This window comes from Thamnophis elegans, chromosome 13, assembly GCF_009769535.1.
Source record: "Thamnophis elegans isolate rThaEle1 chromosome 13, rThaEle1.pri, whole genome shotgun sequence".
NCBI classification, from domain to species: domain Eukaryota; kingdom Metazoa; phylum Chordata; class Lepidosauria; order Squamata; family Colubridae; genus Thamnophis; species Thamnophis elegans.
In genome coordinates, this window is record NC_045553.1 from 8,961,078 (window position 1) to 9,104,261 (window position 143,184).

General features: G+C 43.2%; 4 protein-coding genes across 4 annotated transcripts in view; all 4 read left to right on the top strand.

Moving 5' to 3' along the window:
* The first annotated feature begins 44,447 nt into the window (after positions 1-44,447).
* On the top strand, positions 44,448-72,424 carry TOP3B (DNA topoisomerase III beta). The gene is made up of 18 exons (XM_032229841.1): positions 44,448-44,662; positions 49,417-49,535; positions 50,791-50,922; positions 52,229-52,335; positions 52,903-52,977; positions 53,584-53,780; positions 55,764-55,920; positions 57,351-57,464; positions 58,691-58,781; positions 60,755-60,909; positions 62,184-62,289; positions 62,964-63,110; positions 63,887-64,060; positions 66,302-66,430; positions 67,905-68,054; positions 69,256-69,356; positions 70,119-70,320; positions 71,880-72,424. Exons 2-18 carry the CDS (start codon positions 49,466-49,468, stop codon positions 72,362-72,364), a joined length of 2,592 nt encoding a protein of 863 aa, XP_032085732.1. The 5' UTR covers positions 44,448-44,662; positions 49,417-49,465; the 3' UTR covers positions 72,365-72,424.
* Positions 72,425-75,155: 2,731 nt separating this feature from the next.
* On the top strand, positions 75,156-96,773 carry PPM1F (protein phosphatase, Mg2+/Mn2+ dependent 1F). Its single transcript, XM_032229887.1, has 7 exons — positions 75,156-75,573; positions 83,847-83,971; positions 85,353-85,552; positions 86,580-86,768; positions 90,930-91,073; positions 92,746-92,839; positions 94,611-96,773. The coding sequence occupies exons 1-7, from the start codon at positions 75,410-75,412 to the stop codon at positions 94,976-94,978; spliced, it is 1,284 nt and encodes a 427-aa protein (XP_032085778.1). The 5' UTR covers positions 75,156-75,409; the 3' UTR covers positions 94,979-96,773.
* Positions 96,774-110,395: 13,622 nt separating this feature from the next.
* Positions 110,396-128,517, top strand: MAPK1 (mitogen-activated protein kinase 1). Its single transcript, XM_032229242.1, has 9 exons — positions 110,396-110,769; positions 119,570-119,752; positions 120,395-120,584; positions 121,018-121,134; positions 121,660-121,774; positions 122,354-122,485; positions 123,229-123,338; positions 124,142-124,269; positions 125,757-128,517. The coding sequence occupies exons 1-8, from the start codon at positions 110,627-110,629 to the stop codon at positions 124,256-124,258; spliced, it is 1,107 nt and encodes a 368-aa protein (XP_032085133.1). The 5' UTR covers positions 110,396-110,626; the 3' UTR covers positions 124,259-124,269; positions 125,757-128,517.
* Positions 128,518-133,622: 5,105 nt separating this feature from the next.
* YPEL1 (yippee like 1) overlaps positions 133,623-143,184 on the top strand; it is a 24,144-nt gene continuing 14,582 nt past the window's right edge. The window contains 1 exon segment of the mRNA XM_032229643.1: positions 133,623-133,859. The gene's annotated coding sequence lies outside the window, so the exon portion shown is untranslated.

Below are 143,184 nucleotides of genomic sequence, written 5' to 3' on the forward strand. Positions count from 1 at the left end.
CTCTCTTTCTCCTTTCCCTTTCCTTTTTCTCTGTTTTTCTTTTCTTTCTTCCCTTCCCTTCTTCCTTCCCTCCCCTCTCCTTCCCTTCCCTTTCTTTCTATTTTCTTCCTTCCCTTCCCTTCTTCCTTCCCTTCCTTTTCTTCCACTTCATTTCCCTATTCTTCCTTCCCTTCCTTCCCTTCCACTTCATTTCCCTTTTCTTCTTCCTTCTCTTCCCTTCCCTTCCTTTCTATTCTTCCCTCCCCTCTCCTTCCCTTCCCCTTCTCTCGCTTTCTTTTCTTCCTTCCCTTCCTTTCCTTCCACTTCATTTCCCTTTTCTTCTTCCTTCCCTTCCCTTTTCTTCTTCCTTCCCTTTCCTTCCCTTCTCTTCTTCCTTCTGTTTCTTTCTCTTCTTCCTTCCTTCCTTTCCCCTCCTCCCGTCTCCTTCCCTTCCCTTCCCTTTCTCTCTCTTTCTCTTTTCTTCCTTCCCTTCCACTTCATTTCCCTTTTGTTCTTCCTTCCCTTCTCTTCTTCCTTCCCTTCCTTTCTCTTCTTCCTTCCTTTCCTCCCCTCCCCTCTCCTTCCCTTCCCTTTCTCTCTCTTTCTCTTTTCTTCCTTCCCTTCCTTCCCTTCCACTTCATTTCCCTTTTCTTCTTCCTTCCCTTCCCTTTCCTTTTGTTACTTCCCTTTGTCCCCATGAAAGATGTGTTCACACTTGCTCCTTCCTATGGAGCCTCCCTCGGAGAGTCTAACTGCATTGCTGCCTTTTGAAGTCGGCCTGCCACTTAACAGGATTTAATGAGGCTCCCAAACGGCTTTGCTACAAGTCTAAGGGCCCCCGTCCAGTTCAGGGGGTGGGTGCATGGGTCTGTTATCTGTGTTTGTGTGTGTGTGTGTGTGTGTGTGTGTGTGAGAGAGAGAGAGAGAGAGAGAGAGAGAGAGAGACTTAAAGAGAGAGGGGGAAGAATGGGAGGAGCTGCTAGGAAAGACCAAGGGGCAAAAGAAAAGAAAAAAAGAGGTTTTTAGTGGTGAATGGCGAGAGTGAGTTGCTCTGTGCAACGGAAAGTGTGTGTGTGGGGGGGGGGGGTTGTGTTGTGTTGGCTTGCCGTTGTCTTTAAAGGCGAAACAAAAAAACAAATTAAAAAAAAACCAGCAGCCAGGGAAGGTGGGTGTGCTGGACAAGGAGATAGTTAATAGGTCAATGGCTCTATTGATTAGCCTGGATGGTTTTGGGGAGAATTTTAAGAGATCGGCTGTTTTATAGGAAGTGTAAAAGGAATTCCTGGAGCTGCTTTTTAAGCCCTCCTTTCTAATTGCACACTCGCATTCCTTCGGAGTGGGTGGCACAGACCTTTCTCTAAACATGGGAGGCCTGGTTTTTCCCCCCAAACGCTTTCATGTCACCAAAAATCGATAGGTAAATGTTATAAACACACTCAGAGAGAGGTGGGGGGGAGGAGAAAGAGGGAGGGAGAGAGAAAGGGAGAGGATAAAGAAGGATAAAGAGAGGGAGAGAGAAAGAGAACAAGGGAGGATAAAGAGGGAGAGGGAGAGAGGAAAAAGAGAGAAGGAGAAAGGATAAAAAGAAGGAGAGGAGGGAGAGAAAGGAGAAGAGAGAGAAGGAGAAAGAGGGAGGGAGAGTGAGAAAGAGAGAGGGAGAGAGGAGAAAGAGAGGGAGGGGGAGAGAGAAAGAGGGAGGGAGAGTGAGAAAGAGAGAGAGAGGAGAAAGAGAGGGAGGGAGAGAGGAGAAAGAGAGGGAGAGAGAAAGAGAGAGAATAAAGAGAAGGAGGGAGAAAAAAGGGGGAAGAGAGAGACAAGGAGAAAGAGGGAGGAAGGAAGAGAATGATAAAGAGAAGGAGAGGGAGGGAGAGAAAGAAGGAGAGAGAGAGAAGGAGAAAGAGAGAGAGAAAGAGAGAGGGGGGAGAGAGAAGGATAAAGAGAGGGAGGGAGAGCACCCTTTCTTTCTCCCCCCCCTTCTCTCTCGAATGACCTCCCTCTCCAATAAACTTCGCCCCCTCCCAAAGAAATTATAAAATAATGGCCATTTCAGTGGCACCAAAGGCTGCACCAGAACTCCGAGGAATTTTTCCTTTTCTGCTTTTTGAATGTCTGCATTTGTGCAGGGATACACAGACGCCAGCCGGGATAATATACCTTGGCTGGCTACTTTGCACTCTTCTGGGGGGGGGGTGTTGTGGAGGTGTGAGGGGGGCAAATGTATTTACTTCCCTCCTTTTTGGAAAAAAGAAAGAAAGAAGAAACAGCTACATATGGCATCTGGGATGCAACCTCCCCCACACCAAAAAAACAACAACAAACCAGTGGCTTTTGATAGGGACCAGCCTGGCATTTATGTAGTTAAATTCAGAGGGGGGGGGGAGAGTGAGAAATATAAGGGGGAGGAGCCAGCTGTATTCCTTTAAAAAAAAAACAAAGTAAATTAATCTTTCTACTAGTGTTAAAAAAGGTAAGCTGGGGAGATGCTTGAAGGAAAAGGCAGAGAAGGTTTTTCGGAAGGCGTGAGAAACATTTTGAAGCTGGAAAAAAAATTCAAATCTATTTGTGCCTCTGTCTGTCTGTCTGTCTGTCTCATGTCTCCACCTAACTGTTTTTTCTTCTTCTTCCTTTTTCAATCTTCTTTACATTGCCAAAAAAAAACCCCACTCCAATTTCATATGAAGTAGACCTTCCTGTAAACCCTTTTCTATTTTATCCTAATTTTTTTTTCTGTTTAAAGGAAGAGGGAAGGAGGATGAAAAGTTGGAGAAAAAGAGAAGAAATATTTCTTTGCCAGCATCTCTCTCTCTCTCTCTCTCTCTTTCCCTCCTCCCAATTAACTAACTTTGGAAGTCTTATTAAACTGGATTTACTCACCTGTAACGTTGCTTTCTAAGGAAAACCAAGGAAAACTTGAGAGGAAGAAAACAGCTGATTTCACAACAGCAAAGGAAAGATAAAAGTGAATGAACCGGTTTCTTCTGGGAAAACAACTTTTGTCAACTTCCCTTAATGGTCTTTAAGAAAAAAACGGGTCCCTGCCACCAAAGCTGGATATTCTAAACTATTTGTTTTGCTAGCTTTTGAAGTTCAGCTCAAATACTATTATCTGAACTTTTAGAAAAAGTTTCAGAAGAAAATAGATAGATAGATAGATAGATAGATAGATAGATAGATAGATAGATAGATAGATGCAGTATATCTTCATATACCAGCCCTTACTGGAATTTTGTCTTTCTTCGTGGGTTGGAAAACTGATTTGTTCTATATTTTTGTTTTCCCTTCAGCTTTTAAAAAGGAAAAAAAAAACACCTTGGGAAATAATTGGTTTCACCCCATGCTACAGCTTATTTAAACTTAACTTTTGCATGTGTATTTTGTTCGATTTAAGGACTTGTTTAAGGAGGGGGGCCCAGTGGTGTATAATGTTTAATAACAAGCTTAAAAGTGCAGGCACTGTGTATGAATACGGATAGAAGTTGGCCTTTTTCTGAGCAATTCCTTTATAAAAAAAAACAGGTACCTGGAGAAATCTGAGAACATGAACCATAATTGCATCCAAAAATGTAACTTCTAAAAATGCAAGCATTTTTTTTAAAGTTCTTCTTGAATGCTTTATGTTAAAAATGTGATTAGATGGGAAAGGGGGAAATAGCTATTATTTCTTTTAAATATTTTCCAACCAGTATGAAGAAGGGCTTAAATATTCTTTCTGAAAATGGAATAATTCCTTAGCAGCTTCATTCCAATCTGTCCTTCTGTCTTTTTTCCCTTCTTTAAGGTTTTGAGTGAAAGTTTCCAGAATTTTAAAGCGAAAACAAGGAAAAAAGAATTGTATTCTGAAGCATTAATGTGTTTTTTAAGGAAATCCTGTTCGCAAATCCTACGAAATAAACATTTCTGTTTTTTTTTTCATTTTTGTTTTGATGTTAATACAATAGATCTGTGTAGTTCAACACTGATTTGTGAAAGAGGTTATTAAATTTATTTTAGCCTTTAAGCAGATCCCTGATTTACAAATAATTTCAGTAGAGTTTGTGTAATATAATTCATTAGCCTTAATCAGCATGGGAGAAAATTTCTAGATGCAGCAACTTTTAGGAAATTCATGAACTTGGTAATCTTTACATGTTTTTCTCAAAATATTTTAATTTGTTTATTCTCTTTGGTAGAGTAATTTGCAGGACTAAAGAAAAGGAAAGTATAGCTAGATAAATTGTACAGCACAATTGTTAGGATTAGTATAATTCTGATAGCTTTAAAACAAAAATCGGAGTTTTACTCAGTTCTCAATCTTATTTTTCAACCAAGGACTTAATATCCCCAAACTTTCTTTTGAAATGACATTTTTTTTGCAAGTATCTCTTTATTAGCTCTTAAATAAAATTCAGAGAAGCAACTTAAAATATTTATATACTTCTATTTATTATATTAATAAAGTACAACTTTTAAAACTGATACCAACTCTGAAAAATGTATTTTTTCTTTGGAACCAAGGGAATAGTTTTTTCTACAGAGAAATAATACCTCTGGAGAGAACTAGCTAACAAGAAAACAATAATTTGGATTAATTAAAATTTTCAGTTAATTGAACAGCAATTCAATCAATTAAAAACAACAACAACAACTTGACTTTAAACCCCTTCATCAACTCTGCTGAAAGGCAACCTAAATTTTAAAATGACAATTTTAAAAAGAGTGAAATTATTCTGCTATCTTTTGTTATCCTCACCTTTTATTTTCTTGATATTATCATAAATAATGTTAAAGGCTGAAACACGCATTTGTAGGCTGTGAATTGGGAAAAAATGATTTTTTATTGAAACAGTACTAAAGTTTTAAATTTGCAACTGGTTCTGATCCATTCACTGCAGTGGGATTGATAAACTCCAACTGAATTCGTTTTATTGTTAGTCTGTCTTCAGTAAGGTTTTTTTTTTTAATGATTGAGATTTCAAAACTTTGCTAACTGTACAAGCTGGATTTCACTGTCATCTAATGTTGAGATTGAAATTCAGTTGCCTTTGAATTAATTCTTTAAAATTTTAAACAGCTGAAACTGTCTGAATGTTTTAGGGTTTTCTTTTCTTCCTGAATGGGTTAAAATCAATTAAAGATGATCAAAAATGTTTGTTCAAAAATTCCTTTGCCTCTTTGTATCTTCACAGAGGCTTAATCATTTGCAATGGGGGATCATAGAATTAGCTAAAGGGTCTCTTTTTTAGGCAATTGAAACATCAGATCAAAGCAAATGAACTCCTAAAAAAAAGGAAATAAATAAATGAATCACCCTATTGGTAAGTCCTGTTCTCTCAAACTGACTTATCTTTTTAATTAATACATTCTAGGCAAACCCAAAATACAATATTCGTTTTAAGTCTGAACCAATAGATTTTTTTCTGAAATTTCTCAGAAAATTTATTTTTTGGATTCCTACCACTGCGTATGACTCGGGAACATTTTGAAAAGCAAAGATATAATATATTGTTTTAAATCTCAGGATCAGTTAGTATCTGGAAATTGAAATCCAGTTTTCTATCTTTCAAGTTTGTGTTAATGCTTTAACACCAAGGCAGAACTGGTCTACTACCCCTGCAAATTCTCAAATCTTGAGTGTAAGGCTTAAAACACACATACACACACCACAGAGAGATAACTCCCCCCCCCCCATTACCACCGTGCCTTAGCCATCTCTACCTTAGTGAGAGAAAAAAGAGAAAATATAATGTAATTCTCGCTACAGAATGTTTTCAAATTATAACAGTGGTTTAATTTCTTTATTTGAATTCAAGCTCACAGGCATAATATGCACCACCACTCTTAGGGTCAGTGAAATTTACTCTTTAAGTAAAGCACAAATTGAATTAAAATCTTAAGGGTTACATCATCTGTCTGGCTTGGCTGCTCTTTGCCACCGAATCACTTCTGAAAGTGAAGCATTACTTGCTCCCAAGAAGCTAAAATAAAATTAAAACATCCCATTAATTAGGCACGCTTAAAATCATAACTGACTTCCCCTGGCTTTCATCAATCAGATTAATAAGTCAGTTATGAGTTTTGAGTGTGCTTGGATGAGCAGCGAAACACATCAAGCCAACATCAAGCTAACATCAAGCTAACAAGAATTTGTCCAGTTGCCATGCTTCAATCTTCAGACACCTTTGCCTGGATGACCAGAGAGTCTTCATCAATACTTAATGTCATATTTGTCCGTTGTGGTTTTAATCCACTGGAATGGAGGGCTAGAAAATGGAGGAATGTTAAAATTTTCTTTGGGAAGGCAGGTATGATTGCTGCCCTCCTAATTTTGAAGGAAAACTGCCCACCAAAGAAGCACAACAGATAACAAGAAATATCCATAGCGAATTAATAATAAACCAAGAGTCACTTCATCAAATTGGGTGGCTATAAAAATTGAATGAATGAATCGAAATAATAAACAGTCACAATAAGATCCATTTTCAGCAAAGATGGCTGAGAATTCATAATGATTTTGTGAATATAAGAACTCTCCAACTGAAAAGCAGAAAACAGGATAAAATTGTCCTCAAAGTGTGTTAAAAACGAAAACCACTCCCCAATCACAAGTCAAGAATACTTGACTTCACCAGAAGGCAAGATAAGAAACAATGGATGGAAACTAGTCAAGGAGAGAAGCAACCTAGAACTAAGGAGAAATTTCCTGACAGTGAGAACAATTCACCAGTGGAACGACTTGCCTCCAGAAGTTGTGAATTCTCCAACACTGGAGGTTTTTTTTTTTTAAGAAGATTGGACAACCATTTGTCTGAAATTATATAGGGTCTCCTGCTTGTACAGGAGGGTGGACTAGAAGACCTCCAAGGTCCCTTCCAACTCTGTTATTCTGAATAATAGTTGTTAACCAAGTGGCTAAAGGATTACATTTCTCCATGCTTCAAGAAGAGGTTTTTCTTGATTATTTCATTCTGAGCATGAGTGAGATATGAAGAGTACAAAAAGAGAACAAACAGCTAGACAAAAAATAAATAAATAATGGATGGAAGTTTAACCAAGAAGCAATTTAGAACTAAGGAGAAATTTCCTGCCAGTGAGATAAATTAATCAGTGGAACAGAAGTTGCCTCCAGAAACTGTAGGTGTCCCATCACTAGAGGGGCTTTTAAGAAGAAACTGGACAGCCATTTGTCTGGAATGGTATAGGTTCTCTTGCTTGAGCAGGGGGCTGGACTAGAAGACCTCCAAAGTCCCTTCCAATTGTTATTCCTGTGTCTCAAGTCAAGGAGACTTCAGATGGATGAACAGATACATCCCAGGAAAGCAAGACTCGCCAGTAAGAAAAAACGTCCCACAACTACTTGGTAACCCTTTGTCTGAAGTGGTGTAGGGTTTCCTGCCTAAGCAGGGGGTTGGACTAGAGGACCTCCAAGGTCCCTTCCAACTCTGTTAATCTATTCTGTTCTAATCAGTGGAACAGCTTGCCTTCTGATGTTGTGGGTGCTTCATCACTAGAGATTTTCAAGAGGAGATTGGACACTTATTTGCCCAGAATGATACAGGGTCTCCTTCTTCAGCAGCAGGTTGGACTAGAAGACCTCCAAGGTCCCTTCCAACTCTTATTCTATGTCAGTGTTTCTCAACCTTGGCAACTTGAAGATGTCCGGACTTCAATTCCCAGCATTCGCTGGCTGGGGAATTCTGGGAATTGAAGTCTGGACATCTTCAAGTTGCCAAGGTTGAGAAACACTGTTCTATGTTCTATGCTTCTGATGAAAGCAAACTCCAATGGTCCCCCGAGAGAAATTTTCAAACCTCCTAAGAAGCAGCAAACCAACAGAATTTTTTTCGGTTTAGGAGATGTTGAAATCTTGGGGGGGGGGGGGAAATCACCCAATTGGTTCCCGCATGTCACTTGTAAGCAAATGTCAATTAAAGAGGGAGAAATCTTTCATTCAAGGGATAAGATCTCCTTCTTTTGACCCTGCCGGGGTAACTGGTCTTAATGGCAAAGAAGCCACAATATAAGCCAAAGCTTGGAATCCGAAACGGGTTTCTTATTGGATAATATCCATGTAAAATCACATCGCCCTCCAGCAGCACTTCTTAACGCTCTGTGCGTTGGGGAAACAATGTGGCAAAGCGCCAGTCTGATATTCCCACAGGTTTTGTGCTCAGCTTTAGACCTCAAAAGGAGCGCCAGCCTATACTATCTTTCGATTCTCGCCCTTCTCCCTCAAATTAAGGGAAAGAATTGGGGAAAATGCAGGTAGTCCCCCATTTTTGGCAGGTGGCTCAGTGGCTAAGTCGCTGAGCTTGTCGATCAGAAAGCTTGGCCGTTGGGCGGTTCAAATCCCTAGTGCCGCGTAACGGAGTGAGCTCCCGTTGCTTGTCCCAGCTTCTGCCAAACTAGCAGTTCAAAAGCATGTAAAAAATGCAAGTAGAAAGATAGGAACCACCTTTGGTGGGAAGGGAACAGCGTTCCCTGCACCTTTGGCGTTGAGTCATACCGGCCACATGACCACAGAGACGTCTTCGGACAGTGCTGGCTCTTCGGCTTTGAAACAGAGATGAGCACTGCCCCCTAGAGTAGGGAACGACTAGCACATATGTGCAAGAGGAACCTTTACGTTTACCCTGATACTCCGTCCACAACGGAGCCCCAAATTTGGGCAGGTCCTTTCTTCAGTGAGTGTTTCCCCACTTTATCACCTTTGTCCCTTCAAACTTTGTTATTCTATTCTATTCCATTCCATTCCATTCCTTATTTTATTCCTTATTCTATTCCCTATTCTATTCTATTCTATTCTGTTATTCTATTCTGTTCTATTGTGTTGTTGTTTTGTTCTATTCTTTTCTATATCCTATCCTATCCTATATTCTATTCTATTCCATTCCATTCCATTCCTTATTTTATTCCTTATTCTATTCCCTATTCTATTCTATTCTATTCTGTTATTCTGTTCTGTTCTATTCTGTTGTTGTTTTGTTCTATTCTTTTCTATATCCTATCCTATCCTATATTCTATTCTATTCCATTCCATTCTTTATTTTATTCCTTATTCTATTCCCTATTCTATTCTATTCTGTTATTCTATTCTGTTCTATTCTGTTGTTGTTTTGTTCTATTCTTTTCTATCATATCCTATTCTATTCTATTCTATTCCATTCTACATCCTATCCCATCGTATTCTATTCTATATTCTATTCCATTCTATGTTCTATTCCATTCCATTCCTTATTCTATTCCTTATTCTACTCCTATTCCTATTCCTATTCCTATTCCTATTCCTATTCTATATTGTGCACAAGAACCCAACAGTAGATGCCAAAGCCAACCAGAAACCACAAACCACAACTCTCAATGAACTGCTGAATGAAACCAGCTCCGAATATTGACTTTCCACGGTTTGGGAAGCCCCATGACACAAGCTCTCTTGTGTTTCCGCAGGGTGAGAATGGAATTTCAGAGAAATATCTAAGCCACCTTCTTTCCCTTTCCATCTTCTCCGCTCCAACCATGTGCAGATGGGGGGTGGGTGGGATGTGTGTCTTTTCTTCCCCCACCTCCCTCCCTCGCCTCGGAACGGAAAGAGAGGGAAAAGGGGTTGAAGATTAAAATGTAAACAGCAAAATTTATTATAATTAGAAGAGTGTTTCAAATTATTTCCTTAAACGGGCACATAATTTACTTCCATCCAAGGTCTCTATTGGTGGTGAAAGAGGAAACTGCTCAACCCTCGGGTGACCTCTGACCCCGGGGGTCGGCACAGATGTCATGGTTCATAAGCAAGGACGAAAAACGCTCAGATTTCCCAGGCTTTTCGGCGCCTGCTCTGGGATGCTTCCAACATGTAGGTTTCCTTTGAACTAACCACTCATACCTGAGAGGGAACTTCAAAATCAATCCTGGCCCTGAATAGGGATGAGAACTGGGGGGGGGGGGGGGAGAATGCAGAACGATATGCAAGGAATGAGTCAGTGCAAGATGGGAGGTTGGGAAGGGAGGAGGTCTGTTGGAAAATCGAACGTGGAATAATGGTGTTGGAAGGAACCTTGGAGGTCTTCTAGTCCAACCCCTTGCTCAAGGAGTTTTAAACCATCCCAGTTGTTCCGTCTACTTTTTTTGAACTTTGCTCTGCAACCCAACAAGACAGACACAGACTTCGACAGATAATTAGAACTGTAGAAAGAAACAATGGCTACCAACCTGCCTTCCGTTGAGGACCTGCACGCTGCACGAGTCAAAAAGAGGGCTGTGAAAATATCTACAGGCCCCTCGCACCCTGGACACAAATTGTTTCAACTCCTACCCTTAAAATGACACTATGGAGCACTGCACACCACAACAACTAGACACAAGGACAGTTTTCCCCCCAAAATGCCATCACTCTGCTAAACAACTAATTCCCACAACACTGTCAAACTATTTACTAAGACCGTATTACTATTGCTCATCTCTTCCTTCCTAGTACCTATCTCCTCCCACTTATGATTATAATCATATTGCTTGTATCTTTACAATTTATATTGTTTTATTTGTTTCCTAGTACGATTTTATTGCTTAGTAGTAACCTATAATTATCACTAAGTGTTGAATCTTATGATTCTTGATGATTGTATTCTGTTTTATTTTTCCTTATTTAGACTGAGAGCATCTGCCCCAAAGACAAATTCCTTGTGTGTCCAATCACACTTGGCCAATCAAGAATTCTATTATATTCCATTGAAAACCTCCAGTGATGGAATATCTCCTTCTGATGGCAAGGTGTTCCCCGTGTTTTTCATTGTTCTCTCTGTTAAGAAATTTCTTCTTAATTCTAGTTTTCATCCATTGTTTCTTGTCCTGCCTTTTGGCCCTTTGGAAAATAGTTTGACCCGCTAGTTTTTGTACGAGTCCCTCAAATATTGGAAGACTGCAATTATGTCTCCCCTAATCCTTCTTTTCACTAGTCCTGTAACCATTCTTCATATGTTTTAACCTCCAGCTCCCTAATCATCAATGATCCAATCAGGCAAAACGGCCTTGCATAACTACTCTAGGTAGTAGGCTTACATCCAAGTAAGGGTGGAGTGTTAATACCACTTTACAATGCCTTGGTAAGACCACAGTTGTACTATTGCATCTATTTGCACACCACAATATAAAAAGATGTTGAGATTCTAGAAAGAGCGCAGAGAAGAGCAACAAAGATGATTAGGGGGCTGGAGGCTAAAACATAGGAAGAATTGGGTATGTCTAGTTTAAAGGAAATAAGGAGTAGGGGTGATATGATAGCAGTGTTCCAATATTTCAGGGGCTGCCACAAAGAAGAAGGGAGTGGGTGTGTGTCAAGCTATTCTCCAAAGCAGCTGAAGAAGCAATGGATGGAAAATAATCAAGGAGAGAAGCAACCTGGAATTAAGGAGAAATTTCTTAACAGAGAAGACAATTAATCAGTGAAACAACTTGCCTTTAGAAGTTATGGTTGGTCCAACACTGGGCATTTTAAGAAGAGATTTGACAGCCATTTGTCTGGAATGGTATAGGGTCTCCTGCCTGAGCAGGAGGCTGGACTAGAAGACCTCCAAGGTCCCTTCCAACACTGATGACTTCAAGGGCCCGCTTGCAAGGAAAGGAGGAGTTCCTCCTCTTCCTTCTTTCCTTCTCCTTTTTCTTTCCTCCTCTATTTCTTCTTCTTTCCTTCTCCTCCTCCATATTCTTTTCTTCTCCTTCTTTCCTTCTCTTCCTCCTCTACCTCCTATCCTCCTCCTTCTCCTTCTCCTTTCCTCCTCCTCCTCTTCCTCCTTTTCTTCTCCTTCTTCTTTCCTTCTCCTCCTTTCCTTCTCCCCCTCCTTCCTTCCTTCTCCTCTCCCTTTACGCTTCCTTCATTGTTTCATTCATTTGTACTTCTTATTAAATGTATCCCCCAAATATTTCCTCATAAAGCCATTCAACAGGATCATAGAGTAATAGTCCCAACATTTTCAAATGTGCAACAAAATGAATGGACACAATTACTTTCTTTGGAAAAACTGCAATTTATCCTTCTCCTCCTCCTCCTCCTCCTCCTCCTCCTCCTCCTCCTCCTCCTCACTAACATGATAATTTCAACATTCTTCCCGTTAAATGCATTTAATGCCAGGAAAATTCATTTTAGCCACAGCTCAGACTGGAGGATATTTTAATTCAAAGGGATAACGATCAAGCCTTCAGCAAGGTAGAGTCTAACCTTGAATGTGGAACAAGGAACAAGATTTCTGAGGCTCCAATTTTAAGATCAGAATACTTTACTTTACCTTTATATTCAAGGGAAGTTGGAATCTGAACTGTCCATTTTGACTGGCTGAAAAGTTGATCAAAGTACTTTGAAATTAGTTTGGTTTTAAATCACGGTATTTGTCAGCCCAGCTTGTAATTGAAGTAAGATTGTTCAAGAGCAGTAGCTAACATATCCAGTGAGTAATCTTTTAGGGAAGGGAGTAAAATAAAGGGGAGAAAAAACTGACCTCTCCCTGATTATGAAGAGAAGAGAGTCTATCAGAAATACACAGATACATACCAGGCCAAGATTTTGAATCTTCTCTTTAAAATTATTATTATTATTATTATTATTATTATTATTATTATTATTATTATTATTTACATACACACAGTGTGACCATTCTGGCATTTCATCCATCACAGAGACCAAAGTGAAAGAAAAAACAACATATATACTACTTACACAGTGCTAGTCTTGTACAATTATTTTTGACCAACGTATTCATTCTACTACATATAAAGTATCTCATTCCAGATCTACTTAGTCTATCTCTTTCGTGTTCTGACTCCAACCTCATTTTCCAGCCATTAATAAAATCTGTTCCATGTGTCATAATATTCTGTCTCTCCTTTATTTTTTAATTCTAACGTCAGTCTATCCATTTCTGCGCAAGTTAATATCTTCCTTATTATCTCCTTTTCTGAAGGGATATTTTCACTTTTCCATTGCTGTGCATACACCGTTCTCGCTGCTGTCGGGATGTGAAGTATTAGGTATATTGATCCTTTGCTATAGCCTTCTGATATAATACCTCATAGAAATAATTCTGGCTTGAATGCTATAAGTTGTCCAACCATTTTTCCTAGCCACCTCTGAATTTTTAACCAAAACGTCCTTGCTTGCTCTTTTTTTTTACAGGTCCACCACATGTGTTAATATGTGCCTGGTGATTGTTTACATTTCCAACATTTGGGGGATGTCCTGCTAAATCTTTTAGCCAATCTTGTGGGGGAGATGCCACCTGTAGAACATTTTATAAAGATTGTCTTTGTATGATGTGGCTAATGTCAATTTCCGATTTCTTTCCCAGAGTTTTCGGCAATTGTCCAAATCCTTTTGAATCTGCTCAAAAGCACCTCCCAGTCCACTTTCTGGCCTGAGCAGAGGGTTGGACTAGAAGACCTCCAAGGACCCTTCCAATTCTGTTATTCTGTTTTTGATGTTTTCAATAGTTGGGACTATTGGTTTTGTATTGCCATGTGGGACTAAGATCTGACCACTTCTTCTTTTTTTGGCATTTTGTATTTTATTTTTTAATTTTTTTATTAACGAACATGTAAAATACATTCACACAAAACTTAAGATGGACACCACATTTACACAATACAATACAAACAGGAGCTTCCTGTTCTTTCTAATAGCAATTATCAATCGATACCGCTAACCTTATATTATTTCCCCTTCTATTGTATTTCATTTGGATTTCACCATTCTTAACCCTCTTATTTTACTCATAACTATTATTTTTGAGTTTTGTTATATTCCTTCATTGAATCTTGTTTCTTTCCTCTAACCACTTCTGTTGCAACATATCTGGAGCCAGTAACAGTGTTCGAAGACTTCAGTTAGTCCAGAACGCAGCCGCGCGAGCGATTGTGGGTGCACCCAGGTACACCCACGTCACACCTATCCTCCGTGAGCTGCACCGGCTACCCATTAGTCTCTGAATCCGCTTCAAGGTGCTGGTCGCTACCTATAAAGCCCTACATGGCATCGGACCTGGGTACCTGAGAGACCGCCTCCTGACGATTACCTCCCATAGACCGATCAGATCTCACAGGTTAGGTCTCCTCCGGATTCCATCCGCCAGCCAATGTCGGCTGGCGACCCCCCGGGGGAGAGCCTTCTCTGTTGCAGCTCCAGCCCTCTGGAATGACCTCCCTGTCGAGATCCGGACCCTTACGACCCTCCCGGCTTTCTGCAAAGCCACCAAGTCCTGGCTGCTCCAGCAGGCCGGGGGGGGGGGGGGGCTGTGAAACATTCAGCCCCGTGGAAATTGTGAATGTTGTGGTTTTGTTTTTAAAGTGTTGTCTTTGTCTAGTCTTTCCCCTTCCCTTGTCTATTGTGAGCCGCCCGAAGTCCTTCGGGAGTGGGCGGCATACAAGACAAATAAATACAAATACAAATATACAAATATATCAGACAAAGTCATGCAAATTAACAGCATGATATGGCCTAATAACAGAATTGGAAAGAGGTCTTCTAATCCAACCCCCTGCTTAAGAAGCAGATCCTATGCCACAAATGACTGTCTAATCTCTTCTTGAAAACCTGCAGTGATGAAGCACCCACAACTTCTGGAGGCAAGTTGTTCCACTGATTAATTGTTCTGTTAGGAAATTCCTCCTTAGTTCTGAGTTGCTTCTCTCCTGGATTAGTTTCCATCCATTGCTTCTTCTCTTGCCTTCTGTTGCTCTGGAGAATAGATCTTCTTGATGGCAGCCCCTCAAATATTGGATCACTGCTATCGTGTCACCCTCTAGTCCTTCTTTTCACTAGACTTGCTATACCCAATTCCTGTAACTGGACTTTATTGTGGTGGCACAGTGGTTAGAATGCAGTACTTCAAGCTACTTCTGCTGACTGTGGACCAATAGAAGTTCGGCAGTTCGAGTCTCACCAGCTCAAGGTTGACTCAGCCTTCCATCCTTTACCCGAGGTGGGTAAAATGAGGACCCAGATTGTTGAGGGCAAGAGGCTGACTCTGTAAACCAGTCAGAGAGAGCTATAAAGCACTGTGAAGTGGTATATAAATCTAAGTGCTATTGCTATTCCTTCCTTCCTTCCTTCCATCCATCCATCCATCCTTCCTTCCATCCATCCATCCATCCATCCATCCTTCCATCGATCCATCCATCCATCGATCCATCCATCCATCCATCCATCCATCCATGGTGCATAGTGGTTAGAATGCAGTATTGCAGGCTAATTCTGCCCACAGCCAGGAGTTCAATCCTGACTGGCTCAAGGTTGACTCATCCTTCCATCCTTCCAAGGATAGTAAAACAAGGACCCAGAGTGTTGGGGGACAATAGGCTGACTCTGTAAACCACTTAGAGAGGGCTGGGAAGCAGTATATAGGTCTTGTGCTATTCCTTTTGCTATTTTCACCTCCAGTCCCCTAATCGTCTTTGTTGCTCTTCTCTGCTCTCTTTCCAGACTCTCAACATCATTTTATATTGTGACGACTGACCAAACCTGGATGCCATATTCCAAGGATGGCCTTAGCAAGGCATTTTAAAGGCCCCACCTGAAGTTTCTCTGAAGGGACATGGCTTTTCTGCCCCTCTAAAACTCTTGAAGAACTAGGAGGAACTTGAGGTTGGACTCTGCTCTCCCAAAGGGGATGAAGAACAGAAGATCTCAATCTCAGTTGGCTTCTTGGAGTTGTCCATGGTCCTGCAAGGGTAGACCCCAAACCCTCCTTTGAAGTAAGTTTTGATTCATTTCTCTAGGTCTTATTCTTAAAATGGGCGTTGTGGACCGCTGGCAGCCTGCAGAACTGGCAGCAGAGTCAGACAGTGAGGAGGTTGGGGAGGAACCTGGACCAGTCCTGGAGTCTGGGGAAGGCTCGGATGAGAGCTCTGTGTCGGAGGCAGAGAGGGGGCCAAGGCCATCTGACAGTTATCAGCTGCCTTCGGAGTCAGAGATCAGTGGGGCAAAAGAACAGCTGGAGCCTGTTCCCAGTGTATAAAGAGATAGATAGATAGATAGATAGATAGATAGATAGATAGATAGATAGATAGATAGATGGATGGATGGATGGATGGATGGATAGATAGATAGATAGATAGATAGATAGACAGACAGACAGACAGACAGACACCAAACTTTATTTCAGTTAGAAATACTGAGAAAGAATTTGGTGTGCTCTCTTTCTCGTTTACAGTCTCTGAAAATTAACCTTATTTCAATTTTTGTTTTGTTGAGAACAGTTGAGGGAAACTGATGGAGAGGGAGATACTAGAGACTGGGCAGTCTATGGCTTACTTTTTAATTATGTTTTAATTAGTCTGCTTTTAATTGCTTATATTTTTCTAAACATAAAATCTGTTCCCCCCTCCCCCATCTCCCTTGTATGTAACAAAAGCCTCTTTTTTTATCCGTTTGTGCTTCGGTGGCAGGATATAAACTTAATCAATGGCCAGTCCTCTTATCCTTTTTATAAATGGCATAAAGTTTGCGCTGCAAATGTTTTGGAAAGTCTTAAGAGCCGTCCTTTGAGATCTGTCCTCCTTTTTGATTGATTCTTCACCAATCTGACTAGGGGGAAAAATGTAACCAGCAGCTAGTCGGACAGTGAGGAGGTTGGGGAGAAACCTGGGCCAGTCCTGGAGTCTGGGGAAGGCTCGGACGAGGGCTCTGTGTCGGAGGCAGAGAGGGGGCCAGGGCCGTCTGACAGTTATCAGCTGCCTTCGGAGTCAGAGATCAGTGGGGCAGAAGAACAGCTGGAGCCTGTTCCCAGTATATAAAGAGATAGATAGATAGATAGATAGATAGATAGATAGATAGATAGATAGATAGATAGATAGATGATAGATGATAGATAGATAGATAGATAGATAGATAGATAGATAGATAGATAGATAGATAGATAGATAGATAGGCAGGCAGGCAGGCAGGCAGAGACACCAAACTTTATTTCAGTTAGAAATACTGAGAAAGAATTTGGTGTGCTCTCTTTTGTTTTGTTGAGAACAGTTGAGGGAAAGTGATGGAGAGGGAGATATTGGAGATTGGGCAGTCTATGGCTTACTTTTTAATTATGTTTTAATTAGTCTGCTTTTAGTTACTTATATTTTTTTAAACATAAAATCTGTTCCCCCCTCCCCCCCTCCCTTGTATGTAACAAAAGCCTCTTTTTTCATCCGTTTGAGCTTCGGTGGCAGGATATAAACTAAGTCCTCTTATCCTTTTTATAAATGGCATAAAGTTTGCGTTGCAAATGTTTTGGAAAGTCACATGAGCCATCCTTTGAGATCTGTCCTCCTTTTCGATTGATTCTTCACCAATCTGACTAGGGGGAAAATGTAACCAGCAGCTAAAGAAACAATTCTGTATCGAATTGGGTTATTCTAAATTTTATTTTATTTTATTTTTTAAAAAGACAACATTGGTTGCAAAGAACAGGGAATGCCTTGATCTTTTAACAGGCAAATGGGGAGGGGGGGGAGGAAAAAAACCTGGCTACCAAATTCCACATTTACAGAGCCTAAAGGCTTCAGATGGTTTTTAAATTGTTTAGTCCACGCCTGGATTGGCCGGTTTGAAGCCAGCAATTGAGGCAACCATGAAGAAGATTCTTTTCTATGCCATGTCCAGTCCTTTGGGAGAATTGAATGGAGCCAAAGGTCAAACTGGCCGGAGGCATTTGGATTGTCATGGTAACCAGGACTTAATCAAACAATCCTGAGATTCCAGGTTTGTGGGAACAGTCAGAGATCTGAAGGGACTGGAATTAATCAATCAAAGTGGAGGAGGGCAGGGGAGAGGGGGGAACCCCCCCTTAAGATATATGACTTTCTCCTTCCAAATCTATTCCCCTCCTTTTAAACACAACAAGAGTTTGATGGAGAACAAATGTCCTTTTTCGGGCCAGATATCTCTGGTTTTGGCCGCCTGGCCGGTCACATCAGAAGTCTTAACATAACTTTGTTCCACGCAAAGATGCCATGATAGTTTGTGATGGAGAAGGGAAGGGAGGAAGGGAGGAGGAAAAAAGAAGGGGAGAGCAATTTGGAGGCCAGCGAATTCTGTCTAACCGTAAAACTTTGGGCAGCTCAAATGCAGAACATGGGAAAGCTACAGGATCTCAAAATGTAGTTAGTTGCCTCTGTTTTGGGGAATAATATTGTTTGAACCCTGGCTGAGGTAAATTAATTTCCTTCCTTCCCTCCTTTCCTCCTTCCCTCTTTATCTCTTTTCCTTCCTTCCTTCCTTCCTTCCTTCCTTCCTTCCTTCCTTCCTTCCTTCCTTCCTTCCTTCCTTCCTTCCTACCTTCCTCTCTTCCTTTATCTCTTTCCCTTCTTTCCTTTTAAGTCTCCCTCCCTTCCTTTTATTCTCCCTTCTCTCTTTACTTCTTTCCCTTTGTTTTTATACCTCTTTCTTCTGTGTTTATCTCCTTTCTTTCTTCTTTCCTCCCTTTCCCTCCCTCCCTCCCTCTATCTCTTTCCCTTCTTTCCTTCTTATCTTCCCTCCTTTCCTTTTGTTCTCCCTTCTCTCTTTACTTTGTTCCCTTTGTTTTTATCCCTCCCTTTGTCCCTGATTATCTCCTCCCTCCCTTCCCTTCCTTCCTTTCTTTTTTCTTTCTTTCTTCCTTCTTTCCTTCCTTCCTTCTTCCTTCCTTTCTTTCTTTTTTCTTTTTTCTTCCTTCTTTCCTTCCTTCCTTCTTCCTTCCTTCCTTCCTTTCTTTTTTCTTACTTTCTTCCTTCTTTCCTTCCTTCCTTCTTCCTTCCTTTCTTTCTTTTTTCTTTTTTTCTTCCTTCTTTCCTTCCTTCCTTCTTCCTTCCTTCCTTTCTTTTTTCTTCCTTTCTTCCTTCTTTCCTTCCTTCCTTTCTTTTTTCTTTCTTTCTTCCTTCTTTCCTTTCTTCCTTCCTTCCTTCTTTTCTTTCTTTCTTTCTTTCTTTCTTTCTTTCTCTGTTTATCTCTGTTTCCTAAATCAGGAAGTCAGCCTAAGCAGTGGAGACCACAATATCAACCATGGATGGGTTACATTTTATTTTATTGCAGTCATAGCCCACCCACCCCTCCATCTTCATTTTTAACAGAATAACAGAGTTGGCAGGGACTTCAGAGGTCTTCAAGTCCAACCCTCTGCTCAAGGAGGAGACCCTCCTGGACAAATGGTGTCCAGTCTCTTTTTGAAAGCCTCCAGTGATGGAAATACCCACTGGTCAATTATTCTCACTGTCAGGAAATTTCTCCTTAGGTTGCTTGTCTCCTTGATTAGTTTCCATCCATTCCTTCTTGTCCTGTGCTTTGGAGAGCTGGTTGACCCCCTCGTCTACGTGACAACCTCTCCAGTGCTGGAAGACTGGTATCATGTCACCCCTAGTCCTTCTCTTCATTAGACTAGACATACCCAGTTCCCTTAGCCACTCATCCTATGATGTAGCCTCCAGTCCCCTAATCTGCTTTGTTGCTCTTCTCTGCATTCTTTCCAAAGTCTCAACAACTTTTTTGTATCGTGGTCACCAGAACTGGAGACAGTCTTCCAAGTGTATATATTAACACTTCCTGTGAAACTATCTCTCTGTTGATGTGGCTTCAGCTAGTCTAGAGAAAAGAAAGACTAGTGGGGACATAATAGCAATATTCCAGTATTTGAGGGGCTGCCCCAAAGAAGAGGGAGTCAAGCTATTTTCCAAAGCACCTGCGGGTAGAACAAGAAGCAACAGATGGAAACTAACCAAGGAGAGAAGCAACTTAGAACTAAGGAGAAATTTCCTGACAGTGTGAACAATTAATCAGTGGAACAGCTTGCCTCCAGAGGTTGTGAATGCTCCAACACTGGAAGGTTTTAAGAAGAGGTTGGATAACCCTTTGTCTGAAGTGGTGTAGGGTCTCCTAATAGAGCAGGGGGCTAGACTAGAAGACCTCCAAGGTCCCTTCCAGCTCTATTCTGACTCTTTTTTTTAATCATAAAAAGTTTTTATTTTCCATTTTCATAGCATATAATCACATGCATACTATTACATCGTCAATATCAAGTTGTATTATTAAGTACTTACATCAATTCATCTTACCATCAACTACCAAAGAAAAATTCTGACTCTTTCTTGATGCAATCTAGGACTGGATTGGCTTTTTTTTTTTTTAACCGCATCAACCTTAGATGATGAGGACTGAGCAAAGAAAATTAGAGCCTGGGGTGGATTAGAATTAGGGAGAAAAGCTACACCCAGCGAGTATTTAGGGAGCGTTGCGGAGGGAACAGAGTTCAAAAGCAACCTGTAATAGATTTCGTTTGTCTTCATTCAACTGACAGGGCTGTAAGGTTGTAGGAATGCGAAGAATTCCATTAAACACCCCTGATTAGAGAGGTTACTGATAAGTTCCCCTCTGCATCCCCCTTCCCGGTCAAGAGGTCAAGACAAGGAGATGGAAGGTACCCCAGATAGTGGGGCGATGTCTCCACGCTTTTGGATTCCAGCAGTAAAATTAACCCTTTCGACCCTGAAAGGAAAGAAGGAAGGAATAGACTGTGGCTAACTCCACGTTTCTTATGATAGAATGCCTCTGCTTCATTCTAAGGAATTAAGGTAAAGGTTCCCCTCGCACATCTGTGCTAGTCGTTCCTGACTCTAGGGGGCGGTGCTCATCTCCGTTTCAAAGCCGAAGAGCCAGCGCTGTCCGAAGACGTCTCCATGGTCATGTAGGCGGCATGAGTCAACGCCGAAGGCACATAGAATGTTGTTCCCTTCCCACCAAAGGTGGTTCCTATTTTTCTACTTGCCTTTTTTATGTGCTTTCAAACTGCTAGGTTGGCAGAAGCTGGGACAAGTAACGGGAGCTCACTCCGTTACGTGGCGCTAGGGATTTGAATCACTGGACTTCTGACCTTTCTGATCGACTTAGCCGCTGAACTACCGTGTCCCTTTGCATTCAGAAATTACTGATCCAAAGATAATGGAAAGGAAAGGAAAGGAAAGGAAGAAGGAAAGGAAGAAGGGAAGGGAAAGAGGAAGAGAAGGAAAGGAAAGGGAAGGAGAAAAGGAAAGGGAAGGGAAGGAAGAAGAGAAGGAAAGGGAAGGAGTAAAGGGAAGGAAAGGAAAGGAAGAAGGGAAGGGAAGGAAGAAGAGAAGGGAAGGGAAGGAGAAAAGGAAAGGAAAGGGAAGGGAAGGAAGAAGAGAAGGAAAGGGAAGGGAAGGAGAAAAGGGAAGGAAAGGAAAGGAAAGGAAAGGAAAGGAAGAAGGGAAAGGGAGGGAAGGGAAGGAAGAAGAGAAGGAAAGGGAAGGGAAGGAGGAAAGGAAGAAGGGAAGGGAAGGAAGAGGAGAAGGAAAGGGAAGGGAAGGAGAAAAGGGAAGGAAAGGAAAAGAAGAAAGGGAAGGAGAAAAGAGAGGGAAGGGCTAGGGTTTTTGTCCCATTTTACAACCTTTCTTGCCATAGTTGCTAAGTGGATCACTACAGTTGTTAAATTAGAAACACGGTTGTTAAGTGAAGCTAGCTCTCTCATGGATTTTGCTTGTCAGAAGGTCGTAGAAGGGGTATCCCAGGACCCTGGGACACTGCAACGGTCATAAACACGAGTCAAGCCTCTGTGTTTTGATCACGTTGCTGCAACGGTTGTTAAGTGTGAACAACGGTCTCGAGTCCCTTTTCTCCTGTAACTTTGAGCGGTCACTAAAAGCTACTGTTTAAGCCAAGGACTGTGTCTAAACATTTCAGCCAGCTCACAAATCTGAAGGCAGCTCCCGTAGCCATAAAGGCAACTTCTTCTGCCATGTCGGTGGCTGTACGAAGGCCGGATCATAATTTATTGTTTCTGCATAACAGGATGCTGACATAACTGTTGTATTTTGTCAAGCCAAGTTGAAGATCTAATATGAACCGGGGGGGAACGCGCGCGAGGGCGGGGGAGGGCGGGCGGGAGGGAGGGAGGGCGGGAGGGCGGGCGGGAGAGAGCGCGGGAGAGAGAGAGAGAGAGAGAGAGAGAGAGAGAGAGAGAGATCCACTCCTGGGCGTGTCCGACAGTAGAAAAGGGCGAGAAACGACAAATTTGCACCCATCTGTCACCCTGCGAATTCCTCCCCATCGGGATGCATGTTGCAACAACTCAAGCCAGCGCAAAACTGAGCAGAGCTTGCATTGCAATATCATGACACATCAGTAACGTTTTCGGCAAGATCCCGTCTTGCTGCAAGGATTCCCGAGTGCGAATTTCAGGACAATAGGAACATTCCCTTCCTGCCCAAACGTATGTAGTTTTACATGTATGTACGCTGTATACGTGTGTGGGTACATACTGTCGCCCTGCCTATTGAACTTACATGCAGAGCACATCATGAGAAAGGCGGGGCTAGGCGAATCAAAAGTTGGGATTAAGATTGCGGGGAGAAATATCAACAAGCTCAGGTATGCAGGTGACGCCATTCTTTGTCATAAAAGTTTTATTTTCCATTTTCATAGCATATAATCACATGTATACTATTACATAGTCAATATCAAGTTGTATTATTAAGTATTTACATCAATTCATCTTACCATCAACTGCCAAGGAAGGGGAAAAAAAGAAAAACCCAGTTATTGGCTCTTCTGCTCTCCATACACCATATTTATACCTTATCCGACACTTTCTTCCCCTTCTCTCCTCCCCCTTTCTACATTCTGTCTTCCTTCCATCATTTTCTACTCTACTTCCCCTTCCTTTCTCCTTCTACTCTCTCCCCTTACCACTCCTCCTTATACAGCTCATCTTCCCCCTTCACCCTCTCTCCTATCCCTCTCTTCCTATCTTCTTCTCTCCTCTACTTCCGACGGGATGATGCCATTCTAATGGCAGAAAGTGAGGAGGAACTAAAGAGCCTCTTGATGCGGGTAAAGAAGGAGAGTGCAAAAGTTGGCTTGAAAGTCAACATTAAGAAAACCAAGATCATGGCATCCAGCCCTCTCGATTCCTGGCAAATAGATGGGGAAGAAATGGAGGTCGGGACAGATTTTATTTTCCTGGGCTCCAAGATCACCGCAGATGGGGACGGCAGCCAAGAAATTAAAAGACGCTTGCTCCTGGGGAGGAAAGCGATGGCAAATTTAGACAGCTTCCTAAAAAGCAGAGACATCATCCTGCCAACAAAAGTGCATCTAGTCAAGGTTTATGGTTTTCCCAGTTGCAATGGATGGCTGTGAAGGTTGGACCATAAGGAAGGCTGAGCGCCAAAGAACGGAGGCCTTTGACCTCTGGTGCTGGAGAAGACTCCTGCATTGAGTCCCTTGGGTTGCAAGGCGATCCAACCAGTCAGTCCTAGAGGAGATCAACCCTGACTGCTCTTTAGAAGGCCAGATCCTGAAGAGGAAACTCAAAGACTTTGGCCACCTAATGAGAAGGAAGGACTCCCTGGAGAAGAGCCTCATGCTGGGAACGATGGAGGGCAAAAGAAGAAGGGGACAACAGAGAATGTGGTGGCTGGAGGGAGTCACCGAAGCAATCGGCGTGAGCTTCAATGGACTCCGGGAGATAGTAGAGGACAGGAAGGCCTGGGGAAACATTGTCCATGGGGTTGCGATGGGTGGGACATGATTTCACAAATTAAAAAAACAACCCCCCCCCCCCCACACACACACCGTGCTATGAATAGTTCAGTTCATAGGTAGAGTTTCCTCTTGTGGAGGGGGGCATTTTACAGAGAAACTATTCCCATGGCCTGGCCAATTATGCGCTACGTTTTGAATTTTCCTCACTCTTCCTCTGAACTTCCAGATGTGATTTTCTGGATTGACCCAGCTGTCAATAATAGTAAATTTCACCGCCTTGACAGCCAAAGGAGAGAGGGGGTGGGTGAGAGGGAATTGGAAAAGGGAGTGATTTAAATCTGGCCAAATGTTGACAAATTCCAACATTTGGTAACCTTTTGGCTCTAAACTATTTCAATCAGCACTGCATGGAGCATAGAATACCAGAGATGGAAGGGACCTTGGAGGTCTTCGAGTCCAACCCCTGCTCTAGCAGGAGACTCTATTCTTAAAATTCCTTGTGTTGGACCACCCATAACTTCTAAAGACAAGTTGTTCCACTGATTAGTTATCCTCACCTTTAGGAAGTTTCTCTTTAATTCCAGGTTGTTTCACTCCTTGATTATTTTCCATCCATTGTTTCTTGTTTTGCCTTCTGGCGCTTTGGAAAATAGGTTGATCCCCCTCTTCTTTCTGGCAGCCCTTCAAATATTGAATGATGACCAATTCCAGTGTTTGGTAATCTTCTGGCTCTAAACGGTTTCAAATAAACGTTGCAGATATAAGACATCTAGGCATAAATATCAGTAGGCAATCAATTCCTTTGAATTATTTAATTTATTAACAATTAATCAGTGGAACAGAAGTTGCCTTCAGAAGTTGTGGTGCTCCATCAGGCTTTTAAGAAGAGATTGGAGTTTCCTGGTTGAGTAGGGGTTGGACTAGAAGACCTCCAAAGTCCCTTCCAAATCTGTCATTCTCTATTTTGTAAAAGTTCCGAAGAGAAAGACTAGGGTGTGATATGAGGTTCACCGACAAAAGGGCAAACGACAAAACCACGCCCGACTAAACCACGGTGACAAAACCGCGTGTTCTAAAGCGCTCCGACGAATGAGCGCTGAATCGCGCCAACAACAGCGCGGCGACAGACACGCACTGTAAAACTAACCCTAACCCTAACCCTAAACCTAACCCTAAACCCTAACCCTAAACCCTAACCCTAACCCTAAACCTAACCCTAAACCTAACTCTAAACCTAACCCTAAACCTAACCCCTTACCTTAAGTTAAAGCGCGCTTCTGTCTCTGCACTGTTGTCTCCGTGCTGTTGTCGCCGCGCTGATGACATCGCAGTTTTAGCAACGCGGTTTAGTCAGGCGCGGTTTTGTCGTTCGCCCTTTTGTCGGGTCACACTGATATGATACTCATCCAGTATTTGAGGGGCTACCACGAAGAAGATTGGGGGTCAACCAGTGGTGGGTTTCAAATAATTTAACAACCAGTTCTTGGTCCTAATGACCAGGTGAGTAGGTGGGGCTTAGTGGTGATGTGACCGTGTGGGCGTGGCCAACTCAACATTACTCAGGTCGATGGGCACTTTGCCTTAGCTGTGACAATGTAATAAGGGTTAACTGGAGAGGCAGTTTCTGTAAGCAGAGCAATAAAAATTAAGCTAGAAACAACAGCAGAATGTTTCCTTCCTGCCTTCCTTACAGGATTAGCACTGCAAAGTGGAAAAAAAAACAAAAGAAGGTTTCTTCCAACAACTGATTCTCTGAACCTCTTAGAAAGTTAAGAACCGGTTCTCCCGAATAGGTACGAACTGGCTGAATCCCACCACTGGGGTCATTTTTTTCTCCAAAGCCCCTGAAGGCAGGACAAGAAACAAGGGATGGAAACTCATCAAGGAGAGAAGCAACCTAGAACTAAAGAGAAATTTCCCCACAGTGAAAAACAATTAAAACATGGAATGAGTTGCCTCTAGAAGTTGTGAGTGCTGTAACACTGGAAGGTTTTGGACCGCCGTTTGTCTGAAATTGTATGTCGTCTCCGGCTTGAGCAGGGGGTTGGACTAGAAGACCTCCAAGGTCCCTCCCAACTCTCTTGTTCTGTTTTGCCCCCTCGCTTTTAAAACAGATCCAGTGCATGAAATATATTTTCTTTTTTTAAAAAAATTGGAATACGGGTTTTGTCATTTGTGATCTTCCTTTTCAACTTTTGCCCGTTGTGGAGTTTGTGTTGAATGTGATTTTTTTTTGGGGGGGGGAGCAAACGTCCATTGCTTTTTCCAGGCTAAGGGTGTGCGACTTTTTCCATGATATTTCACAGGGCTTAGATTGGAAGTAAGCCCCCCCTGCAGCTGGGAAGGGTAAGCAAATAAATAACGGGTAATCTCCCCCCCACCCCCAATTTACTTGTGGGTGGGACTGCCCCCCAAAAATCCATCAAACCATGGGGGGGGAGCAGAGAGGCTGGCTTGTAAACAAACTGAACTAAACTGAGTCAGCCTTGGTCAAAGGTGAGCTTTTGAAGATGGAGTCCAGATGGATTCCAACAGATGTACCCAGGAAAGGAATCTCCCAGATAAGATCCCGACTGAGGTCGGGAACACCCAGCCTTTCGCCCCCAATTCAGGGGGTCGCAGAGGACAGGGGGCAAGCAATGCCTGTCAGTTCCAATTAGGGAATCGAAGCTACATTTCCTATTGACTAGAAAGGAGCAGGGATGAATGGGGGGGAGTCGCAGGAGGAGAGGAGGGGGAGAAAGAGAGAGAGTGTGTGAAAGAGAGAGAGAGAGAAAGAGACAGAGAGAGAGAGAAAGAGACAGAGAGAGAGAAAGAGACAGACAGAGAGAGAAAGAGACAGAGCAAAAGAGAGAGAAAGACAGAGAGAGAGAAAGAGTGAGTGAGCGTGAAGAGAGAGACAGAGAAAGAGACAGAGAGTGAAAGAGAGAGAAAGAGACAGAGCAAAATAGAGAGAGAGAGAAAGAGAGAGAGAGAGAGAAAGACAGTGAGAGAAAGAGTGAGCGAGCATGAAAGAGAGATAAAGAAAGAGAAAGAGAAAGAGAGGGAGAGAGAAAGAGACAGAGCAAAAGAGAGAGAGAGAAAGAGACAAAGAGAGAATGAAAGAGAGAGACAGAGAAAGAGACAGAGAGAGAGAAAGAGAGAAAGAGACAGAGAAAAAGAGAGAGAGAGAAAGAGAGAGAAAAAGACAGAGTGAGAGAAAGAGTGAGCGAGCATGAAGGGTGAGAGAGATAGGGAAAGACAGAGAGAGAGAAAGAGAGAGAAAAAGAAAGAGAAAAAGAGAGAGAAAGACAGAGTGAGAGAGTGAGAAAATGTGAAAGAGAGAGATAGAAAAAGAGACAGAAAGAGAAAGAGAAAGAGAGAGAATGAAAGAAAGAGAGAGAAAGAGACACACACAGAGAAAGAGACAGAGTGAGAGAGAGAGAGAGAAAGGGACAGAGCAAAAGAGAGAGAGAGAGAAAGAGAGAGAAAAAGACAAGAGTGAGAGAAAGAGTGAGCAAGCGTGAAAGAGAGAGATAGAGAAAGAGACAGAGGGAGAGAAAGAGAAAGAGACAGAGACAGCGAAAGAGAGAGAGAATTAAAGAGAGAAAGAGAAAGAGAGAGGGAGAGAAAAAGACAGAGAGAGAGAGAAAGAAAGAGAGAGAGACAGGGAGAGAGTGAGAGAGAGAGAGAGAGAGAGAGAGAGAGAGAAAGAGAAAGAGGGAGATTGGGGGAAGAGACCCACCACCCTCCTTCCCTTCTATGCACTTTTCAAGGTTGGTGCAAAAGTTAGCTTGAAATGGCCAGCAGACCACACTGGTGTTAATCAGGGAAAACTTTCTGGCTGGTTTTTTTTTAAAGCGGGGAGGGGGCTCCCGTGTGAGGTGAAGGGGTGGGTGGATGGGCGGTTACTTACAAGTAAGACCTCTGGTGTTCGAGGATCTGGAAGGCATTGCAGATTTCTTTCAGGGGTATCAAGAGAATGTTATGAACTTATGAGCGGAGGGCAATTTATAAAGATTCAGATTCAGATTAACAGAGACAGAAGGGACCTTGTAGGTCATCTAGTCCAACCCTCTGCCCAAGCAGGAGACCCTACACCATTTCTGACAGAGGGCAGTCCATTCTCTTCTTGAAAGCTTCCAGTGGTGAAGCTCCCACAACTTCCGAAGGCAACTTCTATTTCATCAGTTGATTGTTCTCACTATCAGAAAATTCCTCCTTATTTCCAGGTTGAATCTCTCCTTGTTCATTTTCCATCCGTTATTCCTTGTATGGCCTTTGGGTGCTTTTGAAAATAGCTTGACCCTCTCCTTTCTGTGGCAGCCCCTCAAATATTGGAAGACTGCTATCCTGCCTCCCCTGGTCCTTCTCTTCCCTAGACTAGCCAGGCCCAGTTCCTGCAACTGTTCATCGTATGTTTTAGTCTCCAGGCCTTTGATCATCTTGACAGATTCAGATTAACAGAGCTGGAAGGGACCTTGTAGGTCATTTAGTCCAACCCTGCTCAAACAGGAGACCCTATACCATTTCTGACAGATAGCAGTCCAGTCTCTTCTTGAAAGCTTCCAGGGATGAAGCTCCCACAACTTTCGAAGGCAACTTCCGTTCCATGGGTTGATTGTTCTCACTGTCAGAAAATTTATCCTTATTTCCAGGTTGAATCTCTCCTTGTTCAGTTTCCATCCATTGTTCCTTGTCTGGCCTTCGGGTGCTTTGGAGAATAGCTTGATCCCCTCCTCTCTGGGGCAACCCCTCAAATATTGGAAGGCTGCTATCCTGTCTCCCCTGGTCCTTCTCTTCACTAGACTAGCCAGGCCCAGTTCCTGCAACTGTTCATTGTACGTTTTAGCCTCCAGGCCTTTGACCATCTTAGAGACGTTCAGATTAACAGAGTTGGAAGGGACCTCGTAGGTCATCTAGTCCAACCCCCCCCCCCCAAACAGGAAACCCTACACCATTTCTGACAGATGGCAGTCCAGGCTCTTCTTGAGGAATAGAGTGGAGAGGGGACAGGGGTTTCAGGTTAAAGGATTGGGATTTCTCCTTTTATGTTTGATCAAAGTCCCATTCAGATGATTTTGGGGGGGGGGGGGTAGTTATAGGTAGTCTCGCCTTAAAACAGTTTGTTTTGAGACCTGAGTTGCAACAGCACTGAAAAAAAGGGGACTGGGTATCAATAATGGAAGGTGAAATAATTATGCTGCATTACAAATAAGAAAAATATTAGTTGGGAAAGATATCGGAAGGGGGGGGAATGGAGGGAAAATGTGGAAATACATCTAATAACGTATAGTTAAAATTACAAGATGAAAAAATAGGGGCGCTTAATGATGTAAAAATATATAACAGCATGATGAAGATAGTGGGAAGTTTGAATCCGTCTTGCAGTGCGTCCAAAGAAGAGGTTGTTATGGGGGCGGGGGGGGGGAGAGGAAAAAATTTGAATTCGTATAAAGGTATACCTTTAAAGAAAAACTAGCAATATGGAAACATTTTTTTCCTGCTTCTTGGGAATATAATTATCAATTCCATTGATATTAAGTGGGGTTTGCTAAAAGGTGGAAATACACCATGTAAAATAGAGAATGGAAGGGAGATAAAGAGAGGGAAAGAGGGAGAAAGGAGACAGGAGAGAGGGAAGTAGAAGGGAGGGAAAGAGCAGGAGAGAGGGAAGGTGTGGAAAGAGAGGAGAGGAGAGGAAGAGAGCAAGGGAAAGTAGAGAAGAGAGAGGGGGGGTAGAGGGAAGAAGAAGGTAAGGAGGAGAAGAGAAGGAGAGGAGGAGAGCTGAAGACGAAATAGACTATTGATGAAAGAAATGTCCTTCTGGGTTCAGCTCCAAGTGGGGAAAAAGACACTGGAGACATTGAGGCTGGTTTATTGTTGGACAGGACCACATGGCTTGAGTCCTGAACAGAAAAGGTGATCACATGCTTCAATGTTGGTGGAGAAGAAGAGAAGGGCTGAGGAAGGGGCTTGCTAGGCTTTTTATAACCTGTTCAGTCCCACCTCTCTGTTTCCTGTTCCTGTGTAAGAAATGTATTCTGATTGGTTGACAGACTCCCATGGGGCCATGCAGGGGCTACTCTCTAGGCTGTGTTTTGAATCCAGGTTTGGTTGAGTTCTCAGATGCCATGTGATCAGTTGGGGCCAATATTATCATGCTTTCCTGCAGCTGAAGTGGAGAAGTCTTTATTATGTAAAGTAGACTAGCTTGGCCTTCTTAATGGCCCATTAACAAGGTGGGGATGGGCAGGAAGCTACAGGCAGCTATTCTGTCTTTTAAAACATGTTTCTTTCTTTTCACATCCAGAGAAATATTCCGCCTTTTCAATATTTCCTAGGATATTTCATTTTTCTGGGAGAGGGCTGGGTGATAACTTCCCACACTATAATATGGTGTATATAGAAAGCAGAAGAGCAAATAAAAATTGAAGAGGCTTAATGGCAAAAAGAATTGATATACTATTGAATACTCAAAAAAATGTTTAAGATGTACAGGTATGCTTTGGATTATATTATATGTCTGTTAAAATAAAATAAAAACTTTTCTCAGAAAAAAAAGGGATTTGGGACTTTTTTCACACTTACAACTGTAGCAGCATCCCCGTGGTGATTTGATCAACATTCAGATCCTTGGCAATGGAGTCATATTTACGACGGTTGCCATGCCAATTGTGTGATCTCCTTTTGCCACCTTCCGACAAGCAAAGTCAATGGGGAAGCCAGATTCACTTAGTGGCCGTGTTGCTAACTTAATGATGGCAGGGATTCATGTAACAACAGTGGCAGGAAAGGTCGTAAAAAAAAAGGGGGGGGGGCAAAACTTACTTAGCAACTATCTCACTTAGCCGCAGGAATGTTGGGCTCAGCTGTGGGGTCGTAAGTCAAAGACTACCTGCATTATAGATCAGCCTTTTGCCCTTTGCGAGGTGAAGCTTGTGGGGAAACATTGAAGATCTATTTTATTTATTGGTTTAGTTAAATTTATACGCTGCCTTTCTATTGAATTACTCGACTCTACACTCTGCCTTGAGTTTCTGGAGAAAAGGTAAACTAAAAATTTTGAGAATGATCAAGATTCAAGGTAAGGGTTCCCCTTGCACATCTCTGCTAGCCGTTCCCCACTCTAGGGGGCGGTGCTCATCTCTGTTTCAAAGCCGAAGAGCCAGCGCTGTCCGAATAGCAATAGCAGTTAGACTTATATACCGCTTCAGAGGGCTTTCAGCCCTCTCTAAGCGGTTTACAGAGTCAGCATATCGCCCCCACAATCTGGGTCCTCATTTTACCCACCTTGGAAGGATGGAAGGCTGAGTCAACCCTGAGCCGGTGAGATTTGAACCACTGAACTGCAGATAGCAGTCAGCTGAAGTGGCCTACAGTACTGCACTCTACCCACTGCGCCTCCTTGGCTCCGTGGTCATGTGGCCGGCATGACTCAACGCCGAAGGCGCACAGAACTCTATTCCCTTCCCACCAAAGGTGGTTCCCATTTGTTTTTATTTATTTTATTATTTTAAACACATAAGCACATCAACAAAAACAAACACATAACTTAAAAACAACATAGGAACAATAAGTTCCATCGTATATCATACCGCAGTTCCGAATCGGTTTCTTTGCAGTTAGTGTTTTTCCTACTATACATTTCTATCTTTCATTCATAATCTCCTTATTCGTTATCCATTTTTATGTACATTTCTTTATTTATTTAAACTTAGCTACTTATGACCAAATATTATTTACTTATATTATGCTTTATATTTTTACTGTCATTTATTCTCTTACTTACAGATTATAGATATACATTCACATAATTATTCTTTTTCTTTGCCATTCTTATATTATTATTATTCCATTTGGAAGGTTATAAGGTATAGTTTAAAATGCTTTGTTTACCATCCTTCTCACCTGCTAAGACACCACCTCGTTTTCTCTTTCTTTTCTTTTCTCCCTCCCTTCCTTCTCTACTTCCTTCCTTCCTCGTCTCCGTCCCCTTCTTCCTTCCCTTACCTCTTCCCTACTCTTACCCTTTTTCTTCTCCACCCTACCTTCTCTCCTTCTCTTTCTTTCTCTTCCTCCCTCCTCTTCTTCTTTTTCTCTCCCTTCTACCCACCTTCCCTTACCTCTTTCTTCTTCCCTTACCTCTCCTCCACATTTCTTCTTCCACTCCTACTTTCTCTCCTTCTCTTCCTCTATCTTCTATCCTCCACTCCTTTCCTTTCCTTCGTCCCTCCATTCTCTACTTCCTTCCCCCCTCCTTTCTTTCCTTCTTCCCTTCCTTTCTTTTTCTATTGTTATAGGTGTCTCTTTCAGATCCTGGTTTTCCTTGTATGGGGTTGATAGTGTCATTCTTAAATTTATTCCCCAAAATTTTTCCCATTTGTCTAGTTCAATGTTATAGGTGGTTCCCATTTTTATCCTTGCCTTTTTTTACCTGCTTTCGAACTGCTAGGTTGGCAGAAGCTGGGACAAGTCACGGGAGCTCACTCCATTACGCGGCAGTAGGGATTCGAACCGCCGAACTGCCGGTCTTTCTGATCGACAAGCTCAGCGTCTTAGCCACTAAGCCACCGTGTCCCTATCCGAACTAATAATAACAATAATAATAAGTAATGTATATTTATATAATAACAATAATAATAATACTATAGATTCAAACGAATATCCCAAAGGTGCTTTTTTCAAAAGGCAACTGGACTTTCTTGGTTTTTCTTTGAAGACGTTTCCCTTCTCATCCAAGAAGCTTCTCCAGTTCTGACTGAATGGTGGAAGAGGGATTTATATTCCTTGCAGTCATCTGGTCGTTAGTATTCTTTCTGAGAGTCATTCAGTCAGAACTGGAGAAGCTTCTTGGATGAGAAGCACAACCTCTTCAAGCAAAAAAAGAAAGAAAACCAGGAAGTCCAGTTGCCTTTTGAAAAAGCATCTTTGGGACAATCATGGCCTGGATGACAGAGAACTTCCGTAGACATTCAAACTAATATTGCGCAGAAATCTGCCTTTGGAATCTTGCTTGACAAGATGTTCTTCAGTTTTTCCACCTCATTCTCAGGGTGATTTAAATTCCTTTAAAGTTTCTAGACATAAAATCTTGGAGGGGACCTCAAAGGTCATGTAGCTCACAAGGAGAGCTATGGATGAGAGCCATAGGACAGGTGGACATCAACTCTCGGCCACAATAGGGACCCACTCTCCCTTCCTTCCTTAGTTCTTTCCTATCTCCCTTTTCCCCTTCCTTCCTACCTCTATATCTCTCCCTCCCTCCCTCCCTCCCTCCCTCCCTTAGTTCTTTCCTATCTCCCTTTCCTTCCTTCCTTCCTTCCTTCCTTCCTTCCTTCCTTCCTACCTCTATATCTCTCCCTCCCTCCCTTCCTCCTTTCCTTCCTTCCTTTCTTACTTAGTTCTTTCCTATCTCCCTTTACCTCCTTCCTTCCTACCTACCTCTATATCTCTCCCTCCCTCTCTTCCTCCTTTCCTTCCTTCCTTCCTTAGTTCTTTCCTATCTCCCTTTCCCTCCTTCCTTCCTACCTCTATATCTCTCCCTCCCTCCCTTCCTCCTTTCCTTCCTTCCTTCCTTAGTTCTTTCCTATCTCCCTTTCCATCTTTCCTTCCTACCTCTATATCTCTCCCTTTCTTTTCCTTCCTTCCTTCCTTAGTTCTTTCCTATCTCCCTTTCCCTCCTTCCTTCCTACCTCTATATCTCTCCCTCCCTCCCTTCCTCCTTTCCTTCCTTCCTTCCTTCCTTAGTTCTTTCCTATCTCCCTTTCCCTCCTTCCTTCCTACCTCTATATCTCTCCCTTTCTTTTCCTTCCTTCCTTCCTTCCTTCCTTCCTTAGCTCTTTCCTATCCCCCTTTCCCTCCTTCCTTCCTACCTCTATATCTCTCCCTTTCTTTTCCTTCCTTCCTTCCTTCCTTAGTTCTTTCCTATCTCCCTTTCCCTCCTTCCTTCCTACCTCTATATCTCTCCCTCCCTCCCTTCCTCCTTTCCTTCCTTCCTTCCTTCCTTAGTTCTTTCCTATCTCCCTTTCCCTCCTTCCTTCCTACCTCTATATCTCTCCCTTTCTTTTCCTTCCTTCCTTCCTTCCTTCCTTAGCTCTTTCCTATCCCCCTTTCCCTCCTTCCTTCCTACCTCTATATCTCTCCCTCCCTCCCTTCCTCCTTTCCTTCCTTCCTTCCTTCCTTAGTTCTTTCCTATCTCCCTTTCCCTCCTTCCTTCCTACCTCTATATCTCTCCCTTTCTTTTCCTTCCTTCCTTCCTTCCTTAGTTCTTTCCTATCTCCCTTTCCCTCCTTCCTTCCTACCTCTATATCTCTCCCTTTCTTTTCCTTCCTTCCTTCCTTCCTTAGCTCTTTCCTATCTCCCTTTCCCCCCTTCTAAGTGGGTTGCACCCAATTTTGTGCCCTTAAGTAAATCACTGCCCCAACCTTCTTTTGAGTCCTTGGTTTGTTTGTTTTTAATACAGTTGCCAAACTCCTGAATTTTCATCCCATAACACTGGGATGCTGATGATGTGATAGTCGTAAGTGCGGGGACCAAACATGTCCCCCTTTTTTTCAATGCATCTTTGAATAGTCACTAAACAAATGGCCATAAGTTGAGAATTTCCTGTGGTCTAGAGTAGAAAAAATAATAATCAGAAGGAATCAAGAAGCAGGTTTTTTTTCATGTAACTTATTTGGTTAAAACCCATCAGTTTTGGCGAGGCGCAAAGCATACCTTTTTTCTCCTTTTCATTTTTTAATTGTCCTTTTTATTAGTAAAAAATATAAAATTATATTAGATATAGTATATATAATATAAAATGCAAAAATTCCAAAACAAATAACAGGAATAAACAAGGGAGGGAAAAGTGTAGAAAAGAAAGGAAAAAGAAATAAAAGGGGCTGACTTTTCATTCCCTTTGGTGCTGTAAAATAAGATAATAACATCAAACTTCCACTTTTTACAACCAGACATTTCTATAACAACTATTCTATCTAATCGGTAAGACCCAAAATCAAAGTTTCATTCCCCCCCCCAACCTCGAGCACAAAGTCCAGAAGTGGGTTTCCAAGTAGAAACAAAAGTAATTGTGTTTTTTTCTTTTATCGAAGCAGTAGGTATAACCATCTCTGCTAACTCCATTAACTTTTGCAGCCCTTCGTTCATTTTGGGGGTTCCCAGACCACATTTGATGGGTTCAGTTGCAACTCACTAAAACAGATTTTGGCAAAATATGTTTTTGCAAAAAGATCACCTGATTCCTTCCGATTTTTGATTGGCAATGCTTTCGAACTCGTTCTACTGTCAGATTTCCCCCCCCCCCATCATGCTCTCTCACAATGTCCAAGTTTTTCTAATGTAAAACACCATCATCATCATCATCATCATCATCATCATCATCATCATCATCTCATTTAATAGAAATTTGAGAAGCCAGTAAGGCTGAAGATATGTCAGACCTCCATGGAAATCATTGTACCAGGAAGTTGAACACTTATTTTTTGAATCCCTTGGCTAGGCTGGAGAACTAATGAGAATATTCTTCTTTGAAGAAAGAAAGAGAGAGAGAGAGAGAGAGAGAGAGAGAGAGAGAGAGAGAACCACACATAATTTCTCTCCTTCACCACCACCCAAATAATTTCTTTCTTTCCCCTGTTTTATTTGTTTTATTTATATAACATTCAATTTTCATCAAGCTGTGTGTGGTCTGGATACAATTATGTTTAGATAGTCATATTACACATCTTTGTTGTGATATTCATCACCATCATATTCATAATGTAGTAACGTAATAATATAATAACATTAATATTAACATCCTCAACTTTCCACTTGAATATTTCCTCTTTTTATATCTCCACCTTTCTAAATTCTGTTTCTGCTATCTAGCCATTGCTTGTATCTTTCATTTTGTATTGTTTTGATTTGTTTCCTAGTGTGATTTGATAGCTTATTGATAACCTTGACTATCACTAAGTGTTGTATCTTTTTATTCTTGATGAATGTATTTTATTCTCCTTATGTATGCTGAGAGCATCTGCACCAAAGACAAATTCCTTGTGTGTCCAATTACACTTGGCCGATAAAGAATTCTCTTCTATTCCATTCTGTTCTGTTCTATTCATCTTCTGCTCCATTCCATTCTCTATTCTATTCTATTCTATTCTATTCTATTCATCTTCTGTTCTATTCATCTTCCATTCCATTCCATTCTCTATTCTTCTATTCTGTTCTGTTCTGTTCTATTCTATTCTATTCTATTCACCTTCTGTTCTGTTCTATTCTATTCTATTCTATTCTATTCATCTTGTTCTATTCATCTTCCATTTCATTCCATTCCATTCCATTCTTCTATTCTATTCTATTCACCTTCTGTTCTATTCATCTTCCATTCCTTATTCCATTCCATTCTATTCTATTCTATTCTATTCTATTCATCTTCTGTTCTGTTCATCTTCTGTTCCATTCTATTCTATTTTATTCTATTCTATTTTATTCTATATCTTCTGTTCCATTCCATTCCATTCCCTATTCCATTCCATTCCATTCTATTCTATTCTATTAATCTTCTGTTCTGTTCATCTTCTGTTCCATTCTATTCTCTATTCTGTTCTATTCTGTTCTATTCTGTTCTATTCTGTTCTATTCTGTTCTATTCTATTCTATTCTATTCTATTCTATTCTATTCATCTTCTGTTCTGTTCATCTTCTGTTCCATTCCATTCTCTATTCTATTCTATTCCGTTCTATTCTATTCTATTCTATTCCTATTCCTATTCCATTCCATTCCATTGATAAAATATATCCCATATCAAAAAAATATCGGGTTTCTTCTTTATCCTTAATAGTAAGCGTTAATCTATCCATTTCTGCACATTCTAATATTTTCTTAATTACATCCCCCTTGGACGGAGTCATTTCTTTAGCACCAAATTGTAGAATGCAAAATAAATAAAAGGGAAGAAAAACCCCAACTTTCAGCACCACTGGAAAAGCGGAATCGATTTCTAAAGGAGACGTTGTCTACTCAGAAAGGACTTGGCTTAAAATAATTCCCTCCGGTTAACTTTACAACCTCCCCCTCCCCTCCTGCCCCGAATCAGCCCCCTCCCCACAGGTTTTTGAGGGAGGGGGAAATGTTGGCAAAGATAGAGGCAGCATCTGGGAACAGGCCTCCATCTGCAGCAAGAATTCCAACCGTTCCTCTGAACTCTGTCCCATCCAACAGGCCAACACAGCTCTGCTCGCACCCGTAAACTATATTGAGGCCATAAAGCAGTTAGGGGGGGGGGGACCTAATTGGCATGTGGAGAATGTCGTTTGCGTGAGTGCGCCGGCCAAGCTTGGTGCATTCTCCACATGCCACGATCAGGAACAGAGATTGCCTTCTTCCCCGCCTCCTCACCCCGCGGGCTTTGTCTCTTGAGATTTACGTAGTGGAGAATTAAATTTCAGCAAAAGGTGACCGGCTTCCTTGGGAGGAAGGCGATTCGAGAGCAAATGGTTTGGCATGTCAATCGCCAGACTGAAGGAGAACTGGGATTCCTGTCCCATGTCCTAGTTCAGAGGGGGAAATCTAGTCAATGGATAGAAGGATATAGGCCATTGACTAACTTGAGGGGTCCTTGGTGCTCTCTGAGCTTGGTTGTTTCCTTGCAGATATTTCATGACCCAACTAGGTAACATCATCAGTGCTAGAAGGGAGTGGGGCAGAGAGGAGGAGGAGGAAGAGGAGGAGGAGAAAGAGGAAGAGGTGGTAGCAGAAGAGTGTAGGGCCAATGCTCTTTGAGCTTGCTTGTTTTCTTGCAGATGTTTCATTACCCAACTAGGCAACATCATCAGTGCTAAAAGGGAGTGGGGCAGAGAGGGGAAGGTAGGGTCCTTGATGCTCTCTGACCCTGGTCGTTTTCTTGCAGACGTCTCATAACCTAACTAGGTAACATTATCAGTGCTAGAAGGGAGTGGGGAGAGGAGGAAGAAGAAGAAGGGGAGGAAGAGAAGAGGAGGACTGTGGGGGTGCTTGATGCTCTCTGAGCTTGGTCGTTTTCTTGCAGACGTTTCATTACCCAACTAGGTAACATCATCAGTGCTAGAAGGGAGTGGGATTTGTGTAATGAATGAGAAGGGGAGAAGGGGGGGAAGGAGGAGTATTGTGAGGTCTGTGGTGCTCTCTGAGCTTGATTGTTTTCTTGCAGATGTTTCTTTTTTTCTTTTTAAGTTTTATTCATAAGCATTTTGGAATTCAGTGTATTGTTGGGATGTACCATTTACAAAAAAGAAAGACCAGAGGAAAAATAATAATAAATATTAACATATAAACTAATAACATAATAATATAATAACACATGTTCTAATGACAATAATAATGCAATAACCAAGCAATTTTAACTATGTTTCTTTTCACATTGGCTTGTTTACATTTTTATTACTTGTAATGATTGTGGTTATAAACCATCACTATTTCTAATGCAAACATTCAGTCTTTCTTTCTTTGATTTCTACCTCTTGTCTCTAAATCTCTTGCAGATGTTTCATGACCCAACTAGGTGACATCATCAGTGCTAGAAGGGAGTGGGGTTTGGGAGGAGGAGCAGAAACAGGAGGAAGAGGACTCTAGGGTCCTTGATGCTCTCTGATCTTGCTTGTTTTCTTGCCGACGTTTTATTACCCAACTAGGTAACATCATCAGTGCTAGAAGGCAGTGGGGTTTCTGGAATGGAGGAGGAGGGGGACAGTGGAGTCTTTGATGCTCTCTGAACTTGGTTGTTTTCTTACAGCCCTTTCATTACCCAACTAGGTAATATCATCAGTGCTGGAAACCTGCACCAAACCCCACTCCTTAGAAGCACTGATGACGTTACCTAGTTGGGTCATGAAACATCTGCATAAATATAACCAATAATAATCACTTCTGGGCTGGCCTCCAGAAGTTGTGGGTGCTCCAACATGGGACCTTTTAAAAAAGAAATTGGACAACCACTTGTCTGAAATGGTGTAGGGTTTCCTGCTTGAGCAACGGGTTGGGCTAGAAGACCTTCCAAGGTCCCTTCCAACTGGGTTATTCTTCTTTTGTTAACAGAGATGTTCATTTTTTTTGTTAAAGCTTGTTTATTTGCGATAGTTTAAGGCTCAGTATTTGGGAACAAGGAGAGGTTCATTGTCCGGATTTGCTGTTTTTAAATAACTTTCCAATAAAAGGTTATAAGGAAATCTTCTGGGTTTAAACTAATTCTCTTCTACATTCCAAAGCAGTGGTACAATTATACAAGCATGGGTTACATGTGTGTTAGGTAAGGGAAATTCCAGTACCTAACTTAATAGTGCCTAAGACTTCCCATATGTACGATCTTACTGCCCTCTTGTGGGCTATAAAAACAATGTATAAATCTGTTTTTGTGTTTGACTACAAGTTATAAACGCCTGGCGTGAGTGGCTGAAAATAACTGAATTTAATCCTTTTTCTTTTTCTACTATTTTCCTTCATGGCCTAGTTACAAAGAAAGGGACTGTTTTTTTAGCTATTTGATGCTCTCTGTTAAATGATTCATAAATGTATTGTTGTTGTTAGTTGCAAAGTTGTGTCTGACCCATCGCAACCCCATGGACCATGTTCCTCCAGGCCTTCCTGTCCTCTACCATCCTCTGGAGTCCATTGAAGCTCACGCTGACTGCTTCAGTGACTCCATCCAGCCACCTCATTCTCTGTTGTCCCCTTCTTCTTTTGCCCTCCATCGTTCCCAGCATGAGGCTCTTCTCCAGGGAGTCCTTCCTTCTCATTAGGTGGCCAAAGTATTTGAGTTTCCTCTTCAGCATCTGGCCTTCTAAAGAGCAGTCAGGGTGGATCTCCTCTAGGACTGACCAGTTGGATCGCCTCGCAGTCCAAGGGACTCACAGGAGTCTTCTCCAGCACCAGAGTCCAACGCCCTGCATTCTTTGGCGCTGTTCCTTCCTTATGGTCCAACCTTCACAGCCATCCATTGCAACTGGGAAAACCATAAACCTTGACTAGACACACTTTTGTTGGCAGGGTGTTCTGACCCCCCCTTCCTCGCTCGTTCACAGACGACAGGCAGACAGACTTAAAAGGAAAGAACTTTATCAGTCCTGGCTTCCGCTGGCTGCGAGCCCAAAATAAACATAAATAAAGTCTCTGGCAAGAAGATAACAGAATGCAAAAAACAAAGATCTCTTATGGCCAAACCAGTTGTACAGAAAGAAAGCAGATCACTTCTCCAAGTGCCTCTCACAAACAAACCACCACCGATGAACAATGAACTATGAACGAATGACGAACGTTGACTTCTGCCACTAGGGCGTGGCACCATCAGTCCTTTTATCTCCAGAAGACCACACTAACGAACCCCAGCTGCATTGTTATTCCTGCATCCCGACTCAACTCACAGCAAACTTCTGCTAAGTCACAACAGCAGGGTGATGTCTCTGCTTTTGAGTATGCTGTCTAGATTTGCCATCATAAATGTATGGTTGGCATCAAAAGATTTAAACCCCAAATTTGTTCAACTTCTTTCATGTGGGAGGGTATATAGTTCTGAAATAGCTTTTGGAAACAATCATTTTTGGATTTTGAAAAAAAATACCTTAATCCACGTGCTATATTATTGTGCTTTCTCTAGCATCAATACTAGTGTAACAAAAGCAGGACTCCCTACCTTTATTCAACAAAATGTCAGAGGAGATTAAAAATAAGAGTTTGAACCTATGCAGTTAGTGTTTTTTTTAGTCATCTTTTTCCCCTCTCTCCTTTCTTAATGGTACATGAAGGTGATTTCACCTTGAAATGTTGGTATATATACAGTATATTTTGCATTTGTGAGCTGCATTTAAAGCTGCCTAGATTTGCTATGGAGTTGGGTGGCGCCAAAATGGAATGAAATAAATATATCGGACACGATATAAAATCTAGATCACATTGATGTGCCACCAAATTGTTTTTGATTCTTCATGGAATTTAAGATTGATTTTCTTCATGATGATCTGTCCCTAATCTGGGCGTCCTCCTGGATACGCGGCTTAGTTTATAAAAACACCTGACGGCCGTGACCAGGGGGACCTTTTACCAGGTTCGCCTGGTACGTCAGTTGCGCCCCTTCCTGGATCGGGATGCTCTGTGCACAGTCACTCATGCCCTCGTCCTTTCTCGCCTGGACTACTGTAACGCTCTCTACATGAGGCTGCCCTTGAAGAGCACCCGGAAGCTTCAACTGGTCCAGAATGCGGCTGCACGGGTTGTCATGGGGGCACCCAGGTACTCCCATGTTACACCCCTTTTAGGCGGCCTGCACTGGTTGCCGGTTGTCTTCCGGGTGCGATTCAAGGTACTAATTATGACCTTTAAAGCGCTCCATGGCTTAGGCCCAGGGTACCTGCGAGACCACCTACTGCCACCGGTAGCCTCCCATCGTCCAGTGCGATCTCACAGAGTTGGCCTCCTCAGGGTGCCGTCGGCCAGACAGTGTTGGCTAGCGACCCCCAGGGGGAGAGCCTTCTCTGTGGGAGCACCTTCCCTCTGGAATGAGCTGCCCCCGGAGCTTCGTATAATCCCCGACCTCCGGTCCTTCCGATGTGCCCAAAAAAGTTGGCTTTTCCAGCAAGCCAGCCTGGCCTGAACAAAACAAAACAAATTATTGATCACTGTTAATTTTAATTCGATTTTTTTAAAAAAAAAATGTCATTGTCAATTTTAATTGGGTTTGGGATATTCTATTTAATTTTTTTTTAACTTTTGTATTATGTGTTTCTTTTAATGTTGTACACCGCCCTGAGTCCTTGGGAGAAGGGCTGCATATAAATCTAATAAACCTAACCTAAACCTAATCTGGTCTTTTAACTATATGCAGTTCTGAGCTAATCACCAGGAGAGTTCTAATCCTGCCTTATGTCTGAAAGCTGGTGACTTTGGGCCCATCACCAGGAGACTGAAAATTCTAGTCCTGCCTTAGGCACAAAAGCCAGCTGGGTGACTTTGGGCCAATCCCTCTTTCTCAATCCTACCAACCTTGTTGTGGGAGAAAAAATAGGAGAAAATATCATTTAGGTTTTGCACCTTCAGTTCTTATAAAAGTAATAAGGGTGAGATAAAAATCAAATTAATTAATAAAACTGTATGAACCCATATATGAAATCAATACTCCCAGTCTCAGACTGGTTTCCAACTTTTTATTATGATCTCTTTTTATTCATGAAACGTGAAACTCATGAACATTTAAAGATGTGTCACAAATACCATTGACTGGTGCTAATGGTTGATACAGGTTGCTGCCAGCGTCCTAGATATCAACCATGAAACAGTTTCGACTTTGTTGTTGCAAAGTCGGCAGTTTGGATTGTCAGTGGATTTTTGTATCTTTATTTTCATGGCATTAGTTTGTAGTGCTTGTTCTTCAGCAGTCAGCATTAAACCCGTTTAATCCTATTAATTATTATTATACTTTATTCATTAAACATGAAACTCAGCCAATGGGACATTCAAAAATGCATCACAAATACCAGTGACTGGTACTAATGGTTGATACGGTTTGCTGCCAGCGTCCTAGGTATCCATTTGTATTCGAAAGTTCCACAAGGACTTCACCTTCTCATTTTCGATAACTTTTTCCACTTTATGTTCCCATGACTTTCTGGATACGGGTAAATCATATCTTTTACATAATGACCAGTGGATTAATTTAGCAACTCGGTCGTGTCTAGCTTTGTAATCAGTTTGTGCGATTTTGCTGCATTCACATATTAAATGTGAAACAGTTTCGACTTTGTTATTGCAAAGTCGGCAGTTTGGGTTGTCAGTGGATTGTTTTATCTTTGCTTTCATGGCATTAGTTTGTTGTGCTTGTTCTTGAGCAGCCAGTATTAAACCTTCCGTTTCTTTCTTGATAGTTTCTATCTTAAGCCATGTCTACGTCAAGTTGCCATCACATTTTCCTTCAATGTTTTTCAAGTGCTGTCCATGTGAAGCTTTGGTTTTCCATCTATTTATTCTGTCATCCAACTGTTTTTCCTTATATTCCACCTTTGTTTCTGTTGTTTTTATGCTGTTCACAGCCTGCAGCAGTTTTTCTGTACTTCGGTTCACATAATCATTCAAACTTCATTTTTCTTCTTCTACAGTTTGATGGATTTGCAATAGCCCCCTGCCCCCTATTTTTCTTGGCAGGTACAACCTGTCGATGTCACTTCGTGGATATTAAGCGTGGTATGTATTCAAAAGTAGCAGTAGTAGTAGTAGTAGTAGTAGTAGTAGTAGTAGTAGTAGTAGTAGTTATTATTGCAACAACAGAATTGTATCACTGCGGCCAGTTGTTTCGCTGGATTTGGCATTGGTTACTAGTCGGGCCTCACCCAGGAGCCTAGGACGTTGTAACGTATTTTCGTAATATGCGTGCAGATCCAAGCAGTGTGGCTTTTTGCATTTGACTGATGGCGATTTTGTCAATTTTTAACTGTTTTAAATGTAATTCCAGTGCTTTTGGAATAGCACCCAGTGTGCCGATTATCACTGGAATTACCACTGCTGGTTTGTGCCATAATCGTTGAACTTCGATTTTCAAGTTCTGGTATTTTGCGATTTTTTCATATTCCTTCTCGTTGATCCTGCTATCACCTGGCATTGCGATGTCTATGATTGTAACCTTATTTTTCGCAACCAGTGTGATGTCTGGTGTATTATGCGCCAGTATTTTGTCCGTTTGTATGCAAAAATCCCACAAGATCTTGACCATCTGATTTTCAGTGACTTTTTCAGGCTTATGTTCCCACCAGTTTGTTGCTGTTTTAATATTATAATTTTTGCACAAATTCCAATGGATCATTTGTGCTACTGAATTGTGCCGCAATTTATAATCAGTCTGTGCGATTTTTTTACAGCAGCTGAGTATGTGATCAACAGTTTCATCAGCTTCTTTGCAAAGTCTGCATTTGGCATCATCAGAGGATTTTTCAATTTTGGCCTTAATGGCATTTGTGCGGATAGCTTGTTCTTGCGCAGCCAGGATTAGTGACTCTGTTTCTTTCTTTAATGTACCTGCTGTTAACCATAACCAAGTTTTTTCACTGTCCACTTTATCTTTTATTTTTTCCAGAAATTGGCCATGCAATGCTTTTTTCTGTCAACTCTCCATCCTTGATTTTATCACATCTTTTCTGTATTCTTGTTTCGTCTGTTGGACCGTCAATAGATTTTATTATTATTATACAATTGTATCACAGCGGCCAGTTGTTTCGTCGGATTTGGCATTGATTACTAGTCGGACCCCACCCAGGGGCCTAGGACATTGTAATGTAATGTGCGTAATATGCGTGCAGATCCAAGCAGTGCAGCTTTTTGCATTTGACTGATGGTGATTTTGTCAATTTTTAACTGTTTTAAATGTAATTCCAGTGCTTTTGGAATAGCACCCAGTGTGCCAATGACCACTGGAATTACCACTGCTGGTTTGTGCCATAGTTGTTGAATTTCGATTTTTAAGTCCTGGTATTTTGCGATTTTTTCATGTTCCTTCTCGGCGACCCTGCTATCACCTGATATTGCGATGTCTATGATTGTGACCTTATTTTTCTCAACCAGTGTGATGTCTGGTGTATTATGCGCCAGTATTTTGTCCGTTTGTATACGGAAATCCCAAAAGATCTTGACCATCTGATTTTCGGTGATTTTATTATTGTTGTTATTATTATTGTTGTTATTGTTATTATTGTTATTATTATTATATTTGTTTGCTGCCCATCTCAACCCCCCTCCCTTTAATTGCATGCGCCTTTTCCAGGTGAGAAAATAAAGAAGCCGGAATCGGGGGACACCCCCTCCCCTCACTGGGCGAAAGGATGCTGCGTCTCCATGGCAACGCGCACGGAGGACCAGCCGCCAGGAGGGATACAGGAGCTGGAGAGCATCCCCGGCCGGCTCGGGAAAAGAAGGCGTCGGAGGCGGCGCTGGCTTCAGCTGACCCGGCAGTAGAAGCGGCGGGGAAGTCGGCGTCGGAGGCCACCTCCTCTTCCTCCTCCTCCTCCTCCGCCTCCGAAGCCCGCTCCTCGGCTCCGCCCCGCCGGCGTGCAGCGAAGCAGTGGAGCAAAGCAGGCGGGGGATCCCCCTGGCGGGCTGGGAAGGGGGCTCCCTTGCACGCCCTTGCACGCTGCAGGGAGGTGAGCGAGCGAGCAAGCCTTTGCATCTTTCCCACGACTGGTTGGTTGGCTTTCCCACGAGAGACACGCGTTCCCGCGAGTGGGGCAGGAGGACAGGTAAGGTCGTGGGGTGGAAACTCTTAAGGAGAATGAGATATGTGTGTGTGCGTGAGAGAGAGCTATTCTTGTAGAATTTAAATCTTTCTCTGGCTGTTGTTCAGATTTGATCTCTGGCTTATAAATAAATCAATAAAACCTATTTATTAGGATTTTATTTTATTTGTTTATAAAGTTTTTTATTTCATTTATACAGTCATATCGTCTTTGCATTGCTTGTGTTTCCTTTATCAATACATACATATATCTGATATAACTATATCCATATCTTTATGCATATTTTACACCTCTTCTTTCGTACAGGCGTATATACATTTGATCCTCTCATATTTCTTATTTTTCATCTACAACCTATCTTGTATTTCCCCCTCTTATTGATTCTCTGGTTTTGTATTTGTTTCGTAGTTTCTTGATCTTTCTTCTCTTTGTCACTATCCTGGTTTTTTTCCTCTTTCCTCTAGCCAGTTATACCATAAGTCCCATTCTAAGTAGTACTCTGATTCCTCTTTGTCTTTTAGCTTTTTTTGCCAGCCTGTCCATTTCAGTGCATTCCCAAAAATATTTCGTCACATGTGATATTTATTAGGATTTTAACAATCTGTAAAATTTAAAGATGAAGTGGGAGAAAAGGACATTAGAGAAGAAAAAAAAAGGGGGGGGAGAAAATGTACAAATGTATTTCTATGGAATGATTGGCATCTTATTTTTCTCTCTCTCCTTTTAACAGTTTTTAATTCTCACCTGGTTCTTGACTTCTAATGGAGAGGAAATTGGCAAAAAAACCTTCGTAATTGCCTTTTAAACCAGAGTTGTGGCAGGACCAATTTGCCAGCAATATTTTTTTTTTATTGCTAGGACAGTTTGATGTCTGTTGCCAACTCTCCAATGCTGGAAGATTTTTGACGCTGGTAAAATTGATCATAGGCTCTTCTTTTGCCTGTTGACATTTTTATCAAAATAATAATAATAATAATCAAAACAATTCCTAACAAATAACTTAATATTTGTAACTAACTAACATAAGAATTCAATTTAGATTATTTGGGTAGGTAAAGATCCTAAAACAACTTTTGCCATGGCTGTATTTCTAATTGCCGCCTGAGGAATTTGTGCTTTATTAATAGCAAAGCTATAAAAAAAAATTATCACCTGTGGTTATGCTTTCTTTATTTTTGTCTGAACTGGATCTACATAACCCAGTTAATGCTTATTGCAGTACACAAATGGCCCTGATACAAGGTGGTTTGTTGAAAACCTGGGTTAAATTGTGTGAGACTTATTGTGTTTGCGAGAGTGCAGATATCATGTGATTGCTTAGCAGTTTAATCCTAACATAAAACAGAAGTAGCCATCCATTAATCATGGAGTGTAATTGAGAATTGGGCTGCATACAGGTTTAATATATTATATATTAAATATATATTTAAGGTTGTATCCTTTTATTCTTGATGAATGTATTTTATTCCCTTTATCTACACTGAGAGCATATGCCCCAAAGACAAATTCCTTGTGTGTCCAATCACACTTGGCCAATAAAGAATTATATTCTATTCTATTCCATTCCATTCTATGTAGTTAATATGTAGTGCAAAATTGGAGGGGGTGACCCGTTTAAGAGCTGTATGCAACAAAATTTCATTTTTAATGTATGCCAATTAGTGTACATTCAATGACAATAAAGTTATTCTATTCCATTCCATTCTCCTATTCTATTATTATTATACAATTGTATCACAGCGGCCAGTTGTTTCACCGGATTTGGCATTGGTTACTAGTCGGGCCCCACCCAGGGGCCTAGGACGTTGTAACGTATTTTCGTAATATGCGTGCAGATCCAAGCAGTGCGGCTTTTTGCATTTGACTGATGGCGATTTTGTCAATTTTTAACTGTTTTAAATGTAATTCCAGTGCTTTTGGAATAGCACCCAGTGTGCCAATTACCACTGGAATTATCACTGCTGGTTTTTGCCATAGTCATTGAATTTCGATTTTTAAGTCCTGGTATCTTGCGATTTTTTCATGTTCCTTCTCGGCGACCCTGCTGTCACCTGGTATTGCGATGTCTATGATTGTGACCTTATTTTTCTCAACCAGTGTGATGTCTAGTGTATTATGCGCCAGTATTTTGTCGGTTTGTATACGGAAATCCCACAAGATCTTGACCATCTGATTTTCGGTGACTTTTTCAGGCTGATGTTCCCACCAGTTTGTTGCTGTTTTAATATTATAATTTTTGCACAAATTCCAATGGATCATTTGTGCTACTGAATTGTGCCGCAATTTATAATCAGTCTGCGCAATTTTTTTACAGCAGCTGAGTATGTGATCAACAGTTTCATCAGCTTCTTTGCAAAGTCTGCATTTGGCATCATCAGAGGATTTTTCGATTTTGGCCTTAATGGCATTTGTGCGGATAGCTTGTTCTTGCGCAGCCAGGATTAGTGACTCTGTTTTTTTCTTTAATGTACCTGTTGTTAACCATAACCAAGTTTGTTCACTGTCCACTTTATCTTTTATTTTTTCCAGAAATTGGCCATGCAGTGCTTTGTTCTGCCAACTCCCCATTCTTGATTTTATCACATCTTTTCTGTATTCTTGTTTCGTCTGTTGGGCCTTCAGTAGATTTTTGTTCTTTACTTCGATTAATAGTTGTTCTTGATTTTCTTTTAAATAATCAGCCAGTGCATGTTTTTCTTCTTCAACTGTTTGCTTCACTTGTAATAATCCTCTGCCACCACCCCTTCGGGGCAGATATAGTCTATCAGTATCACCACGTGGATGTAAACTGTAGTGCATTGTCATTAGTTTCCTGGTTTTTCGGTCCAAAATATCCAAATCAGCTTGTGTCCAGTTAACTATACCAGCTGTGTATCTCATAACTGGTATTGCCCAGGTATTTATGGCCTTGATTGTATTTCCACCATTCAATTTAGATTTCAAAATTTTCCTAACTCTGTTGGTGTACTCTCGCCTGACAATAGTTTTTACTTCTCCATGCTTGATGTTATCCAACTGCAGAATGCCTAAGTATTTGTAGGCTTCATTTTCTTTGCATTTAATTAATTGGCCATTGGGCATTTCAATTCCCTCACATGCAGTGATTTTGCCCCTTTTTATGGATACAGTGGCGCATTTTTCCATGCCAAACTGCATTGAAATATCAGTGCTGAATACTCGGACTGTGTTTGTCAATGATTGGATTTCTATTTCTGACTTTCCATAGAGTTTCAAATCATCCATATATAGTAAATGCGAAATTTTTTCAGCTTCTTTGGCTGTTTGGTAGCCTAATTTCATTTTTTTTAAGATTACTGATAGTGGGATCATTGCGATGATGAAGAGAAGAGGTGAAAGTGAATCACCCTGGAAAATTCCTCGCTTGATATTAACCATTCCGTAGATCTCATTCCCTACTGCCAACTCAGTTCTCCATTGTTTCATCGCCTTTTCAGTAAAGTGGAAAATATAAAATATTATTATTATTATTATTATTATTGTTGTTGTTGGTGGTGGTTGCGCAGTCATCCAGATGTTCAGACTGGATTGGCATTTTTATCCACCTATCAAGTTCTTTTCCAAGCACTGGATTGGACAGGTGTTGTTTCAGGGTTTCCAAGGTCTCGTCGCAGGATGTAAGCTGTTCTTTCGTAACTGACTGTGGGGATTTTATCAATTCTGCTGCTCCAGGGGTGTTCCACCTTTATTATTATTCTGTTTGGTTGCACAGTCAGCCAGAATGTTTAGACTTTTTTTTGGGGGGGGGAAATAGGTAGCATTTTTATCCACCTATCAAGTTCTTCCCAAAGACCTGAGGTTGGCAGATGTGAATGTTTGATGGTGTAGGAATCGCAGGATGTAAGCTGCTCCAAATGAAGCTGCCTTTTGAAATTGACAGATGGGGATTTTGTCAATGCCGATGGTTGTGCAAGGGGTGCTCCAGATGTTTTGGGATTGCACCCAAGGCAGTTATGACAATTAGTACTATCCTTGATCCTGCCATAAGTCATTTTGTTAGTGCTTTTATAACTGAATGGTGGTTAAATGGTCAAGGTCTCCCTGAAGTGTGTTTTGCAAAGGGTTTGTACCCCATAAACATTTTCACACTAAATCTGGCACAATTATATTGGAAGGGAGTTTTCAAAAAGGGCATGTTAGGCACCAGGTGGGCAGATGTTCTGGCAAGCATACAGAGAGCCAGTTTGATCTAGTGGTCAAGGCACTAGACTAGAAAATAGGGGACTGTGAATTCTAGTGCTGCCTTAGCCATGAAAGCCAGCCTGGTGACTTTGGACCAACCACCAGGAGACGGTGAGTTCTAGTGCTGCTTTAGCCATGAAAGCCAGATGGGTAACTTTAGGCCAATCACCAGGAGACAGTGAGTTCTAGTGCTGCCTTAGCCATGAAAGCCTGCTGGGTGACTTTGGGCCAATCACCAGGAGACAGTGAGTTCTAGTGCTGCCTTAGCCATGAAAGCCCACTGGGTGACTTTGGGCCAATCACCAGGAGACAGTGAGTTCTAGTCCTGCCTTAGCCATGAAAGCCAGCTGGGTGACTTTGAGCCCTCTCTCTCAGCCCAACAACAAGGTTGTTTTTGCGGAGAAAATAGGAGGAGGAAGATGTTTTGGATATGTTCGCTACCTTGAGTTTGTAAAAATAATAAAGATGGGATACAAATAAATAGAGATAAGAGAAACTGAATTGTTCAGACTTCCTTTCCAAAGGATTCAATAATGTTATTTTTTTTTCTTGTTTAGGCTGAAATATTTTCGTCCAGTTTGAAGGCTTCATCACCATTTTCTGAAGATGAAGGTGGTCCTTATGGTAGCTGAGAAGCCCTCTCTGGCTCAGTCCATCGCCAAAATTCTTTCAAGAGGTATGGAAAAGAAAGGATATTCTGTTAATATTAATTACAGTTTTGAATGTCAATATTTTAAGTATCATTCGTTTATTCGTTCATTCATTCATGCAAATTAAATATAGCTTCTAAGTACATTGATAACGTATAAATATAAGGTCAGACAGACAGATTAACAGAGTTGGAAGGGACCTTGTAGGTCATCTAGTCCAACCCCCCCTGCCCAAGCAGGAGATCCTATGCCATTTCTGACTATTTACCCATATAGTATGGCTGTATTACTGTTATCCTTCTCATCTTTTCTCCTAACGTCCCTTATTGACATCCTCATTATTATGATGGTGATGATTATTACGCTCTTGTTTTGCATGTACACTGAGAGTTTTTACACTGGAGACAAATTCTTTGTGTGTGTCTAATCACACCAAATAAAGTATTCTGTTTCTATTTCTATAACTGCCCGTCTTAAGTCAACGACTCTGGGCAGCTTACAATTAAAAAAAAAGATTATTGTTAAAATACTAAAAATGTTTTAAAACAATAAAAACCATAGAAACATCCAAATTAAATTATCTGCCTGCCTGCCTGCCTGCCTGCCTGCCTGCCTGTTTATCTGTTTATCCGTCTATCTGTCCGTCCATCCACCCACCCACCCACCCACCCACCCACCCACCCACCCACCCACCCATCCATCCATCCATCCATCCATCCATCCATCCATCCATCTATCTATCTATCTATCTATCTATCTATCTATCTATCTATCTAAAGGGATGTGGTGGCTCAGTGGCTAAGAGGCTAAGCTTGTCGATCGAAAGGTCAGCAGTTTGGCGGTTCGAATCCCTAGCGCCACATAATGGAGTGAGCTCCCGTTACTTGTCCCAGCTTCTGTGCGCCTTCGGCGTTTAGTCATGCCAGCTACATGACCACGGAGATGTCTTTGGACAGCGCTGGCTCTTCGGCTTTGAAACGGAGATAAGCACACGCCCCCTAGAGTCAGGAACGACTAGGATATATGTGTGAGGGGAACCTTTACCTTTACATAAATATAATTATTGGGCTTTTCTGATGAACCTACAATAAAATAAAATGTTAATAGTGTACCTTAAAATCAAAACTGTTATCATACAACTAATGATGTATACTCTTATTTCATCCCCCCTCCCCCCCAAATTTTGCTTCTTTCCTGCAAAGATCTCTTTGAAGTGTAAACTTTAGATGATGTTTGTAATATTTGGCCTTCTTTTGTGATTGATGGTTCCCTTCGTTGTAGGAAACATGTCGTCTCGCAAAGGGTTAAACGGGGCGTGTTCTGTCTATGAATTCACCGGCCTTTTCATTGGACAAAGCGTCCACTTCAAGATGACGTCAGTATGTGGTCATGTGATGACACTGGATTTTATAGGTAAAATAATCATTCTTGGCTATTTTTCTTCTACTTTGCTGTAAGTTGAAAGCAAGAAGGATGCAGTGCAGAGCAGTTTCAAGGGAATGTCCGTCCCAACACTTTAGAAGTACAGATAGTCCGCGACCTACGGCCAAATTGAGCCCAACATTTATGTTGCAAAGTGAAGCATTTCTTGAGTAACCTTTCCCCCATTTTACAACTTTTCTTGCCACAGTTGTTAAGCAAATCATTGCACTGGTTAAGTTAGTAACACGGTTGTTAAGCGAATCAGGCTTCCCCATTGACTTGGCTTGTCTGAAGTTTGCAAAAACTGACCGTCGTACTGCAACTGTCATAAGTACGAACCATTTGCCAAACATCTGAATTTTGATCACGTGGCCATGGGGACGCGGCAACGGTCGTAAGGGTGAGAAATGGTCCCGGCCCTTATTTCTGTGCCGTTGTAACTTTGAACCATCACTAAGTGAACCATTGTAAGTCAAGGACTACGTGTATTCAGGCTGCAGAGCTCAGTTTATCAAAAACCATCCATGATGACTTTGTGAAAAATTAGCCAGAGGTGAGTAGAGGAGAGTAAAGAGAAGAGAAGAGAAAGTAGAAGAGAAAATAGAATAGAAAATAAAAAAGAAGAGAAAATAGAAGAGAAAAAAGAAGAGAATAGAAAATAGAAGAGAAAATAGAAGAGAAGAGAAAAGAGAATAGAAAAGAGAAAATGGAAGAGAAAATAGAAGAAAATAGAAAATAGAAGGGAAAATAGAAGAGAAAATAGAAGAGAAGAGAAAATAGAAGAGAAAATAGAAAAGAAGAGAAAATAGAAGAGAAGAGAAAATAGAAGAGAAGAGAAAATAGAAGAGAAAATAGAAAAGAAGAAAATAGAAGAAAAAGAAGAGAAGAGAAAAGTGGAGAGAAAATAGAATAGAAAATAGAAGAGAAGAGAAAAGAGAAGAGAAAAGAGAAGAGAATAACAGAGTTGGAAGGGACCTTGGAGGTCTTCTAGTCCAACCCCCTGCTCGGGCAGGAGACCTATACCATTTCAGACAAATGACTGTCCAATCTCTTTTTAAAAACTTCCAGCGATGCAGCATTTACAACTTCTGGTGTTCCACTGATTAATTGTTCTATACTGTCAGGAAATTTCTCCTTAGTTCTAGGCTGCTTCTCTCCTTGTTTAGCTTCCATCTGTTGCTTCTTGTCCTGCCCTCAGGTGCTTTGGGGAATTGCTTAACTCCCTCCTCTTGGTGGCAGCCCCCAAATAAATATTCTAATACTTTACCAAGATGATGATAATATCCGTCCTTTTTAGGAAAATACAACAACTGGGATAAAGTTGACCCCGCAGAACTTTTTAGTAAAGCGCCAACCGAAAAGAAAGAAGCCAACCCAAAGCTAAACATGGTGAAATTTTTACAGGTAATGAACACTTTGGAATTTGCTTACAAATTTAAATATTTATTGATTTGATGGTGAGTGTTAGGTTAATCTTTTTAAACTGGTCTGCGCCAACAAGCAAAGCCCCATCTGTGGAATCAGAGGTGGTATTCCTTTACCTTCTGTACCAGTTCACAGATGTGGGCGCGTGCATGCGCTTTCTCGTTGGCTTGCATGCGCCAACTTTGCGTATGCACACAGCCTTCCGCGCATGTGTTTTTGGTGAAAAAAAAGGGCCTAAGAGGGATGCCGTAGAGCCTGGGAAAGTGGGTGGGGCCACCCGCAATTTCCGCTACCGGTTTGTATGAACTGGGCCGAACTGGTAGAAAGCCACCTCTGCGTGGGATGCTGGCAGCACCAGTCTGCGGAAAAACCTTTCTCCGTGGAAGCGCCCAAACAGCCGGAGGCCGCTGACTTAGGGTCCATGCCACTCAGCCGTCTAAATTGGTAGAGGTTCTCGAAAATGGGATCTCAAGAGCTTGGCACATACCGAGCCGGATGGGCCATTGAACAGTGAATTAAAAATGTATCTTTTCTTTGATCTTTCAGGTGGAAGGGAGAGGTTGCGATTACGTTGTTCTGTGGCTGGATTGCGACAAGGAAGGAGAAAACATATGCTTTGAGGTATATCTCATCATCATCTTCTTTTAACGACCCCATAATCCCAGCCGGGGCAACTGAATGGAGCTGGGTGTTTACTGCCCCGATGCCCTTCCTGTTGCCAGGGTGGAGTTTTGTTCAGCAGATATATTCTCATTGTGCCCAGAGAGAGAAATATCTGCCTCTAGCTAGGATCGAACTCACAGCCTCCCGATTGTGAGGCGAGAGCTCCGCCTCTAGGCCACCACACCACTTGACTTAATACTCACAATCCTCTTAATCTTTTTTTAATGACCCCGTAATCCCTTGCGGGGTGGAGTCTGGGCAACTGAATGGAGCTGAGTGTTTACTGGCCGGATGCCCATCCCTGTCGCCATTGCAGAGTTATATTTGGCAGATATATTCTCATGGTGCCCAGAAAGAGAAATATCTACCTCTACCTAGGATTGAACTCACAGCCTCCCGATTGTGAGGCCAGAGCTCCACCTTTGAGGTATATGCCTGTAACATTTCCCTTAGCTTAACCGGGTTGAGCCTCCGAAAAGCATGCCGTTTGCCAAATACCTAAATCTTTACCGCATCACCACAAATACCTAAATCTTTACCGCATCACCACTTTCTTGGTTTTAGGTCCTGGATGCAACTCTCCCCGTGATGAATAAACCTCGTGGAGGTGAGAAGACGATCTACCGAGCCAAATTCAGCTCCATCACCGACACGGATATCTGCAACGCCATGAACCAATTGGGTGAACCCAACCACAATGAAGCTCTGTCGGTTGACGCACGACAAGAGTTAGATTTGAGGATCGGCTGTGCCTTTACGAGGTTCCTAACCTGATTTCTTATCTTGGCTTTTTTTTTTTTTTACTGGGACATTCGTGGAGAACTGGTTTGGCCATTCCATGCCCCTCTTTAATTGCACTACACAGAATAGAAGGTAGGATAACAGAGTTGGAAGGGACCTTGGAGGTCTTCTAGTCCAACCCCCTGCTTGAGCAGGAGACCCTATACCATTTCAGACAGGTGTCCAGTCTCTTCTTAAAAACTTCCAGTGTTGGAACATTCACAACTTCTGGAGGCAAGTCGTTCCACTGGTTAATTGTTCTAACTGTCAGGAAGTTTCTCCTTAGTTCTAAGTTGCTTCTCTCCTTGATTAGTTTCCACCCATTGCTTCTTGTTCTGCCCTCAGGTGCTTTGGGAAATAAGTTGACTCCCTCCTCTTTGTGGCAGCCCCTCAAATACTGGAATACTGCTATTATGTCCCCACTAGTCTTTCTTTTCTCTAGAATAGCCAAATCCAAATCAACAGAGAGATAGTTTCAAGGGAAGTGTTAATATATACACTTGGAAGACTGTCTCCAGTTCTGGTCACCACGATACAAAAAAGTTGTTGAGACTTTGGAAAGAGTGCAGAGAAGAGCAACAAAGCAGATTAGGGGACTGGAGGCTACGCCATAGGATGAGTGGCTAAGGGAACTGGGTATGTCTAGTCCAGTGGTCTCCAACCTTGGCAACTTTAAGACCTTTGCTGGCTGAGGAACTCTGGGAGTTGAAGTCCACAGGTCTTAAAGTTGCCAAGGTTGGAGATCACTGGTCTAGTCTAATGAAGAGAAGGACTAGGGGTGACATAATACCAGTCTTCCAGCACTGGAGAGGTTGTCACGTAGACGAGGGGGTCAACCAGTTCTCCAAAGCACAGGACGAGAATCAATGGATGGAAACGAATCAAGGAGAGAAGCAACCTAAAACTAAGGAGAAATTTCCTGACAGTGAGAACAATTAACCAGTGGGATGAATTCACAACTTCTAGAGGCAAGTCGTTCCACTGGTTAATTGTTCTCACTGCCAGGAAATTTCCTCCTTCGTTCTGAGTTGCTTCTCTCCTTGATTAGTTTTCATCCGTTGCTTCTTGTCTAGCCTTCGGGTGCTTTAAGTAGAGATGAGACAAACTTTTGTCTGAAGTGGTGTAGGGTTGGACAACAGGAAGTTGAACAAGAAGACCTCCAAAGTCTCTTCTAGGTGGTCTGTTATTCTGTTTTCTGCTTTGGAGAATAGCTTGACTCCCTCTTCTTTGTGGCAGCCCCTCAAATATTGGAAGACTGCTATCATGTCACCCCTCAGTCCTTCTTTCAACTAAATTAGACATACCCAGTTCTAGCAACTGTTCTTCATATGTTTCAGCCTCCAGTCCCCTGATCATCTTTGTTGCTCTTCTCTGCACCCTTTCTAGAGTCTCGACATCTTTTTGAAGGTGTGGTGACCAGAACTGGATGCAGAACTCTAGATGTGGTCTTACTAAGGCTTTATAGAGTGGTATTAGTACCTCACTTGATCTTGATTGTATCCCTCTGTTAATGCAATTTAGAATTGTGTTGGCTTTTTTGGCTGCTGCCGCACACTGGTCCTCTTATTCCTTATTATGTTCTCTCTTTATTCCTACAAGAAGGGACGTGGTGGCTCAGTGGCAAAGATGCTGAGCTTGTCGATCAGAAAGGTCAGCAGTTCTAATCCCTAGCGCCGGGTAATGGAGTGAGCCCCCCGTTACTCGTCCCAGCTTCTGCCAACCTATCAGTTCAAAAGCACATTAAAAAATGCAAGTAGAAAAATAGGAACCACCTTTGGTGGGAAGGGAACAGCATTCCGTGCGCCTTCAGGGGCATTGAGTCATGCCGGCCACATGACCATGGAGACATCTTCGGACAGCGCTGGCTCTTCAGCTTTGAAACAGAGATAAGCACTGCCCCCTAGAGTCAGAAATGACCAGTACATATGTGCGAGAGGAACCTTTACCTTTATTTATTCCTACAGGTTTCAGACAAAATATTTCCAGGGCAAATATGGCAATCTAGACAGCTCGCTGATCTCCTTTGGGCCTTGCCAGACACCCACGCTGGGGTTTTGTGTGGAGCGCCATGATAAAATCCAGTCCTTCAAACCCGAAACCTACTGGGTGTTGCAAGCCAAGGTAATCGGCGCCTGGTTCTTCCAGCCTCCGGTTGTTTGGGAATCGTACATCCCACCCCAAAATCATACAGGTAGTCCTTGATTTACAATTGTTCGTTTAGCGGCCATTCAAAGTTACCATGGCAATGAAAAATTACGGCAGTTGCAGTGTCCCGGGGTCATGGGATCCTCTTTTGCGACCTTCAAGTCAATGGGGAAGTCAAAGTGACTTAATATCCATGTGAATAGAAGAAAAGAGAATAGAATAGAACAGAATAGAATAAAAATAGAATAGAATAAAAATAGAATAGAGCAAATGAATAGAATAGAATAGAATAGAATGGAGAAAATGAATAGAACATAATAGATTAGGATGAGAAGAGAATGAGAATAAAATAGAGTAGAATAGAATAAAATAGAATAGAGAAAAGGAATAGAAGAGAACAGAACAGAATGGATTAGGATGAGAAGATAATAGGAATAGAATAGATTAGGATTAGAAGAGAATGAGAATAGAGTAGAGTAGAGTAGAGTAGAATAGAATATAGACAATGAATAGAAGAGAACAGAATGGATTAGGATGAGAAGCTAATAGGAATAGAATAGATTAGGATTAGAAGAATGGGAATAAAATAGAGTAGAATAGAATAAAATAGAATAGAATAGAGAAAATGAATAGAAGAGAACAGAACAGAATGGATTAGGATGGGAAGATAATAGGAATATAATAGATTAGGATTAGAAGAGAATGAGAATAAAATAGAGTAGAATAGAATAGAGAAAATGAATAGAACAGAACAGGATAGATTAGGATGAGAAGAGAATGAGAATAAAATAGAGTAGAATGGAGAAAATGAATAGAACAGAATAGATTAGGATGAGAAGATAATAGGAATAGAATAGATTAGATTAGAAGATAATGAGAATAAAATAGAGTAGAATAGAATAGAATAGAGAAAATGAGTAGAACGGAATAGAACAGAATAGATTAGGATGAGAAGATAATAGGAATAGAATACATTAGGATTATAAGAGAATGAGAGTAGAGTAGAATACTATAGGATATAATAGAATACAATATAGAATGGAATGGAATAAAATAACTTTATTGTCACTGAATGTATACTAATTGGCATACATAAAAAATGGAATTCCACAGCTCTTAAAGGGTCACCACCTCCAATTTTACACTACATATTAACTTAACAAATGCAATGGTTCACTTAACAACCAGCAAGCAAGGTCGTCAAACAGGGCAAAATTCACTAATGTTTCACTTAAAAACAGAAACGTTGGGCCCAGTTGCGGTCATAAATTGAGAACCCTCTGTATTTAGCTGAAACTTTCAGAATGCAGTCTGAAATGATCGTTGTGGCAAATCCTGATGGCGGATAGTATCCAAAGAACCTGAGATGCAGTATTTTGTTTTTCTAAAAGTTGTCTTCTTATCAGGTTACTCCCGAAAAAGACAGTTGTTTGACTCTGGAGTGGGACAGAGTCAGGATCTTTGACCGAGAAATTGCTCAGATGTTTTTGAACCTAACGAAAATGGCGAAGGAAGCCAAGGTACGTAAGACTACCTTAGCATTGTCTGCAAAAGAATTAGTGTTCCTTTCAGTGATAAATTTAATCTACCTTGTGTTGTAGATAATGATGTTAACTATGTTGTGGTTTACATTGGGATGCTTTTAAAGAATTGAATCTAAATAAAGGAAGTCCTTGACTTACAATACAATGAGAATCTATTCTATTCTATTTTCTATTCTATTCTATTTTTTATTCCATTTCTATTCTATTCCCATTCCCATTCCATTCCATTCTATTTTTTATTCTATTCCTATTCCATTCCTATTCTATTCTATTTTCTATTCTATTCTATTTTCTATTCTATTCCATTCCTATTCCATTCCTATTCCATTTCATTCTATTCCCATTCCATTCCATTCTATTTTCTAATCTATTCCTATTCCTATTCAATTTCTATTCCTATTCCTATTCTATTCTATTTCCTATTCTATTTCCTATTCTATTTTCTATTCTATTTTCTTTTCTATTCCATTCCAATTCCATTCCTATTCTATTCTATTCCCATTTCCATTCCATTCCATTCTATTTTCTATTCTATTCCTATTCCATTTCTATTCCTATTCTATTTATTCTATTCTATTCCAACTTATTCTATGCTATGCTATGCTATTCTCTATTCTATTCTATTCCCATTCCTATTTCTATTCTATTCTATTTTCTATTCTATTCTATTTTCTATTCTATTTTCTAATGTAGTCTATATTTTACTCTCTATTCTTAGTCTTATTCTTACTCTCTTCTCATCTCTTCTACGGCACTGAAAAAAGTGGGTCATCTCCATGGCAGCTCCATGGTCACGTGATCAAAATTCAGAAGCTTGACAACTGTTTCATACTTACGACGGTCGCACTATCCTGGGGTTACATGATCCTCTTTTACAACCTTCTGACAAGCAATGTCAATGGGGAAGCCAAAGTAATTTAACAGCCGTGTTTCTAACTTAACACCTCCAGTGGCTCACTTAACAACGGTGACAGAAAAGGTCATAAAAGGGGGCAAAATTGACTTAACGACGGTCTAGCTTAGCCACAGAAATTTTGAGCTTCATTGTGATCGTAAGCCCAGGATTCTTCCAATAGCGATGCGTAGTTTGCTATGGTCCTCTTGCTCTTGTGAGTTAGAGAGAATGAAATTTAAATAGTTATTCCTAGAACTTTGATTTATCAGGATAAAATGGTTAAGGGACATCTCATTTTTTTTTGCAGGTAGAATCTGTGAGTAAAAAGGAGAAAGTGAAACAACGACCTCTCGCTCTTAATACGGTGGAAATGTTGCGGGTTGCCAGCGCTGCTTTGGGTAAATATGGCAGGATTTCTTTATTTTTAAAAAAACAATACCAATGACACTTAGATTTATATACCACCACAATGCTTTATAGCCCTTTCTAAGTGGTTTACAGAGTCAGCCTCTTGCTCCCTGGGTCCTCATTTTATCCACCTCGGAAGGACAGAAAGCTGAGTCAACCTTGAGCCGGTCAGGATCGAACTGCTGGCGGGGAACAGAGTCAGCCTGCAATACTGCATTCTAACCACTGCGCCACCATGGCTCTTGATAATCTGATAATCAGAATAGAACTGGAAGGGACCTTGGAGGTCTTCTAGTCCAACCCCCTGCTCAAGCAGGAGACCCTATACCATTCCAGTCTCTTCTTAAAAACCTCCAGGGATGGAGCACTCACAACTTCTGGAGGCAAGTTGTTCCACTGGTCAATTGTTCTGTTAGGAAATTTCTCCTTAGTTGCTGTCCATTGTTTCTTGCAGAGGTGGGTTCCTACCAGTTTGCACCTATTCGGTAGAACCGGTTCGTCAAATCTACCGAACCGGTTAGAAGAGGTTCCACCAGTGGACCTGGAAAGCAGAAGAGGTTCCAAAAAATTTTGAAACCCACCACTGGCAAGGATCTTGTAACTTGACAGCTTTAAGACTTGCATGCTTCAATGCCAGAGTTTCTGAATAGCTACTTGGACCAACCTAAGTACTAATTCATAATTTCATATCCGGTCACATGGGCAGCAAGCCACTCCCATCCTGTCACATGGGTGGCAAGCCACTCCCACAAATGAGGCCACACCCACAGAGTAGGTTCCAACAATTTTTGAAACCCACCACTGGTTTCTTGCCTTGCCTTCTGGAGTTTGGAGAATAGCTTGACTCCCTTGTTAACAGAGTAGAACGGAATAACAGAGTTGGAAGGGACCTTGGGGGGTCTTCTAGTCCAACCCCTTGCTCCAGTCTTTTCTTTAAAATCTCCAATAATGGAGCACCCACAACTTCCAGAAGCAAACTGATTCCACTGATTGATTGTCCTCACTGTTAGTAAGTTTCTCCTTAATTGCAGATTGCTTCTCTCCTTGCTATAGTTCCCACGCATTGTTTCTTGTCCTTCCTCTTCTGGTGCTCTGGAAAATAAGTTGACCCCCTCCTCTTTGTTGTGGCAGCCCCTGAAATATTGGAAAACTGCTATCATGTCCTCCCCTAGTCCTTCTTTTCTCCAGATGGCCATACCCAATTCCTCCAACTGGGTTAGTATGTTTTAGAATAGCATAGCATGGCATGGCATAGCATAGCATAGCATAGAACAGTGTTTCTCAACCTTGGCTACTTGAAGATGTCTGGACTTCAACTCCCAGAATTCCCCAGCCAGCTAATGCTGGCTGGGGAATTCTGGGAGTTGAAGTCCAGACATCTTCAAGTTGCCAAGGTTGAGAAACACTGGCATAGAATAACAGAGTTGGAAGGGACCTTGGAGGTCTTCTAGCCCAACCCCCTGCCTAGGCAGGAAACCCTACACCACTTCAGGCAAATGGTTGTGCAATCTCTTCTTAAAAATGTCCATTGTTGGAGCATTCACAACTTCCGGAGGCAAGTTGTTCCACTGATTAATTGTTCTCGCTGTCAGGAAATTTCTCCTCAGTTCTAAGTTGCTTCTCTCCTTGATGAGTTTCCACCCATTGCTTCTTGTCCTGCCCTCAGGTGCTTTGGAGAATAGCTTGACTCCCTCTTCTTTGAGGCAACCCCTGAGATATTGGAAGGCTGCTATCATGTCACCCCTGGTCCTTCTTTCTATTAAACTAGACATACCCAGTTCCTGCAACCATTCTCCTAATTGCTCTTCTCTGAACTCCTTCCAAAGTCTCAACATCTTTTGTGTGATGTGGTGCGACTATGGGTTTTCAATCTATTCCCCCCTTCCTCCCAAAAAACCCCTGTTTTATAAATATAATCTTTATTGTCATTGTACTTAAATACAACGAAATTGGTTATCTGTAGGAATGGGACCACAGCATACTATGCAAATAGCTGAAAGGCTTTATACCCAAGGCTACATTAGCTACCCACGAACTGAAACAACTCATTATCCTGAAAACTTCGATTTGAAAGGCCCTTTGCGACAACAAGCGAATAATCCTTACTGGGCTGAATCCGTAAGTAATTGTCATTCATTTTGTTGCCAAAAGACACTTAAAAATCAGGGCAGACCTACCGCATTTTTTTGGAGTATAAGACGCACCTTTTTCCTCTCAAAAAAGAGGCTGAAAATCTGGGTGCGTCGTATACACTGAATAAAGCATTTTTGGCCTCCCGAAACCCCGCCCCCTTTGCAAAAATGGCCGTGCATAGTCTTTAGGAGGCTTCCAGAGTACTCCTGGGGGCTGGGGAGGGCAGAAATGAGTGAAAAACATGCCAATCTTTGCTCAATTTTGCCCCTTCAGCCGCCAGGAGCACTCTATAAGCCTCCCGAAGGCTATATAGGTTTGGTGTTTCCAGGAGTAGTGGAAACACCAAACCTGAAGTAGTCAGCAGCAGCCTGAAGATGACGAATGTGACTTCGTCAAAACGTCGCCAAGACATCTCCAATTCTACGCGGGAGAAAACCCGAACAACTAGAGACATATATATATATATATATGTATATGTATATGTATATGTATATGTATATGTATATGTATATGTATATGTATATGTATTTAGAGTCACAACCCCTGGTATGCCCAAATATGGGAGGAAGTCTACTGCTTCCATTCTCTGTCTATCGGCACGTCACAAGACACCATCCAGACAGAAACCCAATATTTTTACTGTTGCCTTTGTTACATTTGTGTTGTATTTGTGCTGATAAATAAATAAAGGGAGACTAGTATAGATCTATTTCAAGCTATTTAGCTCTCATCAGCTAGCCATACCCTTACTGGGATTAGAACCTGTGCTGTATTACATTTTAGGCAGATGTGTTATACAGCACAGGTTCTAATCCCATTAAGGGTATGGCTAGCTGATGAGAGCTAAATAGCTTGAAATAGATCTATACTAGTCTCCCTTTATTTATTTATCAGCACAAATATAACATATATACATACATACACACACACACACACACACACACACACACACATACATACATACACATATACGTATGTACGTACGTACGTACATACATACATACATACATACATACATCATATATATATATATATATATATATATATATATATATATATATATATATATATATGGGCCCGTTTTTGCAAAAAACAGGCCATTTTGGGGAGCTTTGCAGAGTGCAAAACCTTTTTTTTTAAAAAATTGCCTCTTCAAACCTTGGTGCATCTTAGACTCCGAAAAATACGGTAAATTCACAGAGGACTAACAACTGTTTGCCCTTGGCTCATGCATGCTCTATCTGTGGTTTTCTCCTAAGGTCAAAACATTATTGGCGGAAGGCATCAACAGGCCACGGAAAGGCCATGATGCTGGAGATCACCCTCCCATCACCCCAATGAGAGCTGCCTCTGAAGCAGAGTTAGGTGAGCAATTATTTCCTGTTTGCAAAACTGTTCTGAGCCAGCTCCCCAAACACGACAGTCCCTCTGATGTGAACTCAAAAGATTCCTTGATTAGGAGCGCCGGCAGCCCCCCACCCCACCCCAGCAAAAAGTTTCTCTCGCAGTTTAACAAGTTTGTCCGGCAGGGAGATGAATCTGCCACATCTATTCATCTCCACCTATTGCCTTCTATCACCAGAGCTAGGGTGGGGCTTCACTAGCAGCAGTAGCTCTTCCTGCTCCCAAGGACCGGCCCATAGATTTCCACTGCTCTCCTCTCCTCTGCTTTCTGTGCATCTGCACGTCAGGCACTGGACCCAGCTGTTCCTCCTCTTCCTCATCAGCCACCTCCAGACCTGGGGGCTGTTGACTCTCCATCTGAGGGCTGATGGACAGCCCAGGCTCCCACCTCTGTCTCTCTCCTTCCAGCTCCATTCCCTCTTCCCCCTCGGAGCTCCCAGGCTGTCCTGATGCTGACCCTGACTCCCACGCCTCCTCCTCCTCCTCCTCCTCTGATTCGGCTGATGGAGGGGCCGGTAGCCACGACAGGCTACAACAAAAAGACTCCGGAAACATGGCAAGCTGTCTTTGACGGACAGGCCATCCATTTAGCAACTGGTGAAAATGATGACAGCAGCACCTCTGTGTTTTTCCAGGGAGTGATGGATGGAGGCTGTTCGAATACATTACAAGGCATTTTATCGCCACTATCAGTGCTGACTGTAAATACCTTCAAACTACTATTGCGTGCAGTGTCGCAACCGAACGTTTCACCTGCATAGGAAAGACAGTTCTTTCGCCAGGTAGGAAAGAGTTTAAGAAACAACATGCTGCTTCCCAGCAGCTCAATTGGGATTTTTCTTCTTTTTGTAATTTTTCTTTTCTTTCCTTCCTTCCTTCCTTCCTTCCTTCCTTCCTTCCTTCCTTCCTTCCTTTCTATCGCTTAGAGCAGTGTTTCTCAACCTTGGCAACTTGAAGACGTCTGGACTTCAACTCCCAGAATTCCCCAGCCAGCGAATGCTGGCTGGGGAATTCTGGGAGTTGCAGTCCAGAGGTCTTCAAGTTGCCAAGGTTGAGAAACACTGGCTTAGAGAAGGCTGTGAAGCGGTATATGTCTAAGTTCTATTTCTTTCTTTCTCTTTCCTTTCTTTCTCTCTCCCCTCCCTCCCTTCCTTCCTTTCTTTCCTTTTTCTTTTCTTTCTTTCCTTTCTGTCTCCCCTCCTTCCCTCCCTCCTTTCCTCCCTTCTCTTTGTTTCTCTTCTATCTTTTTTGTTTATTTCTTTCTCTCCCCTCCCTCGCTCCCCCTCCCTCTCTCTGTCTCTTCCTCCCTTCCTTTCTTTCTCTCCTTCCTTCTCTTTGTTTCTTTGCTTCTCTCCTACCTTTTTTTGTTTCTTTCTTTGTTTTCTTTTTCTTTCATTCCCTCCCTCCCTCCCTCCCACCCTCGTTCTTTATAAACCTTTGAATACAAAAATTACAAAAAAATACGACTTAGCTCTTTTTAAAAAATCATCTAAGATTGGTGCAGAATTACCACTTGCTTTTTTAAAAAGATATTTTTTTAAAAAAAATATTGTTACAGGGTTTACTGAAGTGATGCCTTGGCAAAGCATCCCGTTGGAAGAGAGCCTGCCCATCTGTGACAGAGGAGACCTCTTCCCTGTGAGCGAAGTGAAGCTCCTGGAGAAGCAGACGTGCCCGCCCGATTATCTGACGGAAGCGGAACTCATTACCTTGATGGAAAAACATGGGATAGGTAGGGAGATGGTCCTTTCTAGTGGCATGTTTAGCCTAAGGGGGTGGAAAGGATCTTTCTTCAGATGATGGTCATCTCACATTTCTTCCAAGGTTTAGGAAGAGGAGGTGGCGATGGTAAGGTTGACTATGAAGGGTGGGTGTTCTGACCCCCCTCGTTCCACACCAAAGCACACACCGAGCCAGAGATAAATTACAGCATTTAATTAACAGACAAACATGTCCTTGACAGCAACCCAGCACAGACAAGCTTGGGCAGCAATAAACACAGATAAGGGCTTGGCAGCAATCCAGCCTGCCAAGCTCCTACAAAGTTCTCCGGCATTCGATTCTGTGTTGACTTCTGCAAAGAGGAGCGTGTGCACAAGTAGCTTTTTATAGTCTAGAGAGGAGTCTAATGACCACCAGCTGAGCACAATCACTTCCTGTAATTGCGGAATTGTTCCTGGCGCCTAGTAGCTCTTCGATAGTGTGCATCCAGGAACAACTCACTCCTGGCCTCCGGCTCACTCTCCCTTGTCTCCTCCCCACTGGTCCAAGGCTCAGGTGCCTCCTGGTGGCCAACCAGCCTCTCTGCGCCCTGCTCGGAGTCGGAACCCTGTCCAGGGTCCTCCACATCCTCCAGAGCCAACTCATAGGGCCCCTCGCTGTCGGAGTCTGGTGGCAGCTCCAACGGCACCTGCTGGGCTACAACAGATGGGTGTGAATAAGTGTGAGAGGAAGAGCTTTGTTCCATTAATTCACTAATTGTGGTCATTCATTCGTGGTGTCAGGGTTCCAAATAGCATCCAAAAGTAAATCAGAGTCCAAGGCAAAGGATTGCTCAAAGTTCCAATTTATTAAGAGAGCCACATTGGCACATTTGGGAAAACCCGAATCTGAAAGCTTCCCGGTTTTCCCCATGCAGTTGAAAGTTCAAGATCTTGCCCCTACGCCTACAAGTCCATCCCATGATCCAATCTCCCACTGCCATGATGACAGATTCCGCCAATCCAATTCCGGTCAGGTGCGAAGACAAAAGATGACCTTGGCTTTCTAGAAAGAATGTTGTTATGGCTACATACCATCTAACTCCGTACAATCCTCCCCTCCCATTTTCCCACAATAGAAAAAAGCATAGCAGAATAATAGAAAGTGTGGTAGGCCGAAGACCCAAAAGAAAAGATGGTCGCAGTCCTGACACATGGTGTAGTGGCCAAGTTCTGGTTTACAGAAGATCTTAAGACCATCACCAGAAGTTCTGGAGGGTAAATAACAACACAGAGAATGAAGGAACTCAAGAATTTGCTTCTTTGAGGATCAAATCTGTATTTCCAGTTTTTGGAGACAACTTCCAGATGTCTCGTAGAGAGGAGAGGTCTGGTAGCCCTCCAGGTGCTGCTGAACACATGTTCTACCTTCAGAGCTGGCCACGTTGATGAAGGCAGGGGTGGACTTCAAAATTTTTAGCAAGGGGTTCTCTGCCCAGTTGCTGGGTGTGTGTGGCCATGGTAGCATGGCCTAGTCGGGCTCCTGCACCAGGGTGATGATGTTTTTGCCCTCCCCGGGCTCCAGAGGCTCAAGCCTCCAGTAGGGTGAAAATAGCTTTTGTAAAGCTATTAAAACCTGGCTTTTCCGGCAGGCCTGGGGCTGTTTTGATTGAGGTCCAGCCCCCCTTTGATTGGGTGCATGTTGTGTTTTCTTCTTAATCTTGTTGTATCTTATTGTTTTAATCCTTTTGTAACATTTTTCATTTCTGTAAACCGCCCGGAGTCCTTCGGGATTGGGCGGCCTATAAATTCAATAAATGAAATGAAATGAAAATGAAATAGCCTCCCCAGTCTCCGGAGACCCTCCGGAAATGGGCTCATTTCTGGGTTTCCTGAACTTTCAGTAGGCCCGTTTTTCACCCTCCCTGAGCCTCCACACGCACCCTGCACTTAGCTGCATCCAAAACAGGCCACGTGGGGGACTCCTGGGAGAGGCAGAGTGGGGTGGGCAGGGCCAGTTAAGGAGTGGGATTTGTGGGGGGGGGGGGTCTCCAAACGGCACAGAATCTTAGCTTGCAGTTCTCCCAAACCCCTGCGAACGCCCAGCAGTCCACCTCTGGATGAAGGCTTTTGGAAGTTGTAGTTTGCCCAGATCCTGAGGACCACACACCTTCAATGGCTTAAATTGCCATATCATGAGCTTATCAAACCAGCCAACCTTTGGAACAACAGTGAAGGGCTGGATCAAACAATTAATACTCTGTTGTTGTTAGGAACGGATGCCAGCATTCCTGTCCATATCAACAACATCTGCCAACGCAACTACGTGACTGTGGAAGCGGGCCGAAGATTGAAACCTACCAACCTGGGCATAGTTTTGGTACACGGCTACTACAAAATAGGTGACGTTGAATTTTGCGGTGGGGGAAGGACAACACTAGGGAAATTGAAGGAGTAAAGTTGTGTCTTAGGGCGAGGTTATTTGAAGGACCCCCTCGATCTCGCATGGAGAAGTTCACCTATTTTTCTTGGCCATTGAAGAGAAAGTGGTCAGTTCCCAGAATTCCCCAGTCTGCATGCTTTAAGATTGGTGGACTTCAAATCCCAGAATTCCCCAGTCTGCATGCTTTAAGATTGGTGGACTTCAAATCCCAGAATTCCCCAGTCTACATGCTTTAAGACAGGTGGACTTCAACTTCCAGAATTCCCCAGTCTGCATACTTTTAAGATTGGTGGACTTCAAATCCCAGAATTCCCCAGTCTTCATGCTTTACGATTGGTGGACTTCAACTTCCAGAATTCCCCAGTCTGCATGCTTTAAGATTGGTGGACTTCAAATCCCAGAATTCCCCAGTCTGCATACTTTAAGATTTGTGGACTTCAAATCCCAGAATTCCCCAGTCTGCATGCTTTAAGATCGGTGGACTTCAAATCCCAGAATTCCCCAGTCTGCATGCTTTAAGATCGGTGGACTTCAAATCCCAGAATTCCCCAGTTTTCATGCTTTAAGATTGGTGGACTTCAACTTCCAGAATTCCCCAGTTTGCATGCTTTAAGACAGGTAGAACTTCAACTTCCAGAATTCCCCAGTCTGCATACTTTAAGATTGGTGGACTTCAAATCCCAGAATTCCCCAGTCTGCATGCTTTAAGACAGGTGGACTTCAAATCCCAGAATTCCCCAGTCTGCATGCTTTAAGACAGGTGGACTTCAATTTCCAGAATTCCCCAGTCTGCATGCTTTAAGATTGGTGGACTTCAACTTCCAGAATTCCCCATGGTTGGGGAATACTGGGTGTGCGTAGTCGACAACTCTTAAAGTTACTGAGTTTGAAAACTACATTTCGGGGTTCCAAATAGCATCCAAAAGTAAATCAGAGTTCAAGGCAAAGTACTGCTCAAAGTTCCAATTTATTAAGAGAGCCATGTTGGCACATCTGGGGAAACCTGAATCTGAAAGCTTCCCAGTTTCCCCCACCTAGTTGAAAGTTCAAGATCTTGCCCCCACACCCACAAGCCCATCCCATGGTCCAATCTCCCATGGCCATGCTGGCAGCTTCCACTATCCAATTCCGGTTAGGTGCAGAGACAAAGGATGACCTTGGCTTTCTAGAAAGAATGTTGTTATGGCTACGTAGCATCTCGCTCCTTACAATCCCCTCCTCCCATTTTCCAACAATAAAAAATGCATAGCAGAATAATATAAAGTGTGGCAGGCCGAAGATCCAAAAGAAAAGATGGCTGCAGGCCTGACACCGGAGATCTAAGAAGACTGTCTCTGCATTTTGGACAAATCCTGCATGTTTCTCCCAGGTTGACTTTCCTTTGAACATCCCGCAAACTTTTAATCTATTTTCGCCTCTTCCCACCTGTTCAGATGCGGAACTGGTGCTCCCCACCATCCGTAGCGCGGTGGAGAAGCAGCTCAACCTGATTGCTCAAGGGAAAGCCAATTTCAACCAGGTACTGGAGCACACCTTGGATATCTTCAAAAGGAAGTTCCATTACTTTGTGGATTCCATTGCTGGTAGGTCTCAACTCTTTTAATGGGTGCGTGGCCAGCGTTTTAGAATGCACAGTCATTGAAAGAAAAATAACACGCTGGTATATGAGCCAGTGGGACGCGGTGGCTCAGGGTCTAAGACGCTGAGCTTGTTGATCAGAAAGGTCGATCAGTTCGGCGGTTCGAATCCCTAGCGCTGCATAATGGAGTGAGCTCTTGTTACTTGTCCCAGCTTTTGCCAACCTAGCAGTTCGAAAGCACGTAAAAAGTGCAAGTAGAAAAATAGGAATCACCTTTGGTGGGAAGGGAACAGCATTCCATGCGCTTTTAGTGTTGAGTCCTGCCGGCCACCTGACCATGGAGACATCTTTGGACAGCGCTGGCTCTTCGGCTTAGAAATGGAGATGAGCACCGCCCCCTAGAGTCAGGAATGACTAGCACATATGTGCCAGGGGAACCTTTACCTATATGAGTCAAGAGTTTATACTGCTGTATACCTAAGAATTATATTCTCCCTCCCCCTCCCTTTTTTTTCTTTCTCTCTGACTTTGTTTTGCTTTTTCAGTTCATTTTTACTTAGTGAAAATAGAGATTTATTTTTTTAAAGAAGAATTTGCAGTCATGACATGGTAGTTGGGAGAGAAATTTTCATCCACCTAATTGTAACTTTGCTTCTGACGAATTGTCGAACCATTCAGTGGTTTTGTTATTTCTGGTTATGAATATGAAAGAGTTATTATTACAGGGTTATACAGATATATCTAGAGTAGATAAAATATAATTGTATAACAGCTGTAGATAAGAACGCTCTTCCTTCCTTCCTTTTCTTTCTCTTCCTCCTTCTTTCTGTCTGCCTGTCTTTCTTTTTATCCCTCTTCCCTCCTTTCCCCCATCTTCCTTCCTTCCTTTTTCTTCTTTCTCTTCCTCCTTCTTTCTGTCTGCCTATCTTTTTTTCTTTTTATTCCTCTTTCTTCCCTCCCCTTCCCCTCCATCTTTCTTCCTTACTTCCTCACTTTTTTCTTCCATTTCTTTTCTATGTATTTGTCACTTTTTCTTACTCTAAAAACAATGTTATTATTAAATAAGGTTTTTTTCCCCCAAAGTAAATACATATTTAGAGAAAAATAGAAAACATTGTTTTTTAAAATAGAAAAGGTGATAGAGGTGCACACTTTCAAAACTTCCTTTTTTTTTTTTTGTCCCACCTGCCCTCCCTTCCCTCCAGGTATGGATGAGTTAATGGAAGTGTCTTTTTCACCTCTGGCTGCCACAGGGAAGCCCCTATCCCGATGCGGCAAATGTCATCGTTTTATGAAGTACATCCAGGTAAAAAACATCTGGAGTTGAAGCTGATGTAAGGAAAGAGATCTGTGATGCAATTTTTTTTAACGGTTGCATGCATTTTTTATGCATTTATGGAAAGCTTCCTATTATTTATTTCTTTAAAATGTAGTACAGGTAGTCCTTAATTTAGAAATGGATCAAATGATTTGTTTGTTAAGGTGGAAAGCATGATTGTTTTTATAAGACTAAATATCCTTTATGGAATTTTATCTATATACATTTATAAAAATGGCTCTGTGTGTGTGTGTGTGTATGTATGTTCCAGCATAATTCTGGAGCAATTTCAATTCTCAAGCAATTTCAACGAAACTTGGTACAAAGATGACTTACTCTCTGGAAAAAAATACTGTGGGGGTAAGACACCCCTAACGCCCCTCGGGGTGTGTGTCCTGTTAAGTTACAGCCTGTTGTGCCTTAAAATGGCTTCTACCATACTGCCGCAAAATGGCTTCTACTGTACAGCGCAGTGAAGTCGCCATGGTAATGGCTTCATAGTACTCCACAAGGGGGCTCCCTCTGGTAATGGGGAAAATCCAACATTAGAAATTACGATTGGTCTGGATATTTTCAACAAAATCAGAGTTTTTCCTATCTAATAAAAGATTAGGATAAATAAATATCCGGACAACGCTGGGTTATCAGCTATTTTATAACTAAAAATGGAATCTAAATGAAATGGTTCTTCTTTCAGAAACTATTTTCTTAAAAGTGTTGAGCTTTATTCCTTTGTTTCTTGTGTTTTAGGCCAAGCCAAGCCGTCTCCACTGCTCACACTGCGACGAGACCTACAGCCTTCCCCAGAATGGGACGATCAAACTCTACAAAGAGTTGCGATGCCCTCTGGATGATTTTGAGCTGGTGCTGTGGTCTTCCGGTTCCAGGGGGAAGAGTTACCCCCTTTGCCCTTACTGTTACAATAACCCTCCTTTTAGGGATATGAAGAAAGGTGAGATTTTGCAGGAGGAGATATAAACTTACAAAACAATATATTGTATTGTAATACAATACAATATATTGCATTATAACTTATAATACAAATACAATATAGTCTTGTATTTTCTCTACCTTGGCCAATTGAAGACGGATGGACTTCAATCCCAGAATTTGGGGAGTTGAAATCCCCGCACTTTAAAGCTTGGGGAATTCTGGGAGTTTAAGTCACTCCTCTTAAATCACACTGCCTGGGGAATTCTGGGAGTTTAAATCCTCTTAAAGCACACTGGCTGGGGAATTCTGGGAGTTCACGTGACCTGTCTTAAAGCACAGTGGCTGGAGAATTCTAGGAGTTGAAGTCCACCTACCTTCAAATAGCCAAATTTAAGAAACAACATTAATGTTGATTGGTACCGATTTCTCTGCTTTATTCTAAGCATGCTATGGCTGCAGCTGATTTTTTCAGCTGGAATCCGCGCATCTATTTTGGGACGCTGAAGATTGCTAGGGATCCGATGTTAACTTGGAATCGGATCTGTCCTTGCTCGAGGCCTAATTTGGCTCCTGTAGATTTCCTTCCAGCCGTGACCAGCAATTCCTGCCATGAATTTTCAGGTTCCCTCCCATTTCCCATCATTGCTGGAAGATCTTCAAGGGAAGGAATTTGGCTGAACTTACAAGATTTTTATCCTGCAAGTGATCCATCCCTAAAGATGGCATTTTCACTCAGGGTAAAAAAAGGATCCCGTTACACCCAAATTTCATTGGCTTGAATCTCCTAGAAAAAAGGAGTAACGAATGATAAACTATAGAAAATGTGTTGTGGCCCGCAGCAGATTCAGACAGTGAGGAGGCTGGGGAGGAACATGGGCCAGTCCTGGAGTCTGGGAAAGGCTCGGATGAGAGCTCTGTGTCGGAAGCAGAGAGGGGGCCAGAGCCCTATGCCAGTTATCAGCTGCCTTCAGAGTCAGACATCAGTGGGGCAGAAGAACAGCTGGAGCCTGTTCCCAGTGAGCGCATGCGCAGAGTTGCCAGACGAAGGGAGCAGCTAAAGAACAGGGGTTGACTTGGGAGTAAGGCCACAGGGAGACGATGAATAGCTCCGCACATGCGCACACTGGGAACAGGCTCCAGTTGTTCCTCTGCCTCACTGCTGTCTGGCTCCGAAGGCAGCTGAGAACTGCCTTGGCCCCCTCTCTGCCTCCCACGCAGAGCCCTCGTCCGAGCCCTCCCCAGCCTCCAGGACTGGCCCATGTTCCTCTCCAACACAACAGTTAATCCCTTGACCATGGGGACGCTGGGAAGGTGGTATCAGTGAAAAACGGTCGTAAGTCACTTCATTCAGCGCCTTACTCCTGAGTCAACCCCTGTTCTTTAGCTGTTCCCTTCGTCTGCCAACTCTGGGAATGCGCACACTGGGAGCAGGCTCCAGCTGTTCTTCTGCCTCACTGACGTCGTAACTTTGAATGGTCCCTCCGCCAACTGTTGTGACTCGAGAACTACCTGTATTTATTTTATAAACCCAGCTGCTGCTTCTTCTTCTTCTTCTTGCTCCCCCCCCCCCGCCACCAGGAATGGGTTGCAACGAATGCACCCACCCCAACTGCCAACATTCGCTGAACCTGCTTGGCATCGGCCAGTGCGTCGAGTGCGAAAGTGGGGTCTTGGTGTTGGATCCCATCTCCGGGCCCAAGTGGAAAATGGCCTGCAACAAATGCAACGTGGTGGTGCACTTCTTCGAAAACGCCCACAGGGTGCGGGTCTCGGCCGAGACGTGTGACACCTGCGACGCTGCCCTGGTGGACGTGGATTTCAACAAGGCCAAGTCGCCGCTGCCCGGCGGCGAGACCCAGCACGCCGGCTGCGTCTTCTGCGACCCCGTCTTCCAGGACCTGGTGGAATTGAAGCACGCGGCCATGAAACACCCCATGCACCGGGGCGGGCAGGGCAAGCGGCAGGGGCGAGGGAGAGGAGGCAAGGGACGGCGGCTTGGGGGCCGTCAGCCCCCGAAAAAGCCGAAAGACAAGATGGCGGCCCTCGCAGCTTATTTTGTATGATGCGTCGTTGGTGCCCGGAAGCCTTTCGTAATAAAATCCCCCCCACCCAAAAGAATGAAATATTTTGAGACAGGGTCTTATTTTCAGGGAAAATGCCAGGGGTGGGTTCCTGCCAGTTCTAACCTCTTCTATAGAACAGGTTCCACAAATCTAGAGTACCGTTTAGATCCGGTTCCAGCTTCCCCCCCCCCTCCGCCCGTCCGCACATCATCAAGATGAACAGCGAGAGAAGGAATTCTTGAAGTCCACAAGTCTTAAAGCTGTCAAGTTTGAACACCCCTGGTGTTTTTTTCTAAGGGTGCAGGGGTCTTGTAACTTGACAGCTTTAAGACTTGCGTGCTTCAAATGCCAGAGTTTCTGAGCCAACATTTTGGTTGCTAAGCAAGAGCGTTGTTAAGTGAGTTTCACCACATTTTACAAGTTGGCCATGCCGACCCAGTCACATGACTGCAAAGCCACTCCCACCCAGTCACATGGCTGGCAAGCCACTCCCACCCAGTCACATGGCTGGCAAGCCACTCCCACAAAGCAGGCCATACCTACAGAAGAGGTTCTAAAAAAATTTGAAACCCACCACTGGAAAACATGTTACTTCTCAAAATATTTGAGCAATATTTGACAAGGTCTTATTTTCTTTTGGGGCCCCCGAAATAAGTACTTGGCCTTATTATTATTATTATCTTATTATTATTATCTTATTATTTTTGAGGTGCAGGAGGCTGCTTAATCTTGGTCCGTGGATCAGCTGATCCAGAGAGAGCCGGAAGTTCTGTCTCTGTTTCTGGCACACGCTTGCCAGCCCTGGCGTCGCTGGGCCTCTTTTTGCGGCCGCCACTAAGAGAAGCGGTGCAGTAGTTACGGTTTGCGGGAACGGCCTCTGTGAGGCCGTTCTGCGTGGATGGCAGGTGCCCATGGGGTGCGTGGGACATGTCCCCCCCTCCCCTCTGAAAATGGTGGGGAACGGCTGCGCATGTGTTTAAATATTTTAGGGCAGGGTTTATTTTCAGGGGAGGGATTATTTTAGCGCATGCACTCAAACACCCGATTGGGCTTATTATCTGGGGAGGTCTTATTTTCGGGGAAATAGGGTTTTTTTTTTTTAAAAAAAAGGCCGAATATTATATTTCCTTAAAAGAGAAATGGAGAAACGTGTTTTTAGAGGCAGAAAACAGTGCATCCCCGGTCTTTCTTAATAGCCCTTAAGAAGATAAAAGAGGTTATCGAAAGACGGCTATCTAGATGGCTCTATTCATAAGCAAATCAAACACTGCAGGCAGAAATCGAATCAAAACAGGATGTTTCGCAACTCCTTGTACCCGAGTTTGACAGCTAACGAAAAGCAGAAGGGTAGGATGAGTGCAGCAGCCCCTCACCCAAGATCCAGTGCAGGACAAAAGACATGAGCCATAATAGGATCAGCCCACTACCATTTAGCAGAAGAAACAGCTCACTTCATTGCACAATCTCCTAAGAAGCATTTCAGACATTGCACAACGCTCACCAGCAGTGTCTCTGAAACTTACAAACCTCCATGTACTCAGCCAATCAGTTGGTCAGTGGCCTCCATGTTGTTTTCAGCGTCTTTCTCCCAGCTTGGGAACTGAACCGGATGGATTTTTCCTCCCCACCATCGGATCCTAAACGCCCAGAAAACACTGATAACGTTACATAGTTGGGTAATGAAACGTCTGTAAGGAAACGACGAAGCTTGGAGGTCACCAAGGGCAGCATGATCCTAAACACATATAGTAGTGTATATCTTTGAAATATCTTCTTTTTTTAAAGAGCAGAGCTATGAGGACAAACTCCCCCCCCCCCGGAAACCTGTAGGTGTCCCCTCGAAAAGAAGGGGGGGAAGAAAACTTTTGCAAGGGAGGTAGCAGTAGAAAGATGTGCCATTTATTTTTATTTATTTTTTGTATTAAAGGACACCCCCAGTTTTGTGTATGTGTGTGTGAGACAGAGAGGGAGAGAGAGGGAGAGAGAGAGAGAGAAAGGTCTATACCATCTATCATAGCTATAATCTATATAATCTATTATATATTATATCTATCATCTAACTATATCAATTTATCATCTATCAATCAATCATCTATATATTTATCATATCTATCAATCATCTATCTTCTATATCTACTATATCATCTATTATATCTATCTTTATCATCTATATATTTATCATATCTATCATCTATCAATCATCTATCTTCTATATCATCTATTATATCTATCTTTATATCAATTTATCATCATCAATCATCTATCAATCATCTATATATTATATCTATCATCTATGAATCATCTATGTTCTAATATCTATTATATCATCTATATCAATTTATCATCTATCATATCTATCAATCATCTATATCGATCTATATCATCTACCTATCATTTATATATCATATATCATCTATATATCATATCTAGTTATAATCATTCATCCATCTATCTATCTATCTATCTATCTATCTATCTATCTATCTATCTATCTATCTATCTATCTATCTATCTATCTATCCTTAAAGGACACCCCCAAGAAATACAGCGGTCTCCCCTCTGCCCCCCAAAACAGGCTGACATGCTATGAGTAGAAAACCGTGGTTTTTTCGGTGTGTGTGTGTGTGTGTGTGTTTGTGTGTGTGTGTGTTGCCTTAAAGGACGCCCGCTCCCCGGGAAAGCCCGCTCGCTGTCCACCCCCACCCCAAGGAAAAAAAAACTTTTGCGCTGCTTTTCCTCCCTTTGAACGACCCGCCCAGGAAGCCGGCTAGTTTCCCCACCGTCCACCCCACAGCCCGTCCAAACAGGAAAAGTTTTGAATTGGAGGGGTGGGGGGGTTATAAAAAAAGGCTGGCTTTTCCTCGCCCATCGGAGCTGCAAGGCGGGGGGGGCCTGTCCTCCCCTTCCCCTTTTCCCCCCCTCCTCCCCCTTTCCCCATTGGAGGGAGGGCGGGGGGGGTGCAGGAAGGAAGCCCCGGGTGGGCGGCCCGTTTGCCCCCGCCGGGCGCCGCCTCCAAGCCGGCCTCACTCTCCCTCTCTTTCGGCCATGGCTCGGCCGGAGCTCCCTTGGCTGGCCGCCTTCCTGCGCGATTTCCCGGGCCCCGTGGGCCCCGCTGAGCCGCCGCCCTTTAGCGCTTCCACCGCTTTGCTCCGCCCGGAAGAAGCGGCGGCCGAATGGGCCGAAGCGGCTCGCGGGTTCCTGGGCAGGAGGTGAGCCGGACACGCGTGGGGGGTGGGGGACAACGGACAAGGGCTGGCCGGCCCCGGATTCCTTTGCAAGGAAGCGCGTGGAAGGCCACGCATGACGCGCGTTTCCCTCCTCCACGAGGGCGGGTGCAATTTGAGGGTTCGGTTTTGTTTTGCATGGACACGCGTGGGCCCTTCTTTATGCAAAACGGGCCCAGGATCGTTTTCTTACGGGTGGCTTTGGCTAAGAGGGAGAGGGGGTTAGTGAGGGAGGCTTGGCGTGGGGACACGCGTGGGGAAAGCGCCCCCCTCCCTTGACTGGGCCGCTTTGCAAGGAAGCGGGTGGAAGGCCACGAACGCGGAGGGGTTTTTGCATTGGGTGCGCTTTCCCTCCTCCACGCGGATATTGCAAGGCCACGAGGGCGGGTGCAATTTTTTTTCGGGGGGGGGGGAGTTGCACGGGCACGCGTGGGAGGCGGGGTGGCAGGGTGCGTGGTTCGGCCAGCAGAGCCCCACGCGTGGGCCGCGATCATTGTCTTGCGGGTGGCTTTGTGTAAGTGGGTGGTGGTGAAGGATGCTTCGTGTGGGGAAAAGGGACCCTGGCTGGCCCGGATTGCTTTGCAAGGAAGTGCGTGGAAGGGGGGGAAATGCATGGCACCACGCGGGTGTTGCAAGGCACAGAGGGTGGGTGCAATTTCGGTTTTTTTGTTTTTTTGCACAGACATGCGTGGAAGGGTCCGTGGGCCCTTCTTTTTTGCAAAAAGGGTCACAGGATATTTTCCTGCAGGTTGCTTCAAGTAAGGGGACAGCCGCTTTTGCAAGGGTGGGATGGGGTGAGCGAGGCTTGGTGTGAGGAGCGGATGGATTGGCTTTGGAGTTCGGCCTGGGTGGGTTCCCAACTGGCCGGGGAATCGGCCCTTGTGTTGGTTACGTAAGGTGTGGGATAGGGTGGTAGAAGAGGGTCTTGGTAGCTCAGGGTTGAATTGTGGGGGTCTTTGGTGTTCTCTGAGCTTGGTGGTTTTCTGGCAGATGTTTCGTGACCCAACTAGGGAACATCATCAGGGCTAAAGGAAGTGGGGTGTGCTGAAAGGAGGAGAAGGTGGGAAGTGTAGGGAAGAGGACTGCAGGGTCCTTGGTGTTCTCTAAGCTTGGTTTCTTCCTTGCAGATGTCTTATGACCCTAGTAGGTAACATCATCAGTGGAGGAAGGAAGTGGGGTGTGTTGACAGGAAGGGAGAGGAGAAGGAAGAGGATTGTGTGGTCCTTGGTGCTCTTTGAGCTTTGTTGTTTGCTTCCAGACCTTTCATGACCCAACTAGGGTCATGACCCATCATCAGTGTGAAAAGGGAGTGGGGTGTCCAGAGTGGAGAGAGGAGGAGGATTATGGGGTCCTGAGTCCTCTCTGAGCTTAGTTGTTTCCTTGTAGACATTGCATTATCCAACTAGGTGACCTCATCAATGCTAGAAAGGAGTGGGGTTTGTGGAGAGGAGGAGGAGGAAGAGGAGGAGAATTATGGGGTCCTGGGTGCTCTCTTAGCTTTTTTTTTTTTTTTTTTTTTTTTGCAGACATTTCATTACCCAATTAGGTAACGTCATCAGTGCTAGCTTTGCGTTGAATACCTCACCTGCTTCCTCAGTTCAAACTTTTCCAGAATCTTTGAGGTCCCCTAAGGTGCTTCATGCAATAAGGAGGGAAAAAGTTACCTAACCCAGATTCATTCCAGCCAGGCCGTTCATTTTTACATAGAGTTAGTTAGTTGTTAAGTGAGTCACATCTCATTTTATGACCTGTTGGGGTTGTTGTGATCTACCTCTCATCTTTCCTCTCCCTGCCTCTCTGTGGTCTGTTTTCCCTTGATCAAAATTATGGAAGTTTGTTATGGATGGTTGTTATGTTTTGGGCCTTCGTTTACAAGACTACTTAACCCTTTGAAGACAAAACTGTCTGGATTCACAGCCAAGATTTTGTAATTTTGCTTTATGCAATCTTCTTTTGAGAACTGTTGTTGTGAGTTGTGAAGTTGTGTCCAACCCATTGTGATCCCATGGACAACATTCCTCTGGGCCTTCCTATCCTCTACCATCTTCTGGAGTCCATTTAAGCTCATGCCGGCTGCTTTGGTGACTCCATCCAGCCACCTCCTTCTCTGCCGTTCCCTTCTTCTTTTGCCCTCCATCGTTCCCAGCATGATGCTCTTCTCCAGGGAGTCCTTCCTTCTCATTAGGTGGCCAAAGTATTTGAGTTTCCTCTTCAGGGTCTGGCCTTCTAAAGAGCAGTCAGGGTGGATCTCCTCTAGGACTGACCATTTGGATCCCCTCTGGTCCAAGGGAGATAAACAAGAATAGGTTGGTAGATAGGTAGATGATAGATATTGATAAATGGGTAGATACATAGGTAAGTAGATAGATAGGGATAGGTAGGTAATTGGATGGATGGATGGATGGATGGATGGACAGGTGGGTGGATGGGTGGATGTTCAGGGCATTCACAAAATAAACAGATTTTTTTCCCCAATCATCATTGACCTTCTGACTCTTATCTTACTCAGCCAGGATCTTGTTGGAGAGGGAAGTACTTTCTCCTTCCTTTTTTTGTTAAGTAATAAATTTTATTAGAGTTTACAAATTCAAAGATAAACTAATATGTAAAAAGGAAAACATTTAAAAAGTGCTAAAAGATAGATGTATGAATGGATGATAGGTAGGTATGTAGAGTTAGAGATAGGTAGGTAGGTAGATATAATGATTGATGGAGCAACATCGTTCCCAGCATTAAGTTCTTCTCCAGTGAGTCCTTCTTTCTCATCAGGTGGCCAAAGTATTTTGAGTTTCCTCTTCAGGATCCGGCCTTCTAAAGAGCAGTCAGGGTTGAGCTCCTCTAGGATTGACCGGTTGGATCGCCTTGCAGTCCAAGGGACTCGCATGAGTCTTCTCCAGCACCTGATTTCAAAGGCCTTCAAGTTTTTGAACTAACCTGCCCTTTCATGAAAGGAAGTGTGGAAATAAACAGGACAATGGTTAGATAAATATTGCTAAGCCGGAGCCTTGAGGTCTGTGAAATAGCTTTTTAGTTTTATCGCAGAAGTTCTCCAAAGTCTAATTTGGGAGGTTGATAAATCCAGGGTCATTGCTGGTTTAATACACTTGTAGACATTTAGTGAAAATTCCTCTGGGTTACTTAATGTTGCATGTTGGATACTGACTCTGAGCTTACAGTACTACTATTACTACTACTACTGATAATGATGATGATGATGTCCAATAATACCATGTCCAAGAATTTTATAAGATACATCAGCAAATTTCAGCTTCCTGCAATAACCCCAGTGGAACTGCAAAAAACAGCGCTACTCGGAACATCGTATATTTTAAGAAGGTGCTTGGTTGATACCTAGGACGCTGGCAGCAACCTGTATCAACCATTAGCATCAGTCAATGATATTTATGATACATTTTCGAATGTTCAGTTGACTGAGTTTCATGTTTAATAAATGAAGTATAATAATAGTAATAATCATAATAATAATCTCACCAAAGATTAACCACATATTATAATAATAGACCTAGAAAGTATATATCAACATCATTAATAATAATAGTAATAGTAATAATAATAATAATAATAATAATAAAATATTTTGATACATTTTAAAATGTTCAGTTGACTGAATTTCATGTTTAATTAATAGAATAGATAATATTTTTTTTATAGTATTTTATTGGAATTTATAGGCCGCCCTTTTCCCTGAGGGGACTCAGGGCGGCTTACAATCAAAAAGGGGGGGGGGTGCAAATACAAAAACAAAAACAATAGGTGAATAAAATAAGACAATAAAAACACAACTTACATTCAACACTCGGGTGGGGCGAATTAGGAACTTATCCCCAGGCCTGACGGGATAGCCAGATCTTGAGGGCTGTGCGGAAGGTCTGTACGGTGGTGAGGGTGCGAATCTCGACGGGGAGGTCGTTCCACAGGGTCGGAGCTGCTACAGAAAAGGCTCTCCTCCGCGTAGTCGCCAGTCGGCATTGACTGGCGGATGGAATTCGGAGGAGGCCCAATCTGTGCGATCTAATTGGTCTGAGGGAGGTAATCGGCAGGAGGCGGTCTCTCAAGTACTCAGATCCACTACCATGGAGAGCTTTATAGGTGGTCATTAGTACCTGAAGCGCACCCGGAGATCAACAGGTAGCCAGTGCAGTTCGCGGAGGATGAGTGTTATGTGGGCGAACCACGGTGCGCCCACTATCACTCGCGCAGCTGCATTCTGAACTAACTGCAGTCGCCGGATGCACTTCAAGGGCAGCCCCATGTAGAGCACATTGCAGTATTCCAGCCTAGAGATCACAAGGGCTCGAGTGACTGTTGCGAGGGCCTCCCGGTTCAGGTAGGGTCGTAACTGGCGGACCAGGCGAACCTGGGCAAATGCCCCCCTGGTCACAGCTGACAAATGATGGTCGAAAGTCAGCTGTGGGTCCAGGAGGACTCCTAAGTTACGAACCCTATTTGAGGGGTGTAAAATTTGACCCCCCAGCCTGAGCGGTGGAACACTGGCCAAATTGTTGGGAGGAAAACACAACAGCCACTCGGTCTTGTCTGGGTTGAGTACCAGTTTGTTAACACTCATCCAGTTCTTAACGGCCTCAAGGCCCCGGTTCATCACGTCCACCGCTTCATTGAGTTGGCACAGGGCGGACAGATACAATTGAGTATCGTAATAATAACAACAACAGAACTGGAAGGGACCTTATAGGTCATCTAGTCCAACCCCCCCCCAAGCGAGAGACCCTATATACTATTTCTGACAGATGGCAGTCCAGTCTCTTCTTGAAAGCTTCCAGGGATGAAGCTCCCACAACTTCTGAAGGCAACTTCTGTTCCATGGGTTGATTGTTCTCACTGCCAGAAAATTCCCACTTATTTCTAGGTTGAATCTCTCTTTGGTCAGTTTCCATCCATTCTTCCTTGTTTGGCCTTTGGGTGCCTTGGAAAATAGCTTGACCCCCCTCCTCTCTGGGGCAGCCCCTCAGATATTGGAAGGCTGCTATCCTGTCTCCCCTGGTCCTTCTCTTCCCTAAACTAGCCATGCCTGGTTCCTGAATTAGTTCTGTTTTAGCCCCTACTCCCATAATCACCTTTGTTGTTCTTCTCGGCACTCTTTCTAGAGTGACTGGCCATTCTTCTAGTCAGAGATCTCAACCAGAACAGAACGGAAGGTACCCTGGAGGTCATCTAGTCCAACCCTCCCAGCCCAAGCAGGAGACCCTACCCCATTTCTGACCAATGCCAGTCCAGTCTCTTCTTGAAAGCTTCCAGGGATGGCGCTCCCACAACTTCCGAAAGGCAATTATTTATGTGAATGTATACTTACAAATGGTATGTAAGAGAATGAAAAATTAAAAAAATAAAAATTGGCAAAAGAAAAGAATTGCAATGGTTATGAAATGAATCGCTGTAAGTTGAGAATTACCTGTAATTCTGTGCATTCCTCAGTCGAATTCAGTGGAGCCTGTCCTAAATGATGGATGATACGGCATATTTCTGACACTGCAATTTTGGCAAGGTTTATTAGCCCTGAAACGTGAAAGGTTTTGAGCAAGTCAAAACGTGTGCAGAATTTTCTTGCCTTCTTCGAATGGGGAAATCACCCTATCTTGCAAAAACGTAGCCAGGGGCGATGTTATATTTCTCCAGTCGGGTGGAATTAAATTTCATTTTTAAAAAAATAAAAAAAATGTAGTCCTCTACTTACGGCAATCTACTTGTTTAGTGGCCGTTCAAATTTACAACGTCAGTGACAAAAGTGATTTATTACCTTCCCCCCCCCCCACATTTATGAAGGTTGCAGCATTCCTCCCACCCACCCCGTGCTTACGTGATCAAAATTCGGACGATGGGGAAACTGGGGGGGGGGAGCCAGATCCTCTTAGCAACCGTGTTACTAACTGCAGTGATTCACTTAACAACGGTGGCAAAGAAAGGTCATGAAATGGTGCAAAATTCACTTAACAAATATCTCCCTTTGCAACAGAGATTTTGGGGTCCGTTGTGGTCATACGTTGAGGACCGCCTGTATTTACGACCGTTGCAGTGTCCTGGGGTCATGTGATCCCCTTTTGAGACCTTCTGACCAAGCAAAGTCAATGATTCACTTAACGACCAATTGAACAAATTGCAATGATTTGTTTAACAACTGTGGCAAGCAAGGTCGTAAAACGGGGCAAAACTCGCTTAAAAACTGTCCTGCTCTTTTAGGCTCGTTGTGGTTGTAACTCAAGGACTACCTGTATAGGGTTTTTAATATATTTTAATTATTTTTCCATTCGTTGGACAATCTACACGCTACCCAGAGTTGCAGCATAAAAATTAAAACAGACAAGACTGAATTCTTTCTTGGTTTCAACTGTGAACAAATCAAATCCCTTTTAGTGCAATTTACACCACTGAATATCACACCTGACGGGGCTGCAAAATGTGCTTATCGTGGATTTGTTTTATCTTATCACGAGGCAGATTCTCATGATTTGCAAGGAAGCTACTACGATCTAGGCTTCCCAAGAGCATGAAGCAAACTCCTGGTCCCGACAAAAATCCCTTTTATTAATTGACTGTGAATTCTGCTCATTCACATCCAGCAACGTCTTTCGAGGGAGGATTTACAGTCACAGACTTTATCTGGCTTGGAGAGCTGCCAGACCGAGATCTGCAAAACTTCCCAAGGAGCCTCGGAGGGTCACGAACCAATGAATTGAACTAATGGTCTCCTGCAAACTCCACTCCCCTTTCGCTCCTCTTTTATTTCCTCTGGGCGGGGCCATTCATCGTCCACCTGTGGCCTTACTCCCAAGTCGACCCCTGTTCTTTAGCTCTTCCCTTTGTCTGGCAACTCTGCGCATGTGCACACTGGGAACAGGCTCCAGCTGTTCTTCTGCCCCACTGATGTCTGACTCTGGAAGCAATTGATAACTGGCATACGGCTCTGTCCCACTCTCTGCCTCCAACACAGAGCCCTCGTCCGAACCTTCCCCAGACTCCAGGACTAGCCCATCTTCCTCCCCAACCTCCTCACTGTCCGAATCTGCTGCCAGCTCCGCTGGGCCGGCCCCAACATCCCCAGGACAAAAGAAGCAGAGTATATCCTTGCACAGGCTATATCCGGTAGGAAATTTTGAAAGGAAAAAAGGAAGCGATGGTTTCCAGTCACGGGGCAGATTTTTTAAAAAAATATTTATTTATTCATTTTTGAGAAAGGGAGAAGAATAACAGGAAATTCCAGGGATTAGCTTGGCGCTGAAAATAACCCCCCTCGCCCTGCAGAGGAAAGAGGGGAAACCGTTCGGAGCTGGGATTGGAAAGAAAGTTAGAAACTGACTGGGTTGTTTGAAGCTTTTCTAGAAGAAATTGTTGCAGCTTGTAATTGAGTTGATGTGGAGTTTGTAGGAACGAAAAGGCCTCCCATAAATAGCAGCCACAACACCTTCAGCTTTGCCCTCAGTTTGTATAAACCTCGCTCCTTACCAGCACTGATGACGTTACCTAGTTTGGCAATGAAATGTCTGCAAGAAAACAACCAAGCTGAGGGAGCATCTCCTCCCCCTCCCTTGATGATGTTCCTTAGTTGGGTCTGCAAGCAAGCAGCCAAACAGATTCCTCCTACCCCTACCCCTCCTCTCCTCAAACCCCAATCCATTCTAACACTGAAGATGTTACCTAGTTGGGTCATGAAAAATCTGCAAAGAAACTAGCATCAAAGACCCCCTAGTCCTCCACCTCCTCTTCTTTCTCTTCCTCTCATGTCTAACACTGAAGATGTTACCTAGTTGGGTCATAAGACATCTGCAAAGAAACTACCAAGCTCAGAGGGCACCAAAGACCTCACAGTCTTCCTCATCCTCCTCTCCTACCCCTTCTAACACTGATAATGTTACCTAGTTGGGTAAGGACCCTACCCTCCTCCTCCTCCTCCTCCCCCTCCCCCTCTCTGCCCCACTCCCTTCTAACACTGATGATGTTACCTAGTTGGATAATGAAACGTCTGCAAGAAAGCCACCAAGCTCAGGGAGCAGCAAGGACCCCACAGTCCTCCTCTTCCATCCTGCAAACCCTCTAGCCCTGATGATGTTACCTAGTTGGGTAATAAAACTTCTGCAAGCGAGCGACTAACCTCAGAGAGCACCAAGCAGCCCTCATTTCAACCTAGAGACACAAGTGTTCTCCTTTATTGAAAATTCTTGTTTTGCTTGTTTTCTCTACATGTCTCTTTCACTCACCCCATCTTTTTCTTCTTTTAAAATTAGGGGTGCACCTCCTCTTCTTGCAGCCTCCTTAATTCACGCCACAGTCAGCGGGATTCTGCAAAGTGACCTCGGCGATTTTAAAAAGCAGAACATCGACCAGGATGAAGCTGGTGAGAGCGGAGCCTGTAAGTATTTGGCCTCCAGTTAGAATAAGAATAGAATAGAGCTGGAAGGGACCTCGGAGGTCTTCTAGTCCAGCCCCCTGCTCAATGCAGGTGCTCTGTCGGACCATTCGGAAGTGGATAATTGGTGTAAACTTTCCCCTTCCAGATAGTGTACAGCCTCTTAGTTTTTTCTTCTCCTCAACTTTGGAAGGCATAAACGTGTTTCTGAACATGTGCAAAGTTTTGAATCCCGGAATTTTTCCTTTCTTTTTACAATGGCACAGAAAAACGTGCCATTTTCACACTTAACACCAGTTGCAGCACGTGATTTACATTCTTGACAACTGACTCACATTTACGATGGTTGCAGTGTCCCGGAGTCCAGTGTTCCTCTTTTTGCGACCTTCTGGAGACCCAGATTCACTCAAGCACCTTGTTCCTCATTTAACAACTGCAAGCGGTTCACTTAACAATGGTGGAAGAAAAGTCATAAAAGTGGGGGGGGGGAATTCACTTAAGGCATGTGTTGCTTAGGAACTGACATTTTTGGTGCAATTGTGGTCATAAGTCGAGGACTTGTAAAGTCCAGGTTGAAGATAACCAGGTCTTTTGGTGAAAGTTTCAAAATACTAAGGTAAAGGTTCCCCTTACACATACGTGCTAGTCGTTCCTGACTCTAGGGGGCGGTGCTCATCTCCGTTTCAAAGCTGAAGAGCCAGGGCTGTCCGAAGACGTCTCCGTGGTCATGTGGCTGGCATGGCTCAATGCCGAAGGCGCATGGAACACTGTTCCCTTCCCACCAAAGGTGGTTCCTATTTTTCTACTTGCATTTTTTATGCATGGCCCGACAAAACCGCGCTCGTCAAAATAGCTGCGACAAAACCGCGTCGCTAAAGCCGCGACATCACGGCGGCAACAACAGCGCGACGACAGAAGGGTGCTTTAAAACAGCGCGGCGGCAGAAAGCCGATTTAAATTAAGGTAAGGGTTAGGATTAGGTTTAGGGGTTTGGTTTAGGGTTAGGTTAGGGTTAGGTTTGGGTTAGGTTTAGGGTTAGGTTAGGGTTAGGGTGCTGAGTGCTTCGGAAGGCGCAGATTTGCCCTCCGCGGTTATGTCGTCGCGCTAGGTTCGCCTTTTTCCTTAGCGCTTCGGACGGCGTGGATTTGCCCTCCGCGCTTATGTCAGCGCGGATAAGGGCTTCGCGGTTTTGTCGGTGAACCTTTTTTATGTGCTTTCGAACTGCTATGTTGGCAGAAGCTGGGACAAGTCACGGGAGCTCACTCCGTTATGCGGCACTAGGGATTTGAACCACCGAACTGCCGGCCTTTCTGATTGACCACCATGTCCCTTCAAAATACTTATTTCAGTGAATTCTTTTTTTTTTTTTTTAATTCACCCACAGTGTTGGAAGCCGCTCCTTTGCAGCGCCATTTCTTTAACAAACTCCTGGAGACTTGTGGCAAATGGCAGAAAGAGCTTCCCGCCCTGAAGCCGTCGAAGCGCAACCTTCAGATTTCGATCCACACAACCCGTAATACTCGACGGAAGATGGAGGATAGACATGTCTCCCTGCCGGAATTTAACCAACTGTTTGGCCTGGAGGTGAGTTTCTAGAAGAAGTTGGAGAGGACACACCGGTAGAAAAATGGCCCTCTGTGATCACGCTAACGTATTTTGGATCTGCAGCCTCTGATCTTTCAGGTTCTCGATACTTTCTCAGCTTGGTTGTTTTCTTGCAGACGTTTCATTATCCAACTAGGTAACATCATCAGTACACTGATGGTAGTTTGGTAATGAAATCTCTACAAGGAAAGCTCAGAGCACCAAGGATCCCACTGTCCATCTGTCCTTCCTTCCTTCCTTCTTTCCTTCCTTCCTTCCACTCATTCTCATCTCCTTCCTTTCTTCGTTCCTTCCTTTATTTCTTTCTTCCTCTCATTCTCCTTCCTTCCTTTCTTTTTTTCTTCCTCTCATTCTCATTTCCCTCCTTCCTACCTTCCTTCCACTCATTCTCATCTCCTTCCTCCCTTTTTTTCTTCCTATCATTCTCATCTCCTTCCTTCCTTTCTTCCTTCCTTTATTTTTTTCTTCCTGTCATTTTCATCCCCTTCCTTCCTTCCTTCCTTCCTTCCTTCCTTCCTTCCTTCCTTCCTTCCTTCCTCTTCTCCTTTCCACAAACTTCACTCCCTTCTAGCACTGATGATGTTACCTAGTTGGGTAATGAAACATCTGCAAGAAAACAAGCTCATAGAGGAGCAGGGACCACACAGTCATAATCCTCCTCCTCTTCTCCACAAGCCCCACTCTCTTCTAGCACTGATGATGTTACCTAGTTGGGTAATGAAATATCTTCAAGAAAACAACCAAGCACAGAGAGCACCAAGGACCCTGCAGTTCATCTGAATGAACTGGGCTTTGTTGTTGGAAAATGTGTGTGTGTGTGTTTGTGTGTGTGTGAGTGAGAGAGAGAGAGAGACAGAGAGACAGAGAGAGAGACAGACAGACAGACAGACAGACAAGAGACAGAGAAAGACTTCATTTCTCTCCAAAAGAGACTTCTTTTAAGCTTGGGTCAACCCACCCGTTTTATTTTTTTTCTTCCATCTTTGCTCATCCTTGCTCCCGAAAGGATGGCGTTGATCGGGCCTACTTTGCTGTCTACGATGGTCACGGAGGGATCGAGGCCGCTAATTATGCTGCTGCCCATTTGCATGCCAACTTGGCGCATCACGAGAAACTTCTGGAAAGCCCAGCGGAAGCACTGAGAGATTCCTTCCAGAAGACGGACGAGATGTTTCTCTCGAGAGCCAGGAGAGAGGTGAGTGGGGTAGAAGGCTTGAAGGGACCAAATGGCGATTGATCAGTGACCACAGAGGACATGTAAAAATTAGAGGGGTGAATTTGGGGAAAGGTGTTCTGTTGACAATTGCCACCTTAGGCATGAAAGCCAGCTGGGGACTTTGGGCCGAGCACCAGGAGACTGGGAGTTTTAGTCATGCCTCAGACATGAAAGCCAGCTGGGTGGCTTTGGGCCAATCACCAGGAGACTGGGAGTTTTAGTGCCACCTTAGGCATGAAAGCCAGCTGAGGGACTTTGGGCCAATCACCAGGAGACTGGGAGTTCTAGTCACGCCTCAGACATGAAAGCCAGTTGTGTGACTTTGGGCCAAGCACCAGGAGACTGAGAGTTCTAGTGCCACCTTAGGCATCTTTATAACTGCTATAAGCCAGCTGGGGGACTTTGGACTGAGCACCAGGAGATTGGGAGTTCTAGTCACATCTCAGACATGAAAGCCAGCTGTGTGACTTTGGGCCAAGCACCAGGAGACTGAGAATTCTAGTGCCACCTTAGGCATCTTTATAACTGCTATAAGCCAGCTGGGGGACTTTGGACTGAGCACCAGGAGACTGGGAGTTCTAGTGCCACCTTAGGCATCTTTATAACTGCTATAAGCCAGCTGGGGGACTTTGGACCGAGCACCAGGAGACTGGGAGTTCTAGTCACGCCTCAGACATGAAAGCCAACTGGGTGACTTTGGGCCAATCACCAGGACACTGGGAGTTCTAGTGCCACCTTAGGCATGAAAGCCAGCTGTGTGACTTTGGACCGAGCACCAGGAGACTGGGAGTTCTAGTCACGCCTCAAACATGAAAGCCAGCTGTGTGACTTTGGGCCAAGCACCAGGAGACTGGGAGTTGTGAGAAAAAATAGGAAATAATAAACAAACTCTCTTGCTTAACCACAGAAATCCTGGCCTCAGTTTTCGTAAGCTGAGGACTAACTGTAGGGGATTACACTACAGTTAACCGTTGTTAGCCTCAGTGTTGTGTCTGCCGTTGGAAAGAAAAAGATCAGAGGGCTTCCTGTAAAAGTTTTCATTTATTAATGGATTTGCAGTGTGCTTTGTAAAGCATTTTCTATACCAACATAATGGCCCTTGTGGTTTTGTGTGTGCAGAGAACACTGCACAGTTTTTGTGTCGCAGTTTCGGTATTAGCGATCAGCGAGCTGTGGTTATTCAGCTGGAAACAGAACTCACACGGGTAACAAAGATCTCTTTGTTTTCTTTCTTTTTAAAAAAAATAATAATTCCACTTGGGTTTTGTTCCAGTTCCCACGTGGTTTGCAGTTTTTAAAACTGGAAACTTAGAAGAGGAATTGTCATACATGAAATGGGCCTTGTGCAGAGGCTGAAGTGAAACCTCCAGGAATAAAATGTGTTTTTAGTAAAATTATGTATGTCTTTGTTACAAAAATTGAAGAAAGAGAGGGAGGAAAGAGGTACCTGCATGCATTTCTGAGTGGCAGTTACTATTTAATAATCACTGATGAGAAGACTTACCTGGATGGTGCACAACCTGTGGTGTCAATTCAGTGTCAGTTCCACCTTTTAAGAGAATATAGACAGTAGTGGCCAAAATTGTGGAAACCTTTTTGGGAAAAGTGTACAGTATTTTTGAGGCGTGATGGCTAATAACACCCCTTTTGTTTGGAGGGGGTACCATAAAATTATAGATCCATGGAAAGATAATTTAATCAAGAATGTAATGCAATAACTTTTATGAAGGATTTGCCATTAGAATAGCAGTGATAAAGAAGAAACGTGAAACATGCAGAAAAAAATGAGATACCGTATATACTCGAGTATAGGCCGACCCGAATATAAGCTGAGGCACCTAATTTTACTACAAAAAACTGGAAAAGTTATTGACTCGAGTATAAGCCTAGGGTGGGAAATGCAGCAGCTACCGGTAAATTTCAAAAATAAAAATAGATACCAATAATGTTTTTGAATATTTATTTCAAAGAAAAACAGTAAACTAGCGGTGTATTCAATGAAATACTTCACTCACCTCATGATGCTGATGTCCCGCTGTGATGATGATGTCCCGTGCAGCCGCGGGAGCGATGTCCCGCCTCCTATGACACACGGCACAGTGATTCCTATCATTGGATCACTGTACCAGAGGAGGTGGGACATCGCTATGTGGCTGCTTGCCATAACAAGGAGGAGGTGGGACATCGTTGCAGAGCGGCAGGAGGGGGAGGAAGGGGAATCGTAAGACAGCCCTGCATTACATTAGAACGTGAGGAGGGGGGATGGTGCGGTGCGCGCTGCGTGGCAAACTGACACAGAGGGAGGGGAAACTCACAGGGGCACTGGGCCATTCACGAGTGTCACCCAGCGGCATGGCCCCGCCACTTTTTCTCCTCCATTTCGGGCAAATTTTTCACTGACTCGAGTATAAGCCGAGGCGGCTTTTTTCAGCCCAAAAAGTGGGCTGAAAAACTAGGCTTATACTCGAGTATATACAGTATACAAAAATTATCACCATAGAAAAAATGAGATACAAAAATTATCACCATCAGTTAATACTTAGTTGGGTAACCTTTAGCATGAATTAGGTCCTTATAGCGTCTTCCCATCGAGTGGACCAAGTCTTTTAGTTCTGCAACTGTTATAATGTGAAACTAAGATGGAATGATGGTTTCTGTTAACTCGGGTTTTATTGCTGGCTATATTTGGCTATAACTTTTCATAGAATACAGGTCATTGAACAAACCTTGTTGCATTCCTGATTAAATTATCTTTCCATTGATATATAATTTTAGGCAGCAGTGGGATTCAAATAATTTAACAACTGGTTCTATGCCCTAATGAAGGGCTGGGTGGGCGTGGCTCAGTGGTCATATGACTGGGTGTCCGTGGCCAACTCAACGTCACTCACGTCAATGGGCGCTTCGCCTTAGCAGTTACAATGTAATAAGGGTTAACGGGAGAGGCAGTTTCTGTAAGCAGGGCAATAAAGATTAGGCTAGAAATAAAACCAGAATGTTTCCTTCCTGCCTTCCTTACAGGATTAGCCCTGTAAAGTGGAAAGAAACAAAAGGAGATTTCTTCCAACAACCGGTTCTCCGAACTGCTTAGAAAGTTAACAACCAGTTCTCCCGAATAAGTGCAGACCAGCTAAATCCCACCACTGATTTTAGGTTACTATTTTAAAAAAAGTATTATTAGCCATTAAACCTCAAAAATACACTTTTCTCAAAACTTTACTTTACTTTGAATTAGGTTGGACTTGGTTTTCACCAGGTATGTGCCAATAGGATAATTCCAAATAAAAGTAATCTTCGAGGAATCTAGCTACATGCCTCGGAGTCTTGCTTGCTGTGGATTTATTACTTGGATCCCCAAGGCCACGGCGATCCTGCAACAGTCCTCTTAAGTGTGAAAAATGGCCTTAAGTCCCTTTTTTCAATGCTGTCGTAACTTTGAACGGTCACTAAACGGACTGTTGTAAGTCGAGGACTACCTGTAAGAGTTGCCAAGTGCCCGGATTTTGATCGCATGACCGTGGGGCAGCAGCAACAGTCACAAGTGTGTAAGAAGTCATGAGTCACTTTTTTCAGTGTCATCATAAACAGCGAACAGTCACTAAACAATCTAAATATATAAAAATGGCTGTGTCTGTGTGTATGGTCTCCGAGGTGGGGCGTGGGAGGAGTCACTGATAGGGCATTGTCAGGGCCCAATTGCCTGGAGACTGAGGTAAATCTGAGGACACTCCCTCTGCTCCTCCTTGGGGTGTGTGTATTCTGTTAAGATACAGCCTGTTGTGCCTTAAAATGGCTTCTACCGTACTGCCGCAAAATGGATTCTATAGTACAGCGCAGTGCAGTTGGCCATGGTAACAGCTTTGTAGTACTCCACAAGGGGGGTCCCTTTGGTAAGGGTGAAAATCCATCATTTGAAATTACATTTGGTCCGGACATTTACCCCCTATAAATAAATACCAGGTTATCAACTAGTTTGTTATAAATCGAGGATCACCTGTATCCTTTAGCAGAATATTCCTAGAAGATCTGTCTCGGCCATGTGGTTAACCAACAGATGTGACTTTTCCCTCATGTGTTATATTTCAGCCTTGGAGTGGGGGGCAAATAAACTTTTCCTGCTTTTTCAAAACATCTCTGCAGAAGCTTCGGAGCGGCACCACAGGGGTGTCTTGTTTCCTGGTTGACGACAAACTACACATAGCGTGGCTTGGCGACTCGCAAGTGATGCTGGTCCAGCAGGGAAAAGTTGTAACTCTGATGGAACCTCACAAACCAGAACGAGAGGTATCTTGGCCTGTGTAGTTCTTCACAATTTGTACGCTATGTTTATTTGGGCTCACCTTGGTATAAAAACAATATTTGACCTACTTGGAAGATTCCCCCCGTTGTCCAAAAAAGTGATTTCTTTCCGTTTCCTTGATTTATTTATTTTTTAATTGAAGAATAACAGAATAACACAGTTGGAAGGGATCTTGGAGGTCTTCTAGTCCAACCCCCTGCTCCATCAGAAGACCCCCCACATATCATGCTTGACAAATCTCTTTTTGAAAACCTTCCCACAACTTCTGGAGGCAAGCTGTTCCACTGGTTGATTGTTCTCCCTGTCAGGAAATTTTATTCTAGGTTGCTTCTCTCCTCGATTAGTTTCCATCCCCATGTTTCTTGTCTCCCCGTTTGGTGCTTTGAAGAATAATTTGACCCCCTCTTCTTTGTGGCAGCACTCCACACAACTTGTTGAATCAATTGAACATTAAGGTTGCAATGTTAAAGTGATGCGCCTCAAGAAATCTTTCTGCGAAAGTGATTGTACAGACAATAAAATATTTGGGTCCTTCCTTTTTGTTATAACATTTATTGACTTCAAAAAAGATAAAAATACAACTTAAAAAAGAACAAAGAATACCAATAACTAGAAACAAGACAGGGAAAAATTGATAACTCTGGGTAAAAAAAAAGTATGTGATCGATACACAATTTATGTTAAATGTACAATGTCGACTGGTAGAATTCCCTTTCTGGCTAGATGGATCTACAAATTGTTGTACATTTTCCCATCTGAACTTAACTAAAATACTATTTTCAATCACAATCTCTTCACAAATATCCCAAACATTAATTCCATCAATTCAATTAATCCAATCTCTTTTCACTGTAAAAAGACCTGCTAATTGATCACTCCAAAAGTTAAACTAATCTTCAAAAACTCTCTGTGAAAACTTCATTGTTGTATTTAAAATATCTGGGTTATTCCCGAAGACAGAATTTAGATCTTGGGGTTTGTCCTTTGTGTATGGACAGAAGCCGAGGCTTAGTCAAGAAATCTATCTGCTCTATATAAAAACAGTTGTGTGTATGTATGTACAGTATGTTCCAGCATAATTCTGGAATGCCTCAAGCAATTTTAACCGAACCTGGTACAGACAGCTTACCCTCTAGAGAAAAATATTTGGGGGTAAGATACCCCTAAAACCCCTGGGTTCTGTTAAGTTACAGCCTGTTGTGCTTTAAAATGACTTCTACTATACTGCCATAAAATGGCTTCTACTGTGCAGCACAGTAGAATTGCCATGGTAACGGCTTAACAGTACTCCACAAGGGGGCTCCCTCTGGTAAGGAGGAAAATCCAAAATTAGAAATTACGTTTGGTCCGGACATTTTCCCCCTATAAACAAATACTCGGGATTATCAGCTAATTAGAGTTAAAATGAACCGCAATCTCTGTGTGAGCTCGGGAGTACTTTCCGTAAGAAAAAGTAAAGCACATATTTTGAAAAAGGCTTTCAGAGGAGATCTTGTTTTTTTCCTGAACCATTTGAGAAGTTTTCAAGAGCCTGAATGAAAATGAAAAGGGACGTGATATTTCTTCCATCGCATTTTCCAAATCCCTCTTCTCTCGGTTGCGTTGTTGCACAACCAAGGCTCAACAAGGTGTGAGTGTGTTTCCTTGCCTTTACAGGACGAACGACAACGCATAGAAGATTTGGGAGGCTGCATAACATACATGGACTGTTGGCGTGTAAACGGCACCTTGGCTGTTTCCAGAGCAATTGGTAAGCGTGTTTTCTAAAGCTAGTTGGACAATATGTACAGGTGGTCCTCAACTTAGGACCACAATTGAGCCCAAACATGTCAGTCAATGAAACTACCTATTGTTGCTGAAAATTAGCCCAAATGATAATAGCCAGCTGATCAGGGCACTGGGAGATCGATGGTAACTTTTTGTTTTCGATCGAGCAGGATTGATTCAGATTGTTAGACTCCACAAATAGAAACTACCCCTCCAAAAATTGTTTCTATGAGAAAAACCATGACAGCAAAGTGAAGGGTTTTTGGGCAAGACATTGGTAAAGGATGAGATTATTAAGAAACGAAACAGCCAGACGTATTCCAATTTCTAAAGGCTAAATTATTTGTGTGTCCAATCACGTTGGGCCAAATAAAGCTAAGCTGTCCCATCCTATCTTATCGTATTATTATTTCTGTCATTCTCCTCCCCCCTGCCATATTTTCTATTCTATTCTATTTTCTTTATTCTATTCTATTCCATTCCATTTTCTCTATTCTATTCCATTCCATTTTCTCTATTCCATTCCATTTTCTCTATTCTCTATTCCATTCCATATTTTTATTCTATTCTATTATCCTATCCTGTCCTATTCTCCATTCCATTCCATTTTCTCTATTCTATTTTCTATTTTATTCTATTTTCTATTCCATTCCATTCCATATTTTCTATTCTATTATCCTATCCTATCCTATTCTGTATTCCATTCCATTTTCTCTATTCTATTCTATTTTCCATTCCATTCCATTTTCTCTATTCTGTTCTATTCTCTATTCTATTCTCTATTCCATTCCATGTTTTTATTCTATTCTATTATCCTATCCTATTGTTCATTCTGTTTTCTCTATTCTATTTTCTATTTTATTCTATTTTCTATTCCATTCCATTCCCTATTTTCTATTCTATTATCCTATCCTATCCTATTCTATTCTATCCTATCCTATTCTCTATTCCATTTCATTTTCTCTATTCTATTTTCTATTCCATTCCATATTTTCTATTCTATTCTATTATCCTATCCTATCCTATTATTATTTCTGTCATTCTCCTTTTCCCTCCCCTCCCATATTTTCTATTCTATTCTCCATCCCATTCTATCCCATCCCATCCTATCCCAGTACCTGCTTTTTATTATTCACGGAAACATTGGTATCTCAGAAAACCTTGGCCTATTGGCCGCCATTGAGGCGCTCACATTAAAAATTGCTCCGTACAGTGCATTGCCATAGTAACTCAAACCTCAAAGTGCACATTGAGGAATGGAGTTTCGTGCTGTTCCCTCCCAAAGCATCTGCAGCAATATTTTTAATATTTTCAATAAGCGCCCAGAAGCACACGTTAGTACTCAAGGCTAATGCTCACATTATTAGGTAATGCAAATGCAGGTGGTCCTCAATCTATATATATAAAAGCCAAATACCACTAACTCATCATGAAATCTCCAGAACCGTAAAGCCCACAAACTTGAAATTTGGCACATATATTCCTCTTGGCTTCTAGATGTTCGCTAAGAAAAGATTTTTCAAAATGACCATCAGATCATTAGTATTTCTTATACAGTAATTAACACACTCTGATGCTAAGGAGTTCTACTTCCCCTCCCCACCTGAAAAGAACTCTGTTCCAACTTCCAGTTGCCTCACGTCCCGTTACCTCAGTTCAAACTGGCAGATGTTCCACTCCTTCACTCAGGAGCGGCCTGGGGCACCTTACAGTACTAAACGTTGGTACCCCTCCTCCTTTTTTTTTTTTTACAGGGGATCTCCTGCAAAAACCTTACATTTCTGGCTGTGCGGATGGCGCGTCGTTTGAGCTGAAGGGGACAGAAGATTACGTCCTCCTCGCCTGCGACGGCTTCTTCGATGCCATCCAGCCAGTCGAGGTGGTGGACCACGTCTTGGAACACTTAACGCAAAACCACGGAGACGGCCTTCGGACTGCGGAGAAGCTGGTGGCCGCAGCGAAAGAGAGCGGTTCTACCGACAACATCACCGTCCTGGTCCTCTTTCTACGCGAGCCCAAAGACATCGTGGCCGACTGTCTCAGAGACCCCAAAACCAGCCTTGGGGATGAGGGCGCACCGGGTGCCTTCTTCAGCTTCTTCAGCTCTGGAGCAAACAACTGAAAGACCATCCACCTTAAAAGCAGCAGCTGCCAAATCCCATTGTCCAGATGTCAACAAGTTCTTAAGATCAGCTCTTTTATGTCGGACAATGAAATATGGCGCCTGGAATAGATTTGACATTGAAAAAGAAAATCCATCCAGCTGTTCTTTAGCCCAGGGCCATGCATAGGGTGGTATAACGTCAAACTCTACAGCTGGAGAAAAAGGATGGGACGGAAACTCCAACTTTCTCTTGAAGCCCTCATCAGGAGAAGAAAAGGCGGACTTCTTGCCGGCTTGCTTTTCCATGGAGAAAGGATGGGGTTTGAGCAGAGAAGGTGTCGCTCGATCAGACTGAAGTGATAATACAGCTGAAACATTTCGTAAAAAAAAAAAAGGTTTAGATGGGCTGGTGGTTGAAGGCCTTGTTTCTTGAGAAGTTCCAATGTGTCTTTGCATCTTCTGCTTGGTTTCCTGCCTCCGCAGGGGGTTGGACTAGAAGACCTCCAAGGTCCCTTCCTACTCTTTATTTCGTTGTCTCGGACGAGAGCCAAAAAGTATGTTTTAATCGAAGTGGTGTCGTTGGAAGCCGCTTAAATTCGCCTTGGGCTGGAAGGGGGCTGCATTGGAGGGGTCTTTTGGAAAGGATCCCACTGAATAAGCTATGGCTTATTTGCGCAAAGAAATTCAGTATTAAGTTCAGAATTGGGATGCCTGGTTCTGCGTTTTGTGTTTGTGCTTTTGTATACCAAAGAAAACTAGCCAAGAATGTCAGCTACGAGATTTAAGAAAGCGAAGTAGATAAGCGATAAGAATCTACTGCTCCTCTTCCTTGTCCTCAATTATTTAATATGTCAAACCTGTGTCAAACTCATTATATGGTCATACAGTATCCTTAAGCTAAGCTGAGTTAACCTAAATTGCAGATAAATTGCCATGCATGGTTTTTTTTTTCGTGTGTGTGTGTAATTGTCATGTGTCATTTTAAAAAATTTAACTCTTTTATTATTTCTCCGTTCTTTTTTTTAACAAAAAAAATTATCCCAGAGGGTTTATTTAATCAGATTTTTAGATGTGCACGTTTACTGTTGTTTTATCACTGGTATTTTGACATGGGCAGCTGTCATTCATCTGCTGATGGAGACGTAAGAATACAGGCAGCTCTCGACTTAAATGACCACAACGAAATCAAAAATTCCTGTTGCTAAACGAGACATTTGTGAAATGAGCTCTGCCCCATTTTACGAACCTTTCTTACCGCAGTCGTTAAGTGAACCGCTGCAGTTAAGTTGGGGACACGGTTGTGAAGTTTGCTTGTCGGAAGGTCGCAAAAAGGGAATCACACCATCATAAGTATGAGTCAGCTGCCAAGCATCTTGAATTTTGACCAAACGATCTTGGAGATGCTGCAACGGTTATTAGTGTGGAAAACGGTCGTAAGTCCCTTTTTTCAGTTGTAACTTTCAACGGCCACTAAGTGAATTGTTGTAAGTCGAGGACGACCTGTGTGTTCTATTTCATCTTTATCCGAGTTTTATTTCAGACACTTAAAAAGCTGCTCAAATTCTCGAGGCCTTTTTATAAAGGTATTTCCCTTTTAAGTGTTTTATAAATGCTTTCCCTTTGTTAAATGGTGAGTGGAAATGACTGTAAATTTATTCAAAACACAAGAGGCTTCGGATTAAGTGAAACAATCTGGTGTTTCTTTTAATCGGGGGCTGTTACATTTTTTTGAGACTTAAAGTCGAAACGGTGCTCGATGGGTTTCAACTTGAATCTGACGATAAAAGAAAAAAAAATCTTGGTTAGAAAGAACAACAGGAAAAGCAACTAGGGTAGAATCTTTCAAAATCTGTTCTTATTCTCTGCTTTATAATTTCCCTTTTCCTTATTACTGTGCTGTGAAGTTGCAAAGAAAACTAGCTAGAATTGGTCCCCCCCCTCCCTGCAGCATCTAGCTCATATGTCATTTAAACCAGAGTCAAACCTCAACTCAAGGGTGAAATGTTAAAAAACGCCAGTAAAAAAAAAATGCTTTAAAAAAGTTTTTAAAAAGTTCCCACGCTCACAGCTGATTGTTGTGCAGCTGATCGTGGGAACTTTTTAAATTAGTTTTTAAAGCATTTTTTTACTACTGGTTCGGGCGAAGAGGTAGTAAAAATACGCTAAAAAAAGTTTTTAAAAGTTCCTGCGATCATGCGGTACAGCTGATGGTCAGAATCTTTTTTTTTTACTTTGTAAAGCATTTTTTTAATACTTGTTCGGGGGAATAAGTAGTAAAACAATGCTGAAAAAAAAAAGTCCCCACGATCAGCTGTGCTGTGCGATTTATATTTGCTAGAAAGCAGTAAATGCTGCACAGCTGTTCTACCTCCCTCCTTGTTTTACTTATATTTGCAGACTCAGAAAAGGCTTCTTAGCACCTGTGGTGCGCCTGGCTTTGATGCGCGCATGAAGCGAAACGGTAGCAGACTTCAGAGCATTTCACTCCTGCCTCACCTCGTCTCTTAACCCATGTAAGTTGCAATTCCAGGTTCATTTGCCACTGCAGATAAGCCTCTACTTACAACCTCAAGGGAGTTGCAATTTCCACTCTCAACAAGGCCGTTGTTAAGTGAGTTTTGCCCCCTTTGACGACCTGCCTCGATCGCCGCTATTAAGTGAGCCTCTGCAGTTGTGAATTTAGGAACACAGTTTGTTCAGCACATCGGGCTTGCCCCATCGATTTTGCTTGTCCGAAGGTTGCCAAAAGGGATCGTGTGAAACCCCCTCCTGGGATGCAGCAGCTGTCATAAATGGAGTCAGCTTGCCAAGCATCTGAATTTTGATCCTGTGACTCTGGGGAATGTTGCAACCGTCATAAATACGAGTCAGTTTGCCAAGCGTCTGAATTTTGATCATGTGACTTTGGGGCAGGGGTAAAATCCAGCAGGTTCTGACAGGTTTTGAGTAGTTTGGAGAACCGGTAGCAGAAATTTTGAGTAGTTCGGAGAACCGGTAGCGGAAAATTTGACTAGTTCAGAAAACCAGCAAATGCCACCTCTGGCTGGTCCCAGAGTGGGGAGGGAATGGGGATTTTGCAGTATCCTTCCCCTGCCACACCCACCAAGCCACGCCCACAGAACCAGTAGTAAAAAAATTTGAATTTCACCACTGCCTTGGGGGATGTTGCAACAGCCCTAAGTGAGAAAAATAAGTCATTTTCTTTAGCCTTGTCATTTTTGGCCACTAAATGAAAGGCGGTGTGTTGAGAACTATCTTTAAAGCAAATTGCTTAGCGGTGGCGTGAAATGGTCTCTTTTAAGACAGGGATGATGATAATTATCTGTACATCTGAATGGTTGACTTTTAGACTTGAAGGTTCTCTCCTTACCTTTTCCCCCTATGGTGGAAGGGGAAAAAAATTAGCCATGCCCTTTCTTGAACCTTCAAGAAACTACAGAATGGGCCAGGAATCTCATAAACAAGAAGAAAAGGTTGCAGGGATGTTTTCCCCTGCTTGCTAATGTGGTTGGCACGCAGCATTATGCAGAGAGAGAACTGTGCAAGCGCCATTTTTAGAAACAATGGGAGGAGGTGGTAATTTTAAGTGAATCCACCCTCTTGACAGTGTTAATGGAGGGTGAGGGAGTAATGAGAAAGCCTTTAGGAATTCTTAGGGCTTGGAGGAAGGAAGGGAAAGCTACAGATGCCTGCTTTTTTCTTTTTCTTTTAAAGAGGCATAGCTCTGGATAATGGCTAGCACACACACAGAGAGAGATTGACAGAGTTGGAAGGGACCTTGTAGGTCATCTAGTCCAACCCTCGGTCAGAACACTGCCTTACACATCTACTGTTGCAGTGACACGTTCTCCAGGACTTGGCAAACCTTCTTGACAGAATGAATGACTTGATTGTTTTAAGTAGAACTGGCAGCTCGGATGGTTAATTGTGGCATCAGGTTTAATAATTGACACTTAACAGAGCTCAAAAAGTAAGACTGCATGTTCTGCCTTCTCCTTTTAATGTGCTGCCAGCGATTGGAATCTTTATTGTAAACGCCAAGGGTTCAGAATAGCATCCGAAAGTAAATCGGGAGTCCAAGGCAAAGTATTGCTCAAAATTCCAATTTATGGAGAGAGCCAACATGGAAAGCTTCCCGGTTTTCCCCACCTGTCGTTCAGATCCATCATAGCAACAGCAGTTAGACTTATATACCGCTTCATAGGGCTTTCAGCCCTCTCGAAGCGGTTTACAGAGTCAGCATATATTGCCCCCACAGTCTGGGTCCTCATTTCACCCACCTCGGAAGGATGGAAGGCTGAGTCAACCTTGAGCCGGTGAGATTAGAACCGCTGAACTGCAGATAACAGTCAGCTGAAGTGGCCTGCAGTACTGCACCCTAACCACTGCGCCACCTCGGCTCATGGCAGCGCCCGTTACTGGGCATCCAACTCAGCTGCTGCCCGCCATGTCCCTCACCTGGTTGTGTCCTTGCCGCATCACCAGCCATCCCATGTAGTGAATGGGGCAGTCAGTGAGTCAAGGAAGGAGAGAGGGAGGGAAGGAAGGAAGGAAAAGAAAGAGGGGAGGGAGAGGAGGAGAGAGAAAGGAGAGATACAGATGGACGGACTGACCATTGGGACCTCAGTGCTCTGGATTTGGCTGCTTTCTTGCAGATGTTTCATTACCCAACTTAGGTAACATCATCAGTGTTAGAAGGGGATGGGGCTTGTAGAGAGGAGGAGGGGGGGAAGAAGAGGAGTAGGAGGTCTGTGGGGTCCTTGGTGCTTGCTCTCTGAGCTTGGTGGCTTGCAGACATTTCACTACCCAACTAGATAACATCATCAGTGCTAGAAGGGAGTTGGGTTTGCTCTCTATATGGAATTAGCTGATAACCCGGCATAGCCCTAGTATGTATTTATCCCAATCCTGTATTAGAGGGAGCTCCCTTGTGGAGTACCGCGAAGCCGTTACCATGGCAACTCCACTGAGCTGTACAGTAGAAGCCATTTTAAGGCAGAGCAGGCTGTATCTTAACAGAACCTGAATCAAAAATGCACAACGATCACTGTCAAAAGTAAACACACAGATTGCGGTTCATTTTAACTCTAATTATCTGATAATCCAGTGTTTCCCGGGTATTTACTTATAGGGGGAAAATGTCCGGACCAAACGTAATTTCTAATGTTGGAGGGAGCCCCCTTGTGGAGTACTGTGAAGCTGTTACCATGGTAACTCCACTGAGCTGCACAGTAGAACTATTTTACAGCAGTACAGTAGAAGCCATTTTAAGACACAACAGGCTGTATCTTAACAGAACCCACACCCTGAGGGGTGTTAGGGATGTCTTACCCCACAGTATTTGTTTCCAGAGAGTAAGTCATCTATGTACCAGGTTTGATTGAAATTGCTCGAAACGTTCCTGAGTTATGCTGGAACATACACACACACACACAGAGCCATTTTTATATGGATGAAGATAATTGACAGGGTAAAGTAATTGTACATAAACAGAGAACAAACCCCACTGCCTACCAGCACTGATGATGCTACTTAATATGGGTAATGGACGCCTGCAGGAAAGCAACCAAGCTCAGAGAGCACAAAGGACCCCCTCCGAAACATCTACTCTGGGAAACAGAAGTGAAATCTGGCTGAAAGCAGAGAAGGAACAGGAGGAGATGGCTGTTGGAGAAGTAGGGGTGTGTGTGTTGTGTAGATAATTCTGGAGCTGGCAGTCCTTCTATGGCAAACAGTGTGTAGGCGGATGTATCGTAGGATACACACAGAAGATGTCTCCGTTTAGTAGGTAACATTTTGTCCTCCTCGATCGCTGCTGTTTGAAAATTCAGATTGCGGCTCAGGATTTTTTTTTTTTAACTACCTGCAGTTCATCACGAATTGTCTTTATAGGAGAATTTATCACTCACATGGTTTCATTGGAGCCCAGTTCCTCCTAGAGAACTCTTTAACATTGAAGTCTTTGGTGTTCTGATCGAGGCTTCCCAAGAGCATGAACAACAAAAACCCCTTTTATTAATTGACTGAATCCTGCTAATTCACATCCAGCAAAGTCTTTCGAAGGAGGATTTACAGTCACAAACCTTATCTGGCTTGGAGAGCTGCCAGGCCGATCTCTGCAAAACTTGGCAAAGAGTCTCGGAGAGTCACGAACCAATGAAGCAAACTAATTGTCTCCTGCAAACTCCACTCCCCTAGCACCAGTTTATGTAGCAGTTGTGCCTGAGGTCTTATTTTTACTCTGAAACTATCAAAGGAGTAAAGAGTTTTTAATGGTGCTAAAAGAGAAGAAAAATAGAGAAACTTCAACTTACGACCACAAAAGTTCTCATTTTTAGGTTCCCAAAATGAGCTTAAACTTTCTGCTGTTAAGCTAAGCTAAGTGACTTTTGCCCCATTTTACCATCTTTCTTGCCATGTGACCATTGCTTCCCCATGGTCGCATAATCAATATTCAGACGGCTTCTCAAGTGACTCATATTTATGATGGTTGCGGTGTCCTGGGGGTCACGTGATCCCCTTTTTCGATCTCAAGACGCTGCGATGCCACCTCCCGTGGGGTGAGTGGTGTTCTGACCCAGGCTTCCCAAGAGCATGAAACAAACTCCTGGTCCTGACCAAAACCCCTTTTATTAATTTGCTGTGAAATCCAGGAGGATTTACAGTCACAGACCTTATCTGGCTTGGAGAGCTGCCAGGCCGAGATCTGCAAAACCTGGCAAGGAGTCTCGGAGAGTCACGAACCAATGAAACGAACTAATGGTCTCCTGCAAACTCCACTCCCCATTCGCTCCTCTTTTATTTCCTCTGGGAGGGGCCATTCATCGTCCACCTGTGGACTCACTGCCAAGTCGACCCCTGTTCTTTTGCTGTTCCCTTCGCCTAGCAACTCTGCACATGTGCACACTGGGAACAGGCTCCAGCTGTTCTTCTGCCTCACTCTAAAGGCAGCTGATAATTTGTCTTTTTGTATCCATTGCTATATGTTACATAATTGTAATATTTAGGAAATATATATTAACTTCCTGCTTTTGAAAGACGTATATAAGCTAGCCTGGCAGGGCTCAGCACCCACAATTCTGTGCCCTGAATGACATGGGCAGGACAAGACGCAATGGATGGAAACTAACCAAGGAGAGAAGCAACCTGGAACCAAGGAGAAATTTCCTGACAGTTAGAACAATTCATCAATGGAACAACTTGCCTCCTGAAGTTGTGGATGTGCCCCAAGACAGCCCTTTGTCTGGAATGGTATAGGGTTTCCTGCTTGAGCAGGGGGTTGGACTAGAAGACCTCCAAGGTCCCTTCCAACTCTGTTGTTCCGTTATTCTATGAATGGTGAACTTGGGGCATTGAAGGGAAGCAAATATGTCTTAACGCATTAAGGAAGGGCTGTTTTGCCTCCCCCCCCCCCAAATGCCTGTCTTTTCAACGCCAAGGACTAGAAACCTGGTGGTGGCGTTTTGTTTCTTTTATAAAGAATGACAGACCAGATTCTCAGGCGATACATACATTGTTCATTTCACAGTAGGTTTCCATAACTGCAAGAAGACCAAGCAAGTCTTATCTTTACGGCTGCCAAGAAAAAGGACACGGATCCATCTTCCGTCGGAAGTCACCAGAAAACCACGCTAAACCGAGTTCAGATCCAGGTGGTCCTTGACTTGTGAAATTTTGAGCCCCGCATTCCTGTTGTTTAAGCGAGACGTCTGTTAAGTAAGCTTTGCCCCGTTTGACCCCCTTCCTTGCCACGGCTGTTAAGGGAATCCCTGCCAAGGATAAATCAGCAACACGGTTGTTAAGCGGAACGGGCTTTCTTCTTGTCAGAAGGTCGCAAAAAGGGAGACGACTGTCGTAAATATGAACCAGCTGCCCAAGCACCTGAATGCTGATCACATGACAGCGGAGATGGTCGTAAGTGTGAAAAACGATCATCAGTCGCCTTTTTGCACCAGGGTTGACACTTTGGTCACTAAATGAACTGTCATAAGTCGAGGACTGCCTATACAAGGGTGCCCGATATGTTTTCTGCCTGGGAGTCAAACCAGAGACCATCCAGTAGCTGTGATTAATCCTATCTTTGCATCAAGCCATTTATATCCAGCTCTTTCGGCATATATTATATAACTCCAGAAGTACAGCCAGTCATGTTCTATTTCTGTAATCACGTCTACCGATTTCTTCTTTTATTTAAAAAAAAAAAAAGAAGCACTTGTCAGTTTTAACCACTTGGAGCATTGAAAAAGAGAAAAGAAAGAAAGAAAAGGTATATAGCTTTTTGGTGGCCCCGTATGGAAAACCTTCGGACTCTTTTGTGTTGTTCCATAGATGATCATCGTGGGGGGGAAAAACACCACAAGTGACCAAGATGCCTTTGGTTTTCACCGAGGACACGCTCTGGTTGACTGGGCCGTTTTAACATTTAAAACAAAGCATCTTTAATTATTGTACAGAGGGTCCTCGTGTTAACAGTCTGGAATACAGTGGGGGTGGGATTTTTAGAGACGGTGAGCTCTGGGATTTTCAGCCAGCTAATTTGAAGAGGGTTTCCTCCCCCCCCCCCCCACTTTGCAGGAAGATAGGATGGGTGCATTAACTGTAGCTTGGTTTTGAATCATGCTTTATACAGCTGCTCTATTGTCTGTGGCCTTTCCTTTTCCTTCCCTTCTCTCCTCCCTTCCCTTCCCTTCTCTTTCCTTCTCCTTCCTTTCTTCCTTCCCTTCCCTCCTTCCTTCCCTTCCCTTCTCTTTTTTCTTCCCTTTCCTTCCCTTCTCTTCCCTTCTCTCCTCCCTTCCCTTCTCCCTTCTCTTCTTCCTTTCCTTCTCTTTTTCCTTTCCTTTCTTTTTCCTTCCCTTCTCTTCTCTCCTTCCTTTCCTTCTCTCCATCCTTCCATTCTCTTTTTCCTTCCCTTCTCTTCCCTTCTCTTTTTCCTTGCCTTTCCTTCTCTTCCCTGCTCTCCTTGCTGCGCTTCTTCCTGCGCTTCTCTTTTTTCTTCCCTTTCTTTTCCTTCCCTTCTTCCTTCCCGTCTCTTCTTCCTTCCCTTCTTCCTTCCCTTCTCTTCTCCCTTCCCTTTCCTTCTCTTCCCTTCTCTTCTTCCTTCCCTTCTCCCTTCCCTTCTCTTCTTCCTTTCCTTCTCTTCTTTCCGCCCTGAGTCTCTTTTGAGAGTGGGCGGCATACAAAAAATTTGATAAATAAATAAATTTTCCCTTCTCTTCCTTTCTCTTTTCTTCCTTCTCTTTTCCTTTCCTTCTTCCCTTCCCTTTTTCCTTCCCCTTTCTTTTAATCTCTTCTACTCCCTCACCTCCTCCCTCCCTTCCTTTCTTCCTTCTTCTCCCTTCCTCTCTCTTCCTTTCTGTCTTCCTCTCATTCTCTCTCTCTCTCTCTCTCTCTCTCTCTCTCTCTCTCTGTCGTGCAGCTCATATGCATCCTGCAATATTTGAATATCTGAAATTGAGTGAAGTGGCTTGAAAAGCTGTCGGTTCATATTTTCTTCTCAGAATTTGCAGGGGGCCTCGCATCCCTTTTTAATGTAAGTGGGGGAGAGACCTCCCTACGCCTGCTTGTTCCTAAGTATTAATAAAGAACCATAAATTTCATTTGAAGCTTTTGTTGTTTGAGAAGCTGCAAAATTTGATGCCCGTTTTTTTCTCTCTTCCCCAAGACAGCTGCAAAGATTTAAAGCTAACCCCATGCATGCTCGTGTGTGTTTTTCTGTGTGCTGAGTTTCCCCCTCCTCCGGTTGTCACTTCAGCAAGCCTGCCTTCTCGACAAATTGTCAAAACACTTCACCCCGACAAAAGAAACAACAACAAGAGAACGACAACAACTGCATTTAATACCCTGGGTTTGTTTGCATGCAGCTGGATTCCTCGGGCAGTTAGATTCGGTTCCATCGTCTTAAAGTACCACAAAAACACACACACACACACACACACCCTTACATTTAAGTCTGGAGAAAATTCTGGAAAGGCCATTCTCTGGCTGTTTGCAACACAATTTATGTGTGCGTAACTCTGTTCTTGGCTCAAAAGGACAAGTGGTAATTTATTCTTCCATTACCTGATGCTGCTATGTTGCAAATAGCTCACATTGAAAGTGTGTGTGTGTGTGTGTGTGTGTGTGTGTGTGTGTGTTAGAGAGAGAGAGAAGAAGAGGAGGAGGAGAAGGAGGAGAAGAACGGACAGGAAGAGATGGAGAGGGGAAGAGGTGGGAAGAGAAAAGGAGAGAAGAGAACTGAGGGAGAGGGAGAGGGGAAGAGGCAGGAAGAGAAAAGAGGATGAGAAGAGGAAGAGATAGGAGAGAGGCAGAGATGAGAAAGACAGGAAGAGAGGAGAGAAAGAAAAAAGGAAGGGAGACAGTGGAGAGAGAGTCAAAAACCAACTAAAAACAGGACTATCTTCCTATTTTGCTTCTATCCCCTTCCTGCAGCCATTCTTCCTGGCCCCTCAAAAAGGGAAAAAGACGACATCAATTTCCCTCTCGCCCAACACTTACTAACCCACTGAGTTTATTTATTTATTATGGAATGTATTCGCCCCTCCACCCACCCACCCTTCTATCTCTTGTCCAACATCTCTGGGCAGCTTACAACACAAACATGGATAGAAATGAATGGATAACTTCGTATTTCCCACGAAGCCCTTAACCCTGAGGAGTTTTGAGTGTCGACTCTTCCCAAAAACCTACACGGTTTTTATTCCTCCTCTTTGCCATGTAACATTGTCCCCGCAATTGGAGAGAACACAATCACTTCCCAACCCCGACATCTCTTTATTTTGCGTAGTATTTCAGACCCTAGAGCAGGGGTCGGCAACCTTAAAACACTCAAAGAGCCACCAAGATCCTAAACGGAAGCCCCCCATTCAAGTCTGGAGCCGACCGGAAGTCCAGTTCCCCCAACATAGAGTCTCCTCCTAGCACGGCATCCTTTTTCCTCTGCCAACAGGAAGTCCGATTCCCCCACCATAGAGTCTCCTGCTAGCGCAGCATTCTTTTTCCTCTACCTGTCCTAACCGAAAGCCCTATCAATTGTGGAGCTGACTGGCAACAGGGAGCAGCAGCAGAGGAACGAAAGAGCCACATGCGGCTCCGGAGCTGCAGGTTGCCGACCTCTGTCTAGGGCGGAGCCATATTTGCTGGCATGCAAGCTGTCCGCTCCAGTGCGCATGCGCGTGCTGACTAGCTGATATTCAGCCTTCCGGAGGACCAACAAGATATTCGGCAATGATTAGTTTCCGGCTTCCAGAGGGCTCCCGGGTGGATGGGGAGGCTGTTTTCACCATCTCCAGGCTTCAGAGAAGCCACCAGAGCCTGGGGAGGGGTCGTTTGGGAATGTACTGGGGGGGGGTTGCACGCACATGCGCAGGTGGGCGGGGAGGATTGAATTGATGTGGGCATTTGAGCACACACGATATCGCGCACTGGGACAATTTTGGCACGCCTTAAGAAAAAGATTCACCATCACTGGTCTAGGGGGAGGATCACAAGATTATAGATCCCCAACAGCTGCATTCATTCCCCAATTATAGATCTCGGATCCATCTCTCCAATTGAAGGGGGCAGATCCCCTGCTGAGAAATCTGCTGATCCCCCATCTTTGCCTTAGAAAGAGTCTTAATTTCTTTCCTAGCTTTGGATGGAAACGTTCAGTCTGCTGTAATAGCTACGCAGAAGCAAAAATAAATATTATTCTTGGAAGTCTCGGGAGCCTCGCCACTTAATACAGCTGAAGTGTATCAGCTGTAGCTCTGAAACATTTTAAAATTATTCTTAAGATTCCTTGTTGCAATGAAACATAGCAACGAATGTTTTGAACCCTTATTCACCCCTGGGATTGCTGAGTAATTTCCCCACCCCTTAACGGTAGTCCTCGACTTAATGACCACAATTGAGTACAGAATTTACGTTGCTAAGTGAGAAACTTGTGAAGTGAACGTTTTGCCCCATTTAACGGCTGTTCTTGCTCCCGTGGTTAAGTGAATCACTGCAGTTGTTAAGTTAGCATCCCCACTGGTTGGTTGTTAAGTGAATCTGGCTTCCCCATTGTAAGAAGGTCGCAAAAGGACATCACATGGCCCAGGGACATTGCAACCATCATAAATACGAGTCAGTTGCCAACCTTCCAAATTTCCACCATGGGGATGCTGCAGGGGTCGTAAGTGTGAAAAACGATCGTAACTCACTTTTATAACTTGGAATGGTCACTAAATAAACTTTTAAGTCCAGGATCCTCTGTGTTTACTCACATTTATTTGCCAGAGAGTTCACCGTGACACCATTTTTAACAACTCTGCCCAGAAAGATTTTTTTCAGTTAAGTTAAAAAGATGCTGTTTTGAAGTTTCTTTCTGACTTGCTGTAGGCTGTAAAATAATGGGAAAAAAAACAGGCATTGAAAGCCTGTAATGAAAATTTGGCAGTGGGTTTTGTAAAAAAACCTCTTTTTTGCAGACATTTCACCACCTAAGTAGGTAACCTCATCAGTGCTGATAGAGATGGGGTTTGCTCTCTGCTAATCGATTCCTACTCTGAGCATCTTTTAGGACGGAGCTAGTTTTTAGGAAGGGTTGCAGTGGCTCAGTGGCTAAGATGCTGAGCTTGTTGATCAGAAAGTTCAAATCCCTAGCACCGTGTAACGGATTGAGCTCCCGTGACTTGTCCCAGCTTCTGCCAACCAAGTAGTTTGAAAGCAGGTAAAAAATGCAAGTAGAAAAATAGGAACCACCTTTGGTGGGAAGGGAACGGTGTTCTGTGTGCTTTTGCCGTTTAGTTATGCCCGCCACATGCCACGGAGATCTCTTTGGACAGCACTGGCTCTTGCTTTGAAACGGAGATGAACACCACCCCCTAGAGTTGGGAACAACTAGCACATATGTGCGAGGTGAACCTTTACCTTTTAGTTTTTAGGATTCAGGTTTAAGCCAAGAAAAGATGCAAAAACCTTGCACTCCCTTGTAAAAAACAAATCTCTGCCATGTGGTCAGATCTTCATCCAAGGGTGGAAGCATTTTAACCGCATCCCACATTAATTATGGCCATTGCATCGGACTCCAATCACACCTGATGGGGTTTACACGTGCTTTAATAACACACAAAGTCATCCACCATCTGTTCTTCCCCCTCCTTGTTGAAAAACCAATTATGTAAAAGACAAGATGAAAAATATTTTTGTTGCAAGCAGCATTGTCATCTGCGATTTCTCTGGTGTTCCTGAGCAATTTTTTAATTATTTTTTATTTTAACAGGGGGAACATGGAGAAGAAAACGGTTTCACCGTGTTCTTCCATGTGGTGCGGGAAGCTGTCATAAAGAAACAGGTGTTTGGCACGTTGCGGGTATTTAAATCCATCTCGATTTTAAATTCTGCGGTTGTAGCTCACGACATCACCCTGCCAACAAAAGTGCATATAGTCAAGGTTTATGGTTTTCCCAGTTGCAATGGATGGCTGTGAAGGTTGGACCATAAGGACGGCTGATCGCCAAAGAATGGAGGCCTTTGAACTCTGGTGCTGGAGAAGACTCCTGCGAGTCCCTTGGACTGCAAGGTGATCCAACCGGTCAGTCCTAGAGGAGATCAACCCTAACTGCTCTTTAGAAGGCTGGATCCTGAAGAAGAAACTCAAATACTTTGGCCAAATACTTTGGCCAGGAAGGAAGGACTCCCTGGAGAAGAGCCTCATGCTGGGAACGATGGAGGGCAAAAGAAGGAGGAGACAACAGAGAATAAGGTGGCTGGATGGAGTCATTGAAGCAGTCAGTGTGAGCTTAAATGGATTCCAGAGGATGGTAGGGGACAGGAAGGCCTGGAGGAACGTTGTCCATGGGGTTGTGATGGACTGGACACTATTTTGCAGCTAACAACAACAAAGCTCATATTGGATGGCTGTGTAATGAAAGAGTCAGGGAGCAGTGAGTCTCCTTCAGAAGCAAAAGGCGTTACAGATCCTACATCAAAATATCTGGAAATGGAGTGCTTAGCAACCCAAAATTAGCAACTCAAAAAGAACTAAATGTGTGGTCTCATATCTATCTATCTATCTATCTATCTATCTATCTATCTATCTATCTATCTATCTATCTATCATCTATATATCTAGTTCTATATTATCTATATCTATCTATCATCTATCTATCTATCTATCTATCTATCTATCTATCTATCTATCTATCTATCTATCTATCTATCTATCTATCTATCTATCTATCTATCTATCTATCTATCTATCTATCTATCTATCTATCTATCATCTATATATCTAGCTCTATATTATCTATATCTATCTATCTGTCTGTCTATCTATCTATCTATCTATCTATCTATCTATCTATCTATCTATCTATCTATCTATCTATCTATCTATCTATCTATCTATCTATCTATCTATCTATCATCTATCTATCATTGAACTGATGATGTTACCTAGTTTGAGTAATGAAACGTCTGGAAGAAAACAACTTAGAGAGCACCAAGGATCAAAGTCTTCTACTTCTCTTCCTCCCCTTCTTCTTCTCTATCCCCTTCTCTTTTCTCTCCTCCCTCCTCCCTTTTTTCTTTTGTTCTTCTCCTCCTTCCCCTTCGCCTCCCTCCTCCTCCCTCCTCCCCCCTCCTCCTCCTCCTTTTCCTCCTTCCTCCCCCCCCCATTGCCACTCTTTTGGCACGGATGATATTACTTAATTTGGGTAATGAAATGTCTGCAAGAAAACTAAGAAAGGTAGCATGAACATTGAATGTTAAACATAAAAGTATGTATGTATGTATGTATGTATGTATGTATGTATATATATTTATATATTTATATTTATTTATTAATGCATTGCTAGAGACTTGCTAGAGATTAGCTTTCTTTAAAAAAAAAATCTGAAGCCAAAAAATTATTCTTCCTTAACTCTGCAAAAATCTCACCCTCTTGGGGTAACGTTACGATGCTCCAAAAATGCACATCTGGGACTCCCTGTTCTCCGAGCAGCACCAGCGCAGAACCCATATTTCCAGAAAAAACGAAATCATTTAATGCAATGAAATATAGAAATCAAATTGCAAATTACGAATTGCAAGGAAAGAGGTGATGGTGGTAAAAATAATAATAATCATCCAAGGGAAACCACGTGATTTACAGATTCTCCTCCTGCCCCCACCTTTTCCTTCTGCAAAACCCCGCCCCTCTGGCCACGCCCCCTCCCTTCCACGTCCCCGCTGCTTTTCCCAGGCCACGCCCCTTGGGCTGCGGCACCCTCTCCCTCCTCTCGGGTGACGTAGGCTTCCACCCCGCCCTTCATCCAATTGGTAAGCTCCTCCCTCCCACCCTCTCTCGCGCTGGCCCGCCACGCCTCTCCACCCTCAGCCGAACCAATCGCAGGGCGCGAGCCCGGCCCACTCTCCCCCAACTCCAGAGAGTGCGCGTGCGCAGTTGGTCAGGTTTTAAGCCCCGCCCCGCTTCCCTCAGAGGCTTCTCTCAGAGGGCGGCTGGCGGGCTTGAGCGGCGGCCGCCTTTTTTTTTGAGGGGAGTTTGTACGTCGCCTTCCCTTGGCAGACCTTCCCTTCTTCGCTTCGTCCGGCCAGAGCGAGCCGCGGAAGGCGCAAAAGGGCTACCCGCCTCCTTTCCTCCCGCCCGCCGGCCGGTCGGCGCCCCTTTTCCCCTCAGCCTCGCCTCCACTCACGGAGACCAACATGGCGGCGGTGTCGGGGGCCGCCGCGGGCAGCTGTGGGAGCCCCGCCGGGGTCCCGGAGATGGTGCGCGGGCAGGTCTTCGACGTGGGGCCTCGCTACACCAACCTCTCCTATATCGGGGAAGGGGCTTACGGGATGGTCTGGTAAGGAAGGGGATGATGGGGGTGGGAGTCCGGCTGCAGGTGGGGCGGGGCGCACTGCAGACAGGTGGGAGCACTGCTCCCATTGCTGTCTTTCTCAACTGTGGGGTGGAAGATAGGGTGGTCCAGACAGTGGGGGAGAGATGGGGAGCCGTCCAGACGGACGACTCCCATCGTCGGCCCAGCTTCCCCATCTGGCAGGGGATGATGGGTATCTAGGAAGAGACTGGGTGCGTTGCTTTCCAGATCTTTCTGTCTTAGACGGTGGTCCAGCTGAGAAAGGATGGGGAGCCCTCTGCTCCAGACACATTGGACCCCAACTCCCAGCCTTCTCAAGCTGGTAGTGGATGATGGGAATTTAGGTGGGGGCTGGGTGTGTTGTTTGCAGAGACTGCAGAGCTTTTCTGTCCTGGTGGTGGATGATGGGGAGGGTGGTCCAGGCAGTGGGGGGAGATGGGGAGCCGTTCAAACAGGTTGGACCCCAACTCCCATCATCGGTCCAGCCTTCCCCCATCTGGCAGGGGGTGATAGGTGGCTGGGTGTGTTGCTTTGCAGACAGAGACTGCAGAGCTTTTCTGTTCTGGAGGTGGATGATGGGGATGATGACCCAGGCAGGGGGGGGAGATGGGGGAGCCATCCAGACAAGTTGGACCACCACTCCCATCGTCGTCCCAGTCTTGTCCCATTGGGTAATGGATGATGGGTATCTAGGAAGAGCCTGGGTGCTTTCCAGACCTTTTTATCTTGGCAACTCCCATTGCTTTCCCAGCCTTCTCATGCTACGTAGTCGTGGATGATGGGGTTATATGTTGAGTCTGGGCAGTGCATTGCCTTCCAGACAGGTGGGAGCATAGCCCCCATTGCTGACCCAGGGACCCCAGAGCCTTTCCATCTTAGTGGTGGATGATAGGGATGGTGGTCCAGGCAGGGGAAGAGTGGAGAAGGTGTTCCACCTTCCAGGCAGATTTGGATTACAATTCCCACTGCTGCCCCAGCTTCGTTGCTGATCTAGATTGGGGTTTGTGCATGCCAAGTTGGACCATGAGAACCATCACTATCCCAAAGACCAGAGGTCCTTCCTGTGCTGTCAGTGGATGATGAGGATGGGGATCCAAATTGAGGAGAGATTGGAGGCTAAGAGTGTTGCCTTCCCGATGGATTGGACCTCAGCTCCCATCAGCTGCCCCAGGGAGCAGAGGACCTGGTAATGGATGATGAGGATGGTGGTCCATCCTGGAGAGAGGATCGGGGCCTTCACTGCCTTCTAGCCAGGTTGGACCACAACTCCCATCGCTGCCCACGGAATCGGAGGGCCTTCCCATGTTGGTGGTAGATGATAAGAATGGAGCTTGAAAGCCACCAGCGTCTTCTCAATGTGCTGCTCCACTTTCCTGTCATATTTTAAGTAACGGCAGTAGCAGCCCACGCCATCTTCAAACAATCCGAGCTTCTTTGGGGCCATGACCCATCCTCACAAATCTCAGTTGTGGTTGCCGCAGCCTATTTCATTGCAAACCTGTCACCTGTTCCTTGGTGTCCGTTTTGTTCTGTGTCTCACACAAGAGCAAAAGACAGCCTAGACACAGCTCCCCCCTCTGCAGTCACCCAGCGAGGTGGGCTAGGTCGAGAAAGAAAGAAAACATCTGGCTCCGAGTCACCCCAACAGTTTTCATGGCTGAGTGTGCAACAGGGTCTCCCTATTCAAAAGTCAACACATTCACTATCACACCATGCTAATGTTCTGTTTTTGGCTAGCCAAGATGCTCTACAGACATCAAGTGCAAATGCAGTTGCGTGCCTAGATTAAAATCTATTAAGGATGAAGTCAAGAGCTTGGAGACTGCAGAGCAATGTTGGGGCATTTTTATTTGGGAATAAAACCAACCTGGTTCAAACTTATTAACTCCTGGTTAAAATATCTTTAAGATTGCAGCCTTGTCTGTTTTAAAAAAAAGGCATTTGTTTTGCCTATTCTCCCTCAGTGAGGCATTCAGGGTGCCTCATAATGTAAAGCAGTCAAAATAGGTGTGTATTGATGTATATGAGTGATTTATTTATTTAAAGCAGTCATTTCTTCTGTTTTCTCTCTGAGTTCTCATTATTTTCCAAAGGAATCGATATCTGAAATTTCATTATGCAGTTTATGTATCCAGAAAACATTTTTATGCCTCATATTTTAATTGTGCCAAATTCCTTGGGGAAGCATTGTTTTTAGGCAATCGTAACTGAAAATAATGAGTCTTGCCTCAGGAAGCATATATTTCAAATTCTCATTTTGATCCTATGCACATTTCCCCAAAATTTAATGAGACTTTGCTGCCACCAATAAAATATAATGCCTGCTATAAAGATCTAAGTTATTATCTCCTTTACCGGATTACTTAATAAAACATCCAAATGCCAAATTTCTTTGTCTGCTATAGTTTCAGCAAATCACTTTATGTTGTTGCTGTCTATACAGTGTAAATATGACATTTAATGCCAGATATGAATTATTAACCATACTGTTCATTGCAAGTGTGAAACTGAGTACAGTATATGTCTGCATAAGGGTGCCTGTGTTACATATGTAGAGTGAATTTATGCCAGGCATTATTTAATACATTTCATATGTGAGTTTTCTGGGGTGTCCAGAAAGATACCAGAACAACATCTGATCCCATACTGCATACTAAGCTAAGGGGGATGGGGGAGCAAAGACCCAGAGCTCAGCTATTCTTAAGTCTATTTTACTGTTTGTTGCTCATGGGGTGTTATCTTTTGTCTCTCTGCTGGTATTTCCCCCCCCCCTTTCCTTAATAGCTGTTTGACATGGCTGCGCTTGATGAAATCAGATAAGATCTTCAATTGGGTTTGGATGAAAACTTATTGTATATTGTTTGAATTACAGCAGGAGACTACGCCAAATAAGAAAAATGGCAATTTTGTAGGGTTTTTTTTGATGGATAGCTTGTTGAGTCTTATATAATTTTTAAAATTTGGGTACAGGAAGCTGCAAGAGCAGGGAACAGAGCCAGCAAGGGGGCAAGTGATATATTACAGGTTTGTGTTGTGAAGGTTTTTGTGCTTAACGCAGCTGGTGCTGCTCCTTTTCAGTTGACATTCAACAAGGTTCTATTCCTCTGTTGCAGTCTCCTGTGTTGTGTGGACTAGCCAGCCTGAAGTCAGAATTTAACGCCCATCAATCAAGTGCCTGCTGTCACATGGTGCAGGATCTATCACACTAATATCAGTTCAGAGGGACAGGCAGGGAAGTGTTCTGTTCATAGCATATGTAGAGCCTACTTTACATTAAGGTCTTTTTAGTTAATTGTTTTCCTCTTGAAAAAGACTGCTCAGCTCTTAACTTTTTTTTTAATCAATGCAAGCTGGCATAAGTGCTCAGATCTTCCACTGGGGAATTGCTTTTTTCCGATCCAGCATAATGAGCTAGACGGTAATTCATTTTTAAAATTCTAACGTCTTTATACTTAACAGCTTTGACCACTTGACTAATCCATGGATAGATTTGTCTTACTAAAATTTCAACCCAGCAACAGAAATTTTGAAGAAAATTCAGTATTAATAACAATTAACCGAAAGAATCGTGATTCTATTATACAAACAATTATTTGCATTATAGGTATATAATATACCTATAATATGTATGATACTAATTCTTTGCATTATAGGTATTGTACTTTATTTCTGTATACAGAATTTAAGACAGCCGTGGTTTATATATTCAGCAGATTAAAAGCAGGTGAGCATCCTGATTCGGAGTCAAGTTATTAATGCTTCCATTCCATGAAAAAGTGTTCAAATGTTGAACATGTTCAGTATCTTTGCTAGACTCACACATGAGACCTTGCACTAGTGTGGTTGCCGGTGAAAGCTAAAAACAGTGACCAAAGAAGGTTTCTCTTATCCCAGATCCCTATCCAGATTTGTATGTCCATGTCAATGTCAAATGAACATGCTAGACAGGCAGACCGAAAAGATTTCACTAAAGCTGGAAAACACTGCTTGTTTGGATACTAAATTTATCCTCTGGTTTCTCTAATTTCTTTCTTCAACACACAGCTTTGTTCTGTCATTGTGGCTGGATTCATCTAACATTGCGAAGCCAAAATGGTTTCTTCTTCTTAGCATATTGTTTAAACCCAATCACTTGTGGTTTAATAAGTCGTGGTTAAGTGAATTGTGACAATAGGAGGAAACACAGCCCTGATGATTTTTCCTTTCACTTTGAGTAGATTTTAAAACCTTACCTGACTGATAGTTCCCTGGTGAAGTCTGCCAGGGTCAGGCGTGGGTGGTTATTTTCCCCCTGAAACTTTAATCTGTATTTTTTTTCTTCTGCGTAGTTCTTTCAACTTTCATTCTAGACCTCTTGTGTCTTTCTTTCTTTCTTTCTTTCTTTCTTTCTCTCTCTCTCTCTCTCTCTCTCTCTCTCTCTCTCTCTCTCTCTCTCTCTCTTTCTCGTCCACCTTTTTGAACCATCTACTTCCAATTTTCTCTGGGACATATTTTTTAAAAATATATTTTGGCGAGCCATATTCTGATATTCAACCCTAATGACTTTCTTAGAATCCCTTCTACAAAATTCTGTCATCTTGTAGTCTTTTTTTTTTTTTGTAGCCTAGTCACCATTTCATTCCTTCCTTCGATGTCTGTTTTTTCGAGGTGCAGTGTACTGACTCTGCAGTCATTTTTAATATGTTATTTCTCCTGTCACTTCTGCCTACGCTTTGGGGCTTGTAACTTAGGAACATAGAAAACTGCCTTCTCTGGGTTCTCTTGCAGAAAATACCAAGCCATAATTTTTCAGAATCCTGGCTTAACATTCACGAATGAGCAGGCTAGCGTTCTCTATCTGATTTTTTCAAACTCATCTTGGGATTTTATTTTGTCAGGTGGGTAACACTGAATCTTTTAGGATTGAAAAAGCTTAATGTGGCATCAGAACAAAATCTCACCTTATCCCTCGACCAACAAAATAATAATGTGAAGCTAGAATTTGAAGATGGCTGCTACCTGCTTCATTTAAAGAAGGAAGTGGCAGGTAATTCTGGCTTTTTTTAGAATGATGAGTGCTTCTACAGGCTCCTACCTGCAGGAAAAGTGAGGACGAAGTCTGCAGTCTTGAGAACAATCAGTCAGATCTTGAAACATTAATGCTTTTGAGCATGGCCACTGGAATAATACAGTAGTATCAAGACATCTGTCTTTAACTCATCCCTTTCTTTGGCTCTGCACTCAGGAAATCACTATTATAGGTAGTCCTCGACTTACAACAGTTCATTTAGTGACCATTCAAAGTTACAACAGCGTTGAAAAAAGCGACTTGTGGCCGTTTTTCACAGTTGCAACCTTTGTACCATCCCCACCATCATGTGATCAAAATTCAGATGCTTGGCAATTGGTTCATGACGTGTTCCCCCGAAAATAAGACAGAGTCTTATTTTATTTTGACCCCCGAAATAAGTACTTGACCTTATTTTGGGGGCGTTTTTTATTATTTTTGAGGTGCAGGAGGTAGCGAGTGTGGTTACCTCATGGCTGCTGCTATTTTGCAGTATTTTTTGGGGAAGCGCTTATTAGCACATGTGCTCAAAACCCCATTGGGCTTATCCGGGGAGGTTTTATTTTCAGGGAAACAGGGTACTTACGACCGTTTAAGTGAATCTGGAAGCCAGATTCACTTAAACAACCGGGTTACTAACTCAACTACAGTGAGTCATTTAACAACTGTGGCTAGAAAGGTTGTAAAATGGGGCAAAACTCCCTTAACCAATGTCTCGCATTGGTTAACGCGTTGGGCTCAATTGTGGTCATAAGTTGAGGACTACCTGTACTACTCAGCCCTTCTATTTGCAAAAGCTGAGCTTCCCGAGCGTCTGAATTTGTTTGAAAGAAATGTGATTGAAGTGGCCTGTCGTTGATTCGTGTCCCTTTTTTCTCTGTTACATTCCAGACACCGTCTGGTCTCCGCTTGCTCTAATAATAGTTGTTTCTTTGTCTTCTTTCTGCCAAAACCTATACTTGCTCCACCTCTGCTCTCAGTTTATGCTCTGAGTTTGTTTTTGTTTGTTCTTTTCTTTCTCTCTAAGAATGAAGTTGATGACGAGCGCATCTCACAGGCTACACTATTTCCTAGTTAGGTAAAGGATATAAATACGTTCTTTTTTGCTTTTCAGTAGTCTGGAAGGCAACAAAACCACATCTCTCTCAAATAGCCACCATAGTCTTAACATTCTGATTTGCATATGGGATCCATTCTTACTGTGATGAAGAATTAAAACATTACAGTGGGATTCTTCCCATTCCTAGTGTGGTCTTCCTGAAATCGGGCGCTCCACAGGTGCGTTGACCAACTCTTACGCAGGGTTATAAAAATCATCTTTGGGATATTCTATGAAGACCTTTATTAGGGACATGGTGGCTCATAGGTAAGACACTGAGCTTATTGATCAGAAAGGTCAGCGTTTCAAATCCCTAGTGCTGTGTAACGAAGTGAGCTCTCGTTACTTGTCCCAGCTTCTGCCAACCTAGCAGTTCGAAAGCATGTAAAAATGCAAGTAGAAAAATAGGAACCATCTTTGGTGGGAAGGTAACAGCGTTCCGTGAGCCGGTGTTGAGTCATGCTGGCCACATGACCACGGAGACGTCTTCGGACAGCGCTGGCTCTTCGGCTTTGAAACGGAGATGAGCACTGCCCCCTAGAGTCGGGTATGACTAGCACCTATGTGTGAGGGGAACCTTTACCTTTATGAAGACCTTGACGTTTTCAGGTTGATAGGCAACCTATTTAAATTGTGAAGCAAGAATTGCCACTTGCCTGGGATCCTGAGAAGGTCATGATCCTGAACCTTTAAAAACAGAATCACTCATGGTGGACTGGCAAAGCAGTGATTCGTTGCTCAGCGACAAAGATAAGTTATTTCCTAACCAGTCAAACAGACTGTACTCTGATCTTTGATCTAGGTAATACTTTTGGCCTCCTTTCCAAAGAATTCTGGGAATCAAGTCCCTGCACACTGGTTTGGAGAAAGCATCTGATTGAGGAAGGTTATGAAACATTAATTTCTTTGCTTGGTGGTTATGACCCACCCAGAGTCAACAAGAGTTGGGCAGCATGCAAGTTTAATTATTATCCTCTTCCCCTTTGTCGGGAATATAAAAATTAATTATTCGTAGGTGTCAGCCTTTTATTTCACTTCGGTATGCAATTCACCTGATTTGCACACACAGAGATATCTAAAGCTCTTGCTTGCTAATAATTTTCTTCAGCTTTTGTTAATGGTTTTTTTTATTTCCTTTAGTTTTCTCTTCCAGATTATTGTATCGCTGTTCCTAACAGTTCTCTGAAAATCTTCCTTTTAATTGGGTTAACTTCATGGGGAAATATTCTTTCTCTCTAAAGAGTAAAAGTGGAGGAAAAAAACCAGGCTGGGTTTAATCCTTCCTGAATTCCTCTTGGCTGCAAGTTTTTTTGTTTTGCAGAAGTTTTGTTTACTTAAAGCAATTTTAACCTCTTTAACCAGGAAGGTTGCCTGCAAACTCTCAAAGATTCTTGCAAAGAGAGTGCGTGGCTCCAGACTTACACTGTAATAGGTGACAGAAGGAAAAGGCAATCTGATTTACAGTTGGTATAATGGTTATCTAGAAATAGTTCATTTAGCGCCTGCTGAATGACCCTGCTGGGAGGAAAAACAGAGACCGAGAATCTCAGCCAAATTTTGCTTCCAATTCCTTTTTGTCTTCTGCATTATTGGAACGGTCCTGTTAGTTAGACTATAGGGGTCGTCTTTCCATTGAAAACCGAATTGGTAACTATCTATTATTAGGCTTGAAATCTGGAGTGAAATTTAAACTAAATTAAGTGTGGTCGCCAAGCAACAGCAAGAACTGGGTCGGCAAAGCAATAATCTTGCTCCTTTTCTAAGAACACATTCCTTAAACTTTTCAAGATTCGGATAAGCTTACATATTAGTGTAACCGAAAAACCACCAGAGCAGAAAATGAACCATTGTCAACAGGATGACAAGGAAGGCAAATGGGGGTGGGGACTGGATTAATGTATCCAAATCCACAGGAAAAGTCCCACTCCATTATTATCCTTTGCTAAATTGTAGCACTTAAAAAAAAACTCTTTACCATTGTATCCCATAATAGCAGTATGTTTACAGAGATGGGCAACATTGTCTAACGTATGTAAGTTTTGCAATAGGAAGTGAATATTTCTGTGCATTTGCTTCAGTTGCATGTCCTGGACATAATGAGGTTGTCCGAATTAGTCTGCTCTTTCTTCTTTCTCCTAACAGTCCCCTCTACCCTGAAAATGCTGAATGGGTATTGGGGTCTCCTGATTTGGAGGAATCCCCCCCAGCCCCCTCTCATGTCCTTAGATCACAATCCACCCCTTTAACACGACCCTACAATCCTCACTGTCTCTGAAATTAGGCAAGATTAGATGTATGAAAAGAAATGGGTGGGCAACTTTGCAACCTCAGTGTCTATAATGCTGGAGACTACTCCTTGTTTTAAGCAACATTTCTTTTGGGACCAACAATTTCTACCTATCATAGTGCTGAGAAGGAAGCAATAGGAACATAAAGAGAAAGAACTCAATATGGGCAAAGATTTAGAGGAGAAACGGGTGCTCGGCAATTTTTGTGGTCGTCCGCATCAAAGGAATGTTTGAAATGTTGTAATGTTGAAACTTAACCAAAAGTCGGTTGGAAGACGAAGTGGAGATGCTGCTAAATCGTTTTGCTTTGCCGATGTTGAGTTTATTTTTATCACTTTTTTTCCCCTCCAGTTCAGCCTATGATAATTTGAACAGAGTCCGGGTGGCGATAAAGAAAATCAGCCCTTTTGAACACCAGACTTACTGTCAGAGAACCCTGAGAGAGATCAAAATCCTGTTGCGTTTCAAGCATGAAAATATTATTGGGATCAATGACATCATTAGGGCTCCAACTATTGATCAAATGAAAGACGTGTATCCTTTAAAGACCCTACATTCTCCTGTTCTCATTATCATCCTCTTTTCCTCTTTGTGTTAAATTAAAATGATTTATTCTTGTTGTTATATGCCTTTGTTGTACTCATCTTACAACAGTTCGCTGATTGACCGGTTTGAATTTACAACGTCACTGAAAAAAGTGACTTACGACCCTTTTTCACCCTGACGTCCGTTACAGCATCCCCATGGTCATGTAATTTACATTTGGATGTTTGCCAACTCACATTTATAACAGTTGCAGTGTCCCAGGGACATGTGATCCCCCTTTTGCAACCTTCCGACGAGCAAAGTCAATGGGGAAGTCAGATTCACTTAACAACTATGTTACTAACTTAACAACTGCAGTGATTCACTTAATAAACGTGGCAAGAAAAGTTGTAAAATGGGGCAAAACTCACTTCGCAACATAGATTTTGGGCTCAGTTGTGGTCGTAAGTGGAGGACTCCCTATATACCTCTGTATGCATGAACAACAAAGAAATATTGTCATTATTTCAGTGTTGTAATGGTATATTCTGCAATAGAGAACTAAGGTTTTAAACATCTCGTAAGCTCAGCCAAATTACATTATCTGATATAAAACATCTGTTGGCTTTGTTGCCTTAATTCAATTTTCAGCTACATTGTGCAAGATCTCATGGAGACAGATCTTTACAAACTCTTAAAGACTCAACATCTCAGCAATGATCACATTTGTTACTTCCTTTACCAAATTTTGAGAGGACTGAAATACATCCATTCAGCCAACGTCTTGCACAGGGACCTCAAACCGTCCAACTTGCTGCTAAACACTACTTGTGATCTCAAGGTCTGTATTTAGCATTTTGGAGACAGCTCAAGGGATTACAGCATACCAAATAACAGAGTTGGAAGGGGGACCTTGGAGGTCTTCTAGCCCAGCCACCTGCTCAAGTGGGAGACCCTATACCATTTCAGACAAATGGCTGTCCAGTCTCTTCTTAAAAGCCTCCAGTGTTGGAAGTATCCACAACCTCTGGAGGAAAGCTGTTCCACTGGTTGATTGCTCTCACAGTTAGGAAATTTCTCCTTAGTTCTAGGTTGCTTCTGCCCTTGGTTAGTTTCCATCCATTGCATTCTGGGGCTTTGAAAAATAAGTTGAACCCCCTCTTCTTTGTTCAGCCCCTCAAATATTGGAACATTGCTATTTCTCTGAAGACTTTTCTGCTTGTGGAACACTACTCTTTCTAAAAACAACAATCCTTTCTTCTATCCCATAATAGACATGTGACTTTGGTTTGGCTCGTGTGGCAGACCCAGATCATGACCACACTGGTTTCCTAACAGAATACGTAGCTACGCGTTGGTACAGAGCTCCTGAAATCATGTTGAATTCTAAGGTGAGAGTTGAAATGTTTTGTGTTTAATATTATACAGTTGTTTGATCCAAATCAGTCAATCATGGAAATCATTTTCCTCATGGAAACCCATTATTAGTCTTGTTTAAGAGTGAGCCTAGTTTATGTAAAATATTAGTTGAACTTTTCTGATCATAAAATGATGCTTCCTGTTTTATAAACAGTACTATTTTTCTAGAATATTATCTGGGGTTTTTTTTGCGCGTAGGTAGGCTCATTCCTGGATAACATTTATATTATCCATTTAATGTTTAATATCTATTGAAACATATCCTCTGGATTCCAAGGAATTGAACTTTAGGTATAGCAGTTTATGGAGTTGTATAAACAAATATATTTTTATAGTGCATTTTTCTAATACTTCAAGAAATCCTAAGTGTAAAGCCTAAAATATTCTCAAGGTAGAAGTAGTGACATGTGCTAGAAAATGATCATATTTGAGAACTCCAGAACTGTAAAATATACAACATTATAGCAATGTTTTTTTCCCCCCATTTTTGTCTGTAGGGATATACCAAATCTATTGATATTTGGTCTGTTGGCTGTATTCTGGCAGAGATGCTATCCAACAGACCCATCTTCCCAGGAAAACACTATCTTGATCAGCTCAACCACATTCTTGGTAATTTTTTTTCCTTTTTACATACCCCGTTTTCCCCAAAATAAGACTTCCCTGGATAATAAGCCCAATTGGGCTTTTGAGCGCATGCACACTCTCCCCTAAAATATTTAAACGCATGCACAGCCAGTCCCCGCCTTTTCCTGGGGGGAAATGGGGGAATATGCCCCATATGCACATGCCACCCATGTGGAACGGCCCTAGCTACTGCGCTCCTTCTCTTAATGATGGCCGCAAAAAGAGCAGCACACCCAGCGATGCTAGAGCTGGCAAGAGTGTGCCAGAAACAGAACTTCCGGACCTCTCTGGATCAGCTGATCTGTGAGGTTAAGGGACCTCCTGCACCTCAGAAATAATAAGACCTCCCCAAAAATAAGGCCAAGCATGGGGAAACACTGTATAAATTATACAGCCAAAAGACTCTTTAACATGTCTAATTGGTGTTTCTTTTTCTTTGTTTACTTGTTGGAACTAGGAAGTTGAGCAAACGATAGCAAATTTTATTTGGTTATATTCGCCAGACAGACCTACTTTATTTTTGTAGTAATTTTTCTTCCCTTTTTTTCCTCCTTCATGTTGCAGGAATTCTTGGGTCTCCTTCCCAAGAAGACTTGAACTGTATAATCAACGCGAAAGCAAGAAATTACTTGCTTTCTCTACCGTATAAAAATAAAGTCCCTTGGAACAGATTATTTCCAAATGCTGATCCCAAAGGTAATTTAAAAGAATAAAATTCTGACGTTCTGGGAAAACCATGGCATAAGATGAATTATAGGAAAAGTTACAACAGCTGAGATTTGTAACAGTCCCTACTCTTTCTTCATTAATGCTCGTATCAAAGGAATTAGCCCTCCATATTTACGATTTTCCTCGTCAATACATTGAAAAACATACAAGCGTTTCATGTTCTGACCGAAGCTTCCCAAGAGCATGAAGCAAACTCCTGGTCTCAGCAAAAAAAAACCTTTATTAATTTACTATGAATTCTGCTCATTCACCTCCAGTGAAGTCTTTCAGAGGAGGATTTATGGTCACATAAATCCTTACCTGGCTTGGAGAGCTGACAGGCCGAACTTGGCAAGTAGAGTCACAATCCAATTAGCAAATGAATTGTCTGCAAACTCCACTCCCCTTTCACTCCTCTTTTATTTCCTCTGGGGCAGCTCTGGCCTCCTCTCTGCCTCCAACACAGAATCCTCATGAGAGCCTTCCCCAGACTCCAGGACTGGCCCATGTTGCTCCCCAACCTCCTCACTGTCCAAATCTGCTCAGTAAATGTTTTTATTGTTGGTGGAGTCCTGCTTGGACTAGAGTCCTCCTTTTGTGGTTTTTCCATGAAATTATTTTGCATCCCCCCGGGGGGACGACTTAAACATCACTCAACATGTTCTCTATGGGGGTGGACATTGGGATGAATAGAATGCAAGCCAAACTAATTCTAAAAATTGCCTTTCTAGCCCTTGATCTGTTGGATAAAATGTTGACTTTCAACCCTCACAAGAGAATTGAAGTGGAAGAAGCTTTGGCTCACCCCTACCTAGAACAGTATTACGACCCCAGCGATGAGGTATGGAAGCTGTTTGACAGTGTAAAACACTTTAATTCAATGTTTTGAATAGGTTCGGCAGTCAGACAGTACTTAGAGCTCAAATCTTGTTTTATATACAGATAGTCCTCAACCTATGGCCACAATTGAGCCCAGAATTGATCTTGCTAAGTGAGAAATTTGTTAAGTGAGTTTTGCCCCATTTTACGACTTTTTTTGCCACATTTGTTAAGTGATTTAACAAACGGTTGTTAAATTAGTAACATGGTTGTTAAGTGAATCCGGTTTCCTCATTGACTCTGCTTGTCAGGAGGCCACGAAAAGTTGTCACAGGACCCCAGGACACTGCAACCGTCATAAATATGAGTCAGTTGCCAAACAGCTGAATATAAATCCTGTGACGATGGGGCTACTGCAAAGGTCATAAGTGTGAAAAATGGTCATAAGCCCCATTTTTCAGTGCCGTTGTAACTTTGAACGGTCATTAAACAGACTGTTATAAGTTGAGGACAATCTGTATTTTCCTTAGCATATATCAATAAATGTGTGAAAAGTCTTAACTCACCAGCTCTCCAAACCATATCATAATAAGTGTAACCAAGTAAAACTTCTATTAACTGCATATTTATAGAGTAACTTACTACTAGTGCAGGTAATTTTAGTATGCATTATTTTCTGAGATTCATATTTTAATTTTGACCACAAAGTCTTCTGAGCAGCTTTAGAACACTTAAAAAGTCAAAAAAACGTTCCAATTTACGTATTCCTTTTGTGCCTCATTATCATTCATGTTTCTGATGGCCTGTTCTTTATTTTTTTTAAAGCCTGTAGCTGAAGCACCTTTCAAATTTGATATGGAGCTGGATGACTTGCCGAAGGAAAAGCTGAAAGAACTAATTTTTGAGGAAACTGCCAGATTCCAGCCGGGATACAGATCGTAAATGGCATAAGGGTACATTAAGTGTTTTAATCTAACTATGTGAAACAGGCAGCTTCCTTTGTATTTAATGTAATCCTTTGATAAACATCACATTATTTTATATCATTGCAGTTAAGATTTGGCAACTGTTAAGCCTTTCCCCAAAAAAAGCTTTTGAAAAATTTACTTAGGAATTCACTTTGAAGTAGCCCCACGTGGCTATTTCAAAATTTCACCTAAAATATCTGAAAGAATTCAGAAAAACAACCCCAAAGTCTGTAATGGTTTCAGTTGGTTTCCCTAAAATGCTTATTGATTCCTTCCCCACCCACCCCCTCATAGTGAGAATGTAGTCTTCTTTCCTAAAGCAAGGATCATTTGCCATTTCGTCCAGTATTCAGTTCAATTCATACACCTAGAAAACAGCACCTTAATCTTTGTATACCAAAAGCGAAAATATCTTTACTTTACATTTTAAAAAAATGCTTTGTGGGTCTGCCTTCAGAAGCAAAAGCAAAGGCAACCTTCCCTGAATGTATTGCCACTGCTAGTGTATAAGTTGTTGTAAGCCAGCCAGAGTCTCTCAACAGTGAGATGGGCAGCATACAAATTTAACAAATATATGACATTCAGGAGCCGTGGTGGCACAGTGGTTAGAATGCAGTGTTGCAGTCTAATTCTGCTGGCTGCCAGCAATTCAGCAGTTCGATCCTAATCAGCTCAAGGGTGACTCAGCCTTCCATCCTTCCAAGTCGGTTAAAATGAGGGCACAGATTGTTGAGGGGTAAGAGGCTGTCTCTGTAAACCGCTTAGAGAGGGCTGTAAAAGCATTAAGCAGTATATAAGGCTTAAGTGCTATTGCTACTGCGAAGTGGTATATAAGTCTAAGGCAAGGGTCTCCAAACTGTCATTTTAAGACTTTGCTGGCTGGGGAATTCTGGGAGCTGCACAAGTCTTAAAGTGACAGAATTTGGAGACCCCTGGTCTAAGGGATATTGCTAGCGGTATATTCTAGTCAGCTTCTGAAGATAATCCTGTGTTATTTTTTAGTCTCAAATACACTGTACAGATAGTTGTCGACTTAAAGGCATTTGTTTTTTATACGAAGTTAACGATGGCACTACAAAAAGTGATTTATGACCATTGCAACATTCCCCCCCCCCCCCCCCGATGATCAAGATCCAGACACTTGGCAACTGGCTCGTATTTATGACGGTTGCAGCGACCCGGGGAATAATGTGACCCCCTTTTGCGATCTTCTGACAAGCAACATCAACGGGAGAAGCCAGGTTCATTCAACAGCTATATTACCAACTTACCAACTGCAGGGATTCGCTTCAAAGGTCATAAAGCAGAGCAAAGCTCACTTGACAACCGTCTCGCTTAGTAACAGAAATTTTGACCTCCATTGCGGTCATAAGTCGAGGACTACCTGTACGGTGTGATCGCTCTGTATTCTGCCCGACGTGTATACTCCATTTTCCAATAAAATGTTCCCCCTTTGTCTTTTTTTTTTGTAGGATAAAGGAATTAAAGGGCTGGGCACACTCTTCGTAGACGTTCTCTTCCTGGATCTTTCTCTATGATCATATGACGTGGCCTCCTTCAGTTTATTCCACTAAACATTTCAAGCCATTCAGGAAGGACCATTTCTATGGTCGATCCTGGCTTTCTATGTCTTCAACCGATTCTCTCTTTTACGCCTGAAGAAACATTACCAATACTCCTGCGTGTAAAACCGGTCTTTTTGCAGGTACTATCTTTCTCTCTAAACACACCAACCCTTAGGTGACGGCCGATAGGTTTTAGACCCTGTCCCTTTCTGGTTTGAAAGATGCAGTGTTGGTTTCTGACCTTGAGGAGGGCAGACTATTTTATACCTTGAATCATTTTCGTTTTCTAGATTTTTGTAACGTCGTTTGAGAGGAAAAAGAAAATAATAATAATTAAGGAACATTGAGGGCACTTTAAGTCAGGGGCATTCGCCACAACTTTTGCACTTCTTTAAGCTTGCCATGTTTACTGACATGCACAGTACGAGAGGACAGATCCAAGCATACACTGTATTTATACTTTTCCTTCCCCCCCCCTCCCCGCTGTGGGCATAAATTAAGGCAGGTCACTTCAATGCTGATGTCTCAGCAAACGATGCAGAAAAAAAACCCTGCCCCTTCTTTTCCCCCACTTTAAGAGGTCGTAGGTACTTGTGCAATTTTAACTTTGAATGGTACACCTGGGATTTCTAAGGCCACAGTTGCAAGATGCATCTGCTTACCCAGAAGCCAATCTCGTTGATTTGAACAGGACACCATCCCCGCCAACTTTAGAATTTCGGTCGTTTTCAACCCAGAAAGTTACTTAAAGTTACTACGAAATCTTAACATTTGATGGGTTTCTTTTTCTGGAAATGCATCCAGGGGTAATATGTATTAGCAGAGAAACTTTTGTGTGAACACTAAACTCCACCCAAATACAAAGACTCCTCACTTGGTACCTTTCTTTTGAATGTATGTGGTGGGCCCTGGGGGGAGGGGGGGAAGGAACACTGCATCTTTAAAATAAGAAAGTGAGAACAACTTATTTTGGCAGCATGTTGGCATCTTGCCTTTATTTCCTGTAAGGTTTCCAACTCTCTTCTCCTATGCTTTCAGAATTTATAACTCTGGACCTCTTGTTCAGTCCGCTAATATAAGTTGCATTATGAAGACCCCTAACCCGGGCTCACAAAATGAACCTGTCACTTGGTACTCTTTCATCAATACTCTGCTTTTTTATTTTTTATGATAGCTCTTCAAGTATTTGTTTCTGAAACTGTACAGTGTGAAATTTACTAGATGTTCTGTTCCAGTGCGGTGCCTCATTGACACTTCCCCCCCTCCCCCACTGCTCTTGGTGAGAAATTTTACCTTGTTCTAAAATGATGACTGTGTCTCCTCTTCGCATGACTGTTAAAAAGCTTTCTGTGCACAGATGATTGTCTTAAGTGCCACATAGCTGGAGCTGAAACAACAACAAAAAAAGTTACCTCTTAATTATGCTCAATGAAATTCTCCCCAGCAAGCAGAACATTTCATTGGGAGAGAATAAAGCGTGTTTTTAGCTGTTCCATCTTTCTTTGCTCTGTTGTATTTTGGCAGCAGTGCCCTTGTTAATGAATCAAAATATTAAAATTTGGTTTTGTATGTTTACCTTTACTTTTTCCAAATAATTTTTGCTTACCTTTTGAAGAATTTTTTAATGGGAGTCTTGCTGTTTCAGTCTTGGGGTTAACTTGCGCTTCATTTTACTTCCTGCCAAGGCGAGAAAGTCTTAGTGGATTCTTAGTGGGCCAATCGTTATGCTTATATACTAAAAGGAGTAAGTTTTTTTTCTGTTAAGGATGTTAATGTGGCATTATGGTCTTACAGTTAGTTAATTTGTTTCAAACAAATATCCAAAATCCCATTGAGCTCGGTAAAGACTGTTTGTTAGGAAATTAGAATTCCAGTTTTGGCTACTTTAGGTGCATCCAAAATTGCATAAAGTGCATATCAAAGTTTATTAGGTGTTTACAGATAACCGCATTCTACATTCATACATAAGCAATCAGCCTGCTAAACCAAACTTAGTAAAATTGTGTCTCTGAAAGTAGCTCTCTGTTAACTCTTGTGGAACCTGCAAAAAGCATATATTGAGAATATTGTTGGAAAAGGTTTGATGGGTTCCAAGTTCTCTGCAACTTCCTATGACTGTTGGGATTGCTCTCAGATCTGTCTAATTTTTTTTTAACATAGATTTACCATAATGCCAGTTAAATTGAAGTGTTCTTGGGGTTTGACTTGCATCTTTATTGCAACATTAATTTGGTGCTTTTTAGACTGTTGCGAGTCTCTCAAGTGAAACAACACAGCAATTTTTCTTACAAGAATGGAAAGTTTTGTTGACTTATGTTTTGTACTGTCTGATTCACCTGCAATTTACAATTGGACAAAGGAAGCTACAGACAAAACAGACTAAAACAGTGCTGCCTCCAACCTTTTGGATACCAGGTTTCGTGGAGAAAGGTTTTTCCGTGGACTGGATGGGATATGGTTTTGTATGCTGCCTGCAACCTGTGGATGGGGTTTTGCTTTTTTGTGCGGACTGGTTTCTGGCAGGCTGCAGCCCGGAGTTGGGGACCCCTGTACTAAAATTTGCTTTGAGATATTCATTCTGCCTGTCAATTGACTTCTGGCCACCAACTGTTCGTTAAAGGCACATCTTTTGACAGAATAGAATGTCTTGGTGAAAAAAGTAAGGCTCTATATTAAGGCAAGAAAAACCAAATGCAAAGCTATAGTGTATAGGTGTTACCTGGTTCAATAGTAGTAACTGTGAGAGGGATCTTGGAGTCCTAGTGGGACAACCATTTAAATAGGAGCCAGCCGTGTGCAGCAGCTGCCAAAAAAGTCAACACAGTTCTAGGCTGCATCAACAGAGGGACAGAATCAAGATCACGTGACGTGTTAATACCACTTTATAATGCTTTGGTAAGGCCGCACTTGGAATACTGCATCCAGTTTTGGTTGCCACGATGTCAAAAAGATGTGGAGACTCTAGAAAGAGGGCAGAGAAGAGCAACAAAGAGGATTAGGGGACTGGAGGCTAAAACATATAAAGAATGATTGCTGGAATTGGGTATGTCCATAAAAAGGACTAGGGGAGACATGACAGCCATGTTCCAATATCTAAGTGGTTGCCACAAAGAAGAGAGAGTCAAGCTGGTCTCCAAAGCTGCTGGAAGCAGGACAAGAAACAACAGATGGAAACTAATCAAGGAGAGAAACAACCTAGAACTAAGGAGGAATTTCCTGACAGTTAGAACACTTAATCAGTGGAACAACTTGCCTCCAGAAGTTGTGAGTTATCCAACATTGGATGTTTTTAAGAAGAGATTGGACAACCATTTGTCTGAAATGGGATAGGGTTTCCTGCCTGAGCAGGGCGTTGGACTAGAAGACCTCCAAGGCCTCTTCCAATTCTGTTATTCTGTTACCATGTTCTGTCTATTTTAAAGAAATGCTTCTATCGGTACAGTTCTAATACATTATTTCTTATCCCATATACATTAGAAATGACACTTAGCGATAAAGATATGCAATCTTATGCCTATTCAAAAAGCTTTGATATATGTAAATATGGAGTATATGGATGTATTGGACCTAATATGCATTGAATGAACCTCTGCTGGCCATTTACAAAATACTTTGGATAACATGTTTGAGACTATGCAGATCAATTGGGCGAAATAGAAGACCCTTTGGCGCAGATCCTTCATGGTGCACCCCCAGCCACAAGATTTTTAAGCTGTCTAAACAATCTAGTTTTAAAATTTACATAATTTTAAAATTGGTGGATATAAGATTACTGTCTAACCCCCACCCCCACCCTCCCAAGGTTTGAGACTACGACTCCTAGAGTTTCCTGGAAGCATGTTCACCCTTCTAGGAGTTCTGGTTGGCCCACAGTGTCAGGAATACAGCTGGGTGTACCTTAATTCAGGGGTCTGCAAACCTGGCAACCTTAAGACTCAAGGACTTCAATTCCCAGAATTCCACAGCCAGCAATTCTGGGAGTTGAAGTCCATGAGTCTTAAAGTTGTCAAGTTTGAGACCCTTGCCATAACCAATTATGATTGATTGGGCCTTAGTAATGGAAACCAATATTTAAGGCGAGTGAAACCCCTTAACTGACAGTAAATTCCCCTAAACGATTGTGCAGAAATCCTTCTCATCCTGGCTGATTCTAGAGTCTTAAATGTAGGAACTTTGAAATATGCACGCCTTGTATATAGTCAGCAAGCTATAGCACCATCCCTATATCATGCACTTTGCTATAGCATACTCAGATCCCTGCAAGAAGAATTTGGGGTTAATATGTTCAATGTCTTAAGGCTAAACTGGTTCCTGCAGATGAAACCTTAACTTGAAATGAGCTCAGGTGAGGCAGACCTAAGATAATATTTCCAGCCAATGATGTTTTGATGCAATGCTCAGTTGGACGGTAAATTATGTTTGTTCCACGTTGAAGGTTCACATTTAAGGAAAGCTTTAACGTTAGTTCAGGTTTACATTTTGGGCAAGGATCTGTTCAGTTATCCTCTCCCGAAATTCTCCAACCAGCTTGGTTGTTGCCAAGAATCTGAAGAACACCCGTTGAGATTGAATTACTGAAGCCTTGAGGAAGTCCATCACCATATTACTTTGGGTGAAAACTGGAAGAAACGGTTCCACCTGAGAACGAACGTGCAAATGGTCGCAATGCGTCGGTTTACTCTTTTTGCCTTTTCTCGTGGCGTGTCAGTGTATAATGCACTCCTAAGGAAATGACATTTTGCTTTTATATTGCTTTGTACTGTCGGTGCCTTAAGTCATGTACTCCAGGCCCTTCTGCATAGCTAGTTTTAGTTGATTAGTTAATTTAAAAACCGGAAACAAAAGCAGAAAATTTTATAAAGGGTTTCCCGTAAGTTACCTGATCACACGAAAACATTTCTATCGTGCGACAAAATTTGTGATTTGGTTCTTATGCTATGTATAGGGTTATTTGTAAGTAGAAAAAGTTTATATTTTTGTCTTCGGTTGTAAGTGTATATGCTGTTTTCTTTTTCTTTTTAAAGAAATGGAACAGTTAATGCCTTGTCAGTACATGCCATCAGATTCCTGTAAAAACAAATGTGAAGGAACTCATTAAATTTGATCCTGGATTACTAAAGCAACAAAGTAGTTGTGGATATTTGGAATGAGGGAGAAGCTGGGTCTTTTATCAACAGGCCTCCATCTCATGTTGTTAGTTGTAAAGTCATGTCCGGCCCATCGCGACCCCATGGACAACGTTCCCCCGGAGTCCATTGAAACTCACGCCGACTGCTTCGGTGACTCCATCCAGCCCCCTCATTCTCTGCCGTCCCCTTCTTCTTTTGCCTTCCATCATTCCCAGCATGAGGCTCTTCTCCAGGGAGTCCTTCCTTCTCATTAGGTAGCCAAAGTCTTTTCCTCTTCAGGATCTGGCCTTCTAAAGAGTAGTCAGGGCTGATGATCTCTAGGACTGACCGGTTGGATGGCCCTGCAGTCCAAGGGAGAAGCAGGAGTCTCATAGTGCACACATTTTCTACAATAGAGATGAGTCCTTGACTTACGACCACAATTGAGCCCAACATTTCTTTTGCTAAGTGAATTACTGAAGTTGTTTAAGTTAGTATCCCGGTTGTTAAATGAATCTGGCTTGATTTTGCTTGTCAGAAGGTTGCAAAAGGGGAATCACATGATTCCGGGACACTGCGACCATCATAAATACGAGTCGGTTGCCAAGTGTCCGAATTTTGATCACGTGCCAATGGGGATGCTGCAACGGTTGTAAGTGTGAAAAACGGCCATATGTCTCTCTTCTTCCATGATGATGAAACTTTGGTCACTAAATGAACTGTTGGAAGTCAAGGACTACCTGAATGTCGTTAAAAGCAAATTAGAAAGCTGCTCAGAGCAGGGAAAAGGGGCTAATTGAGGCATCGGTTCACTTTGGGATCAAAGGCATTAAAAATGGTCCAGGTAAAATAAATGACAAATTGAATAGCTGGTACCTTGGCGATGGTTTGGAAGAATCCAACCACTGATAACCTCAAGAACACCAGGTGGCCTCCCCCACCCCCACCCCCTTGCATGGTCCTTTAATCTCTTGCAACATTCATCCTCCAGTTATAACTTTTATCTCACAGCTCCATTTTTTATTAAGTGATTCGCTCACACTCTCCAGAGTCCACGATGCCCTTGAAACAAGTTTAATCCGTGTGGCAAAAGAAAACATATCTTTGCTGGGAGCTGCCGCTAGATGTCAGCAACAATTTAGAGATCTCTATCTGTTTCCTGCTGTCACAAAGCTCCCCTGATCTCTGTGGGCCTGTTCTTTGCTCCTGCACATAGCTATGTCACAAGGGCCAAGCTTGCTAGGGACTATTGTGGATGACGGTGACACCACTTGAAGACCCCCCTTGAGGGAACTGGAAGTCTAGAAACATGACAGAGAGAGAGAGAGAGAGAGATGGATGAATAGATATAGATAAATTAGAGATAGATGGATGAATAGATAGATTAGAGAGATGGATGAATAAGGTAGGTAGATGGATAGAAAGAGAGATGAACAAGGTAGATGGATAGAAAGAGAGACAGATGAATAAGGTAGGTAGGTAGAAAGAGACGGATGAATAAGGTAGGTTGATGGATAAAAAGAGACAGACAGATGAATAAGGTAGGTAGGTAGAAAGAGAGATGGATGAATAAGATAGGTAGGTAGGTAGATTAGATAGAGAGATAGGTGTAGGTAGGTAGATGGGTAGATAGTCCTCAAATTGTTCTCAGTTCCTGCTTACCAAATAGAAGTAACAGATGGAAGACCATCAAAGAGAAATCCAACAAAGAATTAAGGAGAAATTTCCTGGCAGAACATTTAATTTCCTTGGGGTAACCAAGCCCCTGGCCATCCTGGCTGGACTACAGCTCCCATTGGCCTGCCAGGCCAGCTTTCCCAGAGATGCCGCAAGACAGAACATTTCTTTTGATTCACTTTACAATGTATTCATTGGGGGCTGCTTCGCTGGTGATCTCGCGCTGCAACGTGCAGAGATCATGATGTAAAAACATTGTGCGTTGACATCAATCGAACAGAAAAGCCGCTGACAACAACACCCATCATCCCCAGCCATCCTCCTGTCATCAGGATCTCAGTCACAGGGTGAGTGAAGCGCTGGGAAAAATGAGTGGCTGCTTCCAACAGTTCCCCATATCCAGGGTGGAAATAAATAAATAAATAATAACAACAACAATAATAATAATACGATGTCCTAGGCCCCTGGGTGGGGCCCGACTAGTAATCAATGCAAAATCCGGCAAACAACTGGCCGCTGTGATACAATTTTGTTGTTGCAAATAATAATAAGTCACTGGTATTTGTGACACATCTTTCAATGTTCAGTTGACTGAGTTTCATGTTTAATGAATAAAATAATTATATATTATATATTATAATAAAGTAATAACAAAATAACTAGCAACAATAATACAATTAATATAAGTAACAAAAGAACAACAAAACTGCAGCAGCAGTAACAATAACAGTAACAACAACAAAAAATAGTAATTGATAAATCCCGCAGCCACCAGCTCAGTGGAGGCGGCTTATTGCGGGCACTAAGACCCAGCGGAGGCGGCATCGGCGGCGGGAGCGCTCTGCGCCGCGATTGGCTGTCGCCCGCGGCAACGCCGGACGACGGCGCGCGCCTCTTCCTCGGCGCTGGGCTTAACGGCCACGGGGGGGGGGGGCCTGCGGCGCATGCGCCGGGGCCCGCGAGCCCTCCCAGGGGGCGGGGCCGAGGAAGCCCCAAGCAAAACAAAGCCCGAGGCCAGCCGGGCGGTCGCGGCGGCGGCGGCTGCGGCGGGATGAGTCGCCGGCTGCCCGGGCTGAGGAGAAAGCGCGCAGCGGTGACGTCGTCAGCAACCTGAGAGGCGCGCGGCGCTCTCTATGCCCCCCCTCCCGCCGCGTCCCCCGCCCAGCTTCGCCCGCCGGCCGTTGGGGGCGTGAGGGAAGCCCCGCCCCCCGGCCCGCCCCCACAGGTACGGCTCCCCCGGCCCAGGTGGGTCAGTGGGTGGACGGGCCCATCATCCCCTGTCGGGGGTGAGGGGAGAGGGGGAGGACGTGTTGGGGCTGGACTACCAAGCCCATCCTCCTTGGGAGGGGAGGAGGGGCTTTCTTCCCCTGCCCCTTGGGGGTGTGCCTAGGTGGGTGGGACTACACATCCCATCCTCACCTCGGATGGGTCCCCATTAAGAGTCCCATGATACCCAGCCTGTCTCCCTGGGGATTGGGGAGCTAGGAGGGATGGGAAAGATGGGATTAGGTTCCTGGTTCCGGAGGGGATTGGACTACAAATCCCATCCTTCTCTCCTTGGGTGGGTCCCTGCTAAGAGGCCCATGATCCCCAGCCTGCCTCGCTGGGGATTGGGGAGCTAGGAGGGATGGGGAAGATGGGACTGGGTTCCTCTGCCGTTGTGGGTTCTGGATGGATTGGACTACACATCCCATTCTTTGATCTCTTGGCTGGATCCCCGCTAGGAGGCCCATGATCCCCAGTCTGCCTGCAGACCCGGAAAGGACGAGGAAGATGGGACTCTGTTCCCTTGTCATTGTTGGTTCATAGATGGATTGGACTAAAGAGTCCATCTTGCCCGACGGAGGATTGGGGAGGTTGGAGTTTCATTTCCCTGCCACTGAATGTTCTATGGTTTGGACTCCAAATCCCATCCTCCAGCCTCTTTGCCTGCTCCCCAACAAAATCCATTCTCCCCAGCAAATGCCTCCCTAAGGATTGGGGAACCTGGTCCTGGGAGAGCTGGGGAAGATGGGGTTTCACTCTCTTACTGCTGGGTGTTCTAAAAGGCCTGGACTACAAATCCCATTCTCTCTTTTTTGGCCTGTCTGTGCAGCCACCCAGGTCTCATTCCATTTGCCGGAGATTGCGGAACCAGTTACCGTGATGGCTGGGGAGGCCATTTTTCCCGTTTTGTGTGTGTGCGTGTGCATATGTGTGTATGTTTTAGATGGACTACAAATCCCATTCTCTAACATCTTTGGGCTGTCCCCCACCAACAAAGACCTAGTTGCCAATGTATCATTGAGGAAACCAAATGCAATGATAAGGAATGGCTAGATGAGATTGGACTACAACTCCCATCTGCTTCCAATCACCTGGGGGGCTGGCACGGCTCCAGGATGAGGAATGGTCACCCTGGAATCCTCTTCTGCTTCATCCAGGCTCGCCAACCCACTTAGAGCTGCGTTCAGTTGGGTTGCGCTATAAATCCCACCGCGCCCATTGTATTATATTTGGGCTGGGTGCGGTGGGATTTATAGCACAACCCACCTGAACGCTGAATGAACACCACAAAAATACAGATATTTTTGTGGTGCAATTCATTCTGCATTCAGGTGGATTGCGCTATAAATCCCACCGCACCTACTGGGTTATATTCGGGCTGGGTGCAGAGGGATTTATAGCACAACCCACCTGAACGCAGAATGAACTGCACCACAAAAATACAGATATTTTTGTGGTGCAATACATTCCGCATTCGGGTGGGTTGCGCTATAAATCCCATTGCACCTACTGGGTTATATTCGGGCTGGGTGCAATGGGATTTACAGCGCAACCCAACTGAAAGCGGAATGAACTGCACCACAAAAATACAGATATTTTTGTGGTGCAGTTCATTCTGTGTTTGGGTGGGTTGTGCTATAAATCCCATCGCACCCAGCCCGAATATAACCTGTGAAGACGGTAATGGCCCTCTTCCTCATGTGAGTGCGCCTGAAACATGCCTCCCCCCCTTGCATATGCAGAGATTTCCACTCCCAAAGGAAGCATAATCTGGAAAGAGAAGGCAGTGGATCTAAAATGCACTGTGTTATAAATACAACCCTGTATTATAAAAATATAAAATCTTCAAACTCTTGTAAATTTCACATGCACAGACAAAGCTTCATCAGCCTGTCTTTTTCTGACAGTCATCATTGATCCTTGACAGTCATCAATGATTTGATAATGCTTTTAAAAAAATATTGACACACAACACATACACACCTGACTCCTTCTTTCGGAGGCTCAGGTGTGTGAGCGATCCCACACTTATCTCCGATGATGCAATTCACGATCGAGTCTCGCTCCGTGGAGAAGGAAGGGAGAACCGGCCGTCTTAAGAATGAAACCCAAGTTTTCAATTAAGAGTGACCCTCCAAATTCATGAAAGGCTTGCAAAATTCCTGGTGTGGCTTTATGGAGGCCTCATCTTGCCTTCTGAGGCCACAGAGAGGAATTGCAGCCGGCAGAGCTGTGATAACTGTGGCTTAGAAAGGCAACACAACAGGCGATGTACAATTGCAAACGAAAGAGCTGTAAAGGCCCTCCGAAGAGAGCGGGTCCTGCTTGCGGAAGGCAAAACGTGGTTCCCCTTTTGGAAAACTGGTGCAGACTAGGAAAAACATCCTGGGTGTGAAAGAAAAGAGGCGTTGGTTGAAATGAAGAGGAGGCGAGGGACTTGCCTTGGGTCCCCAGGACTTTGATTTACGCATGGTTTGAGTTGGGATGGACAGGAATTGAGGATGAGGCTTTTCTTGAAGCCAGGATATCATACTGTGGTGCATTCTGGTTTGCAAGTCCTTTGCTGTTGTTAGTTGCAAAGTCGTGTCCGACCCATCGCAACCCCCTGGACAATGTTCCTCCAGGCCTTCCTGCCCTCTACCATCCTCTGAAGTCCATTGAAGCTCATGCCTACTGCTTCAGTGACTCCCTCCAGCCACCTCCTTCTCTTATCATCCCCTTCTTCTTTTGCCCTCCATCATTCCCAGCATGAGGCTCTTCTCCAGTGAGCCCTTCCTTCTCAGTAGGTGGCCAAAGTCTTTGAGTTTCCTCTTCAGGATCTGGCCTTCTAAAGAGCAGCAGGGTTGATCTCCTCTAGGACTGACCGGTTGGATCGCCTTGCAGTCCAAGGGACTCTCAGGAGTCTTCTCCAGCACCAGAGTTCAAAGGCCTCCATTCTTTGGCGCTCGGCCTTCCTTACAGTCCAACCTTCACAACCATCCATTGCAACTGGGAAAACCACAGCCTTGACTAGACACACTTTTGTTGGCAGGGTGAGAGGTCTCTGCTTTTTAGTCTGCTGTCTAGATTTACCATTGCTTTTCTCCCCAGGAGCAACTTTTGCAAGGTCTTATTCACCTCTAAATGTTAGTTTTATTGGTCAGGATGCGTTCCTCTTTTTTCTGTTTTTTTTTTTCCTGCCACACCATTCCCTGAATGGGTTTATTGGGAAGAAAAAAGATTCAAATCAATGGAGTTGCAGGATTTTTTTGTTTTTAAACCCAGTCCTGTTTTGAAAACAAGCGGAGTTGCCAATGTTTAAACTTGGTCCTGGGTTTTTCGGATGCAGATGAAAGCTGCATCTCTCCACCTGGTCTCCTTTCCAGCTTCTCAGATGAGGCTTTGAACTCTGTACCCTTGCAGTAAAGGGGATTGCAGCTGCTTTCCTGGGAGGTACAGGTGGTTTCTTTGAGCATGTGGCCTGGAGCGGTAGAGTCATAAACCTCCCTTGGTCCCTTTTGATCTGCTCCTGCCTCTGCCCCATTGTCTTTCTGAGTTTGCAGTTTGGGGGCAGTCTGAGCGGTGATGTTGGTCTACTACTCCGATCCGTGCATGTTCCTATGACGATCACGGTAAGGCACGGACGGACTGGGGTGGGTGGGGTGGGGGGGACTCTTTCTACGTGCCGTCGCTTGTCCACTTGCTAATCGGGTCGGAGGCTCTTAGACCGCCGGTTGTGCCCCGAGTCAAAACAAGGAATCAAAACAAGGAAGCCTCAGAGGTAAGGGGGGGGGGGAACTGTCACTCTGGAGCAGCCGAGCTCCCGTCTGCGTTTTTTTGCGTCGCTGGGGTTTTTCGACTCCTTGCCACTTTGCCTGCTTTTTTTCATTTGAGGTCGGATTTGGGTTTTCTTTGGGTGGCTTGCAAGCTTTTTGGCAACGGGAAGCCTTTGTTGTTTTTCCTTTGTTTTTGCTCCGTGCCGTTGTGCACGCCGCTTGGGATCTAACCGAGGGGCACGCTTTACATAATACGGTTGCAAAAACAGCCTCTTCATTTCCCCCAGCCCAAGCCCCCCAGCTCTGTGTCTTCACTTTATATCAGACCACTAAACCCCCTCCCCTGCCAGTGGCAAAGCTGTGGCAAGCGGCTTCCTGCCAGTGAGATCAGCCCTGCTGTAGCTGTTTGTCAACACTCTAGAAAGAACAGCATCTCGGTGGCTTCGGTTGTTATGATGATGATTGCATTTCTTTTTTCTTCGCTTGGATCCAGCAGGTGCTGGCTGGCTGCAGGAAGGTCTGAACACTGTCTGGGACTCAGTTGCCACACGTTCGCCTCCTCTGTTCGCCAGGTGCTGTGTTGTCTAAAGCAGGCTGGAGGTGTCGTGTCTATTTTTAGCCAGCTGCCTCTTGCAAACGGCGGCAGCTACGGGAGGAGGGGGAAAAAAATTAAGTCAGAATCTCCTGCAAGCTCCCGATTTCCCGCTGCCCACCAAAGATCAGGAAGAAGGAGGAGATGCTCGGGTGATTAAAAAAAAAAAAAAATCCAAAGGGGGCAAGCTGACTTTTCGCTTGGGAGTTCTTGGCGATGCCGGATTGCTTAGGAAACTCCTGACGTTCCGGGTTCCCGGATCTCGGTTGCAGCCCGGGTGAGATCCATTGTTCGCTTCTTCTCCTGGGGGCACGGGGAGAGGTTTTGCGCGGAAAAAATGCTTGGGCTTGTTTCGAACGAAGTGCCCTTTTCTCTCTCTCTGCCTTTTTGACAGGCTCTGAAATGACTGTGGTTATTGGCGGTGTGTACCCTGGGTGCTCGCTTCGGTTCAGTTTGGAGGCTCAGAGGCCACTTCCTCGCGAGGAATAAAAAGGAGGAAATGACTTGGCTCCCAATGAATGACCCTTTATGCGTCTGATTTAATAACGCGGGGCGCCTTTTAACGTTGAACAAAGACGAAATATTAAGTTCCCGCTGATTAATCCTAAACATACAAGGGATCACCAACCCGATTGTAATAGCTGTTGTTTTTTTTTTTACCTGGAGTAGCCGTGGGTAGCTTACCAGTGGCGCTTAGCATATTTTATCAATGAAAGAAAGGGCTTTAATACAAACGGTTGTGAAATGCATATTTATGACGGAGTGGTACGTGTGTGGGGAGGCCAATTCGAGTTGACCTGTTGCCGGCGGGATTGTCCAATCCTTGGCTGGGATGGAGTGGCTGGATTCATTTATTTTTTGCAGTCTTGTTTTTTCTGTGGCAGGTAACATGCTTAAATATTTGTTTACACATCCGGGTGCAGAAGAAAGACAGCCCTTTGCCTTTGAAGATTGGCTGCTGCTTGGCTACCGGCGGCTCTTATTTTCTTTAAATGATGTCATGCCAGCAGGCAGAAATTGCACAAGGGTGCCCGAAAGGTGAGCTATTTGGAGAATTGGAATCGGGCGCTTCAAAATAGCAGTCTTCCAATATCTCAGGGGCTGCCCCAAAGAAGAGGGAGTCAAGCTATTCTCCAAAGCACCCGAGGGCAGGACAAGAAGCAATGGGTGGAAACTAATCAAGGAGAGAAGCAACTTAGAACTAAGGAGAAATTTCCTGACAGTGAGAACAATTAATCAGTGGAACAACTTGCCACCAGATGTTGTGAATGCTCCAACACTGGAAGTCTTTAAGATGTTGGATAACCATTTGTCTGAAATGGTACAGGTTTCCTGTCTAGGCAGGGGGTTGGACTAGAAGACCTCCAAGGTCCCTTCCAACTATTCTATTCTATTCTAAATATTGTGGGCACATTGCTCCTGGAAAGAGACAACGATCAGCAAGCGATTAGCCCGATGTCAATTAAATCCATGCTACAACTCCCAAGAATTATTATTTTTTAAATAGCTTTTGAGCTCTGAACTGACTTTGGCGTGGCTTAAAATAGGTTTTCTAGAAAGCCAAGCCAGTCACTTGAATGTTCTCTTGCTTTCGAAGCAGTGCTTGCTGCGATGGCTCCCCCCCCCCGCCCTTTTTTTTTCTTTTTGCAAATGTTTAGATCATTCTTTGCTTTGTGGTCTCACTTGCGCTTTTGTTGGATGGCCTTTTTGTTCAAGAAAATTTGCATTGGTCAGGCAGTTGCAGGCAACCCGCCATTGATAGGAGCGTGCCTAGCTGACCTGGTTTTACTGGAACTGTGTTCGTTGGCCATGGGCTGTATCTGAATTAAACAAATTGTGAAATTGTGGCATGGGAGACGTAGGAATTGCAGGTACATGCAGATGCTGTGCCTGCTTTGCAAATCTTCCCAGGGCTCAACATCTTAAAAGATGTTCTTGGTTGAGCAACACTCAGCCTTGCTGGATGCCATAATCCAGTCTTGAAAGTCTTTATCACAAGCACAAGGGCATGTTGCTTTCTTTTTTCTATATTTTTTGTTGTTGGTGGTTGGAAAGTTGTGTCCGGCCCATTGCGACTCAATGGACAACGTCCCTCCAGGACTTCCCATCCTCTACCATCCTCTGGAGTCCATTGAAGCTCACACCGACTGCTTCAGTGACTCCATCCAGCCGCCACCTTCTCTGCCGTCCCATTCCTCTTTTGCCCTCCATCGTTCCCAGCATGAGGCTCTTCTCCAGTGAGTCCTTCCTTCTCATTAGGTGGCCAAAGTCTTTGAGTTTCCTCTTCAGGATCTGGCCTTCCAAAGAGCAGTCAGGGTTGATTTCCTCCAGGACTGACAGTTTGGGTGGCCTTGCAGTCCAAGGGACTCGCAGGAGTCTTCTCCAGCACCAGAGTTCAAAGGCCTCCATTCTTTGGCGCTCCGCCTTCCTTACGGTCCAACCTTCACAGCCATCCATTGCAACTGGGGAAACCACAGCCTTGACTAGACACACTTTTGTTGGCAGGGTGATGCCTCTGCTTTTTCGTATGCTGACTAGATTTGCCATCGCTTTCCTTCCCAGGAGCAAGCCTCTTTTACTTACTTGGCTGCGGTTCCCATCTGCGGTGATTTTGGAGGCCAGGAAAATAAAATCTGTCCACTTAATTCTTATATTACATTTAATAGACTTGATTCATTCCAGCAGGATTTCTGAGCATGGAGTCCTTCCTGTCCTTTGAACTTGGTTGTCTTCTTGCTGACGTTTTATGACCCGACTGGGTAACATCATCAGTGCTAGCAGAAGAAAACAAACAGAGAGAGCACCAAAGACCCCACAGTTCAAACCTTAGCTGCCAATATTCTCTCCTTTATTTCTGGACGTGGCAGAATCAATATAATATATATAATCAATAAATTATAAACCCCCCCTTTTTTTTCCTTTACAGCACGGAGTTGTTCACCATCCTTCAATTCTGCCACTACGACATGAAGACACCGAGGCTTAAGTTTCCTCAAAGATCCATTTTATTAGAGATGTCCTATTGGCACATCTGGGAAAACCTGAATCTGAAAGTTTCCAGGTTTTCCCCACCCAAAAGAAAGATCAAATCCCTGCCCAGCACCCACATGTCCATCCCATGGCCCAATCAGGCACCGTCCCAACTGGAGAGGTGTCCTTGACTCTCTGAGAAAGGAATGTTATTTTGACTATATCTATCACACTCTATATGATCCTCCCCCTTCTCAATTTCCCACAGCAGAAAATGTGGCAGGCCTCAAGGCCCACTGTAAAATATGGCTTCCAGGCCTGACACCCAGTGGGGACTTGTCAATCAACGCACCGTACCACAACTTCAAAGCTTGTCTGAGTCACAACTTTTTCTTGTGGCCCTTCCACCCTGGTCTTGGCTAGAAGACCCTTCCAAAATTCCCATTATTAAGGCCTTTTTCGGTCACCCGAGACAATTTGGGGCAGGGAAGGCCGAAGGAGCCCCGCGTGGCTTTGGATTTTTGTCATCTTCTGAAACGAGATAGAACAGATGGGCTTTAATCTCTTGTCACTCCATCATTGCTGTTGTGCTGCCATTTTCCTGCCGGTTTAATTTTTGTGTTTTGGTGGCAGATGGGTTTCTCAGATGTGTTTCCAGAATGGATGGGGAAGTGTCAGGGATCTTGATAATTCTTTCTCTGGGAATCCTCCTGGTAAATTGGGCCAGGGAGCTAAAGACACGGCCAAAGCCCATCACCCTTTCTTTCTTTTTTCTTTTCATAGATTTTATTGTTTTTTCCCATCTGTAACAATTTTCGATCATCACATTTATATTGTGGTGTCATCGTACCTATGTATATCAATTTTATATCGCTTCTATATTTATATACATTCATTTACAGTTTTATACATTTCTCTATTGCTTTGGGCTAGATTAACTTTATTTCTGTTATACAGCCATTTTATACCAATTATTCCAAATTTCATAGTATTCAGATTCTTCTTTGTCCTTTAATCTTAATGTTAATTTATCCATTTCTGCGCAATCTAGAATTTTCTGAATCACCAATTCATCTGGGGGAATATTGCTCTGTTTCCAACATTGGGCAAACTTCTAGCTGAAGTCAGTGAGTGTATTAATATATATCTAATTTTCTTTCTATATTTCTCCGTGGTTATTCCCAGCAGGAGAAGTTGTGGTTTATATTCTATTTGTTCCTCTGTAATTTGTTGTATCCATTTCCAAATTTTCATCCAATGCTTTCTTTTTTTAAAGTTTTTTATTTTTTTTATTTATCAAAATATCAAAAAATCAATGCATGAACAGTGTGGCATCTGGGCGCCATTCATTCCAACACAAACAAAACGAATCCAATTGAGAATCATCATTACATTCAATCAACATGAAATTCCCATCACAATACACCTCTATATTAGGCTAAAATCGATCATTATTCAATTATTCCACCTATTTCTCATTATTGCTTCCATTTTATCAGCTAGGGCCTCCCCTTCCACCCACCACCTACCCCCAACTGAATGCATCACAACAAAGCACCAGCTGCCTCTTGCTCTCCCTCCCACCCCATCGTGTCACCGGTAGTCTCAAATCTAGAAATGAAAGGCGAAGAAGCGTACAGAGGGAGGTTGGTTACGAGGACCAGAACTTGGAGAAACTTTGTGATATCAAAAGTGGATCTGCATGAGCGCCTGCTCTTTCAACAGAGCCCAAATCAGATATGATAGAAGGGAATATTGGTAGCTCAGGATTGAACTGAGGGGTCCTTGGTTCTCTCTGAGCTTGATTGTTTTCGTGACCCAGCTAACTAACATCATCAGTGCTGGAAGGGAGTGGGGTTTGAGGAGGAGATGGGGGACTGTGGGGTCTTTGATGCTCTCTAAGCTGTGTCCTTGCAGATGTCTCATGACCCAGCTAAGTAACATCATCAGTGTTAGAAGGGAGTGGG

What these genes read in the sequence shown, in the direction of transcription:
- PPM1F (XM_032229887.1), top strand. Translation starts at nt 75,410, where the DNA reads ATGGCTCGGCCGGAGCTCCCTTGGCTGGCCGCCTTCCTGCGCGATTTC. An exon ending in ACCAACTGTTTGGCCTGGAG is followed by an intron (nt 85,553 to 86,579) that starts GTGAGTTTCTAG and finishes TGCTCCCGAAAG; the next exon opens with GATGGCGTTGATCGGGCCTA. An exon ending in CTCACAAACCAGAACGAGAG is followed by an intron (nt 91,074 to 92,745) that starts GTATCTTGGCCT and finishes TTGCCTTTACAG; the next exon opens with GACGAACGACAACGCATAGA.
- TOP3B (XM_032229841.1), top strand. Translation starts at nt 49,466, where the DNA reads ATGAAGGTGGTCCTTATGGTAGCTGAGAAGCCCTCTCTGGCTCAGTCC. An exon ending in CGCCAAAATTCTTTCAAGAG is followed by an intron (nt 49,536 to 50,790) that starts GTATGGAAAAGA and finishes CCTTCGTTGTAG; the next exon opens with GAAACATGTCGTCTCGCAAA. An exon ending in ACACGGCTACTACAAAATAG is followed by an intron (nt 66,431 to 67,904) that starts GTGACGTTGAAT and finishes CCACCTGTTCAG; the next exon opens with ATGCGGAACTGGTGCTCCCC.
- MAPK1 (XM_032229242.1), top strand. Translation starts at nt 110,627, where the DNA reads ATGGCGGCGGTGTCGGGGGCCGCCGCGGGCAGCTGTGGGAGCCCCGCC. An exon ending in TCAGCTCAACCACATTCTTG is followed by an intron (nt 121,775 to 122,353) that starts GTAATTTTTTTT and finishes TTCATGTTGCAG; the next exon opens with GAATTCTTGGGTCTCCTTCC. An exon ending in ATTACGACCCCAGCGATGAG is followed by an intron (nt 123,339 to 124,141) that starts GTATGGAAGCTG and finishes TTTTTTTTAAAG; the next exon opens with CCTGTAGCTGAAGCACCTTT.